At 40.1% G+C, this 120,284-nt stretch overlaps 1 protein-coding gene across 3 annotated transcripts; it reads left to right on the top strand.

Moving 5' to 3' along the window:
* The first annotated feature begins 25,672 nt into the window (after positions 1-25,672).
* On the top strand, positions 25,673-86,192 carry ints13 (integrator complex subunit 13). Of its 3 annotated transcripts, XM_069909658.1 has the most exons (19): positions 25,678-26,367; positions 30,592-30,678; positions 35,346-35,420; positions 37,370-37,572; positions 43,863-43,943; positions 45,516-45,606; positions 55,065-55,193; positions 58,928-59,012; positions 62,996-63,022; positions 63,746-63,769; positions 65,006-65,095; positions 67,775-67,864; positions 73,251-73,429; positions 75,648-75,818; positions 78,387-78,541; positions 79,909-80,139; positions 83,503-83,642; positions 84,840-84,975; positions 85,881-86,192. In XM_069909658.1, the coding sequence occupies exons 1-19, from the start codon at positions 26,143-26,145 to the stop codon at positions 85,918-85,920; spliced, it is 2,259 nt and encodes a 752-aa protein (XP_069765759.1). In that variant the 5' UTR covers positions 25,678-26,142; the 3' UTR covers positions 85,921-86,192. The 3 variants fall into 3 exon arrangements, with proteins under 3 accessions (XP_069765762.1, XP_069765759.1, XP_069765760.1); XM_069909659.1 differs by lacking the exon at positions 30,592-30,678; XM_069909661.1 differs by lacking the exons at positions 83,503-83,642; positions 84,840-84,975; positions 85,881-86,192 and having other exon boundaries at positions 25,673-26,367; positions 79,892-80,015.
* The last annotated feature ends 34,092 nt before the right edge of the window (positions 86,193-120,284 follow it).

Below are 120,284 nucleotides of genomic sequence, written 5' to 3'. Positions count from 1 at the left end.
GCGTGGCAGGGGGTAGGCATCTAGTTGTGTAAATTTGTTGATTGTCTGGCTGTAATCCACTACCATGCACAGTTTTTCTCCTGACTTTACTACAACCACCTGGGCTTTCCAGGGGCTGGTGCTCTGCTCTATGTTGCTCTCCTGTAGTAGCCTGCGGATCTCTGTCCTAATGAAGGCTTTGTCCCTCCTGCTCTTTCTGGCTATTGGTGTGCATGCTGGGGTCAGGTTTGTGAACAGCGGAGGGGGTTCTATGTTCAGGACAGACAGGCTGCAGTGTTGTTTCTTCATAAGGCGTAGTGGGGGGTGAGGCCTGTTGTGTACTATTGTAATGCTTTCTAACTGGCACTGAAAATCTATCCCCAATAGTACTGGAGCACAGAGGTGAGTACTAGTAATTTGAACCCTTCGTATTTTGTGCCCTGGATTTCTAGAGTAACCCTGCAAAACTGTTTTACCTTAGCCGCAAGGCTGCTGGCTGCTAACAGGATCTGGTGCTCACTCGGGTGTGTGGGGAGGGCAAGGCAGTTGACTAACCCCTGGTCAATAAAACTTTCAGTGCTTCCACTATCTATTAAGCAATTTACCCTCACATCATTAATTTTGATGCACACAGTGGTATCAGATAAATTGTGTGGACTTGCCTGATTCATGCGTAGGGAAGCAAGTCTGGCGAGTCCTTCGTGTCCTTCCATCCAATAGTACTCCGCATCATATTAATCTCCTGAAGACGATGTCCTCTTCTTTGTAGCATTTGTCCAAGATGGCCGGCTACACATGGCATTCTTCTTCCAGGTTTGTCTTGCAGAGAGACAAGACCTCTTAGTGTACATATTAGTTTATTAAATTATACTGACAATAATCAGACCAGCAATGCGAGCATAAGACAGCTTTAATAAACTAATATGTACACTAAGAGGTCTTGTCTCTGCAAGACAAACCTGAAAAGCTCGACTGCTTTATATACAAGGTCACCAGGATGACCCCTGGTGACCTAATGGTGTAATTACATATCACCACATTATATGTACACTAAGAGGTCTTGTCTCTCTGCAAGACAAACCTGGAAGGCTAGACTGTGGCCCTGGACTGCTTTAGATACAAGGTCACAGTGATGACCCCTGGTGACCTCGTGATGTAATAACATATCACCACACTTCTAATGTCTAGTAATACCAAGAGCAGCTCATCAGCCCAGTTTGGGGCCTCTAACCAAGCCATCAAGGCTAACTTGAGATGGTGATTAAATCTTTCCACCATTCCATTGGCCTGGGAATGATAGGCATTCATATGATGAATTCTTGTACCAAGCAAGTGAGACAAGGCCATCCATAGCGAGGAAGTAAATTGTGGTCCTCTATCCGAAGTAACATGTGCTGGTAAACAGAGACACCCAGGAACTGAGGAATGCCCGAGCACAAGTATCTGCAGTAGGCATAGGCATGGTCTCGGGCCACTGTATTAACCTTTTTATTACTGTAAAAAGATAACAGTATCCTCTTGAACAGGAAGCTGACCAACGGTGTCCACATGAGCAAAACGCCAAATAACTGTGGAAAGGACTGTAGTGGTGAACTTTTGCTTTTTGGAATGCACTGCAGGACCTCAGCATTTGTGTAATTCCTTTTTTAAGACCATGCCACATGAACTATACAAACGGTCAATCTAATCAATGGATGTGAGAGACCATGCACAGAATCAAATACTCAGCATTTCCATAATGCCAGAACTACTGGGCACGAGTGTCCCATTGATATATCACAGAGGAGTAGTTTGCCATCAACTTCAAACTGGATATCTTTCAATTGCAGATTCGTGATTGCAGTCCAATAGGCATTCATCTCATGGTCATGTTCTTGGGCACGGCCAAAGCTATGTAGTCAATACCTTGATCTACAGACAAAACCTCAAGTGGAGCAGATTAAGATAAAATTATTTCATTTGGATTATGTTAACCTAACTCAAAGTACCTAAGCTATGGTTAGTTTAAGTTACACCTTACTAAATACAAAGTCTAGTCAAGACTGAAGTACAAAGCAAACATTGCATACATAAGTTGAGAGCATATCTTTAAGTCGTTATAATATCTCAGTGCTTCAGTTACTACATTGTCTTTTCTGGACATATGTAGCATTTTTTGTGGAAAATTCTGAAATGAATGATAATTGACATTGTCATGCTGACTAAGGCTCTGCTACCTTGGAAAATGCAAATGTTAAGGGCTTGTGGTCGGTGTACATAGTAAAATTTCTGCCCTCCAAAATAACAACGGAAGAGTCAAATATATAGTAAATGGCCAAAAACTCTATCACTGCTTCACGAAGATGGCGGCTGAAGAATGCTGACAGTTTCCATTGCCCGTTGACATATTGATGAAGTGCACCTCCTACAGCCATACTGGAAGTGTATGTAGAAAGGGCAGTGGCTACATTTAAAACTGGGTAGCTGAGCATAATGGCATGAGTCAGCAAATCTTTCATCTTTTAGAAGGCATTGTTTCTCTCTTCAGTCCAATGGATGGTTCTGGCATTTCTGGACAGCAAATCGAAAAGAGACTTCACGATATGAGCTGCTCCTGGAAGAAACTGATGGTAAAAATTTACCATTCTCAAGAATTTCTGCAGGCTTTTAACCGTAGCAGGTCTTGAGTATTTGGTAATGGCCTCAACTTTGGATGGCAGCAGAATCATAACTTGTTGAGTAATCCTATGCCCCAAGGAGTCAGTCATTTCTCGTCCATAGATTGATGGTCAGTCCAAATTTTTGAAGATGAATAAAAAGCGTACAAAAATGTTCCACATGTTCTTCCTTAGTCCTACTGGCTACTAAAATGTCTTTGAGGTAAATTAAGACATTGGTCATACCAAGTCCTTAAGCATCCATCACCCATTGAAATGATTGAGCAGCATTCTTTAAACCAAATGGCATTCAGAAAAATTCGAACAACCTAAATGGGGTAATGATTGCTGTTTTTTGGAATGTTTCTGGCTCTACTGGTATTTGGTGATGGCCATGCACCAAGTCTATTTTGGAGATCTTTGCTCCAAGCAAATTAGCTGAGAAATCCAGAATATGAGGCATCAGATAACGATCTGGGATGGTGGCATCGTTAAACTGCTTGTAATCTCCACATGGTTGCCAACCTCCATTGTGTTTTGGGACAATATGTAATGGCAATCCCCCAGGACTATCGGACCTACGAATTATGCCTAGTTCCTCCATCTTGACAAACTTTTCCTTAGCTAAACTCAGCTTCTCTGGAGGCAAATGGCACGCTTTAACGTGAATAGGAAGCCCCTTAGTACAAATGCAATAAGTAACACTGTGCTTTGCAGTGGAGGCAGAAAATGGTAGAGTAGTAATCTCAGGGAAATCTTTAACAGCTTGGAGAATTCATCTACTGGTCTACTTAATGTCTGGTGGATCTCACAGGAAATTGCCAACCCTCAGCAATAGCCTGGTCTAGAGCACCGACAAGATGGTAATAACGAGCGGTGTCCAATTCGACTTTGTGAAGGTGAAATTGAGCTTCAGCCTGTCCAGAAAGGTGGTAGCTTCACAACAACAACTACAGTGTCCATGTTTGTCCAAAAATATGTTTTTGGACTCATCAGGGTCACCAATTGTGGCCACTGGGATCGCAGTGGACATGACAAAATAACCACACAAGGTGATTTTAGAATTTTTTAAACTCCCGAATCACACACTCAACATGCACTGACATCACATGGCCGATTCTTTGCCTTCTGGGAGCTGTAATGCTGCCACAGCATCGCTACACTTTCAAGTGAAACAAGACTTCATTTGTGTATCCGTGGGAGTGATTTATTGCATCCAGTGGTCCCTTTGTGGCCTTCTCTTCATCGGAGAGTGGGCGCAAACTGGGAGATCGCTTCGCTGAGCACCTTCGCTCTGTCTGCATCCGTGACATGAACCAGTGGCCAGCCATTTCAGTTCTGCATCCATACTCACACGTCTGTTCATGACCTCATGTATTATCCCACCAAGATCACCAGTAAATTGAGGAACACATGATTTTCCATTTGGGCACATTCCAGCCTGATGGCATTAACATTAGCTACTCCGGTTTCTGCTAACCTACTCTCCATTCTCCCTTCTTTCCCTTTCCCTTGTCTTCTTTCATTCTGCTCTCCACCCCCCTTCCCTCTCTATTCACCTCGCCATCCCTCCTTCCCCTGCTTGCTGCTGTGCCTTCCCTCCCTTCTCCACCTATTAACTCCTGCCTTTGGGATCATACTCCTCCCTGCACCCCTCCCCCTTACCTTTTCGTTTAGATGGCTGTTGATGAAGGGTTCAAGCCAGAAATTTCAGTTATGTATCTTCATCTTTGCTATATAAAGTACACTGTTTGACCTTGCTTTTTTAAAAAAAAAATCCATTACAGTTCAGCATTAAACACCATCATCCCCTCAAAATAATCAGCGAACTCCAAAACCTGGAACCATGGATGGTGCCAGACTATTTTGCACCCTAGGCAAGGCCAATATTGTACAATCACATTCCCACCCCCCAAAAATTTCCAACTTCGATTTTCAAAAGCAGATTGTAGAAAAAAAGAAAAGCACAAAACTTGAGACTGCTAAATTTACTTTAAATTGCAAGAAAGAATAAGGCATAATTACTGACCTGGAAAATTTTCACAAACTTTGCAGCTCTATTGTATTTAACATAAGAAAATATATTAGCGTAAAAAGTTAACAAAAGATAAAAACAAGGGTGTATAAAATGCAAAAGACAGCACTAAACAATAAAGTTAATAATGAAGCAATTAATTTAAAACATAATAATGTATTTTTTATCAACAGGCATTGAAATTACTCCCAGGCCTGACTACTCAAAGTGATAGCATTTATTTGCTGTCAAAGCCAAGTTTCCTAAAATTTAATAGAGATATGTTGTGCTGCGAGTGTGTGTGTGGGTGCTGCACAGCATCAACGCAAATATCTATTTGTAAGCCTATTACACAACACAACAAATATATGAGCACGAAGAAACCGATGGGGGAAGACAGGGTCTATCGAACTATTGCTCAATAGCAAGGCAAACATGATTACTCATTCCCATGTAATGCACGTGCATGGTGAACAATGTGGTGGTTGAGAAGAGTGGGAAAAGATACTGTGTATTTTTGTGTATGGCCACCACAAGAAGATACATATAAATCAAATACGTTGGTTTCAGTTTCCTGCATTTATTTACGTATATTTTATCTGCATTAATCTTTCATGATCTTTAGAATATTAATATTTTGTGCCAAAGGGTCCCCCCTTTGCCTGACTCTTTTTACAATATCAATATTCTTTACAAAAGCAGAGTTCCCCCCCTCTTTGCCTCTACCAGGGGCAGTATGCCCCTCAAAATCATAGGCCCATGCCACCTGCCCTCCTTCTATCCTGGATTCCCACACCCTTCCTCCCTTCTCTTCTGTTCTGGCCTTCCCCCTCCATTCTGGCTTACTTTCAAAGCCCACCACTGTCATACAGTACTCCACTCCACATCAACTGAAGCACTGCAGTCGCTGACGCTTGCGCCATAACTACACACTCGCAGACAGCTGCGCTAAACATTCCCACATCTGCGGGCCCAGCGCACATGCGCATGCCAGCCCCAGTAATCTAATCTAATGCGCACGTGCTAGCCAGCCCCAGCACTCTAATCCATCGCACATGCACGAAGGAATAAAGATGGCTATGCCCAGCCAACCAACGGACTGTGGGATGCCAACTAATAAAGTGCACAGTAACTTTTCACATTTGACCCCTACGTACAGGATGTCTGGCCCCTCTGAGGTCTGCATCCTAGGTGGCTGCCTAGTTTGCCTCGTAGTAGCGCCGGTCCAGCCTGGAACTCAATACCCCACTGTGTAATTGGATCCTGGATTTCCTCACCTCCAGACCCTAATCAATGCAGATTGGCAAGAACATCGCCTCCACAATCTCCACCAGCACTGGATTACCACAGGGCCGCAAACCTAGCCCCCTGCTCTTTTCACCAGTGATAGCATGGCTCAGGACTGCCTTTCACAAAGTTTCTGATCATATTTCAGATGTACTTTGTATAAAAAGGGGCAATGAGTCAACATACAGAAGGGAGATGAAAACTTGGCCGAATGGTGTACGAACAACAACTTCTCACTCAATGTCACCAAAAGCAAGGAGTTGATTGCAGACTTTAGGAAGGGAAAATCAGAGGTGTACGATCCAGTGATTATTGGGGGAATCAGAGGTGGAAAGGGTGAGCAGATTTAAATTCCTGGGAGTCACATCCTGGAGGACCTTTCCTGGATCAAACGTACTAAAGTCATCATGAAGAAAACATGTCAGTGCCTCTACTTCCTCAGGAGTTTGTGGAAGTTCAGAATGACATCAGAAACCTTGGCAAATCTCTACATGTGCAGTGAAAGGTACGCTGACCTGCTGGATCACAGTCTGATAATGGGGGCACCAATACCTCCAAACATAAAGACCTACAAAAGGTAATGAACAAAACCCAGGTCATCACAGGTAAACTCTCTTCACCATCGAGAAAATGTACATGGAATGCTGTCGTCAAAGAGCAACAGCAATCATCAAGGATCCTCACACCCAGGACATGCTCTTTTCTCGCTACTGCCATCAGAAAAGAGGTAATAGGTCCAACAAGACTTGTACCACCATGTTCAGGATCAGTTGCTATACCCCCACCATCGGGTCTTTTTTAAATTTAGATTTAAATTTAGACATACAACACGGTAACAGGCCATTTCAGCCCATGAGTCTGTGCTGTCCAATTGCATCCAATTGACCTACAAACCTTGGTATGTTTTGAACGGTGGAAGGAAACCTGAGCCCCTGGATAAAACCAATGCAGACACAGAGAGAACTTACAAACTCCTTTCAGTCAGCGCGGGATTCGAACCCTGGTCCTAACTGCTGGCGTTGTAATGGCACTGTAACCGCAACGCCAACCGTTCTGCCCCTTAAGCACCACTGAGTTGCACATTATTTATTAATGGATTTTTTTTCTATATTGCAGTTTGCTTACATTTCCCTTTTTTGAATATGCATCTTTCTTCTTGTGTACAGTTTACAGTTAGTGACAAGTGGAAATTCTACCTAGCCCGCAGGAAAAATTTCAGGGTTGTACGTGATGTCATGTATGTACTCTGACAACAAATTCACCAAGGCAAAGATTCGCAACCTGATCAATGACCACTGATTTTCTTATACTGCTTGCTTTCCTTCTCCTTTCTCAGTCCAGGAGCAATTTTGACCTGAAATGGTGGCTGTCCTACTTCCTTCCATGGATCCTGCCTTATCAAGCAGTTTTCTTTTCTCAACCTGTGGTCCACAGGTCTGTTATAGTTGGACTACAGTGTCAGGGACTTCATCCAGGAGATGGGTAGGGGAGTGGCAGGCCCCCAACGCTGCATCCATAAGTTTGATCAACCAGACGCAAGATCTAAATAAAACAAAACTCACAAAAACATAATTGTTGATGAGGGGTTCTGGCACAAAAAGCTGACCATTCTTTTCCTCTCACCGACGCTGCTCGGCTCATTGAGTTCCTTCAGCAGATTGTTCAATGCTCCAGATTCCAGCATCTGCAGTCTCACATGCCTCCAAAAGTAAAATCCCTTTGGTGGTCTGGGATGAGGCTCGAGCTCGCCAGCATTCCCGTTTCTCAACCCCCCACCACCACTGACGGTTAACAGTAAGGAAGTGATCTGTGGGTGAAAAAAGGTTGAAAACCTGTATACTGAGTATTCCTGCATTTTGTCCATATTAGTGCACTGTTTTCAATGTTTTTTTAAGCTAGCAGTTGGGAGGAGGAGTGAGAGTTGGGAAAATCACGAGACTCTGTAATTTAAAAATATTATATGTATGTAATAATGTCCTATTCAAGTCTTGGAAAAATTAAAATAAAATATTTTTTAAAAATACTGGATAGCCAGCATTTCTGTGTTTTCACTACAATCGGTGCACTTTCATGTTTTGCATTAATAGAGAGCAGCCGGGAGCAAGTTTGGGCATTTATACTGTGTCAGTTGTTCTATTGAGTAAAGCTTCCATGCTGGAGCCTAGCTACAGCATCTTCCAATTCAAAAGATATTCCTTTTGTCTTATTCATTCCTCTTACCAATTTTTACTTTCTCAGTTTCGTTGAAGTATTTTCAACCTGAAATGACAACTGAATGTTTCCTGCATTTTCTATTTTTATTTATTTTAACTTATTTGCTTTCTAGGATGTGAATGTCACTGGAAAAGCCAGTGTTTACTGTCCATCCCTAAATCGCCCTTTCAGGGGGAATTTAAAATCCAACCACATTTGGGAGGCATACATGGATCAGTTACAACTGGAAAGTTGGAAGGAAAAAGAAGCAGAGGCAGACAGAGAATGAAAATGACAGATGGATTAACCTTCTTACCGAAGGTAAGAAAAGCCCCAATTATTCACAATGGAAACAAGATCTTCTTTTATCTGGATATAAGTTTTGAACTGCTGAAAAAGAGAAAGGAATTTAATGTAGTTAAACATGTTTTGTGGAAGAAGGGATATGCATCTGTTTTGAGATATCCTGCTGTACTGAAATTTTTTCTTGATGATAAGTATAATTTTTTTCCAGATCCCGATGAAGTCAAAGTTTTTTGTTGAATCTTTGCCTGTTAAGATGAACAGTAAGGGGTGAGGAGGTATAGTGTTTGGTTTGATGGTAAAACTTGAAGATTACGTGTTTATTTGATTTTTTTAAATTATAAGGGTAGGGAGTTAAGATAATATTATTAGGTAGTTAAGTAACTGAAGATATATGTAAAGGCTGGTCAGTTTAAGATTCGGGTTGGGGACAAAGGGAATGCTTGTTGGCTGCCACTGAATCATGTGTGCGGGTGTAGGCTGGACTACTACTCCTATAAATAAGGGTATGCTTTTTGCGTGTGCCTTTTTTGGGGAATTCTTTTGTTTCTCAACTTTTCTTATTTCCACACATTTATTGGTATAATAGATCTAATAAAGAATAATGCTTTCGTTATGTGAAGGGGGATCTGGAGAATGAAGGCTGGATGATTAGGGGATTAATATGATTGGGAAGATTAATTTTATGAGTTTTAATGTTTATGGGATACAAAATCAAATAAAATGTAAAAAGATATTGGTATTTATGAAAAAAGAATATAGATATATCTTTTTTACAGGAAACACATTTAGTGGAGAAGGAATTAGATAAATTACAAACGAATTGGGTGGGTAAAGTAGTGGCAGCTTCATTTAATTCAAAGGCTTGAGGAGTTGCAAATTCATAAATAAAAATCTACCAGTAAGAATGTTAAATGTAGTAAAAGGATGTGGCAGGAAGGTATGTTATGGTAGAATGTCAAATATACTCAGAAAATTGGACCATGTTGAATTTATATGCTCCTAATATAGAAGATAGTAAATTTATGCAAGATGTTTTTATGAAATTATCAAATGCCAATGGTAAATTTTGATGAGAGGAGATTTTAATTTAACATTAAATTAAAAAAAAAACATTTGGAAGAAGATTCACGTAGAAAGGAATACAATAAATTATCAACTACCAAAATTAATATTGACACAAAATCAACTAATCCCTTTCACAATAAATAACCTTTCCTTCAGAGAATGGGAGAGAAAAGGGATCAAAAGAATAGAAAATTGTTTTTCAGGAAATAAATTATTATCTTTTGAACAATGAAGGACAAATATAATATAACTCACGATGCAATGTTTGCATACCACCAACTGAAAACCTACTTGAAGGACAAATTGGGAAACAGTCTGAGGTTACCGGAAGGAAGCAATTTTGAATATGTGATTACAGACACAGATAATTTAAAAATTTATAACAAACATGTACATCAAACTGCAAGAAAAGGAGAATGAGGAAACTAACTGTAAACCTAAACAAAAATGGGAACAAGATCTAAACATAAAGATAAAGAATGAAACATGGGAAAAGCTATGCTCCGGAACTATGAGAAATACAATAAACACGAGGTTACGCATGATACAATATAATTGGTTACACAGGCTATACATCACACCCCAAAAGTTAAATAAATGGGACCCAACAGTATCAGACAGATGTTTTCGCTGTAAAAAGGAAATGGGAACAACAATACAAGCAATTTGGACATGTGAGAAAGTGAAAAAATTTGGGAAGATCTAAACCAGATATTAAATAAAATCACAAAAAGCAATATACCAAAAAACCCAGAGATCTTCCTTCTAAGTAATATAATAAATAAAGAATTTGGACTTGATTTGGATGGAGCACAAAAAAGATTTATTATGATAGCCTTAGCTGTAGCAAAAAAATATATTATGTCAACCTGGAAATTAGAAGACAACTTGAGAATACAACAATGGTACATAGAAATAAATAAATGTATTCCATTAGAAAAAATAACATACAATTTTAAAAAATAATATCACAATATTTGAAATATGGGAACCATACATGAAATACAATCGAGAAATCCTACCACGGACCTCCACCACCTAAAATGACAGAAGGAGAAGACAACGAAATGAACTGACTCAGTATATAAAAGTAAAGATAAAAATTTTTATTAAGTGATGACATTGTTTAACAGGTTTAATGTATCTTATAGATTGAACTTTAAATAAATGGGAAGTGGGTGAGGGAGGGAGGGAAGGAAGGGGGGAAAAGGGGGAGAAAATGACACTGTATATATTCAAGAGAAAAAATGTCTGTATGTAATTTGGTCAGTATAGTGTGAAAAATTAAAAAAATAATAAAAATTCAAAAAAATGGATAGATCAGGGAACTATTTAGGAGATAGTAACATGTCTAAAGAAGTAAAATAATTAATGGTAGATATGGGATTGATAGATATTTGGAGGAAAATGTCTATGAATTAAAGAGATTATTCATTTTATTCTTTTTGACATAAGACATATTCACAAATTGACATGTTTTTATTGACAACTCAATTTCAATCTAGAGTAAGACAGGTGGAATAATTGACACATACTATCTCAAACCATTCCCCTTGGTTATTGTCAACAGTATCCGAAGACGACAAAATTAGTGGATACAGGTAGAGATTAAATGAAGAATAGATGAAAATGAAAGATTTTTGTGATTTTGTAAGAAATAAAGTTTTTATGGAAAATAATAAAGACTCAGTAAAGAATAAATGTGTTATATGGGATACTTTAAAGGCATATTTAAGAGGACAAATAATTAGTTATACAGTAAAATTTTACTGTATAACTTAAAGGAAGTAGATCAATTAGAAAAGGAAATAAGTGATTAAGAGAAAACAATACAAATTAGTCCAAATGAGGAAAGGAAAAAATTAATGGGAAAAAAGGTCAAGCTTAATATGATACAAACATATCTAATTGAAAGAGTTGCAAACTAAACAGAGGTATTATGAACTGGGAGAAAGAACTCATAAGTGCATGACAGTTAAAGAAAGAGCAGGTATCAAGAACTAGAGTAGCAATGAAAAACAAGAATGGCCAGATGGTTTATAAGTTGAAGGAAATAAATGAAAATTTTAGAGAGTTTTATGAGAAGTTATATGTCTGTGTTAAAACAAGATGAAATTAAAATAGAGAATTTGCAACAAATTCAATTACCAAATTTGTGTGGAGAAGAGAAAAGCATTATCTAATTCATTTACAGAAGCTGGGATATATGATGTTTTGAAAATATTGCAAAATAATAAAGCACCAGGAGAAGATGGTTTTCCAGTTGAATTTTTAAGGAATTTAAGGAACTGTTGGCATCAATTATTAAAGAGATATTAGATCAAATAAGAGAAGAAAATGATGTACCAGAATCCTTTAAGATGGCATTGATAATGGTAATACCCAAAAAAGGGGAAAGATACATTACAAACAGCTTCATGTAGACCAATATCTTTGGTAAATGTAGATTATAAAATTCTATCCAAATTGTGAGCTAATAATTTGGTTAAGATACTTCCAAAATTGATAAATATGGACCAGACTGGATTTATTACAAAAAATAAGCAACAGATAATATAGTGAGATTTTTAAGTTTGATAAATGTGACTCAAAAAAGGAAGGTTCCAGTGATGGCATTTGATAGATTAGAAATGGACTTTCTATTTGAGGTATTATATAAATTTGGATTTCCTGAGACATTTGTAAAAGCATTGTAAAATGAACCAAAGGCAAAAGTAGTAGTAAATGGTCAAACATCAGGTTTGATTAGATTAGGAAGGTCTTCTAGGCAGGGTTGCCCACTTTCATCATTTCTATTTGTATTGGCATTAGAACCATTAGCTGAAATGATTTGAAGGGATGAGGAAATTACAGGTTTTGAGATAGGAGACAGAGTTCATAAAATTAGTCTTTTTGCAGATGATATTATAGTATATTTAACTGAACCTGAAATTTCATTGAATAGATTAAATGAAAGATTAATAGAATATGGATTAGTTTCAGGATATGAGGTTAATGTGGATAAAAGTGAAAGGATGCCAATGGTTAATGCAGATTATGCACAATGTAAAAAGTTAGCAAATTTAAATGGCAAAATAAGGGGTTTAAATATTTGGGGGTAATAGTAAGTAATCAATTGAGTAATTTGTATAAATTGAATTATTTACCACTTTTAAAAAGATTGCAAGAAGATTTAAAAAGATGGAAGGAATTACCAATAACATTAACAGGACAGGTGAATTGTGTTAAAATGAATAGTTTTCCCAGAATTCAATAATTATTTCAAACATTACCAATTCAGGTACCTGAAATATTTTTTTAGATGATTAAATAATATTTGGGAGTTTTTATGGAAAGGAAAATCAGCAAGGATAAATATGGAACAGTTGACATGAAAAAAGATCAAGGAGGTTTGAGAATACCAAATTTTAAAAGTTATTATAAGGCAGCTCTTATAACCATATAACCACTTACAGCACAGAATAGGCCAGTTCAGCCCTACTAGTCCATGCCGTAACAAATCCCCACCCTCCTAGTCCCACTGACCCGGTCCATACCCCTTCAGTCCTCTCCTATCCATGCAACTATCCAGTCTATCCTTAAATGTAACCAATGATCCCACCTCGACCACGTCTGTCGGAAGCTCATTCCACATCCCCACCACCCTTTGCATAAAGAAATTTCTCCTCATGTTCCCCTTATAATTTTCCCCCTTCAATCTTAAACCATGCCCTCTAGTTTGAATCTCCCCCACTCTTAATTGAAAAAGCCTATCCACGTTTACTCTGTCTGTCCCTTTTAAAATCTTAAACACCCCTATCAAGTCCCCTCTCAATCTTCTACACTCCAGAGAAAAAAGCCCCAGTCTGTACAACCTTTTCTTGTAACTCAAACCTTGAAATCCTGTCAACATTCTTGTGAACCTTCTCTGCACTCTCTCTATTTTGTTTATATCTTTCCTATAATTTGGTGACCAAAACTGTACACAGTACTCCAAATTTGGCCTCACCAATGCCTTGTACAATTTCATCATAACCTCCCTACTCTTGAATTCAATACTCCAATTTATGAAGGCCAACATTCCAAATGCATTCTTCACCACACCATCTACCTGAGTATCAGCCTTGAGGGTACTATTTACCACAACTCCTAAATCCTTTTGTTGCTCTGCACATCTCAATAGCCTACCATTTAATGCATATGACCTATTTACATTTGCCTTTCCAAAATGTAACACCTCACACTTATCTGTATTAAATTCCATCAGCCATTTCTCAGCCCACACCTCCAGCCTTCTTAAATCACCTTTTAATCTACGGTAATCTTCTTCACTGTCCACAACACCACAATCTTTGTATCATCCGCAAACTTGCTTATCCAATTCTCCACCCCTACTTCCAGATCGTTAATATATATAACAAACAATAGTGGACCCAGGACCGATCCCTGAGGAACTCCACTAGTCACCGGCCTCCATTTGGACAAACAATTTTCTACCAGTACTCTCTGACACCTCCCATCCAACCATTGCTGAAACCATTTCACTACCTCCTCATTTATACCTAATGCCTCCACCATTTTTCCTCCTGTGGGGAACTTTGTCAAAAGCTTTACTAAAGTCTAAATAGACAACATCCACAGCTTTCCCTTCATCAACCTTTTTTGTAACCCCCTCGAAAAACTCAATCAGGTTTGTCAAGCATGATCTACCCCTGACAAAACCATGCTGATTACTCCCTAGCAATCCCTGTACCTCCAAATATTTGTAAATACCATCCCTCAGAACACTTTCCATTAACTTGCCCACCACAGACGTCAGACTCATGGGCCTATAATTCCCAGGCTTACATTTGGACCCTTTCTTAAACAGCGGAACCACATGTGCCACCCTCCAATCCTTTGGCTCTACCCCTGTGGCCAGTGACATCCTAAATATCTCTGTTAATGGCTCCACTATCTGTCCACTAGCCTCCCTGAATGTCCTTGGGAATATTTTGTCTGGTCCCAGAGATTTTTCAACACAGCCATCACTACCTCCTCAGTTATCCTTATATGCTTCATTATCTCCCCACTATTTTTCTTTACCTCAACTGGTTCAATATTTTTTTCCCTACTGAATACCGAGGCAAAGAAATCATTCAAAATTTCCCCCATTTCCTCTGACTTCTCATTCAGCCTACCCTCACTATCTACAAGGGGTCAAATTTTATCCCTCACCTAGCTCGTTCCCTAACAGGAGATCCAGTATTACACTGTCCCGAGTCGGTTCTTCTACTAATTGATTCAGAAAACAATCTTGAACACATTTAACGAACTCTAGCCCATCCAGCCTTCTAACTGTATGGGTATCTCAATCAATGTGAGGGAAGTTAAAATCTCCCATGATCACTACCTTATGATTCTCACACATATACATTATCTCTCTACACATTTGTTCCTCTAGTTTTCTTGACCCATTTGGTGGTCTGTAATACACCCCTATTAGCACCCTCATGTCTCCTTCACCCCTCAATTCCACCCAAACAGCCTCACTGGACGATCCCTCCAGACCATCTTGCCACCTCACGGCAGTAATGTCCTCCTTAACAAGCAGAGCAATTCCTCCCCCTTTTTTACTCCCTGATCTATCACATCAAAAAAAAATGTATCCTGGAACATTAGGTTGCCAGTCCTGCCCCTCTTGTAGCCAGGTCTCACTAATTGCCACAATATCGTGACCCCAAGTATCTGTCCATGCTCTAAGTTCGTCTACCTTGTTCACTATGCTTCTTGCATTAAAATATATGCATTTCAGAGAATGACCCTCACATACATTCTCTTTTCTACCTTCTACCCTAATCTCCATCCTACCTTTGTTATCGTTTTTATTCTTATCTAGGTGGCCATGCTCCCTTGACTCTGCTCTCACACTCTGTTCCCCACCCCCCTGCCAAACTAATTTAAACCTTCCCCCACAGCTCTAGCAAATCTGCTTGCCAGCACATTGGTCCCCCTCCAGTTCAAGTGGAGTCCATTCCTTTTGTACAGGTCCGACCTTCCCCAGAAGAGATCCCAATGATCCAGAAATCTTATCCTTTGCCCCCTGCACCATCTCTTTAGCCATGCATTCATCCCCCACATCCTCCTATTTCTACCCTCACTAGCGCGTGGAACGGGCAGCAATCCAGAGATTACTACCTTGGAGGTCCTGTTTTTTAACTTCCTACCTAATTCCACATAATCCTGTTTCAGGACCTCATCCCCACTTCTAGCTAAGTCATTGGTCCCCACATGGACCACGACTTCTGGCTGTTCTCCTTCCCCTTGTAGAAAGCTATGTACTCAATCAGAGATATCCCTGACCCTGGCACCAGGGAGGCAACATACCAACCTGGATCCCCAATCTCGTCCCACAAACCTTCTATCTGTCCCTCTGACTAATGAGTCCCCAACTACATGTATCCTGTTCTTATCCCTCCTTCCCTTCTGAACCTCAGGGGCAGCCTCCATGCCAAAGACCTGACCCCCCACTACTTGTCCCTGATAGGCTGTTCCCCCAGCAGTATCCAATGCAGAATACATATTGCTGAGTGGCACTTCCACAGGGGTACTCTGCACTGGCACTCTCCCTCCTTTCCTCACAGTCACCCAATTCCCTGACTCCTGCCTTCTATGGGTGACTGTCTCCCCGTAACTCCTCTCTATCACTGCCTCTGCTTCCCTTATGATCCTCAGTTCATCCAACTGCAGCTCAACCTCCTTAACACAGTCACTCATTATTTGCAATTGGATGCACCTTTTGCAGGTGTAGTCGTCAGGAACAGCTGTGGTGTCTCTGATTTCCCACATCCCACAACTGGAGCACTTAACTACCCCAACTGACTCCATTTCCTCCTTTCTTAATATAAATACCCTTCCCACACAAGTAGCTCCTTCTCGCTGAAGTCCCACGAGCCAAAGTCCTAAGACCCCACTCCTTCACTGGGCCACTCACTCACTGTGCCGCTCCTCGCTGGCTGCTCCCTCCCTTTATTAGCCCTTACCAATTTACCCCAATTAACTCCCGGCTCCTCCTCCTCTCACCCGACACCAGGCACTGACTCACTGTCTCCTCCAACCCCGAGTCTGACCTTTCTGAGCCCAAGCCCTGGTAAGTCCAGCTATTTATTCTACTCACCCTCTGATGCTGTCTCTTGGCTCCTCCTCCTCTCACCGACACCAGGTGTCAAAGGGAAGATATTGAGATGAATAATATAGGTGAAGTAAGTCCAGACCAAATACTGTATAAATGGAATTATGAAATTTTTAAAGGTAGAAAAGAAATACCAATTTTAAGGCATTTGTTTTGAATATGGAACGGGATACGTGGAAAGAGGTATAAGGAATTATCAGTTGGCTCAATTGACTTTAAAACAGAATCACTTCTTCCGTTTACAATGAATAATTCTTTATTTGACAATTGGTATAAAAAAGGTATAAGAAAATGAGTTTTTGTGGTTCATTGTTTATGACATTTGATCAATTAAAGAAGTATGGGATATTACAAAATACAATATTTGCATATTATCAATTATGATAATATTTGAAGGAAAACAGGAATGAATTTGAGACTTCTGGAAAATAGTCAATTTGAATGTTCTAACAGATACTTTTATTATTTGAAGATTTATAATTACTCTGTATAATAAATTACAAGAAATAAAGGAAAAGAAGGATTTGAATAAAAGTGAACTGAAGTGAGAACAGGATTTAAATATACAAATTCAAAAGAAATATGGAAATTTTGCAGAGATAGGGTAACTAATATAATCAATGTTAGATATCAAATGGTTCAATATTTTTTACATCAAATGTATTATATACCCTACAAATTGAATAAATTTAAGTTAAATTTCTCTGCAGAGCTTGGTAATTTTTTGCATTCAGTATGGTTGTGTGAAAACATAAAAGATTTTTGGAAAGACTTGTGTTATCTCAGAGAAGATATTAAAAATGACGATTAAATTAGATCCAATAATTTTTTTGTTGGGCAGTATATATGAAGATATTAAATTGGAATTAGATAAATGCAAAAGAGATTTTTGAATCTAGCAACAACAATAGCGAGAAAGTGTGTAGCTAAAACCTGGAAAATGGAAAATAATTTAAAATTAGAAGAATGGTTTAATGAAATAAAACATTGTCTCCCATTAGAAAAAAAACACAGGAGAGATTATGATAAATTTTGTCAAATATGTGAACCTTATGAGATTTAGAATATAGACTAATCCAGACCTTCTAATCCAGCTCTCCCCCCCCCCCTTTGAAAATGTGGTACTTTCATCAAGAAATATATTATGGTATTATTAATGTGGTTATAATTATTACAATGAATATGCTCTTTCTTTTCTTTTTTTCTATCTTTTATTTCTATCTGTAGGGGTTAGGGATGGTGGGAGGTGAAAATTGAAAATTTTTTAGTATCTATTTTGTAATATTATAGCAAGTGAATTTGAAATGTGTGAAAGTACTAATAAATAATTTTTTTTAAAAACATGTCATGGTTAGAAACAGGAGGCAACAACTACAATTCAGAGGGTCAGAGACTGTGATGGATGGAGAGACATGATCACACACACCGAACGGCAAGGTTCCTGAACAAATATGGATCAGATCAGGGTAAGAGAGAAGATTGACAATCTGGTAAATTTGTGGTTATCAGTTTGCAATCATTAGATGCTGACAGAAGAGTTGACCAATGATCTTCTGCTCCACTTTTCATCCTATCACAGACCTCTTTTGATTCTTCTTCGAAGAAGTTACATTTATTTGTCTGGTTGCACTGGCAGTCCTTTTCAAATGTTTATACTTTATTTCAGAAACATAAACAAGGAGCACATTGATAACTGCAGGAGTTTAATTTTCACTGCCACTTCAACTGTGTATCTGTTAATAGTTATGTAATAGAAAATGATACAACTGATAGTTAGAGAACTCACTACCATCAGGAAGGAGGTACAGGAGATAAAATCAGGACTGGCAGGCTAGGAAATGATTTTATTTTAGATTTCCAGCATCTAGTTATCGCATTTTTGAATATTTTAGCACTTGTTTAGCTGTTTTATTCTCAGTGTAGCAACTTCAATCAATAAATAATCACTTGGAGGCTAAGTGAGACATTTGTCTGTGACGTGTTTCTTGATTAAATCAGCAATGAGGCCCAGATGAATTTTCTTAAACAGTCTTTATTAAACAAACACAAAAGGGCTAATGTCTTTATCATTAAAGTAATATTCTAGTGAAATATTAATTAATCATAACATGTAACCTTCTAACATCCCTATAACGGTCCATGTCACGTAATGAATAACATCTAAACTAATGTAATGGTCGACAGAAATTATTATGCCTAACCCTCTCCCCTAGGATTGCCAACTGACGATGTGGGATAGTGAACTTCTTTTCAAGGTGTGCAAAACTCCTGCACATGCTCATTTGGTGGACCCGCTGCCCTTGGCTCCAACTGCTCACTGCCGGCACTGAACCAAGCACACATGCATCAACCCAGTCCATGGCGCATGCACATTGACAGACACGCCGGCTCCAGCTGAAGCCACAGGGGCCGAACCAAGCATGCATGTGCTGCCACGCTACTTTGGCTCCATAAACAGTGCTGGCCTTTGCACATTCGGCCAATGTGAAGAGGCCTACCAACAGATCCAGGGACACAGCAGATAAGAAATGAGCCTTTGGCTCATATCCAACATCTGCAGGTTTTTAAAATTTTTTCCAAGTTCAAGTTTATTGTCATCTGACTAAATGCACCTGACGCACATCGTTTCACTGGACCATTATATATCCATCTATATATATATATATATAATGTGTGCATGTGCATTATATATATAGACACAAATAAATAACGTGTGTATGTCTATATGTGCACATATATATTATATATACATTTGTATATGTCTATATATGTACCCATATATGTTAATATATATTTGTATAACACGCACGCATGTGTGTTAGTTACCCAAACAATTACAGTTTAGGAACAATTCAGGGAAGTCATTTCCAAAGTTGACATTGAGAAATTCTGTGTTGAAATTCATACTTTTAAACTGATGCCCAGAAATAATCACGAAGGAGAGAATGAGTGACTGGATCGCTAAAAACTCACAAATCCTCGTCAAGTTTCTTGCTGAGAAATATCCTTTCGGATTAACGGTTGTCCTTGCACAGGGGAAACAAAACAAGTGACTTCCACGATGCTTCCGAAACCCAGGCATGCTGAAGGACCATTACCTTGGTCACAATCTGATGCAGCAATTTTTCTGCTTTCAAAACCCAGATATGGGTGAAGCAAAGTGACCTTTCCTTGGGTCACAGAGGTACAATAATTCCCCTGACAGGGAGGATCAGACAAATTGTCCATTTCACCCAGACTCACTCCACCTCCGTATTCATCAGATAGCTATTGGTCAATAATGAAATCCTGTTTCATTAAGTGTCCCACTCACATGACTCTTTCACCACCTGTTTTCCTGAATAAACAACTATTGTTCTTTCTTTTCCTCCAGAGTTTCAACTTTGTTTATAGTCAGTACTTGATGATGCCATCCAGTCTCACCACATTTGTGAATGGTTGCAGACTGTACTAACCCTTAAAGTGACAGTCACACTAAATGAAACATGAGCTTGTTGTTATTATATATATATATATATATATATATATATGGTGCCGGTAGAGGTCCATCGGACTTGTCAGCCACAAACGAGCCTGCAGCTGACGTGGACTTTTTACCCCCTCCATAAATCTTCGTCCGCGAAGCCAAGCCAAAGAAGTATATATATATATATATATATATATATATATACACATACACACAATTTGTGTAATAAAATGTGAATGCAAACGTAAAAATGTGCATGTAATTTTTTTTTCATATCTTGCGGCTCTTTCAAACCATTGAAGTTTATCATATGTGTCTCTTACCTGAAGCAAGTTTGGTCATCCCAGGTTTAATGAATGAGCCTGCATTCTCGAGGAAGGCTACAGTACAGATTAGTTCCACAAGAGCGCGTTCAGGCCATGAAACACTTGCCCGCTCCATAAAGGGCGTGCACATGATCCTGGAATCCAAAACGCATGCTCCGCATCAGGCCCGCTCAAACCATGACCCCACAGCAGACGCACGCTGGAACTATTTACACACAAACATGTGCTCTGACCTTAAATGCGTGCTCTGTATCAGGCACGCCCAAGCAATAACTCGATTAGAGAAATAAGATGGGCTCCAAACATTGTGATTGTAGTAGAACCACCAAAATATCAGCAGGTTTCTTCAGCATGTGGCATCTGTCATGATAATGAATATGTATGAGATGTACCGGAAGTCACGTGGTATGAGAGAGAGATAAGAGCACAAGCAGGAGAACAAAGGAAACTGGAAAAATAAAAAGACACTGAGAAGTTTACCTGATAAAACTTGTGTTTAATGTTTTATTAACTTCACATTTCAGGCCACAAATGTGACATTGGCGATGAGGATGAAAGAAGCTTGAAGAAAATTAAAGACTAAAGAAGATTACAGAGGATTACAGACAACTTCAAGGTGATAAGAATTTTCTCTTGTCTCAGTACTTTTGGGGCTGGAATATTTCCTCATGGCTGGTGCAGACGGTGACTTTCTAACACATAGTGGAATTGCTCATTTTGACCCAACGGGTGATGCAAGCACTGTAAGTGTGAAGTGGAAGGCATGGCTGGAAGAATTTGAAGCCTACGCCGACAGTCGTGGCCTATTTCTAGATACCGGTACAGTTGAACAAAAAGCACAGAGAAGGGCGTTACTTCTTTTCACTGCGGGAGCCACAGTTCAGGAAACATTTAGTACACTTTTGAATACAGGTAGGAAGGATGAGTACCGGAAAGCGGTAGATGCATTAAATGCACACTATGTAGTGACACCGAATGCTACATTTCAACGCCATTTGTTTCGGAGAACGAGACAAGAAGATGGCCAGACAATTGTTCAGTACGTGACGAGACTACGCCAGCTAGCTGTTGGATGCAATTACATGCCAGCTGATTTGGACAACCAATTATTGGATCAAGTCGTACAGCACTGCAGATCAGATAAACTCAGAAGACATCTACTGGAAAGAGGGAGTGAGTTGGAACTCACCGATGCTTTAACCATTGCTGCTGCATTAGAGGCTGTTGAAGGGCAATTTCATACCATGACCCTGAAAGACAACTCAAGCCAGCAAATTAAGAGGCTCTCACATCGCCATAACCAGCCAAGATATACGTCGATACAGGACGTGGAGTGTTATCGACGTGGAAACCGAGGTCACTTTGGAAAAGACCCATATTGCCCGGCCAAAGGCAAAGTTTGCAGAAAGTGTGGAGGTAAGGACCATTTTGCAAAGAAGTGCAAAAGCAAGTCCAATGCAGACCAGAAGAGGAAGAGTACAACTTCCAAAGGCAAAGCCTGGGGGAAAGGAAAGTATCCTGGAAAGAAAGACACCATTCGCCAGATAGACGGTAACGATGATGATACCCAGGAGGAACAGAGTTGTTACCAACTTACGTTGAATGATGTACATCGTGAGAAGGTCCCAGTGATCATTGGTGGAGTGATAGTGCAGGTCATTGTAGACTCAGGCAGTGACAGTAATGTGATTGATCGACATTTATGGGAGAAGTTGAAAAGGAAAAAGATCATCTGTACCTCAAAGAAGTGTTCCAAGAAACTGTATCCATACACAGCAACTAAGCCATTGCAGACCATTGGATGTTTTACTGCAACTGTTGAAGCTGGAGATAAGTACACTGAAGCAGAGTTTATGGTCATAGAAGAGAGGGGAGAACCATTGCTGAGTAGAAGCACAGCGCAAGACCTGGCAATACTTCATATTGGAGCTTGTGTCAATTCAATTCAGTCATACGAGGATATGAAGCAAGAATTCCCCGCAGTCTTCCAAGGAGTAGGAAAGCTGAAAGGTCGACAATTGAAGCTAGCGGTAGATGAAACGGTCAAACCCAAGGCACAACCAATGCGCCGAACTCCGTTTGGACTTCGTGGGAAAGTCGAAGCCAAAATTAAAGAATTGATCGAACAAGACATTATTGAACCGGTGGAACATTCGACACAATGGGTCAGTCCCGTAGTGATTGTGCCCAAACCAAAGGGTGACATAAGACTATGTGTTGACATGAGAATGGCCAATGAAGCTATAATTAGAGAACGACACCCTATACTAACAGTGGAGGAAATACTTCAAGAACTAACTACCAGCAAGGTATTCTCAAAAATTGATCTGAAGTGGGGCTATCATCAATTGGAGCTGGATCCAGGTTCCCGAGATGTAACAACATTTGTGACTCACTGTGGATTGTATCGTTACAAGAGACTATCATTTGGAATTAATGCAGCTTCGGAGATCTACCAGTATGAAATCCATCGAGTGATTCAAGGCATTCCTGGAGTTGCCAACATTTCTGACGACATCATAGTCCATGCACCAACGAAGGAAGAGCATGACAAACGGTTGAGGCGTGTACTATCTAGACTACAGGAGGCAGGCCTTACCGTGAATGGAAACAAGGGCCAGTTCGGTGTGTCAGAAATGGACTTCATGGGACACAGACTTAAACGGGAAGGACTAAACCCTGCAGAGGCCAAGGTGAAAGCTATTGCAGAGGCACGTGCACCTCAGAACACAACAGAGGTGAGGAGTTTCCTGGGATTGGTCAATTTTTGTGCAAAGTTCATTCCTAATTTCGCTACAGTGGCAGAACCACTAAGGAAACTAACCAGGAAAGGTGTACCTTTTCATTTTGGATCTGAGCAGAAGAAAGCGTTCACAGCGCTGAAGCAAAGCCTGACAGATGCAAAAACTCTTGGATATTACGATCCAGTGGCATCAACCAAAGTCATAGCGGATGCCAGCCCAGTTGGTTTAGAAGCCGTGTTGGTTCAGATGCATGATGGAGGACCGAGAATCATTGCCTATGCCAGCAGATTTGGAAAGCTGTGACTACGAAGGAAGTCGAGAGAGAATCCGAACGTGATCCAGAACTCATGGAAGTAAGAGAATGCATACAGAGTGGACAATGGGACAAGTGTACTCACAAGGCTTACATTCCCATTAGAGACGAACTTTGTTGCATCGGACAGTGTGTATTGAGAGGTTGCAGATTGGTGATACCGCAAAGATTGAGACCGAAGATCGTATCCTTAGCACATGAAGGACACCTAGGTATTGTTGGTACCAAGCAAAACCTCAGGACCAAGGTATGGTGGCCAGGTTGTGATAAAGACGCAGAGAAATTTGTTAAAACTTGTCACGGATGTCAAATCACAATTAGGAGTAATCCGCCAGAACCGATCCGGAGTACGCTACTCCCGACAGGACCATGGATCGACGTAGCTGTTGATTTTCTTGGACCTTTACCGACGGGTGAATCAATTATGGTAGTGATAGATTACTACAGCAGATACTATGAGTACGTGGTGTTGAAGTCCACAACCACTGAAAAAACAATACAAGCGTTAGCAGAAATATTCGCAAGATATGGATTACCTGTTACATTATACTCTGACAATGGTCCACAATTCATTTCAGAGACATTTGCGGAATACATGAGGACCACAGGTATCCACCATCATAAAGTAACTCCGAAATGGCTGCAAGCCAACGGAGAAGTAGAGAGACAAAATCAGTCCATTGAAGAACGATTGAGGATTGCACACGCAGAAGGACAAAATTGGCGAGAAGCATTGCTATCTTATGTGGCTGTCTATCGAGCAACGCCTCGTGCAACCACTGGAAAAAGTCCTGCAGAAGCATTTTTTGGGAGAAAAATCCGCACAAAAATGCCAGAAATAAAGGAAATACGAGACGACCAGGAGATGAGGGACCACGATGCTGAAAAGAAAGGTGCAGCAAAGCTGTACACAGATTCGAAACGTGGAGCCAAGTACTCAGACATCATGCCAGGAGATAATTTTCTAGTGAGGCATGAAACTGGTGGTAAGCTAGACACACCTTATTACCTTGGTGACAGTCAAGTCTCCGACTGGAGTCCTGTATAAGAGAAATGTATCAGGTGTAAAAAGGTACCAGTCCAGAGATACATCGAGCGAAGAGGTAAGGCCAATACGAGATTCTGAAACTGAGAGACCTGATGATGTTCCAGAGGCAGTTACCAGCACTCCTGATGAAGTGACTAGAGTGCCAGAAACATGCGAAGCCGTGGCGAGCAGTATTTCCGACGCTGAGAGTGAACAACCGAGAAGCGACGACAATATCACAGGCAGGCCGAAACGAAACTGGAAAGTGCCCAAACGATACGAAGACTTTGTGCCATAGTTTTAATAAGAACTTTGGGACAGTATTTAATCTTATATCATAAAGTGCATGTATGAGTGCTGTAGGAAGTAAATTTTATGTAGTTGAGTTATAGTATTACCATTAGTTAAGATGTTTGTAGGTTTCCGAGGGATATTGGTAAGTGAAGGTAAAGTTTATTTCTGATTAAAGGAGGGATGTCATGATAATGAATATGTATGAGATGTACCGGAAGTCACGTGGTATGAGAGAGAGATAAGAGCACAAGCAGGAGAACAAAGGAAACTGGAAAAATAAAAAGACACTGAGAAGTTTACCTGATAAAACTTGTGTTTAATGTTTTATTAACTTCACATTTCGGGCCACAAATGTGACAGCATCTTTTTGACAAATATATATTGCCGTCATTTTGGGCCTAAGCCCTTCTTCAATGAAAAATCAGAAAAGCAGAAGAAGGATTCAACAGAAAGTCTCAGGATTCAAACAATGAGGGAAGAATTGGATGTGATAAGGATTTAGGTGGAATTTTCCATGCCTGTGCGAAATGAAGCAAGCAATGGGGAGAGAAAGAAGAAAGCAAGGGGGTGGGGTGTAGGAATTTTAACAAAAGCCAGAAAAGTCGATATTAATTGGAGGATGCCCAGATGGAAGATGAGGTGTTGTTCCTCCAATTTACAGGTGGTCTCAGTCTGGCATAAGGTGGCCATTTCCAACTGACCAAAAAGGAGGCCTCGCAGGGTCAGAATCCCTAATGTGGGGATGGCGGGACAAGTTAAGGGGAGGCTCACCTGCGTGGGCTGCCTTCGCCCTGCCCCCTCATTGCGCATGTGCCAGCCGGCACTTCGTTCGCCGCCGTCACTTCCCCTTCAATCCGCGGGCTCGACTCGGTCCTCCAACTGCGCACGAGAGAAAACATGGCCACACACGCGGCATTTAACAGTTAAGTGCCCTTTCTGCCCCTTAATCTATCCTCCATTTGGGCGTGTAGGGCCTACAGACCATGGACAGATATTTCGACAAAGGAATGGGATGGAGAATTGGGATGAGTGGTCACTGGGAGATCTCTGATGCGCGCCCCTCAACAACGGCATCAGCCATGCACAGCGACCCAGGCGCGTCCTCGACCTGTGACGCGCTCCAATGCACACCGGAGGACACGCGCTTACACACATGACCGCGCAATGTCGCCAGGCACCCTCCCGACCCGCACACTGCGGACTTGAGTCGCACCGCCTGCCGTCCGCCATCTTGGATGGCCGAGCGGAAGTGCTCCCGTCATGCTCGAGGGTTGCCCGGCGACCGCTGCGGTTGGACGGGAGCTGATGGCGGCCTGAGCGCCGAGCGGAGCCTTGGTTCAAGATGAAGCTGTTCTCCGAGGCGCACAAGACGGTGTTCGTGGTGGACCACTGCCCGTACATGGCCGAGTCCTGCCGCCAGACGGTGGAGTTCGACATGTTCACCAAGAACCGCGCCCCAGGCATCATCCCGCTCGCCCCCATCGCCAAGTCGCTGTGGACCTGCGCCGTGGAGTCGGCCATGGAGTACTGCCGCATCATGTACGACATCTTCCCGGCGAGGAAACTGGTGAGGGGAACCCGCCACCGAACTGCCGCAGATGCCAGCTGGAGTCGGGGGGGGTGGGGGGGTGGTGTGGAGAATGGGGTCTGGGATGAGGGAGCGCGGGGAGTGAAGAACGGGGTCTGGAATGAGGGAGCGTGGGGGCATGGAAGAGGAGATCTGGGATGAGGGACCGCGGGGAGTGGAGACTGGAGTCTTCGATGAGGGAGCGTGGGGATATGGAGGAGGGGCTCTGGGATGAGGGAGCGCAGAGAGTGGAGAACGGGGTCTGGGATAAGGGAGCGCGGGGAGTGGAGGAAGGGCTCTGGGATGAGGGAGAACGGGGTCTGGAATGAGGGAGTGAGAATGAGGTCTGGATGAGGGAGCTTAGGAGGTGGAGAAGGGAGACTAGGATGAGGGATCGTGAGGAGTGGAGAATGGGGTCTGGGATGAAGGAGTGTGGTCTGAGCCAGGGAGAGGGAGCAGAATGTGGTTGAGCCTGAGATAAGGAAAATGGGGTGGATAAGGGAATCTGGGATGCGGAAGCGTAAGGGATCAGAGGGAATCCGGGATGCGGGAGCCGTAGGGGATCAGAGGGAGTCCAGGATACGGGAGCTTGGGGGATCAAAGGGAGTCCAGGATATGGAATCGTGGGGTGGGGGAGGGTTCAGAGAGAGTCTGAGATAAGGAAGTGTGGGGGTTGGGGATAGAGTTTGGGTTGTGGCAACGTCAGGGTGAAGAGGGCCGTGATGGGGTCTAAATATCTGGAGAGGGAGGGAGAAGGTGTTAGGATACTGGGAGCTGGGGACTGGAGAGTAAGTGGCAAGCTGGTTAGGGGCAGAACAGTTTGTGAAATGAGTACTGTGGTCTGGGCAGCATTGAGACAATGCTCGTCAATCAAACTTTGGTATGACCTGGTGGGGAGAGCAAAGATTGACCTGTGTGGTGGAATCCATTCAGCTCTAAGGATACTGATGAGGAATTATTTCAAAAGTACAAATCTCTGAATACACAACCAACTCTGTGGAAAAAATTACTCAATCTTGGCAGCAATCATGTTATGAGATCCACAGCTATGGAAAAATGATGCATCAGTGTACTGTGAAATATCAGAGTCAGTAGTTTGGCATTTATTGTTTAGAACAGCTCTTCATTATTATTCATAATTTACAAAGGCTTAAATGTTGGACTGTCTTAAAAATGAGAAATAATATGTAGTTTGAAAGCTGAGGGGTGGTTAACTCTGGAGTGATATTTGGTACAGAATAATAGCCCTGCCGATGGCTAAAATATATGAGGAATTAATTTGTACATTTTATTTCTATATTTTCCGCAGAGTGTGGGTCATTTAAATAACTACCAATAAGATGTTTAAACAATAAAACTATGTGGTAATCTTAATGCACGTTAAAATATATTCTGCTGTTCTTCCTTTAGCACTGCTCATGACTTTCAAAAATGTTTTTTATGACCGGATTCTTAGATGGCGCAGAATGTTTTGCAACCTCAATTTGGTGTTACTATTCTGTGCAGTGTTACTATTGAAAGCTGTGCTCACAAGTGTACAAACGAGGTTCACAACTCTGCCTCTTGTAGGATATTAACAAGTTACTACTAATAATATTGCTCATGTTTAAACTGTTAGTTAGAAAGGAATGATAGGCCAGGATTGATCTTCCTGAAGCAAAGTAGATTTAAGTTAACAGTGTTAATTATGAAGGTGTTAAAAATATGTAGAGGTAAATGTAAGAGAGGATAGACCTCTTTAATTCTAGCAGTCATGGATGACTCCGAACCAACCATTGAGGTCTTATCAAGGCAGTTGACAGTCTGGCAATGATGGAATCCCTCCAGACATGATTTAAAAAAAAAACTGCAAGAGCTCACTCATCCAAGCTTTACATGAGGTCCTCCATCAGTACTGGAAGGAAGGAGCTGTACCACAGGATATGTGTGACTCCAAAATCATCACTTGTACCAGAACGGGGGTGATAGGAGTGACTGCAACAGGAGGGAATCTCCCTCCTGAGTATTGTTGACAAAATCTTTGCCCATCTACAGCCTCTGGCAGAACAAGTCTACCCTGTCTCAATGTGGTTTCAGTGCAGGGAGATCAACTGTCGACATGATTCTCACTCCATCAACACCAAGAGAAGTGCAGGGAACAACAGAGATCCCACTAGGTCGCTTTCATAGACTTGATCAAGGCATTCGACCTTGTTAGCAGGGATGGGCTCTTTCAAATTCTTCCCAAGATTGATTGTCCCCCGAAACTCCATAATATCATCGTCATTCCATGACGACATAAGGGCTACTGTTCAGTACGATAGCAGCTCATCAGAACCATTCACTATTTATAGTGAAGTAAAACAAGGATGCATGTTGGCCCCAACATTATTTGGCATCTTCTTCTCTCTGCCATTGAAGCACACACTTGGGACGTCAACAGAAGGCACCTACGTGCACTCCAGGTCTGAAGGGCGGCTGTTCAATCCTGTGCGCCTGAGAGCAAGTACAAAGGTGCAAAAGATCTTACTACACAATATGCTCTTTGCCAATGATGCTGCTATAACTAAGCAGCAACTGCAAACTCTCATGGACAACTTCTCTAAGGCATGCAAGGACTTTGGACTTATCATTAGACTAAAGAAAACAAATGTCCTTTCCCAGAACGTAGAAGAGACACCAGTCATTACCATCGACAACTACGATCTAGAAGTGGTCCACGATTTCATATACTTGAGGTCAACCACTAGCGACACCCTCTCCCTTGATGCTGAAATCAATAGGCGTATCGGCAGAGCAGTATCAATCCTTGCTCGACTCTCCTTGCAGGTCTGGGAGAATCAGAAACTTGCTGCAAAGACCAAGACTGCTGTGTATAATGCATGTGTTATCGGCACCCTCCCGTATGGAGGCAAGACATGGACCACCTACTCCAAGTCGGAAAGGAAACTCAATAGTTTTCACCTGTACAGCCTTTGCCACATCCTTGGAATCATCTGGAGAGACTTTCCCAAATTCTGAGGTCCTCTCCCACAATGGACTTTCCACAATGTTCACACTTTTAAGACAATGCAGACTGCACTGGTTGGGCCACATCTGTTGCAGGAAGGAGGGTAGACTGGCAAAGGACATCCTCTGCGGAGAACTAGGAATAGGCAAAAGGAACGTTGATGGACCCCTGCTTCGCTCCAAGGACCTCTGCAAGCACAACATGAAAGCCTTAAAAATCAGCACAGAGCGCTGGCAGGATACAGCAACAAATGGTGAGGTATTCTTCATCAGCATCTAGAGCAAGGCAAAAGAGTTATCTTGAGTCAGTGTGAGGAGCGGAGAGCTAAGCGAAGAGCACAGCAGACAACAGCAACTGTGGCAGAGCCTGCCATTCCAGGATCAGCCTCCATAGCCACAGTCAACGCTGCTAAACAAACCAGTGACTACCAGAGGTGTAATACCCATAGTCAATCATGACCAACAGAGCCCAAGAAGAATTATGAAGATGTTAATAATATGTAGGGATAAATGTAAGAGGAAAGGCTTATTTAATTCATATGTTCTGGACATGTCCTAGCCTTAAAAAATTCTGCAGGGATGCATTTCAAACTTTATATTTAATCATTAAGGTAAATTTCGAGCCTCATCCTTTGGTTGCCCTTTTTGGAGAGGGTGATGTTCTTTTAACTCCAATTAAATATCTTTTGCCTCTCTTTTGGCCAGACACTGGATACTGTTTAGATGGAAGGTTACTGCCCCGCCCACTCATGTTCAATGGATGAGGGACATTATGTCCTGTTTAAATTTAGAAAAGATCCACTACTCAATTGATAACTCAAATATAAAGTTTCAAATGCTGTGGGGATCATTCTTGAATTATTTCCATAATATTTTGATTATATTTTGTTGAGTTATGTAATTTGCCATTTTTATTGTGCATTCCATAAATCTTTTATACATGCATGTTTATTTGTGAAAAATCAATAAAAAAAATATGTAGGGGTGGGGAGAGACATTTAATGGTTTAAGGAAATTTGCAAATAATTGAGAAAAAGAAATTACAGAGCTAAGGGGGAAAAATAGTGAGATGCATTGATCGGGTAAGAATACAACAGGGTAAATGGTAGTCTACCGTACCCCAATAAGCTTTGGACTATGTGTGCTTCTTGGAATGTTGGCATTCCATTTTGAAGATGCGTATTACAAATCGTGTGTAAAATATGTTGTTCTATTTAATTTCCCTGTGTATCTCAGCCAGCAACATTAAGCAGCATGATGTCAACATCTGGTGACCAAAGGCTGCTAACAGTTGCTCCAAAGCAATTAATGGGTGCAACCAGGGTAAGTAAAAATAAATGTTCCATTGAGACTTTTTTTTTGCTGTATACTGAATTGATAAAGAATAAATAACAGTGGAAACAATAGGATCTAGAATCTATTCTAGAGCCTTGAAGAGTGCTCAGTATTGTTTGTAGTATTTGTAATTTGTAATCAGGCATTTTTTCAAGGAAGGTTTATTGGTGACATAGATGGGATGCAAACCAGAGGGAAATATTTCAGTTACCTAAAACACATGTCCAATATATAGTTCTAATGAAGACAAAAATTGTAACTGCTGATGCCTGCCTTCTGTTTATGTCAAATCCAGTTTTGGACCCAAATATCAGGCAAATGTAATTACAAAACAAATGCCCATCTGAAGATAATTTGAGGGTAATGTAGCATAGTGGTTATGTTACTGGATTAGTAATCCAGAATCCTACATTAATGATATGGACACACAAATTCAAATCCCGCCATAGTGAATCATTCATCCTTTGAAAACGCATGCAGGGCTGGCCTTGAGGACAAAAGGAGACGGAGGAAGAACCGTGATACAACAGCACCAAATCCAGAACAGAATTTCCCTGCAGCTGCTGCGGCCGGGAAAGTCTGTCCCGCATTGGCCTCATCAGCCACCAGCGAGCCTGCAGCAGATATGGACAGCCCCCTTCCAAAATCTCCATTTGCAAAGCCAAGCCATGAATTATCTCTGCAGTGACAAAAGCATATCAATATTGATGATTATGAAATTGTTATAAAAGATATTTCAGTACTGCATTAAACAAAATGAAGCCCTTTCATTACTTTCTCAATTTCTTCATTGCCAACTCGGGATGCCACTGGCAAGTCAAGTCACTAGAGATGACAATGCTGAAAATGGTTATGGGAGTTGGGGTCCATTGAAGCATCAGGTTAAGTAGGGCAAGGCAAATTATTTTGCTAATTACCATCTACTTCATCTTCCATCTGATGGATCACAATTGCTTGAGAGTGAACAATTTTTTTGGAAATTACAGCACAGAAATGCTCTGAATGGGAGAGGGGAATTCGTTGACAATGGGCTGAGCTTTCAAAAGCATTGCTGCAGACTTTATAGCAAGTGATGAGAGAAACATCATGAGGTTAGAAACCTGTTAGACCTAATTTTTATTCCACCTGTTGTAGCTCCATCTGTCCTTGATACCGTAGGAATGGCCAGTGCACAATCGATGACTATGTCAAAATTCTAGTCCCACAGACTAGGCAAGCAACTGGCTTATGTATTGCATTAATGTAACTGGCCAATGGTTCAAGATCTTTTGTTACTAGATCCGCATGTGGCCTGTACCACTGGCAGGTAAAAGGATCTTACTGGAGTCAAAAAAAAAATTCACTCTAAGGACATCCTCCATGTCATATGGTCCAACTAAGTTTCAAAGGATAGATTTAAAGCAGACTCAATGGGTCAACAGCAGCAGGAGAATTGTGTTCCATCACAGTCCTTGTATTTCTTGCTCTACCTTGACAGCAAGTTCTCTAACCTGTGGTATATCCCTCCCACCAACATTTGACAGCAGTGCAGAGCTGATTGTAGATCAAAGCGAACGTGCTGGGAGCAGAATTATGCACATATTAAAGGCCAGACTACATCTCATTCCATGTGCTAAATAGCAATGTTCTGTAGACAAGAAAGCAAATCCACAACCAGAGAATCAGTTTAAGCTCTAAAGGTTCACAACAAATAAAGTAGTAAAGAAGGAGGACCCTCCATGAATGACCTCAATCTCAAAAGATGACAAAATGCAGCATGTGAAGACCAAAAAACTAAAAGGGAAATGTTTGGAATTGTATGTTTAGACTTGCCAAGTGTAGTTTATAGAATTAAGGAAACCAGGCTACTTGATTCATTTTGTATGATACTGTGAAATTGCTCACCAAACTATGTGGCAAAGCATACGAGCCTCGATAATATCAGGGCTGAAATAGCAAATTCTTATGTTTCAGCATTAGTGATGCTTCTGGCCAGATTGTTCTGGTATAATCCCAGCACTGGTATGTCGGTGCTAAGTTGGACAATTTCCAGATGTGTATTCTATCCATAAATTGCAGGATCACTTCAGCTTTTCAATCCACTTTCTTCTTGATGCTCAGGTTATTCCATCTTTACTACTTGATTAAGGTATTTTACAACTTTTGACCAAAATGGAGAGGTGGGAGCAGTTGCCTTTAACGTCGTGGCCGCATGTCCAAAATAGTAGCCAAAAAAAATGAATGGAAAAAACTTTCCTTTGAATGGAGTCAAAATTAGCTCATAAGGAAGATGCCCTGCTCAGCTGCAGGGCATCACTGGTTGAACTTCTCAGCTGTTGTCCTCCACCAGTTGTGGCATCAGTCTCCTACCAGATATTTACTGATGATTGCCCTTTGTTCAATTAATTGCAGCTCCTCAAAGGATAAGACTGCTTATGTCTGTACATAGCATGTAATTCGATTGATAAGTAGCAAATAACATTTTGCATCATTTGAGTACCAGCCAGTAATTATTGAAAGTGAAAGAGAATTGAGCCTCCTCTCGGTTAAATTTGTTAATATCTTGCCATGAATAACTTTAGTCATCAGTAATCATTACTGCAGTATGTAACCACTGTGGTAAAAAGAACAAATTACTCTCACCAAATCTTTTCCAGCATCTCCAAGTATGGAATATGCTGCACTTGAATGAAAGCTTGTGCCATCCAGAACAAAGCAGCCTATTTGACACTGCCAATTGACCGCCATGATCTTTCCCGGTCTCTTACTTCCTGCTGTTTATTTTGTCTTTGAGCTGTACTTGAACATGTCAACACAACCTTTTGCAGCTTCAATACCTATCATCCACATTCACAAGAGAACACCGATTCTTGCAAATTTCCCTCCAAGTCTTGCACTATCTTGAGTTCGAAGTCAAATCTCATTCCCACAAATAGACACTATAATGAAATTCCCTTTCATCTCTCTGCAGGACCTACACTTCACTAGCTGCAATAAAAGAATCCGAATCTTCACCACCAAAGTGGTGGCCCTATAAACTCTAAAATGCATTACAAAAAGAGTAACTTTTTTGAAGATGTTTTTTGTTAAAAATATGCATTTAAGCTAGTTGATGGTGTCCTGTATTGGTTTCAAATAGGTTTGTTGCCTATTACATAACTGCTGGAAGCAACTTTTAATGTTGCTGTGGAAATTCACTTTTTAAAAACAAAATTGTATGCATATTATCCAACTTTTCCTTGAAGGTTAGAAGTTATTGAATGCAAAGGTTTAGTTGCATTGTGTAGTCTTTTTTAAAACTTAATTTTGATGTTGATGCACATGATTTATTTCTTTGTAAATACAAGGGATTTCTACTGCCTTTAGCCAATTCTTAACCTTAAACTGAAGGACAATTTTTTTTTCTATTATGAGCAATGCAATAGAGATAAAATAATTATTTCTACGTGCAGTATATGCACTGCAATGTCGTGGGTGATGATTCCAAGAAATGAATGTTGGATCTATAATTGAGGAATGATATACCGTGAACACTTTGTAAAACTCAATCAGAACTACCGCTTCTAATTCATTGGCAGGATTTGGGAATCATTTTTGGTGATTTCTAGTTTCTCTGAGAATATAAAAATGAGTTCCCCTTGAAGTAGTGGTTAGTACACCATGTTAGGCTAATCCTGAGAATTATCGGTCCAATAACATAACCACTACACCATAATTCGTTAAGATACTTTTTAGAGTTGACAAATATTTGTTTAAATTCATAATAAATAATAGTTTTAATAATGAGAAAAACTGTCTTTAATAAGCTTTGTGCATGGATTAGTAACTGATGTGGAGAAGTTCATGAATTGTGCCAGTATATTCTTCCTACGTGGCCAAAAAGTTCCATGTGGTTTCTTGTTAAGAAAGCTTTGGATAGCTCCTGATGTTCCTCTGATTAAACACTTTCTCTTGTGTTCACCCACATTGTGGTATGGTGCGGTATCCCAATGAAGAGAAACGCCTTCAAGATCCACTTAAGTTCAACATATAGATGTGTGGAATCTAATTTGAATCGTGATATAACTGCAGGAGACAATTTAAAGCAGCAAAACTTTTTTTTAAAAACAAACCCCAAAGAACTGCAGATGTAAGAATCTTGAGTAAACAATGTTTTGGGTCTTGATCTGAAATGTTATGTGACCATTTCTACTCATAGATGTTGCCGGATGCATTGAGCTTCTCTAGCAGCTTATTGTTAGCAAAATTACCCTCATTTGGGATGAGATTTCTGCTTTATTATTCACTCTAAGTGAGGGAGAGGAACTCTGTTTACCCTTGGAGAAAGAAAAGAAAATGGTCAACTGATGTGCCTGTTATTAAAATTATTTCCATTACACAATGTGAATTGAATGATGTAGTTAATGCTTTCCACACAATATTGTACTCACTGCCTGAGACCATGGATCATTAATGGTAAAAAAAAAAATAAGACCTCTTTGGTTAATCCATCTATTTAATGTGAGTAAAACGTTGTAGATGCAGCTCAGAAGTTTAACAGTTATTGTTTACAAAAATGTTTGAATTGTAGCAGTATATTACCTAATTTCTGATGAAAATTTACAATCTTAATTCATTTTAAAATTCATTCCAGATTTTTGTTTTAGTTTAATTTATGGGTTTGAATTTTCTTTCAGGTGAATTTCATCGTAAGTGACTCGAGAGCACACACGCTGAACTCCTGGGGTCAAGAAGAACAGAACCTGCAAGAGGTAAAGCAAAAGTTTTAAATTTAGGAGTGGGGAGTAAATTCTTCTTAGTGAAATTGGCTTCTTTGACAATAACCTTAAATTTTTGTGCTTAATATTTAAGGGACTTTAAAACACTAATTGTTTAAAATTAATTTTACTTAATTATTTTTAATCCTGATAAAAGAAGCTATTTGGACTGCAGGTTTCATAATTTTTCCATTCCATGTTTTTATTTAACTATTTGAAATTAAGTTCTACAGTTACCACTGTTAATTCAGTTGTCTTGGATCCTAACTTGACTATTTTGATCTCCACCCTTAAGTATAGACTGCAAACCTGGAAACTTGGTAATGAATCTCTAGTGAAACAAAAAAGTCTGCAGATGCTATGATTGTATCACTGAATTAAAAATGAGTGTGTTTGCTCCACATTTTAGCTTAGTTACCTTTCAGAATATCACTCCAAATTTGTATTCTCAGTGAAAATACAATTTCTATCATAAGGATGAATTTCTAGACTAGAGAATCGAATATGTTAGTTTCAAGTAAGGCCATAATAGCAAATAATGATGAAATTGGCCAATGAGGGATAAAATGGAATTCGAATCACGGAATTATTATGGCTGGGAGGCCATTTGGCCCATCTAATTATTCTTGACTCTTGATGATTACCCTCCCCCCCATCATTTGCATTCCCCTGCAAGTTACTGTCTGTCAGGTGCCTATACAATTTTGTTTTCAAGACTGATTCAGTGCTTACGAGAATAGTTGAGATCCCAACTGAAGAAAAAAATGTTTTTTCTATTCCCACTGTCAATATGTAAAAGGATTCCTTGGTCCTTACACCACCTGTTAATGGGAAAATTTTCCCTCTGTTTATTCAAATCAGTTGTGATCAACCTGCTTTGCTCCAAGATCAGCCTCAAATTATTGTCCAACTTTGTAGCTATAGTTCTTTACCCTGGAATCATTTTGTCATGTGGACCCATTGTAATCTTCACATTTTTTCTAAAATATGACAAACAGTATTGATGTGACCAATTAATTCAGTCGCAGCTAATTATTGTTAAGTATTCTCAGAAAAGCAAGTACAATGTACAGATGCAATGAAAGTTGCTGCAATTTCTTAGGTACATACAACATATTATGTGCAAAATATATGGGAACAATATAAGGAAGAGGGAAAAATTAAGATCTCTTAGTTGGAAATTATTCATAATGCAAATAAAAATGGTAACATTTCTTCTCTCGGAGAAAAGTGAATCATTGGATTTCTCTGCCCCAGAGGATGGTGAAGGCCAGTTAAGGTGGAGAGAAGTGAATGATTGAGGAATTTGAGGTTTTGGGAACCTGACACAAGAGGAGTTGAGGCCAGTGTTGATTAGCCTAATTGAATTGTGGAGTAGGATTGAGGAATCAGTTAGTTTACTGTTGCTCTCCTTTGTTTGCTTATTTCTGGGTACTGCACATTAGGAAGAACATCAAGGCAAATAGTTATATAATATACGCTAATTCAAAAGGTTGGGGAAGCAGACATGAGAAAGATAAATAAAAACAAGAGAAAATATTTCATATTGAGGAATATGTGAGAGAGAAAGATTGTTTGATAGCACTGTAAAGGAATTGTCAGATGAAATGGGCTGAATGTCCTCCTTCTACCACGCCATGACTTGGTTTTGGAATTTACTCCATATTTTTTCTGAAATAACCACTTTTTAAAATTTGGTGACCCAGCATAGTAATGGGCCCGTGCTGGCCAAATACATCCATGTGATCAATTAACCTGCTAACCCTGTATGTCTTTGGAACATGGGAGGAAGTCAAATCACCTGTTTTAGAGGAACCCACACAGACACTGGGTGAGCGTAAGCTAATTGTGCCATTTGAGTTTACTTGATAAACACTATGTAAAATGTGGAAATAATAATTCAGCATTGAAAAGCAGGCAATGATGGATTTTTTTTTAAACAGTTGATGGCAGCCTTAGCAGCTGTTGGACCTCCCAATCCACGCATGGACCCGGAATGCTGCAGTGTGCTACACGGCTTGGTTGAAGCTGTGGAGGTCCTGTGCAAATGTACAGATTATCAGCACGAAGCCCGAACTACTTTAATGGAGAATGCAGACCGCGTTAGCAACCGGGGACGTATCATCTGTATAACTAATGCCAAAAGGTGCGCTGCTTGGCATACTGTGCGTCATTTACCTCTAAATGAAAGGGTTTCCTTTTGATTTGTGCACTATCTATGCATTTGTTAGTCTTATCCTAAAATGTATGATAAAACTTGCAAATACTTCAAATCTGGAGAATGAACGAATGCTTATCGTAATCTATTTGTGAGTTACTTGTGAGTGCAGAAGGTGTGGAATCAGTCATGTGGTCTATAATATAGTCTTTAATATTTGGAATTCAGCATTGGTTTGTGCAGTATGAATAGCCTCAAAAAAGGGTCTTGAGCCAAAACACTGATTAACGATTTGTCTCTGTGGCAAACGTGCTGAATGTTTGTGATGTGCACACGTTTGGAATATAAGCTTCCACCTTGTTAAACCCAGGGAGAAATGACAGACACCAGTCTTTTCCCAAATCCAAAGTACGAACCCTTTTATTTACAATTGGAGAACTATTTATAGTATTTATTGTCCTGAGGGAATTCTCGTGAGCCATCTCACACACGTGACTGGATAGGTTAATTGATCGCTCAAGTCCCGAGAACCAGTAACACCCACTCCTGGTGACGGTGGGATGGCTCTGTTTAGGGCATCCTAGCACCTCCCCCTTTGAGCTGATTGAATGGAGTCTGGGATCCACTTGGAAGGGCTTCACTGGTCTCCAAACTCTTTGAGACTTTCTTGTGGGTTCCAGTGATGTAGAGGGTATAAGTTTGTTTCCGTATGATTGGTTGTTCAATGGTTTCTGAAGTTCAAATGTGTTCAACAGGGCATCCAGGCTGAGTTGCACAGGTGTTGTTTCAGTGAGGTTGCATTCTGTTGGTCGCAACTGGTTGGCACGTCTAGTCCAACTTGTACATGATAGAGAACATCTCCAATTTTTCGTAGGATTCTTCCCAGTTGCCATACATCTGATTTATCTCTGTATTTTCGCACCAACACGTGTTGACAATCATGAAAAGTGCTTTCTTTAAATCTATTCCGGTGATTGTACTTTTGTTCCATTTCATAATCTCTCAGTCCAGATTCTGGTCTTTGTTAAAATATGATGTTATAAGGTATGAACATCATATTTTCCTATCAGAGGTTTTCAGCAGGTAAAATGCCTCCTGGAGTTTGTGGGTTTGGAGTGATCTTCTAATTTAATGAGAATGTCTGCAGGATCTCGTCTGTTGGACCCTCCCCCATGGCCTTGTTCAGAGCTCATTTGAACATATCCACAAAATGTTTGCTTGATCATTGGACTAAGGATGATATAGAGGGAAGCTAAAATATGCATGATGTCGTATTGCTTGCAAAAAAAAAGAAATCGAAGCCTGCTGCAGTGAATTGTGTCCCATTGTCTGAAATCAATGTTACAGGAAAACCAAAGCAATTGAATATGGACTTGAGTTCCATGATTGAAGCCGATGCAGTTGGTCGTACTCCCCATTAATTGGTCCTGCATAGTCAATATGAAGACGATTCCATGGCCCACTTGGTTGTGACCAGGAATGGAGATTCGTCTTAACAGGGAATTTCTCAGTCGAGGCACATTGGATTCGTGCCAGTGTCAGTTGTTCAATTTGGTCATCCATCAGGGCCAATAAACATAGCTTCGTGCAAGTGCTTTATCTCGATTCGTTCCAAGATATCCACTGTGAAACTGTTTGAGGATTTTGGGAATCACAATCTTTCCTGCAAGCAAAAGACAACTATTGGTGACCGCCAATGATCCTGGTCGTTTAAAGAATGGCTGGATTTCCATTCGTGGACAAGTTTTTGGTCACCCTGAACGATGATAATGCATTATCTCTTGTGGGAGGTCGTCTTCGCTCGTTGATTGTCTGAATCTTTCTGCTATAACTGGCAGGGAGTTAATCACATCTTTGAATACCTGGTTAACCTCTGCCTCTACATAGAGTTCCGTGACAAAAATATCTCTGTTTTCTGCTCGCTAATGAGTCGTGACAATGCATCAGCTTGCACGATACTTGTGGTTGGAAGGTATTTAATTTTGAAGTCATAACCAAGTAGCATGGTTTGCCCACCTTTGCAGACAGTTTGCTGTATAAATTGAAATTCCTTTCTTTGAACCAAATACTGCTAGGAGCAGCTTGTGATCTGTCAGAAGAATGAATTGCCGTCCATAGAGCATTGTATGGCATTTCACCACAGAAACCAGGTTCCTTTTCAATTTGTCCATAGTTAAGCTCTGCTGCTGTTAGAGTGAGCTGCATGTGCTATGGACTTTTGATTCCCATCTGAAAATATGTGAGAAATAAGTGATGCATCTGAAGTTATGACAATCTCCAAATTTGGATTGTAGTGCATTAAAAGAAGGTTCGAGTTCAGCATTGACTTAACTCGATTGAACAACTCTTGATGTTTTTATGTCCATTTGCACTTGCTACCCAAGGTAAGGAGCTTGTTGAGTGGATTATGGAATTTATGCATCTCTGGCAAAAAAGTAATGACTGATAAGACCCAGGAATGAACGTAGCATGACCACATCAGTTGGTGCAGGCATGCGCTTGATAGCATCAGTGTTTTGTGGCCGTCGTCCATGTTTGTCAAGAATGAAACCAAGATATTTCTCTGATTTCATGAAAAATGTCAATTTTTCTGGATGCACTTGAACACAGTAGTCTTTGATGCGGGACAGAATGCAATCAAGGATATCAAACAATTCTCTACCGTGTGCCCCCATTACCAGGATGTCATCTGAACAATCCACGATGCATGTTGATGGTTAGCAATTCCTTGGATTTGTCATCAACCTCCATCTGTAGATAAGCCTCTGCCAAGTTGATCTTGGCAAAGCATTTGCCACCATTCAGCTGAGCAAAGAGGTCATCAGGCAATGGCAGTGAGTAATGCTGCATTCAGTCCAGTTGAGAAATCAACACACAGATGTATGGACCCATCCATTTTTTTTTCACTACCATAATAGGTGCAGCCCATGATAAGTAGTTGACCTGTTCAATTAGCCGTTCCAATTCTTGCTCCTCTTCTTGCAGTGCTACGCACAGGACAGGTTGTTTTGGCTTGAAAGTCGGTTTCACATTTGGCAGAGTTTTGCCTTCGTTTTAGCGCATCGTCTGAGGCCTTTGAAAATACCATTGCTTAGCGTGGTTTTAGCTGTACCAGCAACTTTTGTGGGTTATTTGCTGCTTGTGGGGTATGCGCCACTTGCAACTTGTGACAAATGTTATTGAGTGGCCAGTCCAAAAGGTTCAGTCGAGACTCATGAGATCGAGGTTAGGACACTTTACAAATAACTTGTTCCATTTTCTTCTGTGTCATTTAAGCTGATGGAACAGTCAACTGAACCTAACAACTCTAGGATCCGCCCAGAAGCGTTCCGTGCCATGTTTTCAGTTGGAGTCACCTCTGATTAACCAATCAGTTTCCATGTTTTCTTTGATATTAGGGTAATGTCAGACCCTGTATCAATTTGAGGCCTCATTGGGATGCCTTTAATGTGCATTTCCTGCATTTGGCATTAGCCACCTTGGAAGTCGCTGTGATTGGTTTCACTTTTGAGGCTGAAGCAAACTTATCAGGTGTTTTCCATCTTTCAGCTCTATAACCTTCTGCTTTATGCCCCAGGTGCTTGCATTTACTCTAGCGTTGGGTTCTGAACAGGCAGTCACGAGCGTAGTGACACTCATTGCAGTCCCATTGCATTGCTGGGTGGTTTGGCTGGGCAGGTCACACTTCTATTTTGTCTTGCAGAGTCTGCTGACTTGACACAACTACTTGAAGATGGCTGTGCCACTTCCACCATTTTGATGTCATGTTTCAGCTTAATTAAGCATTGGCATTTGGCTGTTAATCTTTGAAGAGTCCTGTCTGACTCCTGCTCATTCTTCATTAGGCATCTTAGTGTGACTGCATTCCTGCTACAAAGATTAGACCGATCTTCAGTCAGCATAGGGAATTCACCATGAAATCTTTGATATCTTTCTTAGCCATTTTGAGGCATTGATACCGAATGTAAACAATGATGTTTGCTCACCGAATATCTCTGCCAACAGATTTAAGTGTTTCCCTGAACCTGAGCTCACAAAGGTTTGGCAGAATGAAGTTTGTATGGTGCTCATGTTCTTGAGTGCCTAGCTTCCGTGACAACAGCCTAATTTTTCATGCATCATTGAACTTGGCAAAGTCAACTGCAGATAGGTCTTCATACTTTTTGAATCAAGTTTCAAATGTGCTTGACTCAAGATCAAATGAGAACTCAGTGATAAAGCTCATTAAAGCATTTGCTGAATTTGAATCAACATCAGGCTCACCTTCTACATTGGCTGGAGTCCCAGCAGACATTTTCTCTGCCAGCTGGTCAATTAGCCTCGCTTGTATTTCTTCAAAGTTTTTCTGCTGCTTCTTGAGGACAGCCTCCAGGTGTTCCACTGTGGACACCTTGAGGACGGCCTCCAGGTGTTCCATTGTGGACACCTTGAGGACGGCCTCCAGGTGTTCCATTGTGGACACCTTGAGGACGGCCTCCAGGTGTTCCATGGTGGACACCTTGAGGACGGCCTCCAGGTGTTCCATGGTGGACACCTTGAGGACGGCCTCCAGGTGTTCCATGGTGGACACCTTGAGGACGGCCTCCAGGTGTTCCATGGTGGACACCTTGAGGACGGCCTCCAGGTGTTCCATGGTGGACACCTTGAGGACGGCCTCCAGGTGTTCCATGGTGGACACCTTGAGGACGGCCTCCAGGTGTTCCATGGTGGACACCTTGAGGACGGCCTCCAGGTGTTCCATGGTGGACACCTTGAGGACGGCCTCCAGGTGTTCCATGGTGGACACCTTGAGGACGGCCTCCAGGTGTTCCATGGTGGACACCTTGAGGACTGCCTCCAGGTGTTCCATTGTGACTGACATCCCATCCTCATTGCCAAAATGTTGTAAATGTGCCAAATGTTTGTGCTGTGCTCGTGTTGTATGGAATACAAGCTTCTACCTTGTTAGATCCAGAGAGAAATGACAGACACTAGTGTTTTCCCATACCCAAATAACGAACCCTTTTATCTACAGTTAGAGAACTATTTATAGTATTTACAATGTCCTTGGTCCCAAGGGAACTCTCACAAGCCATCTCACACACATGTGACTGGATTAGTTGATTGATGGCTCAAGTCCTGGGAGTCGCTCTATTTAGGGTGTCCTGTGGAGTCGCTCTATTTAGGGTGTCCCAACAGTCTCCATGGATGCTGTCTGACCCACTAGGTCCCTCCACATTTTGTTTGCTCAAGATTTCAACATCTGCAGTTCTCAAGTTTCACCATATGATGTTGTTGTCTATTTCTTCTGTTTGCTATAGCTTTTGTATGAAATTGTAGTTATAAAAAATGACACAGTTATCAATTCATTTATGATAACAAATGGAAAGCAGTGTGATCTGGCTACAAAGCTCAATGTTGCATGTCTTGGGATTCTTTTTCCCCCCAAGGTTTCCCTTGCACTGGAATGTTTTAGTCTAAAGTAATACCTTGCATCTAACATTGGGTCAGCCTTACTCCAAATGGTGTGAGTCTTTGGCACAAATTCCCCATTCCCAACCTCCTGGAAAGTGTAGATCTCACTTCATCTGGCACCACTGGTTGAACTAAAGCCATGGAAATTCACTGCTGCTTGCTGGATGCCAGCAGGGTTTTTGACCAATCTCAAACCTGATAACAAACTAGCAACCAGCAGTGATTCCTACCCTCCTGTATTCCACAGAAATATGCATGACTTGCACGAGATAACTTGATGTCCTGGAGAGGTAGCACCAATGCTGACTCCATAAATTTCTCCACATTGATTAGTTCGCCTTTCCTGGCATTGTTGGAAACTTTTAGTAGCCAACATCTCAAGGATTAAAGGTCAGATTGCCCTTATGCTGCTTGATTGGATCAGCCACATCAAAGAGATTCCCACAAGGCCCTTGAAACATTTAATGGACATGTTTGATGTTTCCATGAAGATTTACAAGAATGGCCAGTGCATGACACCTCAAAATGGAGGGAAGCACTGCACACCCTAAAGTGTCTACCCTGGTGCATTGACATGCTCAATCTGTCCCACATGGCAGAATCTGTGGTTCTCATGCAGAGCTCTTCACCCACCTCTGAATCTACAGAACTGGAACAAAAGCAAAGTTGTGCTTCATCACAAAGGCCACCTAAGATATGGCAAAACACCACTAATTATTTAGTTGGTTTATGTTAGTTTTTTTTTCTCTCTCTGCTCTAGACTCTGTACTCTTCTACAAGTTAGTTCTAATTTCTTTTTATTCGCCTTATTTTTTGTCTTACAGTGACAGCCATGTGCGAATGTTAGAGGACTGTGTCCAAGAGACAATCCATGAGCATAACAAATTAGCAGCTAGTTCTGATAAGTAAGTTTGAGTCTAAATTTCAGCACAAAAAACTATTTATTTTATCTGCTACCTTGAAAAAAGGACGTTATAGTTTTTGTTTGCAATTAAGTAATCTGTGCATTGCTTGTGAATTACTGAAGTTGGTTTAGAATGCTTGACTGTCGAGTTGTTTAAGATAACATTTGAAAGCTGACATTGAACACTGGTGAAGAGTGGCTGATACCCTGTTGCAACCCGTTAAATATTTCCATTGCTTGTTTTGAAACACTTGAATTTCATAGCCTGCTTAGTCAGTTGGCTTATAAGAAAGTACAAGAGAAGTCCGAAAATCCAGACTACTCGGGGATTGGGTCGGTCCAGATTTTTGGAATTTCTGGATTCTCGGGGAATATTTTAAAAAATCAAATAAAGAAGAGATGAGCAGATAAATGTTGCCAATTTATTCATTAGCAAATACAGCATTACTTCCTGCTTAAACCACTGGTGGTTTTAACTCTGGCATCCATTTCAAAATTGGCCTTATTTTAAATAAGTACATAAAAACAAAGCTTGCTGCCAACTGTGAAATTCAATTGCATGCATGAGGAATTTTATCACCCATATCCTTCAGTAGCTTCATTGCAAAATTTACCATTTCTACTGTTCACTGGTGGTCAATTATAGTTTAAACTGATCTAAGAAAATAATTGTTTCAGATGTTGTTTTTCCAGGTTAATCAGACTTGGATACAGAGCTGAAATGCCACATTTCAGTCTGCTATTGTCAGTTCACACAAAGTCTGTAGGTGAATCTTAACTGTTGCTGAGCATGTAAAAAAACTCTTCTTCAGTGATTAACATTTAGTTGTGAACAGACCAGATTGCTTAATGTAAGATCCTTCTTTTATTGTATACCACAGGGCAATGAAATGATGTATAGCTATTAAAAAATTAGGACAACGCTTCGGGGAAACAGAAACAGAAACAGAAATAACTGTCACCTTCAGTGATCTAATGTAAAGCAGCGACTCCTGTTGAGAATGCAAATTAAATGCTGTCTTTGAATTGAAAAAGATAAAATCAGGTACATTTGGTGCATTGCAAACAAGCAGTTTTAAAGAAAAATAAAGTCAACACTTGACAAAAATGTAAAATTAAATTTTTTTTTGCTTGTTGTGCTGTGCATCTATGGCACTTAAGCATTCGCGCACATAAGAGCCCACTAACTTTTAAAAGTTTGAGAGTTTTCGAAAAGTCAAATTCTCGGGTGGTCCAGATTTCTGGCATCTGGATTTTTGGACGTCTGTAGTTTCTTAACAGACCATTTTCTCTAGGTATTCCCAGTCATGCCAGAAGATGGAGTTGTAGGCTTGTGGAACAAATTCTCTTTTCCACACTGCAAAAAGAGGAAACAGCCCACACAATTCAGCATTTTGAACTTCTTGTTTTTTGAAATGAAGAATCCTTTATTTTTAAAAATTTTTGTCATTTATCAAGGACAAGTTTTTCAGATTGTTATCTTGTTGATCAACACACAATTCTCCCGGGCTAATAGTATTTAAATGAAGGTGTATAACTCAAGATAGTTTGCTCAGTACCTTTTTCCTTTCAGCTTGATGCAAATTCAGCATTGTGAACTGGTGTTAATCCACACCTACACAGTAGGCGAAGATAGCCTTGTTTCAGATCGTCCAAAAAAAGACGTGAGTATATTTTAGAGACACATTTAGAACACAGCATACCTTTGCACTTTAGCACTAGTAAACTAATACGATGAGTTGTACATATTGTCACTTTTACATTACTGAGCATCGTTGAAAATGTTTCTAAATAGTAAAATTATTTTAAAAATGCAGTGGAAGGTGATCAAGTTGGCAAAGGCATTTCAGTCCTTTACTTTTACATTTCATGGGAGCAATTCTGCCACATTCTCCAGACAGATTAAAAATATTGTAGAAATCTGCAGGAAAATGGGATCAATATAAACAGATATTTGACAGCCATCAGAGGGAAGGTGGATTGGAAGACCAGATTCCATGCTATGTGATTCTACTTCTTATTAAAATAAATGTTTAATAATAGTTTTGGTTAAACTCTTTCCAGAAGAAGCATTAACAAATGAGAAATAAAATATAAAATAAAGTTTGCTGTAAAACCAGACTTCTTTTCATCTCCTCCACCTTCTGGAGCTTTTGCTTCTCGTTCAGATCCTTATACCTGTCCTGGTGTTTCATTTCATAGTGTCGTCGTATGTTATATTCTTTAACTACAGACACGCTGGCTCCACACACAAGACAAACAGGTTTGTCTTTTAAAATGATGAACATATAGTTTGCCTCCCACCTGTCTTGAAAGGTCCTGTTTTCTGTCTTTCGTTTGGCCATTTTTCGTAAGGGGTTTATTACACGTGAGTTGGGCGACAGGTCGCAGATGCCAATGAAAGTAAAGAGAGGAGGTGGGGGCGATTAGCGGGCTGACGGGGCGGCGCCAATGCATTTGCAAAGCACTCTGGGATTTGTAGTATTAGCTGTGCATGCGCTATACTGGCGCGGCGGCCAGCGGGCCAGCTCTAATACATATTTGATATGATCTTGCGGGCCAAATATGGGGCCTGAGTTTGACGTGTGCTTTAAAGGATGCTGCATGACCAGCTGAGTTTCTGCAGCACTTTTGTGTAGATCCCAACAACTGTAGACTTCTTGTTTACCACCAGTTTGGAAGGTCTGTCTGAAATGGTGGTGGAGAGAAGAACCCTCACTATATTCAAAAGGTGGCTGGAAAACCCAAACTAGCTCCTCGGATGGATACTGTCGTTTCTGAATGCAGGTGGCTGCTTGCTCAGTAATGCTAATGCTGCGAGGCTGCAGTAGAATTCCGTGCTTGTGGACAAGCATGTTTATAAAGACCTATCATGCGAAATTCACTCAGTGAGGCATGACTCTGCCTTTCCTGGCTGTGACTGGCACCAGTCCACAGTTGCCTGTCAGTGTGGTGCTCATAAACAATCTGGTATTCTTTGAAGGCGAAAGAGATCGTGATGGATTTTAGGAAGAACAGTATAGCCTCAGCTCCATTGTATATTAATGGGGACTGTGTGGAAAGGGTCATGACTTTCCGGTTTCTGTGAACGTAATTGGCTGAGGATCATTCAGACTATTAATACCTCTGCTATAGTTAAAAAGGCACATCAACGTACACATTTCCTGAGAAAACTTAGGAAAATTAATCTACAGGAGAAGTTATTGGTGTCCTTCTATCGCTGTTCCATTGAAAGAATGCTGAGTTATTGCATTCCAGTATCACTTGTCAGCTGTACAGCTGCAGTTAAGAGGGATCTTCAAATGGTTATCAACATGGCCAAGAAGATCATGGGGTTTTCCTTGTCCCCTTTGGAGGATTTATTTCGATCACGCTGTATCGGGAAGGCAGCTAATATTCTTAAAGATTCTACTCACCTGGACTATCATCTGTTTGACTTATTGCCCTCTGGGTAGACAATATAGGTCCATTTAAATCACGGAGAAACAGACTCAAGAGCCATTTCTATCCCAGAGCCATTTGAGAATTAAACACCGCTATTTATTGTATTTGTATTTTGTATTGTTTTAATGTTGCTTTTTTTTTCTGGTTTTTACATGCTCCTTTATGTTGTATGGTACCGCGGTTGTGCTTTTTAATTTTGTTGCGTTTTCTTACATGAGGCTCACAGCAATGTGCAAAGAACATTAAAAAAAGTGATAGGTGTAGGACATTTCACCCTTTACTTACATATCGCTTGATGTCCTGTTTTGCGGAAACTGCCAAAATGTTTGGCCTGGAAGTCAGTCTGAAGAAAACGGAGGTCCTCCTTCAGCCAGCTCCCCACCATGACTACCAGCCCCCCCACATCTCCATCGGGCACACAAAATTCAAAACGGTCAACCAGTTCACCTATCTCGGCTGCACCATTTCATCAGATGCAAGGATCGACAACGAGATAGACAACAGACTCGCCAAGGCAAATATCGCCTTTGGAAGACTACACAAAAGAGTCTGGAAAAACAACCAACTGAAAAACCTCACAAAGATAAGCGTATACAGAACCGTTGTCATACCCACACTCCTGTTCGGCTCCGAATCATGGGTCCTCTACTGGCATCACCTACGGCTCCTAGAACGCTTCCACCAGCGTTGTCTCCGCTCCATCCTCAACATTCATTGGAGCGACTTCATCCCTAACATCGAAGTACTCGAGATGGCAGAGGCCGACAGCATCGAGTCCACGCTGCTGAAGATCCAGCTGCGCTGGGTGGGTCACGTCTCCAGAATGGAGGACCATCGCCTTCCCAAGATCGTGTTATATGGCGAGCTCTCCACTGGCCACCGTGACAGAGGTGCACCAAAGAAGTGGTACAAGGACTGCCCAATGAAATCTCTTGGTGCCTGCCACATTGACCACCGCCAGTGGGCTGATATCGCCTCAAACCGTGCATCTTGGCGCCTCACAGTTAGGTGGGCAGCAACCTCCTTTGAAGAAGACCGCAGAGCTCGCCTCACTGACAAAAGACAAAGGAGGAAAAACCCAACACCCAACCCCAACCAACCAATTTTCCCCTGCAACCGTGCCTGCCTGTCCCGCATCGGACTTGTCAGCCACAATCGAGCCTGCAGCTGACGTGGACATTTACCCCCTCCGTAAATCTTCGTCTGCGAAGCCAAGCCAAAGAAGAAACATATCCAACAATTTTCAGTCCATATTAACTCTTTACTTCCCTACACCAGCTGCTTTAGTATTACCTGTTATTTGGGACGTATATTACCCCTAATGTTATGTTTTAAATTTTGTACACTAACTCCTTTTATCTGAGAATTTCTGAAAATCCAGATATACCACCACCTCTGGCTCTCCATTATCTATTAATTGGTTAATAGCAATTTATTAATAGAAAGGAAGAACTATTGAAAATTAAGTGGACTGCATTTGCAGTGTCCTGAAGCAACATTTTTCTCTCAGTAGCTAAATAAGGAATTGCAGTCAATAAGATCTGTGTACTGCAAGTTTGTTTAATGCAGTGGTTGATATCTGGAACCCAGCTGGAAGATAGTTCGAGTGGATGTAGTGGAATGCAAGACCTGTTTCTCTGCTGTACAGTTTTGACTTTTAGCTTTGTAAATTTTGAACAGCTATAAAATAGTTTTTCTGTGTGTAATATTTTCATTGCAGATAGACAAAAGAAAGGATGAACATTTTACGCACAAAAGGACACTAATTTAAGTGTGAGGAATATATTTTCAGGGCTGAAGCTGTTTGAAATTAGTTTACCCAATTAGAGATTTTGAACAGAAGCCTATTTTCAACCCATATACCCTTTAATTTTCATTATGCTGAATGAAATGATGCAGTATTCATTGCCCTGCCAAAGAAACCAGGTGCAACTGAGTGTGGACAACACAGAACAATTACTTTAATGAGTCATCTCGCAAAAACTCGATTTGGAATCATCCTGCTCAGAATAAGAAACACATGAAACCAGAGATCAGTGAAGAACAAGTTGGCTTTGTCGAAGGCAAGGGATCATCAAACACCACTTATATTCTCAGGAATATTATCGAAAGGTCAATAGGATTACAACAAGACCTATACTTCTGTTTCTTGGGCTACACAAAAGTCTTTGACAAGGTGAAACACCAAATCATCATGAAAATGCTTAAAGATACTAATATTGATAGAAAAGATCTAAAAATAATTGAGAATCTCTACTAGCAACTATTACATACGAGACAGCAGCGTTTAAAAATTATCCCAGTGTTATCTTTAAAATAATATTTTTAATTATTAATAAACCATAACACTAACTAATTTTACTAACTAATCTACACTTATATACCCTAACCCCCAACTATGTGCTAATATACTGGTGGGTGTGTGTGGAGAATACCCCAAACCACTACTAATCCAGGAATAATTCTCGAAAGGCTCTTCAAAATTCAGTTTGCATGCAGGCTTTAAATGATATTAGCAGTTCAGGAAGTGGGTGGAAGAGACCGGGGTGGGGGGGTGGGGGGTATCAGAATGTTTATAACTCACAAACCCCTCATTGAGCTGCTACCAACGAAATGTCCTTTTTAGATGAGTGCCAACCAGAACTCCCCTCTTTGGCGTAGTGAAGGGGTCCCCAAACGCTTTAGACCGCCAACCCCTTCAGGTACTACATGGTCCCTCAACGACACCAAGTGCTCAACGGGAGTGGGGGTGCTATTTTATATCGACACCCTTCTCCCCCCCCCATTTCGTGCTTTTGAATCCCAGCTTTATTGACCTTCCTCCCCCCCCCCCAGCACTTTGATCCCTGGGGGTCAATCGAACACTTTGGAGGCCTCTAGTTTAGGGGGACACAAAGCGCGTGATGCTCACAAAGCTTCCAGAACCCTTTTTGTGAGTCAGCCGAATTCGAGTGATTCTCACTCTGGACACCATCCAAGTGCAGTATTTCTTCTGTAAGTAGAACCCTTTTCGTGGGTCGGTCGAACAAAAGTGACCTTCATTCTTTTTTGGTCACGGAGTGGAGTGGTCTTCTCATTCCTCTATAACTAACAGGAGGAAATCAGACAGATATACTCATTCCTTTATAACAAGAGGAAATCACGTAGATTGACTATAACTACGTACGAGGCCAATCCAGCACAGTATTTATTCTTCAGTGAGCTATTTACTCCTGTGCTGTCTCTTTAAAACTGTATTCTGTTGGTCACATAGTCTCTGCACACTCTGCAAATGTATCCATTTAGGAACAAGCAGGTTTTAGTTACATCTGTTCTCTTAAAGTGGCAGTCCCACACTCCTTCCGCCATCAAAGAAAATTTTGGGCTATAAGAGCAAAATTTTACTGCCAACTATAATGTTGGAAACAATACATTCACTATTTACATGACATAATATAGACAAATATACATTTTTCAGTAACACTGGAAACTTGAGCATCTTGAAAGGCCCATCAGCAAAACTTTACAGAGCTCTGTAATTCCCAACCATTCCCAAAAATCTCCAATAGCTTTCTTACCTGTAGAAACAGGAAACTCAGAAATTGTCTGAACTTTTGCTTGGATAGTCGCCAACTTGCCTTGACAAACTATATTACCACAATAGGTCATAGTAGCTTGGCCACATTCACTTTTTGCTAAATTAACAGAAATGTTGGCTTTCTAAAGTTTGTCAGGTAGTTTCTCTGGTGTCAATTCACTGATTTTTTTTGCAAATGATCTTTAAATTTCGAGATATCCAACAATTTCAACTGGGCATCCTCATTAACCTTCAACAACCCCAAAGGTCCTTCAATTTGCTGTCCAAACCCCAACTCAAAAGGGCTAAAGTCTAATGACTCTGGTACAGAATCTCTTGCTGCAAACAAGAACAAATGGACACCCTCATTCCAGTCCTTCTCATGCTCAACACAATAGCTCCTCTTGGTTTTGAGAGTCAAATGGAACCTCTCCAAGACCCCTTGAAACTCTGGGTAATATGCAGATGATGTGATCTGGTTAGCTTTCAATTCAGGAATTATCTGCTGAACCAGTCCCGTCATGAAATTACTTATGTGGTCTGATCTCTTCAGGCAAACCAAACAAAATGGAAAACTTTACTAGAGCTGGTGACAGTCTTAGTTTCAGTATTTCTAAGTTGCACTTCCCTAATTTCCTCCTCAGAGAGAACCTTATCTCTCACCTCAGGATCTCTGCCCTGCCCTGCCACAAACTCCTTTTGGGACAATGACAAGTCCTTACTCTCGGTTGAACAGGCCAGATTTGTATCCAATTTGTCTTTGTTTCGTTAATGATTGGCTGGACTGTCACTTGTGGTTGACACTTCCTTCAACTAAACTAAACCTTCTGACACAAAAGATTTGAACTCCTTAATATTACCAGCAGATCTGGAACTCTCTTGTTTTCCATGTTTTCCAACTTTGAATATAGGCAACTAGTACTGCCTCCTTTTATCTCTTTTTCCTTAATATGGGACAATTCACTTTCACTTGACCTGGGTTCTTACAATAGTAGCACAGGATCTGAAGATTTTTTTCTTTTCTTGCTTTCCTTCATCTTTACCCTGAGCACTGCTTCCCGATATGTTCTCTAACTTGTGTGGACATTCGACATTATCCTCTGGAAGGTTTTACTTGGCACAAATTCAACCCTTTGGAAGGCTCCATCTGGCATGAACTTAACCCTATGGGTTAAAGCATACTCATCCACTACTTCAGTAGATTCTTGCCAAGTTTCTATTTCTTCCTCCCTCTGTCTTTGCCTCTCAGTTTTCTCCCTTCTAATTTTTTCTAATTCTAGCTCAAATTATTTTTGTTTTTCAGCTTCCTCCTTTTGCTTTTCAGGTTTCTCTGCCTCAAATCTCTTTCACCTTTCTGCATCTCTGTTTCTCGAATTCTAACTGCTTTTTCTCTCTCTCAAACTCCAATCTAAGTTTCTATTTCTCTCTCTCCCAATTCAATGTTCTTCTAATTCAATTTATTCCTCCAATCTAAACTTCCCTTTCATTACATAATTGTGCCCTATAACTTTCTGAATCTCTGCCGCCTTCATTGCTGGTTTTACAAGTTTCAACTTTTGTACAATAGTCAACAACTCTTTTTCACCCCCTGCAAATCTGCAATGGTGCGTGATCCCAGAAACTTACCAATGTCCATTGCTGCTATTGTTCCACACACTTCTTTAATTTGGCTTAGAAAAATTCTAATCAGTCAAATTGAAAATTAATCGATCACTCGGCTCCCAATTTGGTGCACCCCTGGACGAGCCTCCAATTTTGTTATGTACCAAACAGCAGCAAGAGAAATTAGCCCAGATGGTGTTATATTTAAAAATAATATTTTTAATTATTAATTAATACTTATGTAAACTTATTTACACTTATCTAACTTGACCCCCAACTATGCATTAATATATTGGTGTGTGTGTGGAATACCCCAAGCCACTACAGCTCAAGACAATTCTCAAAAGGCAGTTCAAAGTTCAGTTTCAGAAATTTAGTGTTGATGTGCAGGCTTTAAGGTGGATGAAACACACAGGCTTTAAATGAAATTAGCATTTCATGAAGTGGATGGAAGAGACTGGAGTGGGTGGGGAAGTGTCAGAATTTTTATAACTCACGAAACCCTTGTTGAGATGCTTCCAACAAAATGTCCTTTTTGGACGAATGCCAACCAAAACTCCCTTCTTTGGCGTAGGGAGGTACAAAGCTTCCAGGACTTTTTTCAGCCACTGAGTGGCCTTTTCATTCCTCTATAACTAAAAGGAGGAAATCGGACAGATTGCCTATATACTTATTATAACTAATAATAGGAAATCGGGTAAATTGTCTATAAACATGTATGAGACCAATCAGGCACACTATTGCCTCTTCAGAGAGCTGTTTGCTCCTGTGCTGTCTCCTTAAAATGGACCCCGAGCAAAGTTGTATACTGCTTCTTCAATATGCTGGTTACATGGTCTCTATACCTGGGATTTCCAGGACTTTTCTGCATACTCAGCATGTTCCTAAATGGATACATTTGCAGTCTTCAGTGCCTGCTGCCAGTTCACAGTCACTTTTCAAAACCATCAGGCTTTTGTTAAATCTGTTTTCTTAAAATGGCAGTCCCACACAAATGAAAATGAACTGAAAAATTTTATGTACCAGACAGCAGCTATAGAAATTAGCCCAGATGATGTTATATTTAAAATAATATTTTTAATTATTAATTAATACTTATGTAAACTTATCTAACTTGACCCCCAACTATGCGTTAATATATTGGTGTGTGTGTGGAATATCTCAAGCCATGTCATACAACAAAGTGCAGGCATATGGATAGTCAATGAGATTGGTGAATATCAGCCAATAAAGTAGAGTTAGACAGGGTTATGATCTATCACCAGACTGGTTCTCCCTGTCCAGTGAAAATATCATGAGAACCATACAAGACCTACCTGGACTAAGTATAGGATGACACAATATCAACAACCACTGCTATGCAGATGACACAGTACTGATAGCAAACAGTGAAGTATATTTACAGAAATTAGTATCTACCATGAACACAGAGAGCGAAAGATTTGCCCTAACTTTAAACAAAAAGAAAACTGAAGTACAGGTACAAAGAAACCTATAGGATCGTACTGCGAAATGAAATCCTGAAACAAGTTCACAACTTCAAGAACCTGGATCATGGGTAACATTTGATGGCAAATGTGAAATAAACATAAAACCAAGAATAGCACTGGCAAGGACAGCATTTATAAAAATGAGAAACATCTAATGAACAAAAAGATAGTACTTGACATCTGCGTTAGAACTTTTAGCTGCTACATTCTTCCTATAATGCTGTACGGCTGCGAGTTGTGGAGCTTGACAAATGTAATAGAAAAAAGAATCAATATAGCAGAGATGTGGTTTCTCAGAAGAATGCTGTGCATATCATATAAGGACAGGATAGCGAACGAAGAAGTTCTAAAAGAATGAAAACAAAACATACATTACTTAAAGGAATCAGAAAACAGCAATCAAAATTCTTTGGACACATCATGCGAAGAGATACATTAGAACATTCAGTTACAACTGGAACGGTGGAAGGAAAAAGGAGAGGTAGAGAATGAAAATCATCGATGGATTAACATCATGGTTAGAGAAAGGAGGCAATGACTACAATTCAGAGGGTCAGAGACTGTGATGGATAGAGAGACATGATTGCCCATGCCGAATGGCAAGGCACCTGAACAAAAATGCTTAATAAATCTTATTTAATAAACTCCAAAATAAGGAACAATGTAAAATGGCTCATTGATGGATTACTGTCTGGTTTTCCCTTCTTCTGACTTCAAAGCAATGTATTAATTGATAGCTAATTTGATATTTTAAAATCTTAGCTCATAAGGTGGAATTCTCTCCTTTAACCCTAAAAAATCCACCTCTGTATCAACACATTCTAATATATACTCATCCAGTTTGAAGTTGATTTTTATGTCCAAGGATGTGCATTTAGATATAATTAAGGGGGCTAAATAAATAATGCAAAGTATTTATCCATTAGAAATGTTGTAAATAAATGAAATCTGATTTATGGTGACAACATTAATAAAGAATTAATCTTTGTCTTCCAAACATAGTCATTTATGTGCAATTTGTTTCCAATAGATCTCTCTGGTTCTAACAAGTGAAGTGCATAGCGTCCGTGCTGGAAGGCAGCTGCCTGCGAAGCTCACAACACTTGTCCAACAGCATTTTGACCTTGCCTCCACCACTATTACAAACATACCTATGAAGGTGGGTCTAATACTTCTATTTTATTTTGAATAGAACACAGCATCTATTTTTTTTTTAATTTTCAGTTTGTGAAAATTTAACATTTTTCAAAGTAATTTTCAAATTATTTTCTCTCCGCATCATATTTCTGTTTGCTAGCCCACATTCAGTGTCAATGAACAGGTTAGTAAATTTGAATTTAAAATAGAACATCGGATCATGAAACTGATCAAAAGGTTATATTGCATGCAAGTTGTTCTGGTGTGCAATATAATACTCTTCTTGTCTGTTTTTGTAGAAACATGACTATAAGACCCGTACGATACTATCACTAAAACTGCTCCTTCACATCTGTATTGTTCTTCCATTTTGTGTTTTTATGTATCAACCCCATAGTATTTGTGTGGCATGCGATGCTAATTACTTGCTGCAATTCATTTATTGTTAATTGCCTTCTATAAACTGTTTAAAATGGATTTCTTTACAGAAATGTTTCAAAATAAAAGTAAAACATTGATTTTATTTATTCCGTGCATCAGATTTTTGTCACTGCAGATTAGTTTCTGCATAGCTTGGTGACCACTGGTCTGAATAAGATTCAGTGTGTTATGAGCTGTTAATGTGGAAGGGTTTTGCAGTCTAAATTTAGTATTCTAAATATCTTTGAGTCATCAGGCTTCCTGATGGTATGTTGCCATTATATTCTAATTAAAATTATTTGTTTTAAGAGAGCTAGAATTAAAGCACTCTCGATTGTGTTGACTTAAAATAAACTATAAAAATAACAAACTATTAAGATTAAAGCACTTGGCATTAAAATATTGTAATGAATATTTCACCTGTACACGTTGATGGTATTTGGGTACTCAATGAATATAAAAACACAGAAATGCTGGAGGAACTCAGCAGGTCTCGCAGTGTCCATAAGAGGTAAAGATTTATTACCAATGTTTTGGGCCTGAGCCCTTCCTCAAGCCATGAGTAAACAAAGAGAAGCATCTGTGTTAAAAAGTTAGGGAAAGAAGAGTGGAGAATGGGAGGGAAAGGACCGGCAGAACTTGCTCTCACCCTCAATAGCTTCTCTTTTGACTCATCTCATTTTCTCCAAGACTGAAGGGTAGTTATGGTTCTGCCCTTTGACCCTAGTAATGCCTGTCTTTTTGTTGGCTAAGTAGCGCTCTCCATGCTGCAAGCCTACACTGACAAGGTACCTCGAACTTGATGTTGCCTCATGCACCCATGATGAGGTTGTCAACTTTATCCATTTTGCAGCCAACTTCCATCCTGACATCACATTCACTTGGGCCATCTTTTGCAACACTCCCTTTTCTTGATCCATCTCAGGAGACAAACTCTTGACAGACATCTTTTACAAACTAACCAACTCCCACAGCTACCTTGACTGTAGTGCGCAATTGTTATTCTGTAAACTTGAATATAAATAAAGTGATTGAAAGATATACATTATATCCCTTTTTAGATAAATAGTTATCTTATACAGAAAATATTTAAATTTTCAAAGTGCTTCAGTTTTAAAACTCGGTTCAAGTTTATTGTTGCATGTACCAAGATGACAGTGATAATTTGTTTTGCAGCAGCCATCTAGACATCCCGTATATAATGCATGAAGAAAGATACAGTACAAAGACAAAGTTCAGCGTTACTGGGAGATCAGTTGCTATGGAGCAATGGCCATATCATTTTACAGTGGTGAAGTTCACTCAGGAGTCTGATAATAGCAGAAAAGAAATGGTCTTCAAATCTAGTAGTGCATGATTTCTCACTTGTGAATCTTCCCAACAGGAGGTGATGAGGGCAGCATGGTTGGCTAACAATTAGCGCAACGCCTTTACAGCACCAGCGATTGGGACCGGACCCGAGTTCGAATCCCGCGCTGTCTGTAAGGTGTTTGTATGTTCTCCCTGTGTCTGCGTGGGTTTTCTCCAGGGGCTCTGGTTTCCTCCCATCCTTCAAAATATACCGAGAGTAGGTTAATGGGGTGTAAATTGGACTGCACGGACTTGTAGGGGCAAATTGGCCTGTTACAGTGCTCTATGTCTAAATTTTTAAAAAGAGAATATATTGGCAGCTTTTCTTAGACAGCAGAAGTGTAGATAGAGCCAAAGGAGGGAAGGGGTGTTTGATGGCATGAGCCATATTCACAACCCTCTGCAGTTTCTTGTGTTCTTGGATGGAGCAGTTCCCATCCCACACAATAGTGATCTGTAGGTTGGTAAGGGATGCAGGTGAGATGCCACATTTCCTTGAGGTTCTGAGGAAGTCGATGCACTGATCTGCATTCTTGTTCATTGTGTCAAAATTGCTGGATGACGACAAGTAATTGGAGATGTTTAGTTCCAGGAACTTAGATATCTACTATCTCACTGTTGATACAATCTGAGGAGTGAGTTCTGCTCCTCCTTTGCTCCTCCTTGGTCTTGCTGACATTGAGGGAAAAGTTGTTGTCCTGGCACCAAATCAGTATTACCTTTAAGTTCCTTCTAAACTCTGATATTGTTGTTGGAGATCCTATCCATGATGGTGGTGCTATCTGCAAATTTTTCGATGGTATTGCAGTGGTGTTTGCCTCGGAGTCATGGATGTAAAGGAGATAGTAGAGGGTCAGGTACTCAGCCTTGCATGGCACCAGTGTCAAGGATGGTTGTGGAAGAGTGCTGTCATCAATCCTCACTGATTATGGCCTGCGTGATAGGAAGCAGTGGATTCAATTGCAGAGGGAGGTGCTAAGGACAAAGTCATGGAGTTTGAGGATGAGTTTATTTAGGACTATTATGCTGAAGAGAGCTATAGTCGATGAATAGTAGTCTTTCATAGATGTCCTTGTCCAGGTGATCCAAGACTGAGTGTAGGGCCAGGGAGATGGCATCTTCGATGGACCAATTGTGGCAGTTTGTATACGGCAGGCTGGGGTCAAGGGTAGATGGTCGGGTGGAGTTGATGTGAGCCACAGCCTACCTCTCTCTCTCTTGTAGCCAATATACTAAAATGAATGCAGGTACTAATATCAGTATGCACAGATTCTGAACATCCATTGTAATCAAATGTAAAATGTTTAGTCAGAAAACATTAGTGGTTATTGCATGCGCGCGCGCGCGCACACACACACACACACACACACACACACACACACACGATTTAACTCATTTTTGGCTAATAACACTGGACAATGAAGATTTGCTTCCTGAACATTTTTGGGCTGCTGATCACAAAAATCCCCTTAAAATGTTCCTATCATGTACGTTTTTTTTAGATATAACCTATTTTCTAACCTATAGATATATATATATATATATATATTTATTTTTTATATATATAAATATATATATATATATTTTATATATATAAATATATATATATTTTTTATATATATATATATATATCAGTTAATGTGTTCACTTCTATGGGCAATGCATAATTGAGTTGAAGGATTAAACAGTTTTAAGTGTTTGCACTGATTTGACAATACAAATCAGCAAGGGAGTGCAGTTTCTTTGAAATAATTTCTAAAATAGGCAAGTTTTTTAGATGATCATAGAGTGGATTTTGAAACTTTTTCTGCTCATCTTGAAAGCAAAGCCTTTAACATTGAAAGTGGACTTGTCAGTTGCCCAGAAAATGTTAAATTCTATAACCCTAATGAACATGTGGGCACATACTTATGGTCATACAGGTACTTGAATATTGATTGGAAACAGCTATATTGTGTTTACATTCAGCCTGTCTTTTATTTAAAGGAAGAGCAGCATGCAAATACTTCTGCAAATTATGATGTAGAACTTCTCCATCAAAAAGATGCTCATACCGAACTGCTAAGGAGTGGTAAGTTGTGGTTTACACCATTTAGTTGGCGTTTGGCATAAAGTGCTGCCCATTCATCAGATTCTAAAAGCAGCTTTCTGAGTGTTTACCGCTAATTTTAGTCTGAATTCCAACCCTCTTTTGGCTGACTTTTTATCTTCTAGTCTCCATAAACTTAAGGTGTATCCAAAATTGTTATTCCTACTTTAAGTGGTACAACCCAAGTACTATCAGCCCCAGATTTGGCTTGCTTTGGTTTTAAAGATTTTTCTCCTTGCAACCTTGTCCCCATCCTCTAACTTCCTCCAAGGTTACAAAACAACCCTGAAATCATTTAAAAAAAAAATAGAAAAATCTCCTTAATGTGAAATAACAATAATGGAATTGAGGAGGAGTATCACAGGATCAGGTTAAGGTAGGAGGAAGAAAAGGTCGACCCCAAAAAAAAGTTCTCCTTGCAAGTTTTGCATCTTGTTTTTCTGTCCTTCAACTTTATGATTTAATCATTTTTGGCTAATAACACTGGACAATGAAGATTTTGCTTCCTGAACATTCCAGCTGATAGTCAACGTCCTTCAAACGTACAAAACCATGAAGTGCAAACATGTCATTGAAAGTTCACTTTCTGCGTTTGTACTCGGACGTCTTCCCTGCTGATATTGGTGCAGTCTGTGACGAACATGGGGAAAGGTTTCACCAGGACATTGCAACCATTAAAAAGTGGTATCAGAGCACAGGAATCCATCAATGCTGGCCATCTATTGTTAGACCCTGACACAAGTGGCATCAGATGCTGAGTACAGATGAAAATCAGCAACAAAACATTTTTAGATCAGTTAAACTAACACAATGTGTCAGCATCATTGTGCGATTAAACATGTTAAATTCAATAAAAGTTAATTTAATGGAAGTAAAACACAAAAATCTGAGGACATCATGGGTTGAAGTAAAAACACAATGCTGGAGAAACTCAGCAGGTCAAACTGTCCTTTATATCTCTTTGGCTTGGCTTCGCAGACGAAGATTTATGGAGGGGGTAAATGTCCACGTCAGCTGCAGGCTCGTTTGTGGCTGACAAGTCCGATGCGGGACAGGCAGACACGGTTGCAGCGGTTGCAGGGGAAAATTGGTTGGTTGGGTGTTGGGTTTTTCCTCCTTTGCCTTTTGTCAGTGAGGTGGGCTCTGCGGTCTTCTTCAAAGGAGGTTGCTGCCCGCCGAACTGTGAGGCGCCAAGATGCACGGTTTGAGGCGAGATCAGCCCACTGGCGGTGGTCAATGGGGCAGGCACCAAGAGATTTCTTTAGGCAGTCCTTGTACCTTTTCTTTGGTGCACCTCTGTCACGGTGGCCAGTGGAGAGCTCGCCATATAACACGATCTTGGGAAGGCGATGGTCCTCCATTCTGGAGACGTGACCCACCCAGCGCAGCTGGATTTCAGCAGCGTGGACTCGATGCTGTCGGCCTCTGCCATCTCGAGTACTTCGACGTTAGGGATGAAAGCGCTCCAGTGAATGTTGAGGATGGAGCAGAGAGAACTCTGGTGGAAGCGTTCTAGGAGCCGTAGGTGATGCCGGTAGAGGTCCCATGATTCGGAGCCTTTATATAGCAAAGAAACAAATGCATTACTGACATTTCAGGCTTGAGATACGGAAAATTACTTCCTTCCTTTGCAACCACCCTTCCCCACTATTCTTTTATTTTGACTCCTGCCAACATTTTTCCATACCTTGATAAAGGGCTGAAGTCCGAAACGTCTGCTATGTATTTATACCTTTGCTATATAAAGGACTCTATTTGACCTGCTAAGTTTCTCCAGCATTGCACTTTTACTAAAATTTATTTAATGTTTCTTCAACTTACTACGTGATGCAGCAAATCTGAAATTATCTTTGTGTTCACCTTGAAGTTGTCTATCATAATCTCCAATTTTTTTTTGTTGCAGGAAGCAAACCTTTTGGAAAAACAATTGTTGTCCAGTGTAAGAGAACTCTGGGCAATCTGCTGCTGAATTTTTAACAAGTCCAGACAGTGGAAATTTAAATGAGTGAAGGTTTAGAGTCATTATATCAGGGTTTATTGGCTGCCAGAAACTCGAGGGAGATCCTTGAGGGCTATCCAGAGATCAGAAGATTTATTTTGTAGTTCCCTTACATCTTGATCCCTTACATCACTAAAATAAATGATCTAATTCACATTCCTGTATGTGGAACATTTTTTTGCCATCTCTCTCTCTCATTCTAGTCTCTTGTCCCCAGAGAGCAGCAGTCCCCTGTATTCCAACAGTAATCCTAACATCTGTGAAGAAGTCACACCAATGCTTTTTCATTCTGAAGAAGTCTGAGGAGGTTTGGCATGTCATTGAATACTCCATCAAACTTGTACAGGTGTACTATTTAAAGTGTACTGACTGGTTGCATCAGGGCCTGCTTTGGAAACTCAAGTGTCCAAGGAACAGAGAAGGCTGTCAAAAATGACAAACCTAGATCATGGGCACCAATCTGACATAGATTGAAGACATCTATGTGAGAAGCTGCTTCCAAGCAGCCAGCGTCATAAAGGACCCCCATCACCCTCTTCTTGCTGCTTTCTTCAGTCAGAAAATACAGATGCCTGAAGTCTGGCACCTATAGGTTCAAGAACAGTTTTTTTCCCCCCCCCCCAACAGCTATCAAGCTGCTTTTGCTGCCCTAACCATAATCTACTCCGAGCTCACCAAAAGACACATCTGTACCATTGAAACTTTGCTTTGTTTCTCACACTAACTGTAAATGTAAATATTTATTTAACCTTATCGGTCTCGTGTCCTAATGTGGTAATTTAATTTATACTTTTGTTGCTGGTGTAACTTGTGTACCTGTTTGCCTGCAGCAAGCAAGAACTTTGGTTCATCTGTACATATCTGCACTTGTGTAGTGACAATGTTCAGCAGTTGGATGTTAACCTGAGCAAGCCACATTCTGCTGAATGAGCCCCATGTCATGGTTTTTGAGATCATCGGAGACCTGATGAATACCAAACCAGTTAAACATCAAATATTTTGTGGTAGTAAAATTATGGTAAAGAGCAGTTAACATCAAAAGCAGCTTTGAGATCAATGCACTCTACACAGAGAGGACCCCAGAACTCCAATCTTGTTTGCATGAGGCAAATTATGTGTAATGTATAAAGTGTAAAACTACTTTAATCCCTGGTGTGGTTTTGTAATAGTTTGTATTCTGGTTTTTTTTTCTTGCCAGGCAAGTGAGTCATGTGATATCATAATTCTTGTACCCTTCTTTCAATCCCCAGTAATGACTTCTGGCCTGCATGAGTGCAGATTTAGACTGACCTTTCAATGAAAGTCTGGTCATGTATTGTGCAAATTAGTACAGTCTGTACTTTGAGGTATATAATTCAAAAATCAGCACTTTGCATTTTATACAGGAATAAATTTTATGGAATATGTACAGTGGCTTTGGAAATGTTTAAAGTTCAGATTTATTGTCATAGTACGTACATGGCATTGCATACGATCCTGAGATTCTTTTTCCTGCGGGCCAGGCAGAATTTCTACTTAATGATAGTGTAAAAGAAAACTGTACTCAAAAAAAGATGCGTAGACAAAAGAAATGTAAACAAGAAGGAAGTTCAAGCAAACTGCAATACAGAAAAAAACTTATTCAGTAATAAATAATGTGCAAAGTAAGTGTCCTTAAACGAGTCTCTGGGTTTGATGTTCAGGAGTCTGATGGTGGAGGGGGAGCAACTGTTCCTGAACCTGGTGGGGCGAGTCTTGTGGCACCTAGACCTCTTTCCTGATGGCAGCAGCGAGAACAGAGCGTGTCCTGGGTGGAAAATGTGTGAAGATCTGAATAGCAGTTTTTTGGCAAAAAATATGGTCTTGAAATCAAGACAAAAGAATCAATATCCAATCCAGAAAATAGACTTTATGAAGTTATGAGCAATTTGAAGCTTATCAATTTGTTTTTTTTTGTCATTACTAACATTTTTGTTTATCTTTTCAGAAGGGAAGAACATGACACCAATAACATGTATGTCAAATATTATTCTTTGAATTCTAATAGCATTCAGTTTTGAACTTTGAAATCTGATTGTGTTTACGTTAGAATTCTACCTTTTATGGCAGCCCTCAGGAAATGCTGAAGTGGGCTACTGGCCTTTTAGAAGATGTTAAAATTGAGATAAAAAGATTTCATGCCATTATATAAAAGAGAAGGGGTGACCAATATTTACTCCATAATCAACAACGACAAAACAAGTTTCCTTAACATTGATGTCATTGCCTTAGATAGACTTTTCCTTTCATTTCTCTTCATTGCTTGTGAAGAGACCATTTTTGATTGTTCACAGCCTTTTATGGCAGTTTACAAGGATTAAGAAATTATGCATAATGGGTTTATACATTGAAGAAATATAAATGATGGGATCCAAGTTTTATGTTGAATATGGTTCACTTCTGTAGTTAAATTTTCAGAACAGTTAAACTGAATGCTGGAGTGATGCTAAAGTACTATGCTATGAAATATTCTTTCAAGTCCTGTCACCTAAATGTGTGACTGACATGAACTTGGCATCTGCATAACAAAATATTTCAGCCTCTTCAGTCAGTGTGTAAATTTTGTCACATTTCTCTAAGTTCGGGCTGGAGTTCCAGTGCCCCATTGAAGTAATTGCAGCATAAGTTTGGATTTCTGTTGCTTGAATTACTCTGCATGTTAGAAGAAAAATCTTAATATCACTTCTTACATTTGTAGGTGACCACTTCAAAGGAAAGAAAGGTAACTGGTAGTGTAACTTAGTGTTTAATTTAACACATTTAGATTTTTTTTTACAGGTTTCGAATTTATTCCAAAAAATATGTTGAATCGTGTAGCTGAAGTCTAGTCTGATCTCAGATTTGTCTGAAAGTTATTTATCAGTTCTGAAGCAACGATCTTCTGTCCACAAATGCTCTTTTAAAAAAAAGCCTTGAATAATCTTTATTGTTCAGTTTTGATTTTCTGGCTCCTTTGTCTTGCAAGAGACGTGAAGGGCACAAGAGAAGGTGTACCAGAATTTTACTGATGAAATCAAGAAAGACTCCTCAAAAGGAGAGGAGTTTTTCTAAGGTCTAAGAAATTAATAAATATCTTCAAAGCCAGAAGACATCTTAATAATAAACCTAAAGGAATAACTAACTAGAAGGAATAGAAATAAATTAAATCAGGAGTAAATTTATTTTAGTTGTTTGGTGCAGCATCAACGAGGTATAAATATAAGGCCATCAAAAGGAACAAAGGTAAAGAAGAGAGAGGTCCCTTTATGCGGCAGGTTAGAATATTGAATTGCATTTCTAGTGCAGAATTCATCATGTTTTAAAGTGGAAGTCAAAATGACAAAAGTTAAAGGAAAAGAGTTTGTTTAAATGCTAGCTTTTCAGAAAACTAGTATTTAGGTGATGGGTTGCAATATTAATGAATTTTCTACCTTTGGAATTTAAACTCTATTGTTACAAGGCTTTGATATTTCAGATTAGCTAGTGCATGGGCTGAATTGTATTGGAAATGCAAACCACGAGTGCTTTTTACTGAAGGAAATCAAGGTTTAACTCACTCCCAAAAACATGGCTAGGTTTGATCAGCTCTTTCCTGGCTCATTAGATGGAGTGCCAACTCAGGTTGAAAATATGGGAATGTTCCTTGAATCACACTTCCTTTTTATAATAACAAGATGCTTGATGGGAACTGAAGCCAAATCTATGAAACATATGCACTATTATCCTGGCTGAAGCTGTAGTTATTATGCACCATGGCATTTCATTTGAGCCATATCTAAAGTTGGGTTTGACTTCAGTAATTATGTCATAATTTAGTTTAGTTTGTATGCTCAGTCAGTGCATATATTTAACTTAATTATTAGGATCTGCATTTTTAAAAACCTTTTTGAAACTTCATCTCCTGGGAGTATTAAGATGGAGATTTAATTTGCTCTAAATATTTTGAATTTTGCTTGTCCTATTTGGTTTTGTATTGCAGTTGATCCACATCTCAGTAATAGCAATAGAGATGGTGCCGTGAAAGATACTGTGACATTAAAGTGGTGCACTCCGCGAACTAATAATATTGGTAGGTATGAATTTGAAACAAGCTCGTAAGAGTATTACATTCATTTAATTGACAGAGGTTTTAAAAATAAGCTTTTGCATTGTCATTTAAATTAATTTCTTTAACATACAAACCAAATGTTTAAGTAAGACAATTGACAAAGCTTGTATATATAATTATATTATAACGTATAATTTATCCACAACGAAGTTTGAATCTTCTAAATGTTCAAAGATTTAAAAAAGAGACAAGTGCTGATCATTAACCTTCTATCCCCCAATAGAGTTGTTATTTTTTTGTCTTCCTTGCATGTGAGAAGATGGAAAAAAAATCTGTGTGAAAGGTGCAATTACTTTGATGTTTAAATTCTCAAGTTTGCATGGAGCAGATCTGCACGATATGATTTATGGGGAAATGTGAAGATGCAATTTCTGGAGCATTTATCACTGCAGTTTATCATACCAGTTGGGGATATTGGTAAAATTTACAAACACAATATTTCTCTCCATACACCACCTTTGACTTCAGCAGATGCTGCTGGAAGCTGGTTTGATCATGGTCAACATCCTCTGAGTATTGTAAAAACACATTCCTGGAGAAACTCAGCAGATCAAGCAGTCTATATAGCATTTTAGGTGTGAGCCCTTCATCAAGGTATCAGCAAAATGGAGCACAGGCCCACAGGCAGGAGGTAATAGGTGGATAAGGGAGGGAGAGAGGGCACACCAGCAAACATCAGGAGTGAGGATGGCTTGTTCAATCATTTTGGCAAAAAATTAAGGAATTTCTTTAAAAATTGTTTAAGATCCAATTTTTGCTAGACCCCAATATTTGTTTGTTGGGTTGTATTACTGATTTGGGGTTGGATAAGTTTCAGACAGCTTTTCTTTGTCTAGCATTGGCTGTAGCACGTAAATGTGTTGCGATTTCATGGAAAGACGAGGTTGAGGTAAATGCAATTCGTTGGCTTAATGAGTTGAGGTCCTGTATTTATATGGAGAAAATAACATACAACTTGCATGATAATTATGACTTTTTAATTAAGATGTGGTCGCCTTATTTGAAATGTATGAGTTTAGTAATATCTTAAATTGTAATATGTGTTTTAATGCTTCCCTTGTGGAGTTTGCTGAGGGTGGGTGGAGGGGGGTGAGTTAGTTGTAGTGGGTGAGTTAGTTGTAGTTTTCATTTTTATATTATGGACTTTGTATAAGTTTTTCTCTTGAAAATTTTCAATAAAGTTTTTTTAAAAAAGGAGTGAGGATGGCTCTGTGTATGGAGAGGGAAGGGGGTGGAGAGCTGGAGGAAAGAAGACAGGGATGGGGAAGAGAGAGAGAATGGGAAGTGGTCTAGCAGAAGCTGGAGAAGTCAATGTTAATGCCATCTGGTTGGAGAGTGCCCAGACTGAATATTAGGTATTTCCTTGAGCACTTGGCTCGTGCAGTAATCTTTTACGTGGCACCTTATCAACTGCCTACTGGAAATCCAAAGGTACTGCATCTAGGTTCCTGTTTATCTGACCTGCTGCTATATTCTTGGAGAATTCCAATAAATTTGTGAAACCTGATTCCCTTGTATGAACATTTTGATTCTGCATGATTGATTCCCAATTTCCTAAGTGTCCTAATACTGTTCCCTATTTGATCCCAACAATTTCCTAATGACAGACATTATATTTAATGGCCGACAAAATCTATCCTTTCTTCCACATTGGTCCAAATGTTTGTAAATGCATAAATTTGTGGTTTTTAATTCACTAGAACTTTTCCCCAGAATCTAGAGACATTTGCAAGATCAAAGATGCTTTAACACACTTAAGCTTCAGCGACACAATTCAATTTCGGTCTATTTCCACTTTCTTCTTAATTCATTGCTTCAATTCTCATGAGTCTTATGTATAATAATGGAGTGGATATCACCTCAGTTTACTTAGTTTTCAACATCTCCTCAACTGTGTGCCTGCACTACTTGTGAAATAAGTCAGCTTTGCGATGATTATCAGAGAGTCAGTTTCCATTTGAAGATCCTTCATGTGTTCTGACAAAAAATCTTTGACATAAAACATTTTTCCACAGATACTGCCTGAACTGCTGTTTATTTTTATTTCAGGTTTCCTGAAGTTGCAAGTTTCTGATGCTTATTTACTCCACTTTGTCTTGGTTTATAGTCATTATTTCTTCCATCTTTAATTGCTTTGAAAGGGCAGCAATATTTTGTTCTCAATGAGAAATTATCCTGAGTAAGAGTTTGGAACAGTGGTTCTCAACCTCTTTCTTTCCACTCACATACCAATTTAAGTAATCTCTAGGCCATTAGTGCTCTGTGATTGGTAAGGGATTGCTTAAGGTGGGATGTGAGTGGAAAGAAAAAAGTTGAGAACCACTGTTTAATTTGTACCTCATTGACTCGTTATGTGCACTGTTTCCTAACTCCAAAGGAAATGGGCCAAAGACCATTTTTCTCAAGCAAATTATTTCAGTCACAATTGGGTCTAGAGCAGTGATTCTTAACCTTCCCTTCCCACTCACATCCCACCTTAAGCCATCCCTGACTAATCACAGAGCACCAATAACATAGGGATTACTTAGTGATATGTGAGTGGAAAGAAGGTGGTTGAGAATCTCTGGTTGAGAATAACTGCTTTCATCTATGTATAGATATTTACCATATTTTAAAGTATGTCCTGTTTATTTCTTTCAGAGTTGCACTATTGCACAGGAGCTTACAGAATATCGCCTGTGGATGTAAACAGTAGACCTTCTTCTTGTCTAACAAACTTTTTATTAAATGGTGGGTAATTTTGCTATATTTAGTAACTGAAGTCTTTTTGCAGAAAATTGCATCAAAGCTCCTTTTATGCTCGATGTCACCTTGTGCCTGATATCAAAATTATGTTTTGATTTGTTTATAGTTTCCTTATACAGTAAAGTCCCCAGTATCCGGCACCTACAGGAATCGGAAATGTGAATTTTCCAGTTGACTGAGACTCACTCTACCAATGCCTAACTAAAACATCTACATTAAAAATTTTAAAAGACAAAAGACAGTGCAAGATGTAAAGTAATTTTAAAAAGAATCAAATCCAAGCCCTGGTTGTTGGTGCCTGAACAGTGTTGCACTTAGCTGCTGCACTAACTGTGCCATCGTCATAATTAACCTACCCCCCCCCCCCCCCCCCCATGTTTACAGATAAAGCTTTACTCATGTACTTAATACTAATAAAAATAAAGGGATAGGGAGACACTTTGGGGGAGTTGCCCCAGCAGCGAGCAGCATCAGCTGGTTCTTCATCCTGCGTGCCGCCATTTCATTCCAATGCAACTTTATTCAAACAACAGTTGCGGGTGGGGGAAAAATGATGCACTCCACTGGCTGAATATTTGCTCCCGTCTTCACCAAGGCAAACCCAATGCACCTCCACTCAGGTGTCCCTGTCATCTTCCTCACACTGACAACCCAACACTCCACGCAAGTGTCCCAGTCAGGCCTTAGGCGCACTCTACCACCTTCCTCACATTGACAGCCCAGCTTAGCTCCACGTAAGTGAATAGGTCAGGCTCTCAGCGCACCTTCCTTGCATTGACAACACAACTTCCCTCCACACAAGTGTCCCAGTGAAGCCCTCACCACACCTTCCTTGCACTGACAGCCTGACTCATCTCCACACAAGAGGTGACAGCGAAAAGAATGTGTGTGCACTGAGGGGCATTGCTCGCCCAGCAGGGCAAACCTACATGTGTCCAACGAAGTCTTAACACTCCCCCGCCGGGTCCACCTGCCCAGTCTTATTAATCCAATTTATTTACTTATTTTTTTCCATTTTTTGTTGGTTGTTTGAGTTTCCAGTTGATTGAGTTCTGCATAATAGGAATTTTTACTGTATTTTCTGAGCATGTAGCTCTTGTAACAAAGAACCTTTTTAAAACTGTATTAATACATATGATAATAGTGTGTTTTAATGGCAAGTTAAAAGAATAATTGTGTTGATGTGTAAATAATTGTATACTGCTATTGTTTCCATTGATGTTACCTTCTTTCATTGTACTGGTTATATATTGTATTGTTTGTTCATGAATCTTACCTAAAGCCTTAGATCTTCAACTTGAAGTACTATTGAAATCAGTTTGAAATGAATATGTTTTCATTGGCATTGTAGCCAGAAGCCAGATGGAAATGAGGATGTACAAGTCTGAGGGGCTCCTTTGAAGCTAACTAAAATAAATTCTGGCTGCTCAGAATCAGAATGTGTTGTTGTGAACAAGTCATGAAATTTGGTGTTTTGTGGCAGCATCATGGTGGAAACATTCATATTATAATCATCTTACAACATTACCATCAATGAAAAAATTAAAATAATAGTGCACGATAAGTAAGGCAGTGTCTCTGGTTCATTGATTATTCAGGAACTGGATGGCAGCAGGGAAGAAGCTGTCCTTGTGGCGCTGAATGCTCGTCTTTAGGCTCCTGTACCTTTTCCGATGGTAGCAGAGTGAAGAGGGCGAGGCCTGGGTGATGGGGGTCTTTGAGAATAGAGGCTGCTTTTTTTAAGACAATTAAATGAACATAAATGGGACTATTGCCTATTGACAGAAGCAAAGCCTATTTTTTAGTTTAATAGCAATGCCTTTCTCAATTGTTATTATTCACTTTGCAATTACTTCAAGCAGAAGTGTCCCAAATATTGGCTAACACATATTTTCTGCATTTATTGAAAGGCTGAGAACATTATAGTCGAGAAAAGGAGAATGCATATATCTGCCTTTGTGACTTGCACACCATGTTCTAATTCAGAACTTGGTGTGCAAGTCACAAGGTGCTGTGAGAAAACTTGTGTTTACAAACAGTCTAGGTAGCAACCCATGAATGGTTAGACATGGTACAGAGTTACAGAGAGATCAATTAGTACAGATCAAAGGCACCATAATTTTACAAGTATGGGGTACATTTAGGAGGCTGATAATGGCTGGAAAAAAATGGAAAGATAGATCTGGCAGTGGATATTCTCAGACTTGTGAATATTCTTTCTGAATGCGAGGAGAGTGAAGAGAATATGGCTGGGATGGGATGAGTCCTTTCAGAGCAGTTAGCACAATGCTGTTAGTGCCAGCAGATGGGAGTTCTTACCGTGTCTTTATGGGTTTTCCCCGTGGCTCTGGTTTCTTCCCATCATTTAAAACATACTGGGGTTGTAGGTCAATTGGGTGTAATTGGGTGGCATGGGCTAATGAACCAAAAGGGCCTATTACCATGCTATTTGTCTAAACTTAAATTTAACTGCAGTTTTTTGTGGTCACAGTGGAGCATTTCCCATACCATGTAATGATGCATACTGACAGGATGCTTTACTATAAATGGTTCATCTATAGAAGTTGCTGAGGGACACAGCAACTGTAAGCTTTTGTGTTGGTGGAGAAGCTGGTGGGCTCTCTTCACAAGCATATTGAACCTGGTGGGCTCTCTTCACAAGCATATTGATATGGGTGGACCAGGACAGGTCACTGGAGTTTTTACTCATAAGAGTTTAATTCTGACTACTATCTCCACCTCAGCACCATTGATGTGAACTCCACCCTTCTTTCATAAGTCTCTGATCAGGTCCTTAATCTTGCTGATGTCAAGGGAAAGGATTTTGTCTTGGCCCCATGCCACTAGACCCTCTATCTCCCTTATATGTTCCAGCATCATTGTTTTAGATCACCTATGACAGTGGTGTCATCCATAGATTTATCAGTGAAGTTGGAATGTTTAGCCATGCAGGCATAGGTGTGTAGGAAATATAGGAGGGAACAGGATTGTTCTGCCCATGTCACCTTGTGGGGCCCTGGTGTTGAGGATAATCATAGAAGATCAATTGCTCATCCAATAAAATTAAATTTGGTGAAATTTCAGACTGCTACTTCCTGATGTCTGAAGTTTTGCTAAACTTTTCTCAAAGCAATAAAACATAACATTAATAATGTATTATGTTATATTTCCAGGGCTAGATTTGTTTTTATTATTGAAATAAAATTTACAAGAAAAAGGTTAAATATTTTTAACACAATTAAACTTTTTAAAATTGAAACCAGCAGCGCCCAACACATTGAATTTTGCAATAATTAGTTTTAAGGTGCATTTTGCTGCTGTGTGTTTAACAGTGAAATAAGCATGAGGCCTAATTTTACTCTAGAAATCAAAAGAAGATTGCAGATGCGAGAAATCTAAAAATACAAGCAGAATGATAGAAAATAGGAACAGGAATAGGCAATTCAGCCCTTCAAGCAGCACCAATTAATGCATGGCTTCAGAAAAATTTTTAATTCAATTTAAAATTAAAAAAAATTCAATTTAAACTCTATTCCGACTTTCTCCCCATACCCCGTGATCCCTTTAGCCAACAGGCCCACATCCAACTCCCTTTTGAACATATCTAGTGAATTGGCCTCAGCAACTTTCTTTGGTAGGGAGTTCACAACCGGGTCAAGAATTGTTTCTTCATTTCAGTTGTAAATAGCTTATCCTTAGACTGTGATCGCTTGTTCTGGACTTCTCCCATATTGGGACATTCTTCCTGCATCTAACCCATCTAGTCCAGTTGGAATTTTATGTCAATGAAATCCCCTTTCATTCTTCTAAATTATATTGAGTATAACAGTCTATGCAGTCTTCATGTGTTAGTCCTGCCATCCCAGGAATCAGTCTGGTGAAACTTCGCTGCACTTCCTAATAACAAGAATCAGATTTGGAGACCAATACTCAAGGTGTGGCCTCACCAAACCCCTGTACAGCTGTAGTAAAACCTCCCTGGTTCTACATTCAAACCCTTTTGCAAAAAAGTCCAACGTGTCGTTTGCTTTTTTTTAACCACATGCTGTAACTACATTCCACCCTTCAATGACTGATGTACCCGAACATCCAGATCTTGTGGCACTACCCCTTTTCTTAATTTCTCACCATTTAGATAATCTGCCTTCCTGTTACTGCCATGAAAATAAATGACCACGCATCCACATAAATGGCCGTAATTCTAAATAAGTTATAACTGAGGAATCTAAGGTGAAAACTGTTTGCGATTTGCATATTTTTCTATTGAGCCTTACTGACCTTCACTCTGCTGACTGATTAGAACTGAATAATATTTCATGTTGATGTGTTAGACCTTGACCAAACATAAACCAAAGGATTTCAAACTAGGCCATGACTCAGAAGGCCTTCAAAGTCAGAATGTTGTGGGTTTATGCACTTCCCCAGAGAAATTAACACTAAACGTAACCTGATGTTTCAATGTAATTTTGAGAGAGTTCTGTACTCCTTAGTTGAATTTTTAAAAATTATAAATATAATGTTCTTCCAATGTTAGTGTCTAGGTTTCCAAAATCCCCTCCTCCAAACTGTTAATAAAGCAATCTTTGCACTAAATATTTTAATCACTGACCTGAAGGAATATAAACCACGTAGCAATTATTTCCTATTTATCATTTCAAGGTTTGCTTTCATCTGGCTTTTAAAGGATCCATTATCTTGCTGCTACTTTTTCTTATGTTCTAATTTTGGCCCATGAGTCTGAGCCTCCCAATTAACCTACATCCCCCCGGAACATTTTGAATGGTGGGAGGAAACTGGAGTCCCCAGGGAAAAACCCGCGCAGACACGGGAAGAATGTACAATCTCCTTACAGATAGCACGGGATATAAACCCCGGTCTTGATCGCTCTAAAAGCATTGCGCTAACTGCTGTGCCATCCTCAAACATTATTGTTAATTATTATTATTACCATTATTGTTAGTTTTAGTATCTCTACAGCCTTTATCAATTTAAATTTCTAGTTTTATGGTTGTGTATTTTCTTGAAGCTTGACATTGAAGCACAATGTCGTTTTTTTTATCCTTAATTTTTAGGGGTACGCAGGAACCTATAAAAATGCACAAGGGGTACAGAGGAACAAAAAGGTTGGGAACCCCTGCCGTATATGATATTACTGTGTTCAAAGCAATGTTACACAGCTTCAAGTGCACACATTTAATTTGTATACTGTCTTCTGTTTTCTACAATAATGCGTTTTAATGCACTGCTTCTCGAAAGATGTATTTTCTTTAAGACTTTTCCGAGTGTCCAAAGTATAATGATCAAAATGTCACAAGATAAAATGAAGCAATGTATGGAAAGAGCATTGATGGTTATCTCTATCTTGTATCAGGTCGGTCAGTGTTGTTGGAACAACCTCGTAAGTCAGGATCCAAGGTGATTAGTCACATGCTTTGCAGCCACGGTGGTGAGATTTTCCTGCATGTCTTGAGCAGCGTCCGTTCCATTTTGGAGGAACCCCCATCAATTAGTGAAGGGTGTGGAGGAAGGGTTACCGATTACAGGATTACGGTCAGTCACTTCGCCAGAATATACACTTTAGTAAATGGCTTGTTTTCATGTCCTATTGTAACTGTGGGCTGCTTTCCTGAAAGCTGTCAGCAGTGGATAATAAAAAAATAATCAATATCTGAGCAACCTTGGATCTGTTCGTTCACAGAAAATGGTTTTTACTGCTATTTTCAAAGAGCTTTGTATTGTGGTTACCCATTTATTATAAACACATTCTACTATTGACTGATTTATGCCAATAATTGAATCCTGTAATGTGTTTCACCATTTTGGGACTTAATCAATACTTCACCAAACTGGTGTGTGTGTGTGTGTGTGTGTGTGTGGTGTGTGTGTGTGTGTGTGTGTTGTGTCCTCTTGTATTAGAATCATCTATCCTAGGGGAAAAGACTGAACATTTACTTTATACAGCTCACTCATAAACTTGAAGACCCTTCAGCCTCCAGCTCTCTGGGAATAAAGACCCAGCCTATCCAACCGCTCCTTGTAACTTAAGCTCTCCAGTCCCAGCAGCATTCTGGTCAATCAATTTATTGGGTGACCAGAACCACTAAGTCTGGTCTCACCAATAGTATTTTAAATGTGATCTCACTACTGCTGTTTCACAACTCCAACTTATGGTTAGTTTTTAAATGTTCATCACTCTTATTTTATGGTTTTGGATTGCATAACCATGAACAGTTTTTGCTTCTGAAAAATTTGACAACCTTCATTACAAAAAATGACACTTTCTACCCAGCTCACATGGCGTGCTGAAGGAAATGAGTGAGTGTATTCTTTATTTGTTTGTAAGCTGTGGTAAATCAATGCTGTTACAGTATTTTCAACCCACTATCATCAAGAAGGTGGTACAGCAGCATCAAAATGAGGAGTGCCAAAGGACAAATTGGGAAGCAGGCTGAGGTTACCAGAAGGAAGCAATTTTGAATATGTGATTACAGACACAATGATAATTAAAAGATTTATAACAAACATGTACATCAAACTGCAAGAGAAAGAGAACGAGGAAATAAGCTGTAAACCCAAACAAAAGTGGGAACAAGATCTAAACATAAAGATAAAGAATGAAACATGGGAAAAGCTATGCTCCGGAACTATGAGAAATACAATAAACATGAGGTTACGCATGATACAATATAATTGGTTACATAGGGTATACACCATCCCCCAAAAGTTAAATATATGGGACCCAACAGTATCAGACAGATGTTTTCGTTGTAAGAAGGAAACAGGAACAACGGTACATGCAATTTGGGCATGTGAGAAAGTGGAAAAGTTTTGGGACGATCTAAATCAGATATTAAATCACAAAAAGCAACATACCAAAAATTCTAGAGATCTTTCTTCTAAGTAATATAAGAAGTAAAGAACTTGGATGCGATTTGGATGGAGCAGAAAAAAGATTTATTATGATAGCCTTAGCTGTAGCAAAAAAATGTATTATATCAACCTGGAAATTAGAAGATAGCCTGAGAATACAGCAATGGTACATAGAAATGAATAAATGTATTCCATTAGAAAAAATAACATAAAATTTAAGAAATAACATCACAGTATTCGAACAAATTTGGGAACCGTACATGGAACACAACAGAGAAGTCCTACCGCGAACCTCCACCCCCTAAAATGACAGAATGAGAAGAAGACGAAATAAACTGACCCAGTGTGTAAAAGTAGATGACACAAATTTCTTGTTTATTTTCATTGTGTGATGACATTATTTAATGGGTTTAATATATCATGTATGTTGAACGTTGAGTGGGTGGGGAGGGAGGGGGGGAAAGGGGAGAAAATGACACTGTGTATATTCAAGAGGGAAATGTTTATGTGTATTTTGGTCAATATGGTTCATAGTGTGAAAAATTTAAAAAAAAATTAAAAATGAAGAGTGCCAGCCTGGAAAATAGCTTCTTACTGCAGGCTGTGAGACTGGTGTAACTCAAAATGATCACAATATATTTAGAAACATATTTATTTTGTTTGTTTATTAGATCATTATGTGCTGCATATTGTGTGTTTTTGTGTGTGCACCTTGATCTGGAGAAATGCTGTTTCATCATGTTGTTTATGTACAATCAGATGATAAAAAACTTGAACTTGATTTATGTTTATGTAATCTTAGAGAGACATTGTCAGATTAACATGCTTTTCTCTACTGATTTGTTTGGACCTATAACACAAATATTGTTCTGGATTCACGTTTTTTTTAATTTGCTAGGACTTTGGTGAGTTCATGAGGGAAAACAGACTAGCTCCTGTACATGAAACACGATACCTGATGGATGGGAGTATGGAAATGCCATTAGAGAAAGCTAAATCCCAACTTGAGAGACATACTCGATACTGGCCGATGATTATATCTCAAACAACAATCTTCAACATGCAAGCTGTAAGAAAATTGAAGTTGATATTTATTCATATACAGGGTAACTTGCACCTGTTGTGGGTGGATGTTTTAGTTCATTATCCAGTGAGCAGATTAATGTTTGCCTTGTTTACGATGCTCAAAGACTGGGGACAATTCTTTTTATTTCTGTTTGGCTAACCATTTTCAGTTTTTAAAAAAAAGTTCAGACATGCAGCATTGTAACAGGCCAATGCAGCCCTATGAGTCCGCCACCCAATTTACATCCCATTAACCTACACCCTGGTACATTTTTGAAGGGTGGGAGGAAGCTGGAACCCCCGGAGAAAACCCATGCAGATGCAAGAGAACGTACAAGCTCTTTACAGACAGCATGGCATTCGAACCCAGGTCCAGTCCTGATCACTGTCGCTGTCAAGGCGTTGCACCAACCGTGTTGCTTGTATCAGTACAGTGGACCCCCATTATAACGTGATGGTTTGGGTCCAAAAAAATCACATTGCGAAAAAAGTGGGTTCGCACTAAATTGGGGTGAACAATGTATATAAACATCAATCACAACTGGACTGTCAACCCTCCTCAACCACGTGTGTCGTCGTTTTCCCCCCCCCCCCCCTTTCAGCAGCACTCACCACCCCCCTCTGTTCGCTGCAGCACTCACCCGCCCCCCACACCCCGTTCATGGCAGCACTCACCTGCCCCCCACATCCCGTTCATGGCAGCATTCACCACCCCTCCTCCCCAATTCTCAACAACACAAGCCACATCCCCACTATCAATGCGATGAATTCTCCACCCAAGATAAACATTGCTGTACTTAATCATTTAGACTTGCCGCTTCTAGACATCTGCTGCACCACAGGTGCACCTTTTAAAATGGGCTTGCTTAACATCCCATCTCAAAGAATGGAACATGGACATTCAGGGGTCAATGACTCATCGCATTGTATCCTAATTCGCATTAAATTGGGGCATGTCAAATCGAGGTTCCACTGTATTAATAAGTATTTTTTATTGGTAAATATAAAATCCAAACCTTCAGAGGAAAAATTATATTTCCATTTTGTTCTTCAGCTATATTTCTAAAGTGCTCTATAATATTGCTGGGGTATCATTATCCTGTTGAAATTAAAACCATCAGTGAAAAACCAAGCTGAGAGTATTCTCTTGCTATACTCTGCATTTTATTTTCCAGATATAGGTAATGTTATTGGGTTGATTCTGTTGGGGCTGGGATTATTAGTTAATAGACTGCTTTAGTACCCAACTCTTTGCTGATCTTAGGTGATGTTTGTTTGAAGATTGAACGTTCTCCTGAGATTTCATGGGTTTGCATCTTGTGCTCTGAGTTCCTCCCACATCCAAAAGATCTAGAAGTAATCAATAGAAAAGTTGGGCTAAAGATCCTGTTTTCATGCTGTATTGCTCTGTAGGTTAATTGTTTATTGTAAATGACCTTTGGATGAGGTAAGAAGCCATTCAAAGGAAGTTCAGTGTCTGTAAGAGAAGTAGGGAATTGGAGATGGGGAGCTGGTCTGAAGGAATGGCTCTGTCTCAGCATCCATGCATCCAATGAGCTAGATATCCTCCTCTAATCAGTAAAAGATTTTTCAAATTATAATGATCATTCTTTGAAATTGGACTCTCTTTGTAATAGGATGGCTACTCCAACAGGATAACTCCAAACTTCTGGAGATATCCAATATAATAGGATGGCTACTCCAACAGGATAACTCCAAACTCCTGGAGACATCCAATGTAATAGGATGGCTACTCCAACAGGATTACTCCAAACTCCTGGAGATATCCAATGTAATAGGATGGCTACTCCAACAGGATAACTCCAAACTCCTGGAGATATCCAATGTAAATGTTGGCTACTCCAACAGGATAACTCCAAACTCCTGGAGAAATCCAATGTAATATAATGGCTACTCCAACAGGATAATTCCAAACTCCTGGAAATATCAATTTTGTAAAGCATTCGAAACCTTTGCAAAAAAACTTATCAAGATATGAATGGAAATGTTTCAATATTGAGCAGAAAGCCATTTGCAAATGGATACATGAGTGGGAAGGGTTTGGAGGGATGTGGGCAGTTGGGATGAGTGTGGGTTGGACATTTTGGATGGAGTGGGCAAGTTGGGCCAAAGAGCCAGTTTCTATGCTTTATCACTCTGACCTTTCAAATAGTGCAATTAATATTCCCCTGGAAAACTTGGAATGAACCCCTAGTTGACATGTAGTTCTGAGGTAGATGTGTTTAAATTTGATGTTTAATCTTGGAGAGGTACTTACACTTGGTGAACTGACTGTACAAACTGAACCCATATAACAATTGAATATTTAAAACCGAGAAATCATCAAATTGATGGAAAACATGATAGTGAAGCTCTTCCAGTATGACTCTCGATCTCATTTAGTGTTGCAAGGTAGCAAGATCCATGATCCACCATGTGTTGTGGGCTAAATTAACTTAGAAGTTATGTGCAGTGTTTTCAAAGGAAATATTACTGAATAAGTGACCTTTTGGAATTTCCACATCTGCTGTTTTCTTGCTCGTTCATTTATTCTTCCTGTTTTGATGCCCAGGTTGTTCCTTTAGCTAGTCTAATTGTGAAAGAGAATCTGACTGATGATGATGTCCTCAACTGCCAAAAAGCCATTTACAACCTCGTAGATATGGAAAGGAAAAATGATCACTTGCCCATTTCAACAGTTGGTCCAAGAGGCAAAGGCTCCAAAAGGTCAATCTTTACAAGGAAATTCTTTTTGGTTATTAAAAACTAAAGCATTGCTATCAAAGTATTTGTATGCAAGTTTCCATTGTTTGTGCATGGTATATTCCTCTGGCGTTTAACTGAGTAGATACAGAGTTGATGTTTTCCTTGGCTGTGATATCTTGAACTAGATGTCACAGACACAGCTTACCCAGAAGCTGCTGAATACACCACCCGAGAGGGCTGCGGAGGCTCAGTTACAGTGTACATAGAAGATGGATCCATGGATTTTTAGATAAGTGGGAATCGTGCAATGTGGTTTGTGCTGAGGTACAATTCTGCCTTGATTGTAGAGAATGTTGGAGAAGGTATGTGGGGATGAAAGGCCTTCTATTTTCCTGTATTCTTATGTTCTCAATGGATGTATGCTTAAAACACAGCTATTCCTGAATAAAGCAACCTTGGTCCAGAAAGTTCCCCAAGATCTCTGCCTTTTTATTGCCAGGATCCTGTCTCACCAGTGTTAGTTCCACGCCCACTAGATTCTCTCTGGTTCTTGTCGAACAGGAGTGTGGTCATGAGCCAGCACCTTGGGGCCATGAACATTAAATGATAAAACAAGAAATTATGGGAATGGATATAAACAGGAAATACTGGGAGGTAACAATAAATACCTTGTCCAATCATTCCTTTTCGCATTCAGTCTCTTCTCTCTGATTCACTTGACTTTTTCTTCTCTCATTTTTCCATTTTAATTTTCTCAGTTCAACTTTTTCTTCTTGCTCATTGTTTCTTTCACAATTATTGTAATGGTTGCAAGTATTTTCAGAATGTTCTGAATTTGTTGCAACCTCCAGTAGCAGGGGTAGGGCTCTGTGTATGGCAACCAATCCGTTCTGTAGTTTAGATCTTTGTTTTCCACATTGCCGCCACTTTTTTTCTGTGATAGCAATTCCCTTTTACTTTTATGTGCCATGAGTTTGAGAGGCAAATTTATTTCCTGTCAATTGAGAATTACCGGTAATTTTTGTGCCAACAATCATTTGAAGTTGATGCAAAAATATCATAATATCCTATTTTGAAGTCAATTAAAATTTAGATACATTACAGATAGTCTGGTTAAAAAAATGCTTTATTTTTCAGGAAAAATTAAGTGACCAGTAATTGGTTTCATTGATTATTTTTCCAACGTATCAATCATCTCTGCTATAATCAGGACTTGACAGGACATAGTGCCCTTAAAAAAAAAAGTTCTTAACATATGGTGTTCCCCAAAACATTAGTGGTGCTATTATGTCTCTGATCGTTAATGAACACTTATGGATAGAGACAGAACAAAACAGTAATGTTGACTTTGTTTATATCAATCATGTTCAGATCCCTCTCTTTTGTAGAGATGAGCAATACCGGATAATGTGGAATGAATTAGAAACCCTAGTAAGGGCACACTTAAATAACTCTGAGAAACACCAACGTGTACTGGAATGCTTGTTGGCTTGTCGGAGCAAACCTCCAGAAGAGGAGGAACGGAAAAAGAGTCGAAGGAAAAGAGAAGATAAAGAAGATAAATCAGAAAAAACAGTGAAAGAGTATGAGCCTGACAAATCCTGGCAAGATTCTGAGCGGTGAGTGCAGTGTTGTCCACATGAAGGGGCAGGAAGGAATGTCATAGAACATTATAGCACAGTACAGGCCCTTCAGCCCACCATGTTGTGCTGACCTATACAAGCCTACTCAACAATTTAAACATTCCCTACCTTACACCCAGAACCCTCAATTTTTGTTACATCCATGTGCCTGTGTAACAGTCTTTCAAATGCCCCGATTGTATCTGCTTCCACCACCAACCCCAGCAATGCATTCTAGGCATCCACCACTCTGTAAAAGAACAAAAATGTACCCCTGATATCTCCTCTGAATTTTCCTTAAACAGACATCCTCTGGTATTTGCTACCATCACCCTGGGGACAAATGTCCTGGCTGTCCACCCTAATCTATGGCTCTCATAATCTTGTAAACCTCTATCAAGTTGCCTCTCATCCTTCTTCACTCCAAAGAAAAAAGCCCTAGCTCTTTTAACCTTACTTTGTAAGACAAGTACTCCAATCCAGGTAACATCCTATAAGTTTCCTCTGCACCCTCTCCAAGGCTTCCACATCCTTCCTGTCATGAGGCAACCAGAACGGAACACAATATTCCAATGTGGTCTAACCAGAGTTTTATCAAGCTGCAACATTATCTCTTGGCTCTTGAACACAATCCCCTTCCCGACTAATGAAGGCTAGCATGACATAACTCTTCTTAAAGCTACTCTATCATCCTGTGCGGCAACCTTGAGGGATCTATCTGTTCTTCCATATTGTCTATATCCTGTTGTAACTAACTGCAACCTTCTACAAGACCTCCAATCCTCATGTCATCTGTCTTCACTTAGATTAGGAAAACCTCATTTGGGGATGACTTTTGTTTAAAAGTACTTCTGTTCAATTATGACAATAATTGTTTATTTTTATGTAACCTCCATTATATCGCAGATGCAAATTTCTGTGAGATCTCATTGTGCTTAACCATTCCCGTTATGTTTCTATTTGTAAAGGGTACAAGTTGGTAATTAAAATAAAAGAAGAAAATACTGGGAATACTCAGGAGATCCAATACCATATTTGAAGCGAAAAGCTGATTTAGGATTTCAGGCTTTTTCATTGAAACTGGGAATGGTTAGGAATAAGTTATAAGTTGCTGGATGGGCAAAATTAATGAATGGGGAAGTCCATGATAAGGTAGAGACTGAGTGGTTGAATGATACAAGTGGTGATAGTACCTGCTGAGAGAGGGCAATAAGGGCCAGTAAATAAATTGTGAAGAGATGGAAATGAATGAAATTTGAACTTCTAGGAGAGGTGATCAGAAAAAAATGCTGAATGCTGGAAATGTGCTATATGAGTCCAGAATGACTGAGTATTTGAAATTGTTTAGGTCAGTGTTGAATCTAGAGCATCTGGGAAATGAGCTGCTGTTTCTTCACCTTGTGTTGCTTAGTTGAACCAAAGGAAGAGAGGCCAGTGTGAGAAAATGGAGATACTTTGGCTCCCTTGCAAACTGAAGGTGATGTTCTGCAAAGTGGTCCCCCAATCTGTTCATTGAATGTTCAACACAATTTTATTTTTCTCATTAAGATTGTCACCTGTTGATATTAAAAATATATTTGTGGATTAATAAAGAGGTAGAAAGAATGTTACTGAAACCATGGGCTGTGTTATAATACCTAGTTACCACAACTCCAGCAGAAATTGTGTATTGCTCCAGATTTCTGCGTCTACAGTCTCTCATGTGTCTCTGCTGTCTATTTGAATGTGATTAGTTCATAGATCGCTTGTATCACGTGGCTCCCAGTTGTGCACAGTTCAAATCAAGAGCAGTTGCATCCTTTGATTTCATAACTAACTACTGCACCTAAGTCTCAGTCAGGTCTGTGGATCTGTTGGCTAAATACAGTGCAACTCCAATAATCCACTATCTGACTATTGGGAAGTCCTGAGAGTTCGGCTTTTGACACACCTGTGCTGTACTTCTCTTGAACTCACTGGGGCCTCAATTCTCTGTCCACTTACCAGGTTCACTGGAAAATTGAAATAATACAGCGTAAATCCTTAAAAAAAGTATAAAATTGTTTTTTTTTTTACGATGAATATGAATAATATCAATGGTCAAGAAAATTCTGCTTGTCTGGGAAGACCAAAGTCCTGAATGTGCAAATCATCGAAGTTTTACCATACTTCCTGTTAAGTATTTTAGGATAACACATTTAGAACAGTAAAGGGTAGATTCGGTCTTGATGAAAGGTTCCAGCTCAGAACATTGACAATTATTTTCCTTCCACTGCTCAACCCCCTGAGTTCCTACATGAGATTGTGTTTTGGCTCCAAATTCAAGCATCTGCGGTCTCTTGTGCACCTAGAATCAATTTATGATCATTTGGGGTAGGAAAAAAGAGGCCTCAGTCGTCTCTGCATTGTTTATTATCTGTGGGAAGTCCACTTCCCTTTTCGTGGCAGATAAATTGAATGATGTGCAGTATGTTGCACAAGGAGATTAATAAGCTCTAAATTTAAAATAAATAAATAAAGTACAAGGAAAGCAACATTTATAGTAAATGAAATCACATTAATTCCAGCACTTCTGCTGTAATTCATTTTGTTGCAGTATTTCTATTCGTGCCAACAAAGGAAACCAGCATTTTAAAGCACCTTTGCTCTGCATTAAATTCCACTGTTACTGTTTGGAGTTGAACAGAGGCTCTGTAATGACCTCTTTATTAAGATAAAATGTGATAAATGCCAACAGACCAGAGTTCTTGCTTCCTCAAAGGCTACAATGCTTTCTACTGTGAATTTGAAATGGCAAAAAGAAACCTGCTCACTGCATTATTTTTACCATCTCTCCCTCCTTAAAGATAACTCGTAGTGCTAGGTTGAGCTTTTGTTTGGAAATGTATTGATGTCCCCCTAACCCATATGCTGATAATCCAGAGGCCAAGATTAAAATCCTCCCATGAATAGGTTTGAAAATTGTAATTCGTGAAAATTCATTTTAAAAAAAAGAAGAAATGAATGTTACTTATTTTCTTGAAAACGCATAGCTAATGTATTGATGGTCATTTGGGGAAAGATTTGCTGCCCCAACTAGTTTGGCTGCATGTGTCAGCACTCGCAAACCATATGGTTCACTCTTAATGGCCTTTTGGGAACTAGGAAGAGGAAATGAATGTTGGCCCAATCTCAAAAACATAGTAAGATCATACAGTTTCTGTTCACTCCCTACCAATGGCCACATTAAGATTTAACTGTATTGTGACATAGAGATGCTCAAAAATGGTGCCAAATGGTGATTTGACTACATCGTAGCCTGAAGTTTCTTATGAATGTTAATACAATTTAATTCTATCTGTACACATCGAATTAACAGATGTTTGGAATTTATTTGTAAAGGCAAAAGGGAGCACTGGAACGAGAAAAGGATGAAGTAGCTGAGGCTGAGGTAATCAAAGATTCTCCGGACTCCCCTGAACCTCTGAACAAAAAACCACGGGTTAGTGTAGGAGAAACACACCCTCCAGAAAAGGTTAAAGGTAAAACTTTTTTCTGCTAGATACAGTAGTGCTTTTGATTTTAGCATTGTGCTAAAATTAAAGGTAGTTTTAAGATGACATTTTAATTTGTGACATCACAGTAATATATAAAAAGTTCCTGTGAGTTTATTCTTTATAATGTATTATGATGCTTCTGGGAGAAAGGGGTGGGATTTAATTGGGAAACAGGTGTTTAAAGTGGTTTGCAAATGCAAGCAACAATTTTATTTCTTTATAAATACATACAGGAAAACTGAAAAGTTAAATGCCCATTCCATGTCTAACCTATTGAGCCCCCAGCAATTCTTTTGTTTGCTCAAGATTCCAGCATCTGTGCTTTTGTGTTTTCCTCAAAATGGGATGTTGGGTTTTGTAAACAAGAAGTTTAGAAATATAAGATTTTGTAATGTATTGGACAGAAATTTGGATATGATGGTGAAGGCAAATTAAGTAAATGGTTCACTGGCTCTCTTATCCTTGGTCTCTTTCCCTCTGGTGAGTAAAGTTAGATTCAAGCCTGACCTCTGCTGCTGCCTGTGTGGACTTTCTCTGTCATCAGAAAGGTGATTTTGTTCCAGGACCTAAATATGTCATTGTTTGAGGTTAATTGGCTGCTGTAACTTGCTCCTAAGTGAGGGATATAATCTGGGGTATGGCCAATGGAAATATGGGCTACAGGCAGAAGCTGTCCAGAATTTATTGTCAGGATTGTGTCATGAAATTTGTTGTTTTGCGGCACCATTACTGTGCAAATATTGCTTTGAGTTGCATTTCAGAATAAATAGTGCAAGAAAATAGGATAAAGTGAAGTAAACGTGTATACTCAACCTGGGGAGAATTCTGAAGAAAAGGATCAGATTAAAATTTATTGAATGGTTTATGGTTTGAGAGGGCTCAAGATTTTGGTTAAACCCATCCACTAAATGTTTATGGATGCTAGTAGGAATGTACAGTGCTTTTGCAAACGTGCTGGAGAAACTCAACAGGTCATGCAGCATTCATAGAAAGTAAAAGGTAGTTTACATTTTAGGTTGAGAAATGCTGACTGCCTTTTGATCCTGTAGATACTGTGTCATTTGCTGAGTTTCTCTAGCTCTTTTGCACCAGACCCCAGCATCTTATTTAAATGTGCCTCATTTGTCCTGTTTTATATGGGTGGTAATCCTTGCCTTTTTTTTCTGTCTCCACCATCTCCAGGTCCAGTCTCTTTGCTAACTTTGTGGACGAATAGGATTAATACAGCAAATTCAAGAAAGCATCAAGAATTTGCTGGCCGTTTGAGTTCCATTAACAATAAAGCTGAATTGTATCAACATCTCAAGGAGGAAAATGGGTCAGTGGCCATTTCTGCGCGTGCTTAGACATTTTGGATTACGAGTTGTCCTGTAATCGCATGATTAAAAACTAAACAAAATAAATTGTTTCCTTCAAAGGCTCCTTACAACAGTTGTTCATATTTTTTGTTAGAGTACATACCTGATAGCAGATGAGATTCTTTTTCCTGTGGGCGAGGCAATTTTGCACTTCTTGGTGGTGCAAAAAAAATACTCAATATACTCACGCACGTAAACAAATAAAGAAATGTAATCAAACAGTGCAGTGCAGAGAGAGAGAGAAAAATTAATAAAGTGCAAAATTAAGAATCCTTAAGTGGGTCCCTGATTGAATTTCTTGTGAAGGAATCTGATGTTGGAGGGGGAGCAGCTGTTCCTGAACATGGTGGTGTGAGTTTTGTGGCACCTACACCTCTTTCCTGATGGCAGCAACGAGAACAGAGTGTGTGCTGAGTGATGTGGAATCCTTGTTGATTCCTGATATAATAAACAATATACAGTAAAAGTCCAATACTCCATATCCCATTGTTCACACACTCTCTTTAACTTTGCCAGGACCCATGTTCACACGCTCCCTTCAATCTTGTGATTTCCCCCCATTTCCACGATCCGTATATTCTCACCTGCTTCACTGAGAAATTTATGCTATTGCTAAGAAATGAAAAAATAGATGATTTAGAAGTGTTGGTGTATTAATAGGATTGATTAATAGTATAAAAATCTAATCTGGTACAGTTGGGACTTTGATGGTGCCAGATTATTGGAGTTTTTACTGTTTGTATTTACACACACACACACACACACACACACACACACACACACATATATATTTTTGTGGTATAATAGTGAAGCTCTTTGCTTTGTGATGTGGTATGATTGTGTTGTGCTCTTTTGTGTCCTGTAGAATGGATACACATGAAAACGGGAAAGCCAGCAGGCAATAAAGCGAAGCTTCAACAGAAGATGTTTCAGAAGTGCCAGGTCAGTTGGCATGTTGTTTTTGTGGAAATGATTAATTTTCAAACCTGAGACATTTTAAGAAAATCAACCTCCACCTCCCAAATCCACCGCTGAAAGACTTGCAACAAACAATTTTCAAGCTGGAGCTGTAATCAAGAAGAATTTTACACTTTGATGGCATTTTCTACTATGAAATACATTGACTTTTTTTAGACGTTGCATTGATTCAAAAATAAAGGTTATGCTTCTACACAAATTTTATTTCTCTACTTCTGAGAATTGTTATTCCTGAGCATGACGAAGACAACCACATAACGTGTCTCATAACTGGCTATTCTCCTACATCTAACTTCCTGCTTCGTAGTTCCTCATTTAGCTGTTGGATTTATTGTCCAGTTTAGATACTCACTGATGATGTGCAGCTGGTGAATTGTTCACCCATTTTCAAGGGCATTAACAATCAACTCTCCATATGGCACTGGGGTTGTGTGAAAGGTGATTGTAGGGCTGACCTACAGCTCTTTGTCTTCTTGCTTTGGCAACTCCTTGAGATCAAGAATGACTTGAGCAAAGAATGAGAAGCTGGTGGAGTTCAGCAGATCATGCAGTATCCATGTTGAGGAACAGACAGTCAACAACTGGGGTCATGACCCTTTCAGGAGAAAGGGTGCAGTTCTCTCCATGGATTCTGCCTGGCTTCTTCTCACTCTTTGCTCAAGATCCCAGCATCTCTAGTTCCTGTGCCTCAAGATTGATTTGCATCCACTCTGGTTTTGAGTTCATAGGTGGTTGATGAGATCAATTTGGGAACTGCAGACTCTACCACTATGGAACCAAAGTTGGCTGATGATGTGGTTGAGTGGGTAGTTTGTGTGATGGTTATGCAAGACTTGTGTGTGTTCTTTGTGAACGGTCTTGTCCTGAAATCTTTGGCCCATGACCACACTTTGAGTGGCCAGTGGGCCAGAGGTTCCTGGAACTCACTGGGATATGTTTATCATCGTGTTCAGTCTCACCATGGTGGAGTTTGAATTTGCAATGTCCAGTCTGGTGGTATAATAACACTTCTTTACTGGTTTATCTTTGTTTAGTAACTTCTAAGACTAATGCTCTAATTAGTATTAGAAGCTCAGTTCTTTTCTTCCTAAGATTTAAAGCAAGGAGTGATCTCCCTCCAGAAAGATACAGTTATAAAACTGCATAGTTTTTACTCTTATTAATTGCGGGAATGGGGCAAAAAATCCAAATTGTCTGAATAGACACATAATGATTTAAAACAGTTTTTGAAACCTCTGCTAAAGCTGACCACAGTATGTTGGGATTGTTTAGATTGATTTAAAAATATGGAAGTTGACTGGCATTCTTTAACATGGGAATCTATTGCAACCAGTTATTAATTCATAATTTTATCACCATTTAATATAGTTAATATAGGAGCTTTCATCAACTTTTTGATAAAATTAAGCGAATATTCAAATTTAGTTTTAGCAGTGCAAATGTAAGATTTGTTTGAAGTTTCAAAGTCATGTGTACAACTTGGGCAAAAATAGATTTTTTGTGTACTTGAATCTTTGTATTACAAGATAGAGACAGCTGACATATTATCGCTTAATGCAGTAAATTAGATATTTTTATCTGGGATGACGTCTGATGGAAATGGTATTGTGTTGTATATTTTTGTGTTGGTGCATAATTTAGAGGGCATTTCACCAGAGCTGTAATGGCTGAGACTTGTCAGAAATGAAAAGGTTTGGAACACTAGAGACTGCACATGTTGGAACTTGGAGCAAGACAAACTTCTGGAGCGATGCAATGGGTCAGGTAGCATCCGTTGAAGTGTTGAGTTAATTGCCATTTCAGATCAAGACCCTGCATCAGAACTGTATATGAATATGGCTTACTTTATAGGCTTTAAATATTTGCATCTGGTCAGTAAGAATGTGGAACTGGTGATTATCTGGAAGCCTATGAGCAAGACTGAAATAAATGGACCTGAGCATCCATCTGACGATGTATTTGAAAGCCATGCACTGGACATTTTTATTAAAACCCCTTCATAAACAAGATAATTATGTGGAAAAAAGAAAGACAATGTCTTCATCACTAGAATTATTCATATGCTTGGTAAATATTTCTAAGAAATAAATCGCTTTTTCAAAGTTCAGATTTATTGTCAGAGTACATACATGACACCACATAGAACCCTAAGATTCTTTTTTCCTGCAGGCCAGGCAGAATTCCTAATTATCAATAGTACAAAGAACTGTACTCAAGAAAATATATGAAATCAAAAGAGAGAAATGTAAACAAAGAAGGAATAGCAAACAAACTGCAATACAGTGAATAAATATTCAATAATAAATAATGTGCAAAGTAAGTCCTTAAATGAATCTCTGAGTTTGTCACTGAGGAGTCTGATGGTGGAGGGGTGGCAATTGTTCCTGAACCTGGTGGTATGAGTCTTGTGGCTCCTATATTTCTTTCCTGATGGCAACAGCGAGAATAGAGTATATCCTGGTTGATTTCTGCTGCACTCTGACAGCATGTAGATTTCCTCGATGGTGGGGAGAGTTTTGCTTGTAGTGTACTGGGCTTTCTGCTCAGAGGAATTGGTGCCCCCATACCAGGCCAAGATGCAGCCGGTCAGCACATTTTCCACTACACATCTAGAAGTAAAACATCAAATTCTCCAGACACTGTGGTTGAAGTTAAAACACAATGCTGGAGAAACTTGGGTCAAACAGGGTACTTTATATAGCAAATATGAAGATACATATCCAACATTTTGGGCTTCAACCTTTCATTAAGTTATGAAAAAATGTTGGCAGGCGCCCAAACAAAATAGCAGGGGGAGGAGCACTAACCCAAAGGCAGGAGGTAAGAGGTGGTTAAGGGAGGGAGCGCACACCACCAAGCAGGGGAAGGAGGGATGGCTCCGGGAGTAGAGAGGGTAGAGAGCTAAGGAAAAGAAGATAGGAAAAAGAGAAGGAAAGGCGAATAGAGAGTAAGTAGGCAGAGGTTGATGTTAATGCCATTTGGCTGGAGAATGCCCAAATGGAAAATCAGTGTTGTTCCTCCAATTTACAGGTGGTCTTGGTGGGATAATACATGAGGCCATGGACAGACCTGTGAGTATAGGAGTGGGACGCAGAATTGAAATGGTTGGTGGGTGGGAGATTCCTGTCACTGATTCGGGCAGAGAAAAGGTGCTCAGCGAAATGATCTCCCAGTCTGCTCCCAGTCTCTCCAATGTGGAGAAGGCCACAAAGTGAGCACCGGATGCAGTAAATCACTCCCATGGATACACAAGTGAAGTGTTGCTGTCCTTTCATGTGAAGCTTTATTCAAGAAGGGCAGCAGGGATAAGATAAAGTTACAAAAAAATGTCCACATTATTGCCCTATTTCATTTGCTGAACTTACTTTTTCTTCCACTAATTATGAATATTTGTTATTCATTTAATTTTTATATTTATGGTATTACCTCACCGTGGATGCATGTCATTTAGGCAGGTTACCATGCTCTTCTTGTTCACAGATATGATTGAGGCCTGTTTGAAACGGGTGAGTACCACGACCTGCCGGAGTGAGATGTTGAAGATGTACATGAACACAATGTCAAGTTGGTCAGCACAGGTTTTCAGTACAAGGCCGGGTTCTTCCACACCGGATGCTTTCCATGGATTCACTCACCTGAAGGCAGCCTGCACATCATCCTCAGATGCTGACAGTAGAGGATCATCAGGTTTTTTTAGTGAAAATTAAATAATTGAGGCTAAGAGGAAGACCTGGTGTATGAATTTACAGATAGGACAAAAGGAAAGTGATTGCTCTGAGCAAAGTAATGCTTTCTTTGTAGCAACAATGAGGAAGTTTTGAGGAGGGAGACAGTTCAGCTCATTGAATGGTGTAACGACAATAACCTTGTGCTCAACATCAGCAAAACTAAGGAGATGATTGTGGACTTCAGGAGGAAGTCAGGGGAACACGACCCAGTCCTCATTGAGGGCTCAGTAATGGAGAGGGAGAAGAACTTCAAATTCCTGGGTGTCATCATCTTCAAGGATCTGTCCTGGAGTCACCACATTGATGTAATCACAAAGAAGGCTCGCCAGCAGCTATACTTTGTGAGGTGTCTGAGGAGATTCGGTCTGTCACTGAAGACTTGTAAACTTCTACAGGTGTACCATGGTTGCATCACTGCCTGGTGTGGAGGCACCAACTCTCAGGACAAGAATAAATCTAGAGGGTTGTTAACTCAGTCTGTGACATCACAGGCACCAGACTTCACTCCATTGAGGACATCTTGAAGTAGTGTCTTAAAAAAGCCTCTATCCTCAAAGACCCCTACCACCCAGGTCATGCCCTTCTAAACATTGCTCCCACTGGGGAAAAGATACAGGAGCCTAAAGACGAGCACTCAGCGGCACAAGGACAGCTGCTTCCCCGCTGCCATTAGATTCCTGAATAATCAGTGAACGAAAGACACGGCCTTACTTATTGTGCACTATTATTTTTACTTTTTATGGAAATGTAAGATGGTTATAATATGAATGTTTACACTATGATGCAGCCACAAAACTCTGAATTTCATATAACCATATAACCACTTACAGCACAGAACAGGCCAGTTCGGCCCTACTAGTCCATGCCGTAACAAATCCCCACCCTCCTAGTCCCACTGACCAGCACCCGGTCCATACCCCTCCAGTCCTCTCCTCTCCGTGTAACTATCCAGTCTTTCCTTAAATGTAACCAATGATCCCGCCTAGACCACGTCTGCCGGAAGCTCATTCCACATCCCTACCACCCTTTGCGTAAAGAAATTTCCCCTCATGTTCCCCTTATAATTTTCCCCCTTCAATCTTAAACCATGCCCTCTAGTTTGAATTTCCCCCATTCTTAATTGAAAAAGCCTATCCCCATTTACTCTGTCTGTCCCTTTTAAAATCTTAAACACCTCTATCAAGTCCCCCCTCAATCTTCTACGCTCCAGAGAAAAAAAGCCCTAGTCTGCACAACCTTTCCCTGTAACTCAAACCTTGAAATCCTGTCAACATTCTCGTGAACCTTCTCTGCACTCTCTCTATTTTGTTTATATCTTTCCTATAATTTGGTGACCAAAACTGTACACAGTACTCCAAATTTGGCCTCACCAATGCCTTGTATAATTTCATCATAGCCTCCCTACTCTTGAATTCAATCCTCCGATTTATGAAGGCCAACATTCCAAATGCATTCTTCACCACACCATCTACCTGAGTATCAGCCTTGAGGGTACTATTTACCACAACTCCTAAATCCTTTTGTTGCTCTGCACATCTCAATAGCCTACCATTTAATGCATATGACCTATTTAGATTTGCCTTTCCAAAATGTAACACCTCACACTTATCTGTATTAAATTCCATCAGCCATTTCTCAGCCCACACCTCCAGCCTTCCTAAATCACATTTTAATCTATGGTAATCTTCCTCACTGTCCACAACACCATCAATCTTTGTATCATCCGCAAACTTGCTTATCCAATTCTCCACCCCTACTTCCAGATCGTTAATATATATAACAAACAATAGTGGACCGAGGACCGATCCCTGAGGAACTCCACTAGTCACCGGCCTCCAATTGGACAAACAATTTTCTACCACTACTCTCTGACACCTCCCATCCAACCATTGCTGAATCCATTTCACTACCTCCTCATTTATACCTTTCTTCTTAACCTCCTGTTGGGAACTTTGTCAAAAGCTTTACTAAAGTCCAAATAGACAACGTCCACAGCTTTCCCTTCATCAACCTTTTTTGTAACCCCCTCGAAAAACTCAATCAGGTTTGTCAAGCATGATCTACCCCTGACAAAACCATGCTGATTACTCCCTAGCAATCCCTGTACCTCCAAATATTTGTAAATACCATCCCTCAGAACACTTTTGTTCAACTTGCCCACCACAGACGTCAGACTCACGGGCCTATAATTCCCATGTTTACATTTAGACCCTTTCTTAAACAGCGGAACCACATGCGCCACCCTCCAATCCTTTGGCACTACCTCTGTGGCCAGTGACATCCTAAATATCTCTGTTAATGGCCCCACTATCTGTCCACTAGCCTCCCTAAGTATCCTTGGGAATATTTTGTCCGGTCCCAGAGATTTATCCACCTTTATCTTTTTCAACACAACCATCACTACCTCCTCAGTTATCCTTATATGCTTCATTACCTCCCCACTATTTTTCTTTACCTCAACTGGTTCAATATTTTTTTCCCTAGTGAATACCGAGGCAAAGAAATCATTCAAAATTTCCCCCATTTCCTCTGACTTCTCACTCAGCCTACCCTCACTATCTACAAGGAGTCCAATTTTATCCCTCACTAATCTTTTACTTTTAATGTACTTATAGAAACCCTTTGGATTTATTTTTACTCTGTCTGCCAAAGCCTCTTCTGGCCTTTCTAATTTCTTTCTTGAGATTCCTTCTACACTCCTTGTAGTCCTCCTTCAAATTGTCAGCTCCCTGTTCTTTATACCTCTTGTACACCTCCCTTTTTCTCCTAACCAAATTTCCAATATTCCTCGAAAACCAAGCCTCCCTATGACTTCCAGCCTTTCCTTTGATCCTCACTGGGACATAACTACTCTGTACCCTCAAAATTTCTTTTTTGAATATCCTCCATTTTTCATTTACACCCTCACCTGAAAATATCCTGTCCCACTCAATACTCCCCAAATCCCTTCTTATTCCTTTGAAATTTGCTCTTCTCCAATCCAGAACCTCAACTTTAGGCCCCTCCTTGCTCTTCCCTAAAACTACCTTAAAACTAACAGAATTATGATCACTAGACCCAATTGGACCTCCAACATTAATGTCTGATACATTGACTTGTTCGTGACAATAAATTCTGATAAATTTAGCTGTGTGTGATGAAATGTGTCCTTGTGATCCTTGGGTAGATGTTGGCATACTTGATTTGTTAAGTGATGGCATTCACATCAACTTTGCTGGTTTCTGTTCATCATCCCTTCCGATCTTTCCCTATGTCTTCTTTCCTCTAGCTCTGTTTCTTTCTCTTTCCCTCTGTCTCCTTTTTTCCAGCTAGCCACCCTCCTCCCCCCCCCCCCCGATCAATTCTCATCTTTCCTCTCCCTTTCTTGTATCCATGACCAATTGTGGTCTGTTGGCCAGTGCTCCTTCAACTGCCCTTTCTTTCCTCCCTCATTCTTTTATTCAGTTGCCTGCCTGTTTTTTGCTCATACCTCGAAGCCCTGAGGCCCAGAATTTTGGTTATACAGTATATTTTAACTGCCTATGGATGCTGTGTGATCTGCTGAGTTCCTTTGGCATTTGTCTCTTTAACTACAATCACAGATTCATGTTTCACTTCCATACTGTATTTATTTTTAGTCAATATTGTGAAAGGTGGATTGGGTGGCATTCCCACTGCCTTGGGAAAGCAACCAACATATTAAAGGACTCCTTCTCCCTCCCCCTCATCCCTTCAGGCAGAAGATTCATGAGTTTGAAAATACCCACCTCCAGATTCAAGGTCAATTTCTCCCTTGTGGTTATTAGAATATTGAATGAGCCTCTCATTGGTAAAATTATGCTGTCCTTCCACTATTTTAACTGAAATTTCTGTGTAATATATTCTAAACTTTTGAATCAGTTTGCCTTGATTGTTGCATTTGAGGCTTGACATGCCTCGCAGCATGAAAAGCATTTTTGCCATGACAATAAACCAATTCAATTCTTGTGGTATTCTATGTTTCCTAAAAATAAGCCTTCCACATCTGTTACAGCTCAGTTCTGTGGACCAAAGCTGTTACCTGAATAGAGGGGCAAGTCTTAATGCTTGATGTACAAATAACTCCTTCATGTTATGGTGTGGTTTCCCGAAATGAAAATTGGCATTTGTGTGGTTAAAAATAAAACTTGAACGAAAGTTTTGTGTATTCTGACAAGTATAAAGATCAGACCAGTTTTGATCAGAATAGCTGAGTCAGCAATGTCTTTTGTCATTGAAATAATTTTTAAAAAATAATAATTGGATACTAGCCGACTACTGTTTTCCACTCTGTGACCTTCCTTTTTTGGGGGGTTCTTCAGTTTTTTAATTCTCTAAAAGTTGGAGCTTTCTTTTTCTGTGGTTAATGAATTTAACTTTTATGCTTCATTTTCATAACTACCACTCGACCAGTGATTGACGCCTGTAAACTGTCCCTGACACAGATTTTCAGAAGCTTACAGAACTTGAACATGGAGGATGTAGATTTGAGGATAAAGTAGCTAAATAGTTGGGAAAGAGTTCAGAAAACACAATAGAGGATGACTGTTGGGAAGGTTGGTGTGAGACGGGTCATCTATTATTTTCTCTCACTTAAAATTCTCTGCAATCTCCAAATTACAAAAATAAAACATACGAAATAACAGTTGTTAACAATGGCATCAGAACTGAGGAAGTAGCTTTCAGGTAGCCAGCAGTGCATTCCAGTGTGTGAAAAACCTTCCTTTTACATATAAGGGAGGTGAAACAGAGAAAAATAAAAAATAGAGTTCTTGGAAATCTAAAATAATAAAAGAAAATGCTGAAATTGCAGAATGTTTGACAGAAGAGAGCAAGTTAATTTTTCATGTGCATTATTTTTATTGAAATCCTTGAGCAGCGATCTGATAGAGATCCTGATATAAATCCTTTAGCAGCGATCTGAAAGAGATCCTGATATAAATCCTTGAGCAGCGATCTGATAGAGATCCTGATATAAATCCTTGAGCAGCGATCTGATAGAGATCCTGATATAAATCCTTGAGCACCGATCTGATATAGATCATTACAAAAGGATTCAGTGAAGTAGCAAATAGTTATTTCAGGGAGAAACATAAACTAGGGTCCATAAACATAATGTGACCCAGAGTTACAAGTTTGAAACATAGCAGGCAGTTGGGGAATGTGAATTGGATTTTTTTTTTTGAAGGCTCACTCAGTAATGGTCACTAAAATTAATGGGTTGGCATTACTCCTTCAGGGGAGTAAATCTACCACCCTTGGTGTGGTACATGCACATGTGACTGAAATGGCTAACACATGGGGGCATAGTTCCTTGGGAGTAAGTACAGGGAGGATGTAAAAGAAGATGGGTGATTGGAATGCGCTGCTAGCAAATGGTAGTGGAGGCAGGTACAGTAGAGTCTTTTAGGAGACTATTAGAGAGGAGCATGGAACTGAGAAAAATGGAGGGTTATGCAGTAGGGAAATTCTAGGCAGTTGTTGGTAGGTTATTAGGTTGGCACAACACTGGACAGAAGGTGTTGGTTTATATGTTCCATGACTCCAAAGCCACTGACAAGGTCGAGTTAGCCTCCTCATTTCAAGAGCAATTAGAGATAAACGATTCAAGCAAGTTTTGCTAATAACACCCACAACCTCTGAACAAATAATAAAACAAAATAGAATTGTCATTCAGGAAGTTGGGCAGAACATACCCAGCCCTTCCACAGTATGCATCAGTGGTGCTGAGAGGGGATGGCAAAAGCTTTCAGTTTTTGGGCGTAAATATCATCAGTAATTTGGCCTAGTCCATCTACGATGCTACAGTCAAGAAGGGACACCAGTGCCTCTGCTACATTATGTCTAAAAGAATTTGGCTCTCAATGTCTCTTTTGGCACCCAATGTCTCTGACCAAATTTTGTAGATGTGTCATTGAAGGTATCCTGTCCAGATGCATCACAGCCGGAGATGGGAACTGCTCTGCACAACTCTGCCTAAGCTGCAGAGTTGTGAATGCAACTGAGGTAATCACACAAATCAAACACTCATCCATCAACTCTGTCTGCACTTCCCATTGCTTTGGGGAAAGCAGCTAAACTATTGAAAGACCCATTCCTCCCAGGTCACACTCCCTTCTCTCGTCGCATCAGGCAGACAGTAGCAGAGTTTGAGTACGCTTACCTCCAGATTCAATTTATTTCCCTCCCGCTGTTATCCAACATCTGAATGGACGTCTCATTAGTAAAGTTTTAGCAACATTGTACTGTGCTTTTTTGTTTTGCGCTACCTGTTGAGTGAATAAAATGATATTTTCACTGTCTTGGGGTATACGTGACATTAAACAATGACATTCATTGATAAATCCACTGAAGAATTTACAAGAAACTTTTGTTTGGAGAAACAGTTGAGGAAAATGGCTCTAAATTATTTTATGGTGTTAATTTCAAGAGGGTGAAAAGGTTGGGTGGGTTAATTGGTAAATTAAAAAAAAAAGGAAGATGATATGCCTAATCCTTTGGGCTGAATGGCCTGTTTATTGTAAAATTCTGGGTTTCATGTATTTTATCATGGGTCAGATATACCTTGAAATTCCATTCCAAAAACATGAATTTGTTTTAAATTATAAAACGCAATCAAATGTTTAAAGTTTTCTCATCTTTGGGGAATTCTCAAGTTGATTGTTTTAACCTCAATGATTTGAATTTTTTTTTGGTTTTAAAAACCCACTTTAATTATTTGTTCAAATATAACATTTTGGGGTGTCGTGGTTAGTGCAGTGGTTAGCGCAACACTATAACAGTGCCAGTGACCTGTGTTTGAATCTGGTTCTTTCTATGAGGAGTTTGTATGTTCTCCCTGTGACCTCGTGGGTTTCCTCTGAGTGCTCTGGTTTCCTCCCACATTTCGAAGATGTACGTGGTTAGTAAGTTGATTGGTGATATGGATGTATTTGGGCCGTGCGAGCAGGAAGGGCCTGTTACTGTGCAGTATCTCTGCATTAATACATGATGATTCCAAATTTGGAGTATTGTGTGCAGTCTTAGATACCTAACCACAGGAAAGATATCAATAAGATAGAAAGAGTGCAGAGAAGATTTACCAAGATGTTGCCAGGACTTCAAGAACAGAGTTACAGGGAAAAGTTAATCAGGGGGGTTAGGACTTTATTCCCTGAAGGGAAATGTGAAATTGTGAGAAGTGTAGGCAGAGTAAATGTAGGAAGGCTTTTTCCACTGAGGATAGGTGAGATAGAAGCCAGAGGTCATGGGTTAAAGGTGAAAGGGGAAAAATTTAGTGGGGACCTTCGGGGAAACTTTTTCACACATAAAGTGTGGAGCAAACTGCCAGCTGAAGTGGTGAATGTGGGCTCAAATTTAACATTTAAGAAGAATTTGGACAGGTACATGGATGGGAGGGTATGGAGGGCTATAGACTATGTGCAGGTCAGTGGGGTTAGGAAGAAAAATGGTTCAGCACAGACTAGAAGGGCCTGTTTCTGTGCTGTAATGTTCTATGGTATATATAAAAAAGATAGTGTTCCATTTTTTAAGCATTGAGTGCGTGTCAGTAGTCAGACATTTTTAGTATTTTTTGCATTGCAATAGCTAACTCCACTTGATGTATTACAGTGTGTCATTCCTCAAAATGTAATATGACGAAACTACGATAAATTGGTATCCAACCTCAGCATCTGTTGCACCAGTAACATCTGTCCCTAAGACCATGGTCAAACATAACCTGGTGTAGCAGATGCTGAGGTCCACAAGTACCTTCTGACCTGCAGGGGACCTGGTTCCCACACTCCCTTTAATTTACCAGAGAAATGTGTCATGTGATGTAATATTAAAACAATTGATTAGAAACGTGTTAGTTTTTTTAAATAATCATCCAATAGTCTGGGAAATCTGCTGGTCTGCTACTGCCAAAGTCTTGAGCCTACTGATTGCCAGTGTGATACAATTGTGGCACAAAGTTTTTTCTTTCCTTCTCTGTAATGTGGACAGACTTCAGATGAATTACAAGCAGAGTCTTTGGGGAGATGGGGAGGACTTCTGGTAGGAAGGACAGAGCTGAGATAGCAATTCAGGTGAGCACAGCATCTATCTCTTTGCCAGAAGGAATGAGTGATGAATGAGAAGAAGAATCTACTGAGGAGTGCACAGCATTAATTTGTGGTTTAATAAAGAAAACTGTCTTTGTAACAATGGAGACCATCTATAGCAATGAATAGTCTATTTATAAAACAGGAAATCACCTTACCTAATAAACTTGTATTCAGATGATTTATTACAACAGATTTAGTATTGGTATTTGGTCATTTAGAAGAGTAGATCTGCAAGTGCTGTTGTATTCCCAACAGATACTGAGGAATAAATCAGAGGATAAAAACACACCGAAATGCTGAAGGAACTCACCCGGTCTTTTCAGCATCTATAGGAGACAAAAATATCTTGCCAATATTGCCTGAGCCCTTCAAGAAATAAGCAGAATAAGCCAGAAGCAGGAAATTTCATAAAGTCAGAATTCAAACAATGGGGGAGGAATCCAGACCAACAAAAGAAGTTAATTGGATGTGATAAGGGACAAAGTAAGAATTTATCGTAATTGTGTGAAAGGAGGCAGAATGGAAAGGCGACAGAGAAGAAAAGCCAGACGTCGATATTCATGCTGTCCGGTTGGAGGGTGCCCAGTTGGTTGTTCCTCCAATTTACGAGTGGTCTCAGTCTGGCAGTGCATGAGACTATGGACAGACATGTCGGCAAGGGAATGGGATGGAGAATTGAAATGGATGGTCATTGAGAGATCCAGAAATCGGAAGACGTTCAACGGATATTAAATTGGGACCAATAACTGATGAATGCTAGTGAGGAACTGGGAATAGGAATAGACATTTGAAATAAGACATCGAGCTTTAGCTGCTGAGGCTTTGACCTTGCAGAAAAGCTTTAAAACTTGTAGTCACCAAAGCTGATCAAGAAGCATCTGTGGAGAGGGTGGGGGGGGGGGGGGGGGGGGGTGCAGTTAACATTTAAGGAACCTTCTGATGAAGGTTGAAATGTTAACCTTTTCTCTTTTCACAGATGCTGCCTGACCTGCTGAGTGTTTCCAGCATTCTGTTTTTTGGTTTTCCTGCTGCCTTGAATTTCTTGATAGTGCTACCAGTGAGTGAGACTGTCACTTTATCCAGAGCAAGTGTATGACATAAGGCTCACAGCAGTATATCTCATGGTGATGACTGGTAAAGATATGCCCGTACATTGTTCGGACAGCAGAGGTGAGTTTAATGGAAATGGATTTATTCACATACCCAGGTTTATTTTTAATTGATAGTTGATTGAAATGTTACATTTCTCAAGAACATCATTGATTGATGTTTGTTTGAATAAATCAATGAGATGGTTAATCTGTCAGGAGCAGGTTTTGTATATCTGATTTTAAAATTGTACAGTATATACTTGTGTACTCATCGATACCTTGCAATAGTCCCCCTCCCTTCTTTGGCACAAGAATCGAGTGTTTTTGTAAGACCCATATGAATGTCAATCCCCTATTTTTGGCCAAGACTGCCCACTCATCTGAGCACCAGATGCCCCGACCGTAAATCCTCACCCTGACTATCTTCCCATCTGAACTCCCGCCCGCCCGCCCATCCGATCTACTGACTGCGGATCCTCACCCTGACCGCCCGCCCAGCTGAGCTCCCGACCTCATATCCTCACCCCGACAGACCGCCCATCCGAGCTCCTGACTCCCCGACCTCAGACTAACCACCTGGTCCCAGCCATCTGAGCGCCCAACACCATGAACGAAGCAGGAACTTCACGATGTCAAAAGTTTGATCCATGTAAAAGTCGACCCCCCCCCCCCCCGAAAAAGTGGGCCAAAAAAATTTGACAATTTTATGGTATGTAAAAGAAATATTCAAATTCTGTTTATTCAGTAGTGCAAATCTCAGAATTGTGGAGCTCCATTTATCTATATTGTCATCTTCAATCAAAAGCAACAGTTGTATAAACATGATTTGGATGGAGCCATGTCCCACCCAGCACTATCAGCTTTATTCAGTATCTTCTTTTATAATTAGCCATTGAAAGGACTTGATGATTCATGTTTTTGAATTGTATTCCAGCCATTTCGATGGATTGTTGGTTCCAACTAAAGAAATCTAGTATCAAATGTGATGGGAGTAATACCTAATGTAAACTATCTACATCTCCAAGAAAAATTTGCCTTAATAATACATCCTTGATGCAGTGAGATTATACCTGTCACATAATTGGCATTGTAAAAGCACAATGCTGGAGTAACTCAGCAGGTCGAACAGTGTCCTTTATATCATGGCTTAGCTCCGCGAGCAAAGATTTAGGAAGGATCTCCTTCAAGCATCTCCTTCAAGCCTGCGCGATGGATTTTTTTAGGTGGAGTGCCCCATCCTTTGCACCTGGGGTTTATCTGCCATGGCCCACCACCGTGGGACAGTGACAGTCAGGTCCTCGGGTCATAGGTGTTACGTCGGACTAACCTTCTCCGAGAAGATGGATGGTCTGACAAGGCTAACGAGCCCAGCCTACCTATCCTTTATATAACAAACATTAAAAAATGCATAACCGAAGTTTCAGGCTTGAGTCTACTTCCATGAGCGATGTTGAACTCTTCTTCCGTCACCTCCATCTCTGGGCCTACTTCCACCAAAGCGCTCAAGCCCGAAACTTCGGTTATATATCTTTATCTTTGCTATATAAAGGACATTGTTTGACCTGCTGAGTTTCTTCAGCATTGTGTTTTGACTTCAACCATTATTCTCCCAGAATCACAGTGCGGCCTTCGCGCAAACAGAGGAACTACTGACATGGTCTTTGCCCTCAGACAGCTGCAAGAAAAGTGCAGAGAACAAAACAAAGGACTCTACATCACCTTTGTTGACCTCACCAAAGCCTTCGACACCGTGAGCAGGAAAGGGCTTTGGCAAATACTAGAGCTCATCGGATGCCCCCCAAAGTTCCTCAACATGGTTATCCAACTGCACGAAAACCAACAAGGTCGGATCAGATACAGCAATGAGCTCTCTGAACCCTTCTCCATTAACAATGGCGCGAAGCAAGGCTGTGTTCTCGCACCAACCCTCTTTTCAATCTTCTTCAGCATGATGCTGAACCAAGCCATGAAAGACCTCAACAATGAAGACGCTGTTTACATCCGGTACCGCACGGATGGCAATCTCTTCAATCTGAGGCGCCTGCAAGCTCACACCAAGACACAAGAGAAACTTGTCCGTGAACTACTCTTTGCAGATGATGCCGCTTTAGTTGCCCATTCAGAGCCAGCTCTTCAGCGCTTGACGTCCTGTTTTGCGGAAACTGCCAAAATGTTTGGCCTGGAAGTCAGCCTGAAGAAAACTGAGGTCCTCCATCAGCCAGCCCCCCCCCCACATCTCCATCGGGCACACAAAACTCAAAACGGTCAACCAGTTTACCTATCTCGGCTGCACCATTTCATCAGATGCAAGGATCGACAACGAGATAGACAACAGACTCGCCAAGGCAAATAGTGCCTTTGGAAGACTACACAAAAGAGTCTGGAAAAACAACCAACTGAAAAACCTCACAAAGATAAGCGTATACAGAGCCGTTGTCATACCCACACTCCTGTTCGGCTCCAAATCATGGGTCCTCTACCGGCATCACCTACGGCTCCTAGAACGCTTCCACCAGCGTTGCCTCCGCTCCATCCTCAACATTCATTGGAGCGACTTCATCCCTAACATCGAAGTACTCGAGATGGCAGAGGCCGACAGTATCGAGTCCGCGCTGCTGAAGATCCAGCTGCGCTGGGTGGGTCACGTCTCCAGAATGGAGGACCATCACCTTCCCAAGATCGTGTTATATGGCGAGCTCTCCACTGGCCACCGTGACAGAGGTGCACCAAAGAAGAGGTACAAGGACTGCCTAAAGAAATCTCTTGGTGCCTGCCACATTGACCACCGCCAGTGGGCTGATATCGCCTCAAACCGTGCATCTTGGCGCCTCACAGTTCGGCGGGCAGCAACCTCCTTTAAAGAAGACCGCAGAGCCCACCTCACTGACAAAAGACAAAGGAGGAAAAACCCAACACACAACCCCAACCAACCAATTTTCCCCTGCAACCGCTGCAACCGTGTCTGCCTGTCCCGCATCGGACTTGTCAGCCACAAACGAGCCTGCAGCTGACGTGGACATTTACCCCCCTCCATAAATCTTTGTCCGCGAAGCCAAGCCAAAGAAAAAGAAGTTACTGCAGGGAGGGAGTCACGTGATGGAGTAGTGGCCGGTCAGGAAAACCAGCCCTCTCTAGGAAAATAGAAAAAAAAAGTCAGGAAAAAGCAAAGCAGAACAGAAATAAAGTACAAGAAATAGAAGATAAAGATACGGAGAAGAGAAGTTTAATGCAATTAAAAGAAAAATGAAAAGAACAGAAGATAAAATGCAAAGGTTAGAACTGGTAATGACAGAAATAGGGAAAAGAGTAGAGAATGTGGAAGAGCAGGGAATGGCTGTAGAAATGGAAGTGAATGACTTAAGAGAAAAATTGGAAGAAAGTGACAAAAAAATTAAAGAGACACAAGAGTTGTTATCTCAGAAAATTGATATGTTGGAAAATTATAGAAGGCGAAACAACATAAAAATAGTGGGCCTGAAGGAGGGTGAAGAAGGCACGGACATGAAGGAATTTGTAAAAGGATGGATCCCGAAAGTTCTGGGAACGACAAAAATGCAGGAAGAAATGGAAATAGAAAGGGCACACAGAGCATTAGCTCCGAAACCACAGGCACATCAAAAACCAAGATCCATCTTAGTAAAATTTTTGAGATACACGACAAGAGAAAATATACTGGAAGGGACAAGGAATAAAATTAGAGAAGATAATAAACCATTGGAATACAAGGATCAAAAAATATTTTTTTACCCAGACATAAGTTTTGAACTTTTAAAGAGGGGGAAGGAGTTTAATACAGTGAAATCGATTTTATGGAAAAAAGGTTACAAATTCATATTAAGACATCCAGCTGTGCTTAAAATATTTATACCCAGGGAACAAAACCGACTGTTCTCAGATCCAGAGAAAGCGCAAGAATTTGCAGAACGTTTGCAGGACAGGAGAAGAGATGAAGAGATGTAACAAGAATGAAGAACGGCGATAAAGTATATATAAAAATGTAAAAACAATGTATATGTAAAGAACTAAAGAGAGAAAAGAGAAGGGAAGGGAGGGAGTAAGGGGGAAAAAAGGGAGAGAGCTTTGTTATATGTTTTTTTTAAAAAAGTGTTTTCTGGAGAGGGCTGGGTGGAGGAGGAATAACCGTCACTGCAAAATCAGTTGACGCTGCGAACAAGATCGCAACCCAAATGAAAAGGGGTTTGTGGTTGCCCGGCAAGGAGTATGGGGCAACTCAGAGAGGGGGGAACATTTGGGGTTAAGGTATTAGTGGATGTGGGAACTGTGGGGGTACTTTGTTTTAAATATGTTGTCGTATATTAAGTGTAATAAGAGAAAACTAAGAGATGAAAATGGGGAAAAGGGGGATGGAGGTGGCAAAGAAGTGGAAAAGAGATGTATGGAAGGACCTTTTGGGAAGAATTAAATCAGATACTAAATAAAATTACAACAATAACATACCAAAAAAAACCAGAGATACTTCTCTTAAGTAACATAAGAAATAAAGAATTAGGCCTCAAATTGGATAAAGTGCAAAAAAAAAATTCATTATGATAACCTTAGCGATAGCAAAAAAATGTATAATGTCAACTTGGAAAATGGAAGAGAGCCTGAAAATACAGCAATAGTACATGGAAATGAATAAATGTATTCCATTGGAAAAAATAACATATAATTTAAAAAATAAAGTCACAATGTTTGAACAAATTTGGGAACCGTACATGGAACATATCAGAGAGAGCTTGCCTACTAAAATGAGAATGAAAATGATAAGACGACAAAATGACTGGATGTAATGCATTTTTCTTGTTTGTTTTCCTTTGTATGAAAATATTGTTTTATGGTTTTATTGTATTGTATATGTTGAATATTTATGGGTATTGGAGGGGAGTGGGTAGAGGGGAGGGAGGGAAGGGGGGGGGAAAGGGGAGAAAAGACCACTGTGTAAATTTAATGAGATATGTTTGTACATATTTTGGTTGATATGGTTCACAGTGTGAAAAATAAAAAAAATTTTTAAAAAACCAGTTACTGCAGATATTAGTGTTTTACTACATAATTAACATTGATCAGGGTTGTGAAAACTGCCTATCATTGATATACTTCCGGGCTTTAAACCTTCACAGGTAGCTACTTAAGATTTATTTACTCTTACAATTGACCTCACAACTTTTGGAAAGTTATTCCTACTCCTGTTATCTCATTGATTTTTAGATTCTAAATTGGATTATAGGAGATCTCCGTTACTATATTGTGTTTGTATAATATCGTATCCCTGGACATTATTGAAAACTGATTAAAATTTACATACAGCTCTTCTGCCTCTTTGGTGTCCATCTTTGTAACCTAGATCTATGTTGAATCACAAATTTCACTGATTTGTATTCTTATGTAATATTTGGTTTTAAAGTGTTCCAACGCATTGATCTATCAATTATCTAAACCAGTCATTCTCAACCTTTTTATTGGCTTGGACCCTTGAGCTAAATTTATGGGTCTGCTCCCTGTAAAAGCAGTCAAGTTTAGGTTTCTTTTATACTTCTCCTGACTGCATAAAATACAGTAAAAATGTTTACATTATGTGAGGTGAAAATAAAATAAGGCTTTTACTTAAATGGGCTGTGGCCCCCAGGGGGGTTGGGCATATGGCTCCGGTTGAGAATGACTGCTCTAAATTAATTTCTGATTACAGTATCAGAAATTAATTATCAAGCAGGGGCTGTATTTATTTTGCACTCCATGTTAAGATACAAAGAAGGGGAGATGGATTTTACTTTAATAATTCATCTCCGTTTTCTCAAGGTTTTTCCCCATATTTGTTTTATTGCTGAAGAATTTTGCTCTTTGCTCTTTGTCATGTTGCCAACTTGGGGATGAAGAACCCACATAGACTGTGGGCTGCTGGAGACTGGATCACGAGAACCAGATGTCAAAACTGGGATTCGTGAAGGCAAGAATGGCTCCTGAAGGGCCCTGGGTGCTGAAGGATTCCTCATCGTGCCAGAGGTTTGGATATGGGCTTGGGTTGAACTGAACTTGAGTAAAACATGAAAGTTTGCAGACGCTGTGATTGTAGTAAAAACACGGAAATGCTGGAAGGACCCAGCAGATCTCGCAGCGTCTGCAGGAGGTAAAGGTATATCGCTGATGTTTCAGGCCTGAGCCTTTCTTCGCGGTATAAGTAAAATACAGGCGCACAGCCTATGTTAAAAGACTGGTGAAAAGGGAAGAATGGGAAGGGGAGGTGCACAGAACAACAGACAAAAGATATTAATTGGATGTAATAAGGGGACAGGAGAGAGGAAAGGTGAGAATTGATTAGGGTACGAGGATTGATTTTGGCTCTGAAAGGAAATGGGAAAAGGAAGAGAAAAAGAGAGTCAAAATTTGAAGAAAGGAGAAAGATGGGGGGGGGGGGTGCTAATGAAACTGGAGAAGTTGATGTTAATGCCATCCAGTTGGAGAGTCCCCAGATGTAATATAAAGTGTTGTCTCCAATTTGTGGGTGGTCTCAGTCTGGCGGTGCATGAGACCATGGCTAGATGACATGTCGGCAAGGAAATGGGGAGCAGAATTGGTGGGTGACCACTGGGAGTTCCAGAGGTGAATCCACGGAAACTCAGTCACTTTGAGGGAACTCCTTTTTGCTTCTCTTTCCCTGACTGTAAGGGGCGCCAGGCAATGCTAATTCTTTGTCTGCCTTGTTGCAGACTATTGGCAATTTTGTGTAATATAACATTTTTGTTTTATTACATGACAATAACTAGTATCAGATCAATGTAACATATGCACCAAACAAGTATTTGCATCATATATTAGCTCCTTGGTTTCATGCCCTGGAAATCCTGGTATCATTGATAACTGATTAGTTCATTGCAATTGTAAATTAAGGTAGATTACTAAGGCACTGGACTCCATATCTGAATTAAGGTAGATCACTAAGGCTCTAGACTCCATATGTTATAGGGACATGATTTAACTAAGGGACTTTGCTAGTGTCAGCCTAAATTCAGTAGTATATGTGGTTGATTTAAGTTGCACAATGTATGTAAGTGTGTGTCCACAAAAGATAGTTAAACTTATCCCTGTGCACGTCTGAAGGATAAGGATATCTTTCCTTTGATTGGTGCTGCAAACTGTACACTGTTCTCCAAATATGGTTTCACTAAAGCCTATTTATTTCCTGCAAGAGTTCATCACCCTTGATTCCAACCTCTTTTCAAATGTAAAAGACCAGGGCACTATTTCTCCAGTTTTTGGCCTAGGGAAGGATTAAAATTCCCATTCATTTGAATAGGAATTCTTGACGTGGAGATTAGGAGGGAGAAAGCTCTGTCACCACCAATGTGTTTGGAGGTAGAGCAGGGTCTTGTCATAAGAAATAGCAGTAGGAGTTGGCCATCAGGCCCATCGAGTTGGCTCTGCCATTCAATAAGATTGTAGCTGACCCGGCTGTGGACTAGGCTCCACCTACCTGCTTTTTTCCCTGAATCCATAATTGCCAAATTATGCAAGAATTTTAAATTTCATTTACAACATGGTAAAAGCTGTTGAGGTGAGTGCTGCCCAATTAACCATCAAACCTGTATTTTTTTGGGAGGAGGAAACGAGCACTCGGGGTGGGAGGGGGGATCCCCGCAGACAAGGAGAGAAAGTACAAACTCCTCACAGAGAGCACCGGATTAGAACCCGGGTCACTGGTGCTGGTTGTATAAGATCATAGCCCATCGAGCCTGCTCCACCATTCAATGAGATCATGGCTGATCTGATGGCAGGCTCATCTCCATGTACCTGCTTTTTCCCCATACCCCTTAATTCCTTTGCTATGTAAAAATCTCTCTGACCTTGTCTTAAATATATTTACTGAGGTAGCCTCCAGTGCTTCAATGGGCGGCAAATTCCACTGATTCACTACCGTCAAGGAAAAGCAGTTCCTCCTCACATCCATCCTAAATCTACTACCTGAATTTTTGTTCTAATCTTCCCCCACCATGGGAAACAACTTATCTACCTTTATCTTATCTGTGCCTTTCATAATTTTATACTTTCTATCCGATCCCCTCTCATTCTTCTAAATTTCACCAAGAACAGTTCCCGACAACTCCATCTCTCCTCATAGGCTAGCCACCATCTCTGAAATCAACCTGGTGAACCTTCTCTGCATTACCTCCAAAGCCATCTCATCCTTCCTCAAGTAAGGAGACCAGAACTGCACTCAGTACTCCAGATGCGGCCTCACCAGTACCTTGTACAGTTGCAGCATATCGTCCCTCCAGCAATGAAGCCCAACATTCCATTTGCCTTCTTGATAGCTTGTTGCACCTGCAAACCAACCTTTTGCAATTAATGCACAACACTCCAAAGTCCTTCACATTTCCTTCATAACCACATTTAGGAAAATTGTACTCCATCTGCCAGACCATTGCCCACTCACTTAATCCATTTATATCTTTCTGCAGACTCTCCGTATCCTCTGCACAATTTGCTTTCCCACTCAATTTAGTGTCGTCAGCAAACATAGATACACGACACTCACTCTCCTCTTCCAGATCATTTATGTATATCGTGAACAGTTGCAGGCCCAGCACACTGCTCACTGCTCACCACCGCTTGCCAACCAGAATTATAGCGCTAATTACTAAGCTAACCATGCAGCCCGAAATGTAAGTACGTGTTAAATAATATTTAATGAAACAGCACTACTACTTATATGGGCAGAGAATTCTGGATTCACTACTCTCTGAGAGAACTAGTTCCTCCTCTTTCAATCGTAAATCTACTCCCCTAAATCTTGAGGCTACATCCCCAAGTCTACCAGTGACACTGCAAATTCTTGCCTCTATCATCTATCATTTATGTTTCTATAAGATCCCCTCTCATTCTTTTAAATTCCAATGAGTATAGTTCCAGGTAACTCTACCTCTTCAGAGACTAACCTCTTCATCTCCAGAATCAACCTGATGATTCAAGGTTATTCAAGGATGATACCGGATTCATGCCAATTTAGGGCTCTTCACCAGGCACTCAATAGTTTGAGTGTCAACCTAATCGCCCTTGTTTAGTGAGTGGACTGTGAATAGCAAGTCTAAGTGAATGCCAGGAGGAATCTCTGTTTCCTGCCAATCAGCCAATGCTCTACCCATGCCAGTATCTTTCCTATAATTCTATGGGCTCTCATTTTGTTTATCAGTGTGCAGCACCTTGTCAAAGGTCTTCTGAAAACCCAAATCTAGTGGATTACTGCATGTCCTTTGTGCCGACTTGTGGATTCCTCCAAAAATTGCAATAGGTTTGTCAGGCAAGATTTTCCCTTAAGGAAACCATCCTGTCCTGCACCTCCAGGTACTCCATAACCTCATCCTTGACAATCAACTCCAGCATCTTTCCAACCATTTATGTTAAGCTAAGCAGTCTATAATTTCCTTTCTGCTGCCTCTCTTTTTAAATAGTGGAGTGACTTTGCAATTTTTCAGTACCCTGGATCCATGGAAGAATCTATTGATTCTTGGAAGATCATGACTAATCCCTCCACAATCTCTTTTGCTCCATTTTTTTTCCAGAACCCAAGGGTCTATTCCATCTGATCCAAGAGACATCTCAACCCTTAAACATTTCAGCTTCCCAAACATCTTCTCTCTGGTGATCTTCCACAGTGAAAAATGATGCAAAATACTCATTCAGTTACTCTGTCAACTCCTTGTCTTCCACTGCAATTTATCCAGTGCCATTTTCTATAGGTCCTATATCCTCACCTTTTTTTTAAAAAACAATATTCTTTAAAAAAATCTTGGTGTCTTTTTATATTATTTGCTAGCTTCCTTTCAAAGTTAATCTTTTCCTTCCAAATGACCTTCTTAGTTGCCTTCTCTGTGTTTTTAAAAGCTTTGTAGTCCTCTTCCCACTAATTTTGCTTCCTTGTATGCCCTTTCTTTTGCTTTGGCTCTGACTTCTCTTATCAGCCATAGATGCATAATTTTGCCATTCAATTATTTTTGGAATATCCCTGCCCAACACCTTCCTTGTCTCTCACAGAAAACCCTCCATTGCATGTTGGTGTGCCTTTCCAATCAACTTTGGCCAGTTCCCCTCTTCTACCTCCCTAGTTCCCTTTATACCACCGTTATGCTGACAAAGCTGATTTTAGTTTCTCCATCTCAAACTGCAAAGTGAGTTCTATCATGTTATGATCGCTGCTTCCTAAGGATGCCCTTAACAACTCTGGTTCATTACACAGTACTCATTCCAGAATTGACATTTCCCTGGTCAGCTCAGCCACAAGATGTTCTTTAAAAGCTACCCTGAAATCAATCTATAAATCTCTTGGGCCCCAGCACTAATTTGGATTTCTTAATTGACTGCACAACATATCCTGGCTATTATTTGGAGGCTTGTGTACAACTTCCATCAAGGTCTTTTTACCTCCTTTCAGATTCTTAATTCTACCCACAGGGATTCTATATCTTCTGATCCGGTGTGTCCTCTCTCCAAAGATTTATTTTTAGCCATCAGAATAACTGACCGATAGGCTTTTATTACCATAAACAGAAGGCACATCTCAAGTTCCTGACCCAAGCTTGTTCTGGAGAGGGGTTACGGTTTTGCTGGCTTTATTAGAGTAATGGGGGGGGGGGGGGCGGGGGTGGAGCCACAGGTGCAAACAGTGTTAAGAGTGGTTTCACCAGAGTATCCACAAATAATTAGTTTCCAGTTGCGATCTTCTTTCAGCCACAACTATTGCGGTGGACAGAACAAAGGTGCTGAATGAAGAGATCTCCCAGTCTCTCTGATGTAGAGGAGGCCACTGAGTGCAGTAGATGGTTCTTGCAGATTCACAAGTGTAGTGTTGCTTCACTTTGCCCTCCCATCCATGAAAGTCTCTCCTTCCCACCTTTCCAAGTTGTCCTATGATACCCCTTCTTCCCTCCTCCCTTCACCTTTCTTTTCAGCCATCTGCCTACATTTTTCTCATGCCTTGACCAAGTCCTCAGGCCCAGAACTTTGGTTATATACCTACTGAGTTTCTCCAGCACTTTTGTGTATTTACTACAATCACAGCATCTGCAGACTTCCTTCCTGTCACTCTTCCATTTTGGCCATGATGCTGTCCTGAGGGGAAGCACACTTTTGGGCATGCATCTTGGACAACTGCGGGGAGGGATCATAGTCCTCCCCCTACCGGATATGGAGGGGCTGAGACCAAAGGAGAACTCCCTCTAACAAGTCTAAGGAGAAACTAAAGAGTCACAGGAGGGCAGCAGCAGTAATTTGCAAATTAGATAATGAATGTAATGATGTACAGTAATGGAATAGAATATAGAACAGCACAGTACAGGCCCTTAGGCCCTCGATGTTCTGCTGATCCATATATCCCCTGCCGTCTGTAATACATTCTCCCTGTGTCCGCGTGGGTTTTGCCCGGGGGCTCCAGTTTCCTTCCACCGTTTAATACGTACTGGGAGTTGTAGGTTAATTGAGTGAAATTGGGTGGCACGGACTTGAAGGCCAAAAGGGCCTGCTATCATGCTGTACATTTAAATTGAAAAAAATTTAAGATTAGTACATTCATTTGGAAAAATTTGGAATGGGACCAACGTTTGTTAACTGGATAAAAACACTGTATGATAAACCACAGGCAAAAGTCAGTACAAATGAACAAACACCACTGTAATGGAAGATTTAAACCGTGTTTTTTACTTTTGCAGCCTTTGCTTCTGCAAGGCTGAGAACCTGCTTGTGTTTTAGAATCAGCAGACATCAGCTAAATTCCACCGAGGGGCCAGAGGTGCAGTTATCTGATGAAACAAGAACATTTAATCTTCCTGCTTGTTTTGGTCACAGACTGTCAGAGGCCTAGCCTTGATGCAAATAAACTATTGTATTCAAAGTGATAAGCTGAAAATTACGTTATTCGATAGAAGCCTAGCATGCTAGCTTGCTTGCTTATCTTTCTTGCTGCGCTGGGAATAGGTGCTTGGGTAAGCAGTTTTTGGGTAATATAAGCCATGGTCCCGCTGCTGAAGGTTGAGACACTCCGAGAGGTGGCAACATCTCTCAGCAAGAAGAAGAACTTCTAGAGTCCAGCCAACGTCCCGGTCGGGGGACGTGGAGAAGCTGCTACCGGCACCCCGACAACCTACAAGTGCGCGGTCATTGCCTCGCTTCGGCAGTTGGGACCAGTCCAGGCGTTGATAAGTATAATTGGGAAGGGCTTGCATATTGAAGTTTGATATCAGCTTTAGAATTTGTAATAAAGATTTGTATAAACTGAAGTGCTCTCGGTGTTTGTGTCTATTTTCTTTTGTTAGCTCAAACTGTGACTAATCCAAAATGAACAAAGTGAGAGGTACAAGTTTACCCAGGACAACCACCAATATTCCCCTTTAATAGGTCCAGTAGGCAGGGCTGTCCTCCGTCTCCAGGGCTGATTGTCCAAGCAATTGAACCATTGGCGGAGGCTATTAGGGAAGATCCATTGATAAAGGGATTCAAAGTGGGTCAATGTGAGTACAAAATAAATATAATGGCAGATGATGTGTTGTGGTACCTGACAGACCCAGCTGGGTCCTTGGCAAAGTTGCTCACCACACTGGAGGACTATGGTACAATATCGGGCTACAAAGCCATGTAGAAAAAAGTAATATCATGCCACAAAGTAAATTTGATCATGAAGAATACCAAAGAAACAGTAACTTCAGTTGGCAAGCAGGAGCTATAAAGTACCCAGAAAAATCTGGAAAATTTCTATACAAACCTAACTACCCCCCCCCCCCCCCCCCATGCTTGAGAAGATTGAGAGGGAGGCGATGAGGTGAAGGGATCTGCCCATCACTTTAATGGGAAGGGTCAACTCCATAAAGATGAAGGTGATACCAGGACTTCAAAACATCTTCTAATCCTTGCCAATTCCACTCCCACAATCCTTTTTTAAAGCACTGAATGGCAACATAAGGAAATTTATTTGGAATGGGAAAGTACCCACGATAGCCCTAAAAAAAAAACTGACATGGGACTACAGCTTGGGGATGGGGGGGGGGGGGGGAGAAACTAAGATTACCTGATTTTAAGAAATACCATCAAGCTGCTCAGTCGAGGTTCCTCGCGTCCTTCTTTGAGGAGGGGGTTCCACCCACCTGGGTGCAAATGGGATTACACACAATGGGGTAGAGGAGGGTGAAGGATTTCATGCACAAATGGGATGTCAAATTAATAACCAAAAAAAACTGACAACCCATACTGAAACACCTGATTAAAATTTGGCACGAGATTAATGAATGCACTGGGGAAAAAAGTGGAAATATCTCCTAACGCACCACTGATTCAAAATGAATTGATGCCCATGAACAAGGGCAATAAAATCTTGGAGATTTGGCACCAATGGGATTCGATATATCAAGAACTGCTACGAAGGGAGGCAACTTGTATCTTTTGAGCAGCTGAGGGACAAATATGATTTGGCTTACGGAATGTTTCACTGTTTCCTCCAATTAAGATCATTCCTGAGGGACAGCTGGGGCCCCTCAATGACCCCGCCTGTACCTAGTGAGGTTGAAGGGTTGATTCGACAGGGAAACGTGCCTAAATTTATATCAAGAATGTACTCGGTGCTCCAAGCTGAAAGCCCAAAACGAGAGCTATACAGATCAAAGGAAAGATGGAAGTCGGACCTGGGCATTACAATTGACGAAAGACATTGGTCAGACTGATGCAAAGACAGTGTCACAACAGTTATGAACTCTAGATACAGACTGGTCCAGTACAACTTTCCCCCGTAACTTTCTGCACCAGCTCGACCTCACACCACAAAAAAATCCACAAGGCAAAACCAGAGGTGCCAGAAACGTGCTTTAGGTGTGGAGTGGACAGGGAACATTCATTCATGCAACCTGGTCCTGCGCAAAGGTAGCCCCATTTTGGCAGGATTTGGCTGGCATACTAACTAAAATAATGAAGGCAACCTTCCCTCCAGACAAAAATGTTGTATTTACTAGGGAACCTTATGAACACAAGCAACAATGATGTGCTCTCCTGTTTAATAATGAAAAATCAAAATAAAATTTTTAATTTCCTCCATTCTTGGATGACACCAACCACTCCCATACAAAACAGTTGCATTCCAGGTTCCAGCCCATCCCTACTTGCGATGCCAGCTTCCAATCAGTTCTCCGATCCCCTCGCTATGCCCAGCTACACAGGTCGTCCCTGATCTTTCCTTTTCCCTATCCCATGTAATGATCATATGTGCCCAACTGACCATCTCCAGATGATGAATCTTGTCAATAGGTGGTCTCTGATTCATGATAACCATCCCCACCAACCTTCTGACCTGCCTCAGATTCACTTCCACAGATGTGCCTCCTCAGCCCCCCTCTGGCTTATGATGCCAACTTGTGCGTCCTCTGTACCTATGCACCAAAATTCTTTCTTGCTGCAGCTCAACAGGTAAGAATTTTTCTCACCCCTCCCTCTCCTCCCCCCCCCCCACCCATTTCACAGCTCTGACCTTGATATCTCGAAGGAGTGATAGATGGCTCATTTTTAATGCCTCAGTACTTTTGGCCCATGATTCCACGCTGCCCAAACACACTCATGTGACTAATTAACTTTCTAATCCCATACATCCTTGGAGTGTGGGAGGAAACTGGAGCACCCGGAGGAAACCCACACGGACACGAAGAAAACCTACAAACTCCTTGCCGTGGCGGAAGCAAACCAGGGTCACTGGCACACGAATAGCATTGTGCTAACTGTGCCGTCCTGCAAGTTACATGCTCATGCCTTTGTGGGCTTTGATCCCTGAACCTATCACTGTTGTGTGCAAGTTGAATCACATAATCTTGCCTTCCAGCTGTTTCAAACAAGTTTTACTAGACATTTTCCCATCGTGAGGCTTTGGTCTCACCCTAAGCACAAATCAGGTTTCTGGCAGTGTCATCAACCAAAACTGGGTCAGCTGTCAAGTAAATGAATATATAGACATCAGTGATCTATTGGCATGTATATTCATTTCTCTGATACTTTTAATGTTGCTAAAATTAAGTATTTTTTTAAGATTCCGTATTCCATATCAGCACCTCCATCATTTTGGGAGTTTATTATTTCTGTGAAGGTAGATGCAAAATATTGGTTTATCGCCTCATGCATTTCCTTTTCCCCCATTTTAACTTCTTTTGCAGCCTGTGAGTATTTGCTGTCCTCTATTTGCATATTTGTAAAATCAGATTATAAGAACTTTATAATTTCTAATGTATTTTTGATCATCTGATTCTGAGATTATCCATTCTTGGCAGCATGCAAATTTGTTTTAATCTAATGCTACCCTTGCATTGTTTAGCCACAGATATGTCAAGGTATTCTCTTTTGTTAACACTATATATTAGATAATTATTGACCACATCAGCAGAATTCCATTCTTGCTCTTTTAAGCACTGTGGGGTCATTTACATCAAGCATCAATTTAATATCTCTTTGCCATGATGTAGTGATCCCTTAGTAGTGATGTGTCATATTAGCTTCTATTAAGAGATCAAGCCTCTAGAGTTAGCCTTAAAACTGCAACCATCTGTCTCTGTGCTGAGGTACTTTGAATTTTGCTGATTTACCTTGGGAAAATTACTCTTATTGACTAATGTCAAATAATTTTGAGAGATGCATTCTTGTGGTGAGGCAGGTGTCCTGTAAAAAGTGATTTAACAGGATGAGATTGCCATAGAGTTATGGAAGTAGGCTTTTAGCCCATCTTATGCCGGCCAAGTTCTCTACCAGAGCTGGCCCCATTTGCCTGTTTGGTATATATCCTTCTAAACCTTTCCTATCTGTGGACCTGCCTGAATGTCTTTTAAATTTCATAATCGTAGCTAGCTACCTTTACCACTTCCTTTGACACCTCATTCCATATTCCCACTACCTCAGGTCCTTTTTAAATCTTTTCTCTCTCATCTTCAACCTCGAGATCCCCTATCCTGGGACAAAAAAAATGTAACCATTTACTTCAATGTGAGTTTTTGTGTTTCACATGAGTACAATATTCATATTCAGCAAAATTCTTGCTCGCTGCAGTCAAACAGGTACAGAAAATACACCAATTCCAAGAGTGAAAAAAATTATTACCACAAATGCAAGAGAGAAAAAGAAGATTAAATAGGCACGTGATTTTTAGCATTTTAGAGGTTCATTGTAATAAGACCCCCATTAGTTGCAAGGCTACACTAAACATGCAAAATCAAGAATGCAAGATTATTCATTTCAAGGTAAGTATTCGCCTTCCATAGTGTAGTGGCAGAAGGGGGCGGAGCTTAAGATGCCCTCTTCTGCCGCTACACATAGGAATGTTTATAGCAAAGCAATTTTTGACACCAAGCTTCAAAACGAAATGAAATTCTGGCCAAAACTTTGATCTAAGGGATGGGCTTTAAATTATATTTTAAAGGATGCAAGAAAGATGAAGAGATAAGGAGGGGGTAGGGACAAAGGGGTGTGTTGAAGCTTAGCCAGATCAACGAGAGGTCAGAATCAGGAGATTGCAGTTTTCTCAGCAAGTTGAATGGTAGCAGGACAGTCCAGGAAAATAAGAGAACTTTTTAAAATAAGAACATTTAAAAATTGACATTTTAGTAGAAGCCAATTTAGAGGAAAGTAAATGAGTTATCCTGAGTGTCCTGAGCAATGCTTATCCTTTGAGTAACATTTTAAAATAAAAAAAATAAATTATTGTTCAGTTTTTCAGATGCCTGCTTTGTGAATGTCTCTAACATTTCAAAAAAATCCTAAACGACTGATGAGCTATCGAGCACTTTAGAAATTCCTAGAAGAAATGAGAGCGGTACTGTATAAATGAAAGTCATTTTTCACCCCTCCCAAGTTTTTTAATGGCCTGCTTTGATATAAATAGTGAAGCCAATGAACTGGCATTGGCTTTGAGATGGGGAATGAAGGTGACTATTCTAACCCACGTGTTTCTCATGTAGTACACACGTCTCATGTGAAGTGAGTGGGAAAGATCTGACAGATGGAGTACAACGTTGGTAAATGTGAGGTATTTCACTTTAGCAGAAAAAAAATAGTAGACTGGATTTATTTGAATGGTGAAAGATTGCAGCTTGAACTTGAATTACGGAAGGTTGGCTTGCAGGTGCAACAGGTAGTCAAGAAGGCAAATGGGACGTTGGACCTTTGTTTCTGGAAAAATTGAATGTACGAGCAGGAAGGTTCTGCTGCAATTGTACAGGGTCCTGGTTCATGCAGCCTAGTCTCCTTTTTGGAGAAAGGATATACTTGCTTTGGAGGCAGCACAGAGGAGGTACACCAGGTTGATTCTGGAGGTGAGGGGGTTAGCCTTTAATGAGAGGAGATTCCTGGGACTAATTGGAATTTAGAAGAAATCAATACATGGAGAAGAAAGGCCGACACGGTTGGCATAGCAGTTAGCGCACCACTGCTACAGAGCCACCGATCGGCGCCGGGGTTTGAATCTGGCGCTGTCTGTAAGGAATTTGTATGTTCTCCCCCATTGGTTTTCTCCGGGTGCTCCAGTTTCCTTCCACTCTTCAAAACATACCGGGGGTGTAGGTCAATTGGATGTAATTGGGTGGCAGGGACTCGTGGGCCGAAAGGACCTGTTACCGTGCTGTATATCTAATTTTTTTTTTAAGGGGATCATGTGGCCCATATTTGGATTATATGGGGTTGAATTATTAAATCCCCTCTCTGCACATTAGTAGTGTTGCTCCAAACTATGGTAATTAACTGATGAATTTATGTGTTATGTGATCTTTCTTCCTTCTTTTTAGGAGTAGAGTAGGGTGGGTGAGTTAGGGAAGGGGGGTGGGGGTGAGGGTTGAAGGGGATTAGTTATTTAAAAATCATATATGTATTTTGTGCCTTTGTTAAGTTTTATTCATTAATTGTATGTTTAATATATGCATTTAATAAATAAAATTTTCAAAAAAAAGGGATCATGTGGAAACACAATAATAAAAGGAATGCATAAGATAGAAGCAGGGAAGTTGGCAGGTGAGACTAGAGCTAGTGGACATAGCCTCAAGATTCAGGAAGTATATTTAGGACGGAGATGAGGAGGAACTGCTTCAAATGAGTGATAAATCCATGGACTTTTCTGCCCAAGGAAACAGTAGAGGCTGCCTCATTAAATACATGTAAGACATAGATTTTTGCTTAGAAAAGGAATTAAGGATCATGGAAAAAAGGTGGATAAGTGGAGGTGACTCCACAGCCAGATTAGCCATGATCTTGTTGATGGTGGAGCAGGCTCAATGAGCCAGGTGGCTGAAGCCTGCTCCTATTATGTTTTTAATCCTCTCTCCTTTCCCCACTACTCTTCAGTCATAAAGACTCTATCCAATCTAGAACAAGAAATGGCATATCACTGATGCCTTTTTTGTTCTTGCAGCAAGATTGTCCCACCCATTGCCTCACTGTAGAATTTACAGTAATTTGATATGAAAGTTGTGTACTATGGCAAATACATTCAGGTGCCTTGCCATTCGGCGCGGATGATCACGTCTCTCCATCTGTCACGATCTCTGACCCTCTGAACTGTAGTTGTTGCCTCCCCTGTTCTCTTTCAGTGAAGGCTCCATCTTTGAGCTGAGACCATAGTCAATGTTGAGCTTGTGATTATACAAGGGAAAAATATTGGAATGGTTTCCTGTTGCCGTCTTCAGTTGCAGTGTCCTTACTGGATGGGTAACCCTGGCCATTGATCAACAGATTCACCTGCCCAGTGTTTTACAACCATAACTTTCAATTTGTAGAATTTGGTAGTAAAAACCATCCACCATCTGCAATCCATGGCTTCAGGTGACCCTGACTGGGAGTCTAAACAGGTGCTACTCCTTGCCCAAGGCTGTCGGATGGAAGGAGCGCCTTACATCTCCTTTAGCTGACCAATTGCGCAGCACCAACGCCGCGGGGCAAATTATACATTAGTTAAAATTTAAAATATTATTTGCAATCCTGAAGTCATTCTGTAATCCTTCTTGATTGTGGTTAGTTTTTGTGTGATCTTGGTATCAGGCCAGAATTTTGGATTTCTTTCCTTATAATTCCTTTGGTGCACCAGACTAGAAAGATCAAAATCTTATTGGGTGAAACCAATTAGCACATAGCTCAGCTCCAAATGAAAAGATAATCCATTATAATGATGTTAGTAAAATGTTTTTTAAACTTCACCAGGCCCCTTTTCCTCTCTCTAAATATAAGATCTTGTCTCCATTTGAGAAGGGAAGGCTTGTCACCAACAGTTACCATTTCTCCCAAAAGAGAAGCTCACCAAGTTTATATACTCAGATTTCTGGACTAGGACACTAGAATACTACCTACTGAACCAAGTATGCAATTACTGTGCTAAAAAAAAAATTTATCCAAGCTGGTGGTTCATGCTGATTGAGTTGTATTGTGTTTTAACTACAACGCAGCGATTTTAGTGAATATTTCAGGGCTGCAGTTTTGGATTTTTTGTATATTTCTGGAGAATTATTGGTGTCAAACTCTTGATCACTCTTCAGAGTTACTTTTTATTTAAACCACCAACACATTCCAAAAGGAGAAACCAAAAATGCAGATGGTGGAATCTTGAGCAAACAATAATCAGTTAGAGGGACTTAATAGATCAGGCAGCAGACAAGGGCAATGTTGGGCAATGTTTTGGACTGGGACCCTCTGATAAAGGGTCCTGTCCTGAAACGATGACTGGCCATCTCTCTCCATGGATGCTGCCCGACCTGCTGAGTCCCTCCGGCTTCTCATTGCCAGGTAGTAGCCTACAGAATGCGTAAGCAAGGAAAAACTATGAGGCTTAGTGGAAGAGGGGTGTGAGAAGGTGGAACATTAATCTCTCCAAACTTTGAACTTCACTTCTCTTTTAAATAAAACATATTCTCAAAAATGAAGTGGTCTGATTTCTGGGGGTCCCCATTATGATTTGAGAACTGCTTTTACAAAGGAATAAATAAAACTAGGCAAATGATTCTCCATTCCTCAGCTCACTTTGTCGGGGTGGGGTGGGCGGGGAGGATTTCAATAAACCCCTTGTCATTCTTTCCTGGATGACAGAAGATCTGAAAGTTCACTAAGGGGTTGCAATATACAAATCTGCAGAATAACTGATCTTCCAAAAAGAAAATCCTGAAAAGTTTTTGTTAACTTGGTGGCATGGCAAGGCGACGAGGCTGAGCAGACGAGCTTTTAGGAATTTTAGGAACAAGTTTTATATACTCAGATTTCTGGACTAGGACACTAGAATACTACCTACTGAACCAAGTATGCAATTACTGTGCTAAAAAAAAAATTTATCCAAGCTGGTGGTTCATGCTGATTGAGTTGTATTGTGTTTTAACTACAACGCAGCGATTTTAATTTCTTAAAATATGACAACCATATTTGAACTGCGTTGGTGCTCAACTTTAATAATGCTGCTAAATTCAACAGTGATCTCGCCCTGAATCCTGAGGTTAATTTAAACCGTGAGCTCTGATGGTGTATGAAAAAGTATTTAATAAAGTGGGGGGGGGGGGGGAGACAGAAGGGGGTAGAGTAGGACTTTTGTTTTTTTTTGCTTCATGCAAAATTTAATGAAAGTGTGTGTTTGTGTGTGTGTGTATATGTGTGTGTGTATATATATTCGTGTGTATATATATATATGCGTGTGTATATGTGTGTATATATATGTGTGTGTGTTTATATGTGTGTGTGTATATATATGTGTGTATGTGTGTATATATATATATATATATATATGTGTATGTATATATATGTATATATATGTGTGTGTGTGAATATATGTGTGTGCATATATATGTGTGCATGCATATGTGTGTGTATACATGTGTGTATACATGTGTGTGTATATACGTGTGTGCATGTATACGTGTGTGCGTGTATGTGTGTGTGCGTATACATGTGTGTGCGTGGATATGTGTGTGCACGTGGATATGTGTGTGTGCGTGGATACGTGTGTGTGCATGGATACGTGTGTGTGCGTGGATACATGTGTCTGCAGATGCATGTGTGTAGATATGTGTGCATGTAGATAAGTGTGCGTGTGGATACGTGTGCATGTGGATATGTGTGTGTGGATACGTGTGCGTGTGTGGATACATGTGTGCGTGTGTATTATTGAAATGTTATAATTGTTAATTGTTTATGAAAAATAAAGTATTTAAAAAAATAATGTTTTTGTTAATTTTACCTAGTCCCAATTCAGAACAGGGGAAATAATATCATATCTGCACTCGTGAGATACATTAACTTTCCATTGGGGCATACAGTATTACATAAACAACATTAACATCAGTTTTTCACTTCAGCGAGATTGAATCTTTATAAAATTAAGTTCACATTAATCCTTTTATGTGCTCCGATTCAAGAAGCAATT

Source organism: Narcine bancroftii, chromosome 13, assembly GCF_036971445.1.
Source record: "Narcine bancroftii isolate sNarBan1 chromosome 13, sNarBan1.hap1, whole genome shotgun sequence".
Taxonomy (NCBI): domain Eukaryota; kingdom Metazoa; phylum Chordata; class Chondrichthyes; order Torpediniformes; family Narcinidae; genus Narcine; species Narcine bancroftii.
This window is presented reverse-complemented; position numbering and strand designations above follow the sequence as displayed.

Excerpts from the sequence above, each read along its gene's own strand:
- ints13 (XM_069909658.1), top strand. The coding sequence starts at position 26,143 with ATGAAGCTGTTCTCCGAGGCGCACAAGACGGTGTTCGTGGTGGACCAC. Across the intron at positions 75,819-78,386 it reads CAATCTTCAACATGCAAGCT|GTTGTTCCTTTAGCTAGTCT; the intron begins GTAAGAAAATTG and ends TTTGATGCCCAG. Across the intron at positions 84,976-85,880 it reads CATCTCAAGGAGGAAAATGG|AATGGATACACATGAAAACG; the intron begins GTCAGTGGCCAT and ends TGTGTCCTGTAG.